The sequence below is a fragment of the Sciurus carolinensis genome, unplaced genomic scaffold, assembly GCF_902686445.1.
Source record: "Sciurus carolinensis unplaced genomic scaffold, mSciCar1.2, whole genome shotgun sequence".
In the NCBI taxonomy this organism is placed as follows: domain Eukaryota; kingdom Metazoa; phylum Chordata; class Mammalia; order Rodentia; family Sciuridae; genus Sciurus; species Sciurus carolinensis.
This window is the reverse complement of record NW_025920298.1, coordinates 26,207-169,217: the sequence shown is the minus strand read 5'-3', so window position 1 is coordinate 169,217 and position 143,011 is coordinate 26,207. Positions and strand designations below refer to the sequence as shown.

The 143,011-nt window shown below is 53.1% G+C and overlaps 1 pseudogene; it reads right to left on the bottom strand.

Annotated features, from left to right (window-relative positions):
- Nucleotides 1–23,107: 23,107 nt before the first annotated feature.
- LOC124975534 (cleavage stimulation factor subunit 2 tau variant-like) lies at nucleotides 23,108–24,185 on the bottom strand (annotated as a pseudogene).
- Nucleotides 24,186–143,011: the final 118,826 nt, after the last annotated feature.

Genomic DNA, 143,011 nt, shown 5'->3' with positions numbered 1-143,011 from the left:
CTTTGGCGTAGGCTTAGCTGAACATAAAAAGTGATATAGTGAGGCTTGGAAGACAATAGGCATCAGGACATTTAAAAATCAAATCCAAATTCTGGAGATAAAAATAAATAATCTGAAATAAACTATGTACTTGATAAGATTAACAGTAATTATTACAGACTGCAGAAGAGAATGTCAGAAAATTACAGGCATCACAATAGAAACCATAACAAAATGAAGCAAAGAGAGGAATAAGATTAGAAATAGATGATTAGAATATCAATTATCTATGGCAAAATAATAACATAAAATATGTGAAATTGAAGTTCAAGGAGATAAAGGGGATATGTAACACATATTTACTAAAATATTAGCCATGATTTTTGAAGTCAATAAAAATGATGATTGTGAGCATTGGTTAGTTTTATGTTACTAAGTTTCAAAGGCTGCAGGGTAATCAGATTCTTCCAGGGTTCCCAGTGTAACTCTATAGACCCTAGTAAATATAAGTCATAAACTTGATTTTGCTTTTTGCTTAGAAAGAATCTAATAAATAAAAAAGAAAAAGTGAATAAAAGAAGAAAATAAAATACAGTAAATTAGCTATGTCTTTTTTAAAAAAAACTTTTAAAAAATTGCTGGGAAGTTGGAATCATACTATATGCTGCTTAAGTACACTCCAAAATGCTGATTTCGCCCACACATTGCTTCTACCATTTAAGAAATGATAGCCATGCAGAATCACAACCATTTCAAATTGCATCTCATCTTAGATGTTAAATCTAGTCTCAGAGGTTGCAAAACTCATGAATTCTTAAATTATAAACAAGAAGTTAAAGAGCTTAATGGATGTGTGAATACCCACAACTAGTCATTCTGCCTAACTGATATCTTCAAGTCCTGAATATATTTCCAATTCATTTGGACCAAGTAAGTTCATTTGTCTTAAGGCAGCTTGTGTTGCAGGATTCAGTCATTCCCCTAATTGTTTCTCCAGTGCATTAAAGTAAGGGCTAGATAAGATCAATTCCCTTCTCTACAGTTCAGAATGCATCTGGTTTGACTACATCATGTTCACACTGCTATTAAACATAAGCTACTGTATAAATTTAAGATGTTAACTGAACACCAGAAATGTTGTTTTAAATACTTTGTGTCATTGTGCCCAACTTTTGTTTTATATTGTTCAATAGATTCTAAAGGAAAATTTATTGTTAAAAAATAAAATAAAGTAAAATAAAAACAAAGTGACTACACACAATAGAAATTGCCTCATTATGCTAACACAAAGTTCAATATGGAAACGTCCCCAACCTTCTGAGTTTTCTTATATCAAACAGCCTGAAAGTCTCTCAGCTTTCTTTTTATCTTTTTGGTAGACCAACTTAACATTTTAGAGACTTTAGAAGAAACAATATAGAGACACCCAACTTTGTCTTTGGAACCCAGGTATAACCTCCAGCATCTGGGAGGACAGGTCACATGCTCTCCATGGATGGGAAACCTTTAGGACTATCACCAATAAATTAGAAAAATGAAACAGGTAGTTTCTTGAAAAGAATTCAGAACTAGGAATTGCATTTTCCCCGAGTATAATAGAATTATTAAGAATCCCCCTGCACTGTCTCCTACAGAGTGGTGATCCTTCGCTGCCACCAACCCTTCTTTTTATCCCCATGTGTCTTCCAGACGGGGAACCAAGACAGCCTGCTTCCCTCAGCATCCCGATAGCCACCTCTCCCCATCCTCTCCCCTTTCCAACTCATCTCCACCTGAGACATGCTGGCTCCTTAAGTCTGTGACTCTATTGTACAGAAAGTTCCTGAAGCCCCTTCCCCTTCCCCAAGTGGCTCCTTCAGCCATCCTACCTTCCTGAATGCCAGAGATCAACTGGGGGCTGCTGTCTCTTTCCCATGCCTTCCTCCCCATCTTGGATTCAGGAGCAGATGCCCTTTCCTGTGGCTCCTGATGAACAAATCCAGCAACGGTGCACCAACTCTCCCTCACTCTTCTCTGGGAGGCCTCTACCACGTGGCAATGTTCCAGCTCTCTTGGACATTGCTGTGGCACCTCCTCAACCCACCATGCTTCTCTACTCAAGGACTCTGCCCTGGGTCAGCAACCACACCTGCACCTCATCCCTCACCAGCACAGAACTGCTGTGATGTGTCCCCATTTTCCCCACTATATTAACATCCCCCAGTCTGGTTGCATCTGAAGACCTCTGTGTACCTGGATGATGACACTACCCAGGAAGGCTCCACCATGACAGGCCCAGGGTGAAGTCCCGGGCTCTGGGGCAGCCTGTTCCCTTGCCCTGGCTCATGCACACACCTCCACTCTCCATGTTCCCCAACCCACTCCTGGCTTTCTGTGGTCACTCATTCTCTGACGCAGCTCTCTCTGCAAACACCTCCCCTCAGCCAAACTTCCAACTGTGTTCTCGTGAAGGTTCTCAACTCTCTTCCCCTTGGAACCCACATTCTGCTCCACATTCACCCCCAAGGCCTGATCAGCCCAGCCCTGTCCCTGGTATGCTGAGTGCAGCACAGAACTCGCTGGATCCCTGCCTCCAAGTGGACACTTCCTAAGTCCTTGGAATGTTAACACCACGTGAAACCATTCACATTTTGTCATAAAGAGACCTAGCACAGCAAAGGGAGGCTGAGAAAACAAGTTGCCAGAAGAAAATATGTCAGGACACACTTCATCCAGCTCACTTCGAAACTGGCAGAGAAATGGAAACTGCTACTGGGAGTCCTCCAAACTTCAATGTTCCATTTCTTGGAGTTTATGCAGAGTGGTTCAGTTACTGCAATGTCCTTCTTTAGCTCAATACAACTTGGGGATTTGTTTTTAATTTTGTACCTCATTATTAGTCAATGGAAAATTATATATACATATACATATATATATAAATATAAACTGCATATTTACATATATGTATATGCATATGTGCATGAGTATATATAATTTCCTAATTGCATCATGACTACATACACATGGCTGTTACTAAGATGAATGGTGCTCCTGGTCCAGACATTTGCTGTGTACATGATGACTCAGCAGCTCACTTAAGAAACAAGTTGTGCTCAAGGAAGAATGAACTGGCGTGCTAGAGAGAGGGTGAGAAGACAACTCAACTCATTAGCCCTTTCTCAACAGGTCTGAGACCAACTCCCTGACACTCCTGGTGACATCCCAGAGTCACTACACAGCTGCCTGGTGACCAAGTTGTCCTGTCCTCCACTCGGGAGATCTAAGGTATGAAAAGCACACAGGACACTTTCCAGAGTGCATCCAGGGAGCCATGAGCAATCTGGCTCTGATAAATGCACTTCTTAAAGTTGAACAAGCAGCAATCAAGCAACTGGCCTTAGCACATCCAGGAGACAGGGGACAATGAGGTTGTGCAAAGAAAAATGCCATGAACTTGTTCTCTGAACAGTAGGATTGAATGAGAAAACCTATATACATAAAAATACAAAAGTCTAATGTAATTTATATTTATAATTAGGACTCTCTTACTTTTGCTCTCAAAAGCATTGCCACATAACATTAGGGTACACTTTTTAAGGATGACTGTGGTATTGTTAGACAGACTCACAGTCAGTCTCCATAAATTTTTTAATTGAATACATTTGTGATATGGAAATTGCTGGATCACCTAGAGCAGCGAGAGGGCACATTTTCCCTTCTGTATAAGAGCAGTTACACCTTGGAAGTGTGTCCATTTCCTCAGACTCAAGTCTTGGACAGGCACAAGCTGCTGAGCTAGAGTTCGCTGATGGATTGCAGAAGCTTGCTGAACATGAGTCTCTGATCTAGTGCATCAGGAAAGATGGCCCGGGTTGCCGTCAGTGTCCTGAACTGGTTTCTGGAAACAATTCCTTTGTCAGGTGTCACTAGGCACCAGTCTGAGACCCAGACCTGGACTGCTCTCAGGGAGAGTTCAAGACCAGCAGTTCATAAGCAGAAAACACAAAGGGGACATGAGGGGGCCTTCCCAGGGGGGAGAATTAGGGAGCAGAGTGTCAGGGACAGGATGGGCAAGAGGAGGGGACTCTGGAAAGACAGAACTTTAAGACGATGGAGATGCTGCACCTTTTCCTCAAGAAACACCTGCAATTATTGAGCACCTGCAGTTTACAAAGAGCTTTATTGGGTTGCTAGCCCAGGTGTTGAAAGGCCCCAGCTCCATGCCTCAAACCCTGAGTCGAGGCTGAGCCCCGCTCCCGTCCTTGGCGGATAAGGTTTCCAGGCTACCGCACATTCCTCAGACAAATATCCCTCTTAAGCACAGGGGCCCAGCAGTCCTGTTTGTCCTTGAGACAGTTAGCAGCACAGTTACATTGATAAGCAGGAACCATGAAGAAAAATAACCTTACCCTTAGATGGCCAATAAGAAACCTGTTACTTACCCCGCGCGAAACCTGCCCCTTTACCCTATAAAAAACCTGTACCCCAAAGCCCGGTGTGCCAGTTCACCGAAGCTCTGGCTGAGGTTTTGCTGAGCACCCGCAGGCGCTTGTATACCTAATTAATAGCCTCTTGCTTTTGCAGCCAGTGTTCGCGTGATTTTCCTTGGACAGGGGGACGGAGGGTCTTTCATTTGGAGGTTCCACCGAGATCTGCTGCCCCGAATCCCTGCCCGAGGAACTTCTGGAAGAACTACTGGGAGGTAAGCTGGCCAGCTCGAGCTCGTTGTCGTGTTGTCATATTTCTTTGCATGTCTGTTTCTACATTTCTTGAGCGCAGCGTTTGTATGATCACGCGTGGTCACTTTGTACTTTGGGCAGCCCGAGAAGGAGTTGACGAACTCAGACTTCTCCCCTGCCACCCTGGGAGACGTCCTAGGGGTCTTGGTGCCCGATTCGTCGGGACTTGTTTGGTGCCCGATTCGTCGGGACTTGTTTGGTGCCCGATTCGTCGGGACTTGCTTGGTGCCCGATTCGTCGGGACTTGTTTTTGGCCGGAGGGGCTTGCACTCTCCGACATTTGATTTCTTCGGTCCGTGCCGAAGACGCGCAGCGTTTGTAATCTGTTGTCTGGTCTGTGTTTTCTTGTGTCCTGTGCCTGTTTCTTAAATTCCTTTTTTTACCAGCAAGACTGACATTGGGCAATCCATGGTAACCCCCCTGAGTCTCACCCTCGACCATTGGCAAGACGTCCGGAACTGTGCCGGCAACTTGTCGGTCGAGATCAAAAAGAAGAAGTGGGTAACCCTCTGCACTCTAAATGGCCAACCTTCAACGTAGGCTGGCACAAAGAAGGGTCTTTGCGACTCTGTCGCATTTGAGTGACTCTCACATCTGAGCAGCTTTTGTGCTGCATTCTGACGACTTGTCGCTTCTGGTTAACTCTTGGCCCCATTTGGGCATTGTGTTGCGCCTGGGCAACTCTTTGATATAATTGGAAATTGTTTGTTTTTATTGACAAAGTACCAGCTAGCCAATTTTTGATTTAGCGCGCTACGTGTCTGTCTGTTTGTGTATTGTACTATATGGTCTTTACTCTTGCCTTCTATTAAATTCTTCATTGTGTTAATCCGATCTTAGGCTTAGGGATACTCATTGCAGGGTACTTTTACAGTCCTTCTCCTTGTTCCTGAGAGATTTGTTTACTCCAATCCCCCTAGGCAGAGAGCTCAGCAGCTCCATTCCTCAAAAGTAGTGAAAAATAATGTTTTGTGATTTTCTGCATTCAAACCTAACCTGATTTCTCAACCAGGAAGAAAAAGGGTTAAAAAGTCCTGGGTAATCACCCCTCCCCTCTGCCTGGCCTTGCCAAAGCCTGCATTGGAATGTAAACTGCAGCAGTCTCAGCGGGAAGGGGGAAGTAACCTGAAGAAAAAAAAAAAAAAAAAGGTGTCCATTTTAAACTTCTACACAGAACTAACTTATTCTCTAGGATTCTTGTTTTGTTTTGTTTTTCTTTAATGCTGTATCTTTGAGCTCATAATTTGATCCTGCATACCTAGGTTAATGATTTTTTTTCTTTTTGATCAGTTCTATTTTTATTCAACTAGAGTTTTTGAACATCTGTTACATTGCAATGGAGATAAAGTTACAAGGCCTTTGATTTTGTGTTATTTGTATGTCGTACTAATGTCATGTTTTGTCTGTATCAAAACAGAGCGCTCCTAAAATTAAAATTTAAAAATGGATCCAAATACTTTTATTCACGTGATTTAAAGGTTCAATTCAAATTGGGTAAACTAATGAAAGTAAAATGTCTTTGAAAATAACTCACAAGTCCCTAGGTGGTCAAGCTAATAAAATATTGATGTTAATAAAATATCTAATATCAATTGTTCCTAGGACTTTTCTTCAACAGTAAAGAGACAGCAAATACTGTTCAGGACACTTGACTGCTTTCTTGGTTTTTACAGAATAAGTAAATTAGAGTTAACATGTATGGGACTACTCAAATGTGTTTGTTGGTGACATCTGATTAATTTGCAAAATTAAAATGCTCATTGTTAAATAACATCAGGTACTCTTAACTCCTCAAATTACATGGGGTAACATACTTAAATATTATTGGTGTTTTCATAAGTTGGTAAATTAAAAAGAGTTTAAAATTGCTTTGTGTCATTACTAAAGACAAGGTTATTAAAAGTTATGTTCTAACAGATAAAACCTCAACTCAGAGGGTGAGTGTTCCATCTGCTCCCTTACCACTTCCCTCTGCTCCCCCTCCAGTTCTGCTAAGCTTCAAGGAGCTCTTAGATTTGGATTTAGAGCTACCATCTCCCCTTTCACTGTGTTTCAACTAGAGTACTAAACTAAAGTATTTATCTTGTTAAATCGGAGTAATTTGGCTATTAAAGGTTTTTCCTAAGGTGAAATACTAATGTGTTGATATAAACCAAAGATTAATCTATATGGTAAAATGACATGGTTAAATGGCAAGGATTTCTTAGAAACACTAATTTACTCTTAACTTTGTGTCTATTAAGTTTTATTCTTTAGAACAATTAGTCTTAAAAATTGGGGTTTATACAATTATGGTTAAACAACTGTTAGAGTATTGTACTATGTTACAGAGTCTAAATTTTTCTTTAAAAACTAAATTTGGTAAAATAAAAGTGTCAAGGTAATTGTGAAGTGGTCACTAGTTATATATTAAATGTGTTCGTATTTTCCAGGTATACAAGATTTTAAAGCAGGAAATTTATCAAGCTGCTATTCTCCAGATTAAACTTGTCTGTAATGGTAATCTTAAACTTATAAAGAGTAAATTTTAATTGGGGATTTATTTCTATCATTTAATGTTCTATTATAGGACCTGCTATCAATAGGGTATATGTAAAATTTGTTACTTTTTACACTAAGATAAAGAATTTCAAATATAAATGTATTTATAAAAGTTAGAGCCTGACTTGTTTAAAGGTTAATTTTGTGAAACATGAAGGTATTTTGCCACTTTATCACACAAAAGGAGAGTTAAAAGCTCTCTCAGCCTTTCTTTGATTCATGTTTTAGATACAATGTTAAATTGTGTTAATTATAAAGTTTATATAGACTCAGGAAACAGTATATGTAAACTACTTAATGATATTTAAGGGAGAAGCAAAGATCAACATCAGAATTAGAACACTTAAGATTTGTAAGGAGCCACGCCTTACCTGAGATAAGGCTCTGCCTCCCACCTTACTGCATGTTAGAGTGACTCCAAAATAAGTCAGACTTCAGCTTATTTAGAGTTATAATCAAAAGATTGGTTTTTGTTGTAAAATTACTATGATCTTAAATAGGGAATATAATGTGGTTCTCAGTCAAAATTCAAGATAGCTATTATACAAGCAGAATATATTTTTACTCTTGCTAATTTCATTTTGTAAAACTGTTACCTGTTAATGTTTTGCAGAAGTAGCTGCTTCAAGCATACGCAACCTAGGTAACTTATGATAATAAGCCATCACCTATAGAACAGATAGTAGTAACTTCCAGTACTAATGCAGACTCCAGTTAGATAAAAGGGTAAATAACTGTAAAGTTATGGACATTAAAGTTAAAGCCCAGTACTCTTACTTTATGACTGGTGAAACTGGCTTGCTGGATGATTAAGATGAAAGTTAGAGATTGGAATTAAATACAGAAGGCAAGATAGACCAGTATTTGGATCTTTTGCCCTCAGTCAGCCTGAACCCAGGGAATAAGAGAACTTCTCTAAGGAGCTTTGCAACTCTGGGTCACACAACCTCCTGATCAAGGAGATTGTTGAGACTAGAGGATGAAAAATCACTCAGTGCATCTCCTGCAGAGGAGGGTCATGGAAAAAGGGAGACATCCCTTAATGCTTCCAAAGGAAGTCACCTCATCAAGGAGACCCTACCTAACCAATGGCACTGGTGGAGCTAAGAAGCTGCTCTTAAGTTCTCTACAAGTGGCCCCTGTGGGAACTCAGCTGACTCCTTAACAAGACAGGAACCAGGTCAACTTGACCAGCTTGATCTTAGACACCCAGCAAAACAGTTAAAACCAAAATACAACCATTCTTGGGCATTTAAGAGAAATAACAGTTAAATGTAACTTAAGATGTACACTTGTGTTAGTTCACTAGAATAAAACTGGAAGCTACAAATGAAAGAAAGATTCTTCAGCAAATGTGCCTGATAACTATCAAGAGAAACTGCCAGAGTCAGAAGTTTTTAGTCAGTTTAAGGCCTGCAGACCTTCCTAAGATATACAGGTAGACTTGATCTATGTTTGCTCATATGATTACCTAGCCCTAAGTAACAGAAGTATAGAGCTCTCTACTAAACACAGGTTATACCAATAAAGGGATATTTTACAAAATCAGATGACTTAAGTAGCTTAACTATATTTTTTGGGATATCTATGACATTAAGAGTTAAATGTTGTGTTTACATTCCTGATAACCTGGACAATGTTAAAGTTCCCAAATAAAGGCCTTGTCCTTTCCAGCCTTTGCTAGGTCTAGTTATGGGAACAATTTCTCAATTCTTCCACCCGCCTGGTGAGAAATTGACTTCTGTCATTTTCATGATACTCAGTGGCATGCTCCAGATGCTGAAACATTTACTTTGTACTAATTGCATTTCAGTACTCATGTCTTTTTGTTCTTCTCTCATAGAAGCCCCCACCCCCAGATGACTTTACAACCTGCTCTTCCCCAACCAGACTTCTACCTTGGACCCCTCGATTGACCCGATTTTTAAAAAAAAAAGGAACTCCAAACTGCTTGCCCCTCACTGCCCCCTTTCAGCTTCGAAGCAGCCAGAACGACTGACGCCCCCTTTTCCTTAAAGCAGTTGGGAGTTCCTATAGCTAAAGGGGGGAATGAAGCCAGAATTAAGGACAGGTAGTTAGTGTAGAAATAGGGAATTGGGTGAATTCGAGGAAATGGAGGCCATAAAGCCATCTGCCTTTGGAAGTTGGAGACTGCCCCTGGAAGAATGGAATGTCAAGCATCTCCGGAGCCCATTGATGACCAAATTTACCTGCCTTTATCAAGGACTGCAAGCAAGGAGATGCTAATTAATGCCCCCTGGGCCCTTACCTGCCTGAATCACCTTGGCCCTCCCCCTGCCCTTGGCTTCTCACTTATGCAAAACCGGGCCTAGTCACGTAGGCAGGAAGGAGAGAGAGGTAAGGGGGGAGAAAACTGAAGAACAAAAGAGACTTTAACCTATAAAAGATGTAGGGTGCGCTCACTTCTTGGGACTTTTAGAACATCAGCATAACCGAGGCAAAATGGACAAATGGATATAAGATTCTATCCATGATAAAGAAAAGGGGGGAATGAAAGGCCCCAGCTCCATGCCTCAAACCCTGAGTCGAGGCTGAGCCCTGCTCCCGTCCTTGGCGGATAAGGTTTCCAGGCTACCGCACATTCCTCAGACAAATATCCCTCTTAAGCACAGGGGCCCAGCAGTCCTGTTTGTCCTTGAGACAGTTAGCAGCACAGTTACATTGATAAGCAGGAACCATGAAGAAAAATAACCTTACCCTTAGATGGCCAATAAGAAACCTGTTACTTACCCCGCGCGAAACCTGCCCCTTTACCCTATAAAAAACCTGTACCCCAAAGCCCGGTGTGCCAGTTCACCGAAGCTCTGGCTGAGGTTTTGCTGAGCACCCGCAGGCGCCTGTATACCTAATAAATAGCCTCTTGCTTTTGCAGCCAGTGTTCGAGTGATTTTCCTTGGACAGGGGGACGGAGGGTCTTTCAGTGTGGTCCACAGACCTGCACATCCGGGGTCAGAAATGCAGGGTCTCCATCACCACCAGTCAAAGACTATCACCCCAGAAGCTGTATTTAGAAAGGTGATTTCTGAACAGGTTGAAGTTCAAGAAGTGCAACTTTGAGGCATGACCATCTTTAGGCCTCACACAGACCAATGGGGAGAGACCAGGAATTGTCAGGAGTGTCAGGCTCAGAGTGGCTCACTTGAGGTCTGGACAGTGTGACCTTGACTGAGCTCTTGCCCAGCAAATGCTCCCTGATCACCACCTGCACCCTGGACCCAGTGCTGGTCCTATCCCAGACCTCAGGCTTGTCACGTCTCCCCCACTTTCTCTGGGTATTTAAGACAACATGGTCACTTCCCCAAGATCTTGGTTGACCTAACTATCAGCCACTGAAAGCACTGTCACCATGACCCTCCTTTTCCTGATCAGGAAGTTGAGGCTCCAAAGGAGAAAGTGATTCTCTACAAGCTCAAGAGGTCATCTGATTCACAAGGAGCTTTTGAGTGCTGGACAAGACTGTGCTGCATTCTCTGGATGTCTCCAATGTGGAAACCTTGGGGAGGCTGCAGGGGGCCTTGCTTGGCATCAGGACCCCAGAGGCTCAGGTCAGCATCCTTGGGGCAGGAGGGCCCGCTGGGTGTGGGTGCTGGGGGGTGAGGCACCGTCCCTCTGTCCAGCTGAGTTAGTCCAGAGACCAGAGAAGCAAGAGTGGCCACCAGAAGGCACCAGGGCCAAGGCTCAAGGTGGCTGTGGGGACACACAGTGTCCAGTGGTGGAACAAGTCATCTGGAGGGTTAGTGAGCTTCTCTCCCTGAGAAGAGTTTGGCAACAACCCTGGCAGGGCTTTTGGGGGTGTCCAAGCTTCAGAGAAAGAGGAAGACTGACAAAGCCTCCGGGCTGCAGGCCACTCCAAACCCAGCCCAGCACTCAGCACCTGGGAGACTCTGGCAGTTCTCCATCCTCCCTGGGCCTCAGTTTTCTCATTGCAAAATGGGAACCATGATAATGACTTCAAAGTGCGTGTTCCCAATGAACCAAATTGGGGCCAGCACTTGACCCAGGGTCCAGGATTGCTCCCAGCTGTCCTTGTCTGTAAGGAGGGCGCCTGTCCCAGCTGCTCAGGAGACAGCATTAACCAGTGCGGAGTTGCAGGGTCAGGAAGTTACTCCCTTCCAGCTCTCCACCACCCTGCCCCATCAAGGAGAAGGGCTCCATCTGCTGCCATCCCAACTTCAACACCCGCCACTTTTCTCTTAAAAAAAAAAAATCAAAGGTGCACCCAATTTAAGCAGATCATGCAAAGCCTCTTACACATCCGCAGGGAGAAGTGGACTGTTCCCAGCCCCTGGCTGCAACTGGCCCTTCCAGCTGGTGCCTTCGCCACCAACCTCACTGCTGGCCCCCAAGAGTAGGTCTGCCTGTTCTTGAATTTCAGTTCAACACTGAAATTACTCATATAGTATTTATTTGTTTTATTGAGATATAATTTGCACCCCACATAATGCATCCATTTAAAGTTCTCTGACTTAATATGTTTACAACGCTGGGGAAATGTCACCACAGTCAATTTTAGAATATTTCATCACCTCCAAAACCAACCTTGAATTCTCCCTATCACCTCCAAAGCTCCCTGCTCCCTCCAGTCCCTGGCATCACAAATCTGCTTTCTATTTTTTTATTATTATTTAAATTTTTTTAAGTTTGTTCTAATTTATTGTACATGAGAGTATAATGCATTTCTACATTTTGATAGATCATACATAAATGGAGTGTAATCTCTCATTTTCTGATTATACATATTGTAGGATCACATCAGTCATGCAGTCATATTTGTATATGAGGTAATAATTTCAAATTTGCATTCTGTCTTTATGGATTTACCTATTCTGAATGCTTCATGTATTTGAAATTATACCATATGTGTTCTTCTGTGTCTGGCTTATTTCACTTAGCATAATATTTTCACACTTCATCCACTGATGGATCTGTAGTCCTTCCTCAGTGGGTGAATACATCACATTTTATTTACCTATTCATCCATGAGTGGACAAATGCACACCTTTTGAGTTTGCTTCTTTTGCTTCCTGTTATGTCAGTGAAGTTCATCTTTGCTGTACTGTGTTCAGAGTTTGTTCTTTTTCATTGCTGTCTAATTTCCCTCAAATAAACATCTCTGTTTACGACCCATCATCCTGGGCCTGGACATTTTGGTGGTTTCCACTTTGGCCTTCAGTACTGTTAGGAATAAAGCTGAACTATCGTTTCATGGGGGTCATTGACAACTTTGTTTCATCTGGGTGCAGCCAGAATGTCCTGCAGGTGTGCATAGATGTTTGTTTGCCTGACTCTTTTTGAACATATAGAGAGCAAATGTCAGGAGGAGGAGCTTCAAGCTCTGGTCAGAATGTAACAATCTCCCATGGCGTTCACTGCATAGAGCTCCTCTCTGGTTTTCTCTTCATGGCAAAGGGACATTGTGTGTGTAGTGCTGGACCCAAGTGTTCTTTTAAAATAATGTGGCTTAAGAAAAAGAGTTTAAAGAAAGTCTTCAGTAAATGACAAACTAGAGTTCCGGTAATGCTGGGGCAGAGCAGAAGTCTAGAAGGTCCCCAATGAATGAAGATTGGCTGCCTTGGTGTGGAGTTTGGAGATAAGCCATGGTGGCTGGGAAGACCTCCTGGCAGAAGAGCAAGAGGACCAGGGGTGCAAGGGCGGAGTGAAGCCGAGGCCCCTGGGTGGGGCGGGGCCCATGGGCAGTCTTAATGTGGGGCAGGGCTGCCGGCATCCAGATGCAGGTCCCTCTCTCAAGTTGGGCCTGACCTTGGGAGCTGCACTGCCTAACCCTCAGTCATCCACCATGAGACACAGGTCTTGGACGGCACAAGAAGCTTAGTAGGGTCCTCTGTGCAGAATCCCACCATCTAGACCTAAGTTTTCATTTGGCAAGTCTTTGAACAAGTTTATCTCACAATTGGGAAGAGGAATTTGCAGTGAGACCTCTTTCGATTGCTGACACCTGTCACCAAACTGGAGTTCCAGCAGCGGTGGGACCAGGCTCCAGGGGTCAATGCTGTGCCAGAGCTGGGTGTCCACGGTTCCCATGCACCCTCCCAAATGCTACAGTCCCCACCACTCCCTATCGCTTCCCCAAAACCGAAGGGCGGTGTCAGTCCCACTTACTACCACTCTCTCACCACTGTTATTGTCACTGTCATTGGGCAAATGAAAGTGACAGGCCTCTGGAGCAGCCGCGTATCTCACAAAAGTGAGACACTCAAGAGAGCTAGTCCCAAGAACGGCCACCTGTCCTTGCTCGCGACATCCGAGGTCCCCTCATCACCTGCCGCTCTTGCAGGCACTGAGACCGAAACTGACCTTAGTGATGTGAAAAGCCCCGCCCAGGAGAAGGTCTGCCAGGGATGATGGGTGGTGCGCGCAGGACCCTCAGGACTGATTCTGATGGCTACCAGGTAGCCATGCACGCCAGAGCTGGAGTGAGAAACTGACCAAGCCAAGCAGTCCACGTTCAGCCTTCCATCACACAAGGCTGCTGCTCTACATCACTCACTGACTGTGATCCTGAGCGAGTCCTCTCTCCACCCTGGGCCTCAGGTGCCCCACGTGGCTCCTCACGGGGACACTTCTAATTCACACAATGCAAATTCCAAATGCCATACACTCAGCTGGACTCCAGGACCAGTCACCGATGACTGCTGTCCTTAGTCCCCACTTGCCATCCCCCACCCCATGGAGTTATACCCAATGGCCACCAGGGTCCCTGACTCCTCCATCTGACAGCAGCTGGAGTTCGTGCCAATAAGTAGTTCCTTAACTAAACAAATGAATGAGGCAGGTCTCTGCCCATGTGAAGCTCTGGGAGAGAACACTTAGACACTCCATATTTGAGCAGGATATTGTTTAAATCACCAGGCTGCCACCTGCCTGTGTCCCCTCAGGACAGTGTTTTCAGAGCTCAGAGTTTAACTGCAGACACCACAGCTTCACCCAGAGCTGGTGGAAATCAGGCTCCTGCCACCTGCTCGCTTGCAGCTCATCACCCCTGACTGACACATGCCAGGGGATGTAGCACTTCAGGGACAGGAGCAGACTCATGGCAGTGGGACAGGGCAGGACCATCAGTCACCTGCCTGCCTCCTTCTCTGTCCTCCACTGGGCCTTTCCCTGCCTCAGCCAGGATGACCCTGAACTACAAATCAGGGGTCTCCTCCAGGCCACCTGTGACTTCCAGATTCCTGCTCATGCAGGTTAAAAGCTAAACTCCTTGCTGAGTCCACAAAGCCCTGGAGAACCTGAACCCACAACTGCTCCATCCTCCTCTCCCATCATTCCCTTCCACCTTGCTGACCATGTCCCAGCCACACCAGCCTCATTGCTGTATCTCCAATGAGTCCCTCCTGCCCCAGGACCTTAGCACATACCGCTGGCTCTTCCTGGCTTGCTCATACCCCAGTCTTCACATGGTGAGTTCCTTTGCCTGCTTCAAGTCTCTGCTTTCAGAGGTCTTATTTAAAATATTTCCCTTGTCTTGCGCTCTCTGCTCTTGCTTTACTTTTCTTCACTAAATTTCTTACTGTGGATAACATTCTTTGCAGCCACTGGCATATGAGTTTCTCTGATACTCCTCCACCCCACGGTGCTAATGTCACTCCAGGAGGGCAAGGGCTTTGGAGGAAAAAAGTGAACTAATCACAGGGTCTTGCCTTGTGCTTCCATTGTAAGCATTCAATGCCTGCATTGTTATTCTTGGGTCCCACTCTTGGGTCCCCTTTCTCATTTAGAACTTCTGTGTTCTGCCTCCTGCTCTGCAGAGGCTATAAGAGGGAGCAGGTAGTTTTGGACCACTTGTCAGAAGAAACTGAGGCTCAGGGATGTGACATGACTTCCTAGATCGCACAGTGCCCCTTAACTCTCTGCCAAAATTGTGCCCTCTGCCCCCCACAACAGGGCTTCTGCCAGGCTGTTCCCCTGCCTGGGACCCCTTTACACCACCCTATGAACTCTTGGCCATAGTCAGATCTTGAATGCTCCCAAGGCCCATGTGTTGAAGGCTTGGTCTCTAGGCTACAAGGAGGTGTGGCCTCATGGAAGGAAGTTAGGTCATTGGGAGTGTGCCCTTGAAGGGGATAGTGGGAGTCTCCCCGAACAACCTCCTGCTTCCTGACTTTGCTCCTGCATTCTTTCCCCACCATGTAGGGCTGCCTCACCACAGGCCCAAAGCAACAGAGTCATGGATGGCAACCTCTGAAACTGTGAGCCAAAATAAACCTTTCCTCTCCTTAAGTGACTTGTCAGGTGTTTTGTCACAGTAATGGAAAGCTGACTACCACACTGGTCTTCTTTCAGACTTCTTTTCAACATCACCTGCCTGCAGGTACCACCTCTCCCGAGTCTAGGGCACATTTGCTTTTTGGAAATTCCCAGCACTCCTGTTCCTCTTGAAACTGTCCATGAGAATTTACAGTGTAAAAATGGGTGGATTAAAGGGCCTCTGTGGGATGCAAATGTAAGCCACCCTAGGAAGGCAGGTGCTCCCCAGGTAAGATGTGGGAAGAAAAGGAAACCAATGCAGGTGCATTGATGAGCAGGGTCTCAGTCCCGCAGGGGTGCTTTGGAGGCTGTGAATGACACTCTGAGGGGCAGGAAGCTGGGACATTCCTCCACGATCTCACAGACCATTGGTTACAAGTTGTTCCAGAGCATGAGCTTCCTGGCACTTCTAGTCTACCTTGTGTGGACATTGGAAAGCCTGCAGCCCAGAGAAGCAGATGTTGGAGGTAGGTTGGCATCAACACATTTGAGAAGTGCCTCTGAATGGTCCAGAGTGGGACAAGAGATGTGTGTGGTGACCAAGCATCTCCTGCAGCTTCTTGCTGTAGCTGCAACTTGTAGCTTTATAAACTGTCAATTCACAACACTCCACTTGGTACCCTGAGCCTCAAATGTCCGAGAAGCCCAAGACCTGTGTTCTGTCCTCTGGATCAGAAACCATAGTTACGGAGTCCAGATTGAAACACCAGGACAGCCCAGTGAGGCAGGCACATTTCACAGATGAAATGTAAAAGCACAGAGAGGTGAAGTGATTTATCTATGGTCACACAGCTAGTAATGTAGTACATGATAGTGCTGAAATTTGAACCCAGGGCCTGCACTCTAAGCTCACTCCTCTGCATACCATAGCTGGTCACATGATAATTACCCTTCCTTCATGTGAGGACAGTCTCTACATCCACCCTGATCATCCCCATTTTATAGGTGAGGAAACTGAGGCCCAGGAGAGATGTAATCAGAGAGCACATAGGAGCCAGATCCTGGGGTGGAGACTCAGGCCATCTGCCTGCCAGGGAGTCAGCCTCAGTCACTGCCCCTCACTAGCCCCCTGGAGGCTGGCAAGCAGAAGCAAGTTTGGGAAATATGGATCACTGCCATTTACCGGGCAATGCTATGGTCATACTGTGTAGCCTCCATGCAGTCTGCCTGTGAGGTCTGACTGCACCCACGTCACAGCAGGGAGCCAGTGTTGCTCCCCCTAGCACGCGGCAGGGCCAGGATTCAAATCCAGGACAGTCGGCCTCCAGGACAGAATCGACCTCTACCCCCAAAGCAGGAATTCCTTTTAGCCTCTGGTTCCTGGGGCTCCCCACCTTGCACACAGGTCAGTCCCCTGTGGGCAGCTCCAGCTGTGTCCTGTCTCTTCCCAGAGGAGCAGCCAGACACCAGACATGGACCCTGCTCTGCTGAGCAGCGTCAGAGCCAGCACCTGGTCCAGCCTTCGTGGTTGGCATGACACCCCCAAAACAGGGAGCAGACATTCTTCCCGGCGTCTTTGAATCTGCAGCAGCAGCAAAAGCAGGCCTGCTTTACGGGCTCCAGCTGGAAACCACCACAAGGCTCATCCCCGACTCTAAAATGCACCCCATCATTTGTGAAGAGTAACTTGGGGGATGTTGTCACTTCTCTGCTGACATGACTCTCAATGTTGACTCTGAATGCTGCTTTCACTCCCTAGAGTGACCCTCCCACTCCCACCTCAGTCCTCCAGCTCCAGGGGTGCAGGTGGGGAAATGGACGCTTGGCCATTGCCCGCCCAGTCCCACCGTGGCTCAGTGGAGGGAGGGACAGCTGACGGGCAGGGAGGGCTGGGCCTGGGTCACCAGGTCTGTGGTACCTGCTCAGGTTTGGTGGAGGCGAGGAGCACAGGCATCTTTCTCTCCACCAGTTTCTTTCTGGGTGAGGAGGTTGCAGGGCCTCCCAGAGCTGCCTCCAGTGGGTCTGAATTGGGGCCTCTGGATCCCTACCTCACATGCAGCATACAAACTCCAAAAGCAGCATTGTCATTGGCAGATTCTCCTCACGTGACAAAATGATTTATTCAGAAGATTCCTCTCCTCCCCCCACTCCTCTTTTGTTCTTCTTTCCTTGACTGAGAACAGATTAACCAGAAATTAAAGCTGAGGGGGGACAGAGGTGAGTGTGATGGGGTCAGTGAGAGGAGGCTGGGGAGGGAGGTGTCCAGGCTGCCAGGGGCCATGGGGACAGGGAAGGGAAGGGGCTGGGGATGGTGGGGAGGATGGAGAGGGAGCCAGAAGGGAGGAGGGGAGCCAGGTGAGAGGCAGGGAGAGATGGAGGACAGAGCAGGGAGGAGCCAAGGAGAGGGAGAGAGGCCAGGAGAGGGAGGAGGAGAGAAGTTGGAAGGAAAAATACCTGAGTTTAAAAGAACAAACCACCAAGGAGGAAGGAGGGCAGACGGAGTAAGAAGAGTGAGCAAGTGTGGGAAAGTCTGCCCTGTGCAGACAGGTACCAGGGATTGGCCACCTGGGTGCTCGCCCCCACCCCAGATCCTGCGTCCTGTGCAGCCAGCCAGCTGGTGGTGCAGAGTGGAGCTGCCACACACCCTGGTCAGGCAGAGGCCAGGGCTGCCCAGCTGGTCCTGCTTGGTGTCTCCCCTTTGTTATTTCATGCATATATATACATTTATATAAACATCTATGAAACATAAAGATTTACGTATAACCCCGTGTCTCTCTTCTCTCCCACCTCTCCCTCTCTCTCCCCCCCCCCCCCCCATCTCTTTTGCAAGTCCACAAGATAACCAGGCCTGGAGCAGAGGCTACAAGGATAAGAAGATTAGAGAGGATCACTTCATCTGTTGTAAGATTTCCAGGAGGGATATTTTATTCTCAGAAGACCAGCCAGAATATTCTAAATAGGCTGTCTGAGCTAACCCAGAGCTGCTCCCCACTGGGACATTAATTGTACAAAGAGTGAAACACAGGCAGGCGAAGATGAGTGTTAATGATTATTTGATTATCTTGAGCTTTAACAAACCCAGCCAGTTCACCTGGATGTGAAAAATTAGCTGTTCTCACAGCAGCAAATTTCACAGTGATTGGCATTATATATCTTTTTCTCCAGGGAGGAAGCAGTCTCTGGGCTAGGGCTCAGGGGTGACAAGGACACCCCAGTTTCTCTTGATATGACCCAGGGGTCAGGTTCTCTGGATGAAGAAAAAAATCTGCCAACAATGCAGGGCCTTTTTAAGGAATGTTCTAGATCAATATCTTAAAGTATAAACATAAATTGGCTACAGGATGAACTCAAGCTCTTGCTTCCTTAAAATAGAGAATTAAAAAAAAATTAAACTACTTGGTTTTTGGCCCAGTTGTGGGGGCCATTTTGGTCTAGAAGTGTGTCACCCGAGGCTGTGGCCATTAGCCACACGTGGCTGTGGGGCTGGAGACATGGCAGGTCTGGACAGAGATGTGCCATACATGCAAAACACCCGCTGGACCTCAACAACTTAGCAGGAAAAATATGAGAGGCAAAGTCAACTAGAGACATTTCTACCTCGATGATGATGGAAATGAAGACGGGGTGGACACGCCAAGTAAACCTTGTTATTAAAATAAATCCCACCTGTTTCTTTTTGCTTTGATGCTGGCATGTTTTAATGATATATGTGACTCCTGCTCTATTTCGGGTAGATTCCTCTGCTTTAGATGCTGGGTCGTGTGCACAGTAGGAGTTTTAGAAAGCCGTGGGGTTTAGTTGTTGGTGGAGAATTCAGCAGGTTAATGGAACTCATTCCAGCTTGTGGGCGCTAACTTGACCCACAGGTTAACAAGAGGCCCTGATTAGGGGACCCTATGGTGGCCCTTCTGCAGCTCAGGCCTCAGAGCACTTGCTGTGGGTCCAACTCTGCTTTGAGCAGGTCACTCAGTTGATCTCGCTCAGCCCCAGGACGCCCCAGGAGGGAGCATCCATTTAGTCCCATTGCAGCAGGGAGAGGATGGCTTGGAGAGAAGCTGTTTATTGAGCACTTCCTGTGCCCTCAAGGGCTTATCCTCTGGCTTTGGGATGGTTGTGTTGGGTTCCCCATCGCTTCCATTCAATCTATGGACTGACTGACTCACTGGCATGCCGTGACTTTCAGCCAGTGACAGCCAGGACACCTCTCTGAGTTTGTCCCTCCCCTTCTCTCCTTGTATCAAATAGCCACTCTCTCACTGGGTCCCACTGCAGCCCCCCTACATATGAAGATGATTCACTTGGAAGCTTTCAGGGTGAAGGGAAGGAACCCAGCAGAAATCTGGAGCAGGGCGCTGGGTCCAGTGCATTCTCCGCTGAGTGGCCTCGGGCAGTCCCTCCAGCTCTCTGAGCCTCAGTCATCCCAGCTGCAGAGCAGAGGCCCACAGACCTCTCTTCCAGGAGAGCACCTGCTGTGTGGGTTACTCTGGGTCAGGGGACATCATAAATGCTCAGGAGAGGCTCATCATGAGGACCGAGGATACAGCTGAGCACGCACCTGAGGTCCTTTCCCTCCCTGCCTTCTTTATCCGAGACCCTGGATTCTACTCTGGGCAGCACTGGGCCCAGTTCCAGGCTCTCCTGAGCCAGGAGCAGTGCAGGGCTGCCTGAAGTCCCTGGTTGGGGGACTTGGGAGATCCCATTCCAGCTGAAAAGAACCCCTGCCCCTCCCCAGCCTCTCACCTTCTCTGAGCCTGGAAGGAGGCTGGAGACTGGAAATAGGGTCTTCTGACAGGGGGGGCCACACGACACAGACCCCCACCCACACTGAGACCCCAGCCAGGGTGGTTGTAAGGGCAGCATGGGGAAGATCATCAGCTCAGCCCAAGCCACTGGGGCACATAGTGCTGGCACCACTGGGAGCTGGCGCAGTGTGGCCATTATTACCATCACCAATCAGGGTTGTGGTCATTGGACAAAGCCTACCCGGGGTCCACTGGGTTGAGCCCGTCCTGCTCCCCAGCATCCCAGCTCCTCCATCTCCCCAGCCCTGCTTCCATTTATGTCCCCTGTCCCTGCTGCCTCCTCTCTGCTTTCTCCTTCCTCTTTATTTTATCTCAATTTTCCACCCATCTGTTCTCCACAAAACAGCTGCCATCTTTGTTCTGGGCCGCTACCCAGAGTAGCCCGAGCAAGGTGGTATGGCCTGAGCAGGGCCACCAGGTAGTCACCAGGCAGAGGAGTGTGTCTAGGCCGATCCATCACTGCTGCCTGACAGCACGCAGACAGCAGCCAGAAAGCCCACTGGGCCACTCTCGGAATCTCCATTGTCCCTTTGTATGCAGTACAAGACAGGCATGGGGAACCCAGGATAGGCCATGGGCTATGGGCCTCGAGGGTCTCCCTGACTTTGTCCTCACTCCAGTTCTATCAGCGAGGGCGGCTTCTTCTATCCTGCTTTTCAGATGTGCAACTGAGGCTCAGAGAGAGGCCCTCACTTGTCCCGGGGCACAAAGCAGAGGGGGGACACAATGGGGACTGGAACCCAGTTTTGTCAATCCCAAGGTCTGTGATCTCTGAAGCACCTGCCATGCTGCTCCTGGAGCCTGCTTTTTCAGGGTAGCCATGTGATTTGCACCTTCAGGACAGGGACAGAGGCCCAATACCTGCAGAATTGTCTTCTAGTGAGCCCCTCTCTCCCTGGAGTGGGTGGGTAAAGTGGGAACAGGAAGGAACAGTCATCATGGTAGACCAGAAAGCACAGTGGATCTGAGCAGGGGCTCCTGGGCCCACTCCAAGCTTCTGCCTCTACCTTTCCTGCTCTGTGAATTTGTTCAAGTGGCTTCACCTCTCTGTGCATCAGGTTCCTCATGGTGGTAAAGGGAGGCCCTCCATTGTGGGGCAGCTAGGAAGATTCAGTGCATAACAGGAGGGCAGATGTTTAGGAAGCAGCATATAAATACTATATATTTTATTCATTCCAGTCCTACTTGGGGCTGGTGTTTTATTTCCCTCCCATCATCTACCCCTCCAAAGAACCCAAGAAAGTTACATACAATTATTACTCCCATTTTATAGGGGCTGAAACTAAAGCTCAGATCCTTGTCTGTGACCATCTAGCTAGAAACACCATGCATTTTTCTTCCTGCATCTTTAGGCATTATTTGAGCACCTACTGTGTGCAAGGCTTTGCCCTGGGTGCTGCTGAAGTTGTAAAAAGATGGCTTCAGAGAAGCACTGGTTTGTTAAGGGCCCTGCTCTTTGCCAGGCTTTAAGATGCCTGAGCTCAGCTGCCCCAAGAGGGAGGCTCTGATATTCTCATATTTTTTTTTGCACATTAAAGTTTTATTGTCTCAATACAAAACATTCCAAAAAGTGAAAATGATCTATAATACCTAAGTTCTCTGTTCAACTACCAGTCAAACAAGGAAAACATTTTATCATTCCGTTTCTTTTACATCCAATATAAAGCAAGATGAATCAAGACCAACTCTTTACCAATGGAGAAACTAAGCCTTCTGGGTCTTTTAAGTTGTTTGTTAAAAAAGTGTCTGATCATTTCAGCATACTCCTTACTTCGAATTTAGTATTCATAGTACAATTAGTCTATTCTACACTATCTCCAAGAAATCTAAATAAAATCTCAAGAGCCAAAAGATCCTCACAGAAGCACCAACTCAAGTAATTTGATTATGGAAAACTTGAGCTAAGACAGCTATTCAAGTGCAACTACTTAATTAATTGGTCAGTATCCTCATGGTCTGTGAGTTAGGAATGTGACCAATGAGGGTTAAATTTTATTTTCCTGAATCACAGATGTTAAACGAGATAGTATTATACCATGCAAAAATTCTCAGAAGTTGAGCTGCTTCCTCTAACTGAACAACTCTGTTTTGAGCACATTAGTATTTAAATTATTGACTCTAGTCTCCAAAGCAATAAACTGGTTTTATCATGATTTGTTTCCAAGATTGGGAGCTGTGGGTAAAGTAAGCTTATAAAATGATACAATAACCAAGTGGCCAATTTGTTTCCAGTTTCAAGTGTGCTTTCCACCATTCTAGCAATGTTTCCAGTTGTTACTTTTATTTTCCCCATGTTACTCCTTGCTTTAGTTTTGATGGTCATTGTGGTCCTGGAGTGCTGATTTATTCACAGTATATAAAGCTGGCAGCAAGAGAAATCAAATGCTAACAGTTGTTGAAGCAGAAGAATGCTGATTGTCGATCAGGAAAACTGAACCTGATAAGTTAATACCAAAATAAGTTTCACTTGCTGAAAATCAAGACACTACTGGAAAAAGAGTTACCAGTTACCACTTAATGCCTATCATGATTCAACTTTTTTTTTCCTTCTTTTCTTTTGCAGTACTGGGGATGAACCCAGGGCATTCAGGCTTGCTAGGCAGGTGCTCTACCACTCAGCTACATCCTCAACCCTTAACTCAACTTTCTGATATCCAGTGATACTTAGTTCTAAATTGCAGAGTTGCTTCCGCTAAACAGAATGAAAGCCAAAGCTATAAACTCTACATAAATAGCCACAAGAACTTTCTGAGTACCTCCTCCACTTGCCAATTTCTTTGTTTCCCTTTCTCCATTTGGTCAATTTTAAGTAACTAGCACTCCCTGGTTAAGAGTGTTAACCAACACTAATGCCTTCCTCAGATCCATAAGAACCCTTGAAGACAAAAACCTATTGCCTGCACCAAACCAATTCTGATGAGCACTGCTTATGCGACTGCTGTGACTGATCGACAATCAGCATTCTTCTGCTTCAACAACTCTTAGCATTTGATTTCTCTTGCTGCCAGCTTTATCTACTGTGAATAAATCAGCACTGCAGGACCACAATGACCATAAGTCCTCAACCATAACTCTCATATGAATCTCTGTAGGAACCTCCACTTGTATGATCTGAATAATCACGATACCGACCTTATCCGTCTCTATCACTATAGCCTCTTGATGAATAGTCATCACGTGAACTGGAATGACCATAATCACGGTAAGTATAATCTCTTGGAGGTGGTGCATAATCTCTTGTGTCATGAGAACTTGGGTAATCTCTGCTTGAATAGCTGTCTTTAGTGGAATACCCATCATCGCTTGGAGATAAATAAACATCTATACAAGAGGGCAGGGGCCCTCCATAACTATCTCTTCCACGTGATACAGGAGCTCTTCCTCCCATCCCGCTGCTGCTGCGAACTGGTCCTGAAGGGGCTGACCTTTTAGGAGGAGGACCCCTACTTCTTGGTGGTGGTCCTCTTTTTACTGGAAGAGGTCCCCTGGAAGAACTCATGTTAAAATGCATGGAATAGCCACCATCATCCATATGCCCTCCATGTGAGGGAGGTCCCCTAGTTCCTCTGCTTCCTCCTCTTCCTCCTTTAAGACCTCTGGGACGGCCTCTGCTTCTTGGAGGTGGAGGTGGGCCACGTCTACCACTTTCAAATGATGGTTTGGTGGCTTGTTCCACCTTGATGGCTTTTCCATCTAAAAACTTTCCATTCATGTCTCTGGCTGCATCCTTAGCATCTGCTGGACTTTCAAAAGTGACAAAAGCAAATCCTCTTGATTTGTTGGTTTCATGATCTTTCATCAAGAGCACTTCCACTATTCATCCATATTTGCCAAATACTGCTTCAAGGGCTTTCTCATTCATGTCCGTGTTAAGCCCACCAATGAAGAGCTTTCCTGGGTGATCTGCTTCAACCATTTTTCCCCCCCGATGAGTCGGAGGGGTGGTGACGGTCTCAAGATCCTACGAGCTCACTGAAAAGGCCTTTCAAGCAGCTCAGCACGAGTGAGAGCTGCTGGATCTGGGAACAGAACAGAGAAGCTGCTAGGACTACTGTGCAACTGATATTCTCATCTTGCAATGAGAACACTAAGGCCCCAAGAGCTAAGCCATGGACAGCAGGTCTCGGCCTCATGAAGAGTTCAGCCATCTGGTACGGGCAGTCTGAGTCCAGAAGTAGCACCATCCACACAGAAAGGCCGCCCAGCAGGCCCTGGCAGATCAGAACTCAAGCCCACACTGGGGAACCCAGGAAGGCTTTCTGGAGGAGGCAGGAGGAGCTGAGTGGGGCACCTGGAGATGAAATCTAAGGCAGGCCGAGGGCCATTGTGCTGGATAGGACTCAGGGGAAGCCAGAATCAAGGCATCTGGCCATGAAACTCTGGGTCCTGCAGGAAGTTGTTCTGAAAGCATGACAGGTACCCAGGGATCAGGGACTCATGCAGGTATTTTTAACCCACTGTGTGCAGGAGCCCTGTCTGTGCTTCCTCATGTTGCTCACTGTCATGCAAGGGGACAGTTTTGACAATGTGTGGCATGAGCTTGATGGGAAAACACAGAATGCAGGGCCCCTGAGATGGACCCCCAGACCCAACTTGCAGCCAGGGCCTGGAGTGAGCTGGAGCAAAGCAGGGATGGAGTGGGGCACTGGCCAAGGATTCAGCATGTGTGATGCTGAGGGTGGGGAGGCTGGAACTGAGAGGCCAGGTGGGGAGGGAGGCAGACAGGCCATGAAAGCAGATGCACAGCAGCTCGTGCCTGGAGAGAGACGTGCCAGTGCTGTGGGAATAGTCAGAAATGCCCAAATGGGGCGTCTAGGGCACGGGCCGCAGGGAGGGCTTCGTCAAGATGGAAGCTAGGCACTCACCGCTCTTGGGGTGCTTGCTGGTGCAGGACTCTGTGCTCCATGCTTGGCACATCCCACCTCTGTCCTCCTCTTTCCTTCAGTTTTATGGGAGACTCCCTGTGTCACCTCCACTTACAGATGAAGAAACCAGGACTCTGAGAGCCAAAGTCACTGTTGCTCTGACTTCAGAGTGAAAATTCTCAGTCACTGCAAAATGCAGAGGCCCTCCCCGCTCTCCAGACTCTCCTTACCTGGTGGGGTGGCGGGAGGCTGAGGCAGATCCTCCCTCCCCAGGTTAGTGGAAGCGCCCACACCCTTCCCATGGCCTCAGCCTGTCCTACTCTCCCAGCCTCACCCATCAGCAACGATCAAGCCCAGCTTTGCCATCCAACTCCTAAGCACCCTGCAGAGCCCTGCTGAGATGGTGCCTCCCTAGGAAGCTTTCCAGGCCAAACTGCACTTCATCCTGGGTCATTTCCTCCTGCATCAGGGTGTCATGCGCTGGGACAATTTTGCCATCTGGCTACATCACCACATGCTGTAAAGGGAACTGTCAAAGGCACAGGTGAGTGAGAGGAAGCAAGAGTGGGGAGGAGCCGGGCCCACTCACATCAACCTGCTCTCCCAGACAGTAATCTGCTACCAAGACCCCAGCCGCAAGTCCAGCAAAGTTCATCATGACCTGATCACCTCCACCCTGTCCCTCCTCACGGACCCCCACCTTTCAGTGCTATGACATTGTGACCAAGCACCTAACCCGCATGTGAGCCCTAGCAGAGATCAGGCCTGCTCCTTTCTTGTCTCAGATGGTTGTGGGGGGCTTCCATCAGCCCCTTCCTCCAGTCCGTCACCCCGCTTCCATAGTTTCACCCTGGAGGGATCATCGGAAGCGTGGAGGCCTTTGTACCTGCTGAGGTTGTGCTGCAGGACTGTTGACCACAGGGAAAGGTGAAGGCCAAGGCTGTGAGGCGCTCCTGGTGAGGCATGATAATCCTGGTGGAGTGCCAGAGGCCCAGGGGGGCTCCACAGACCAGGATGCTGAGGGAGGGGCTTCTGCTGACCTGAAGAAAGGCAGCAAGGATGGGTGGCAGGGGTTCGACCACCAGGTGAGCACGCTGTGCACTCATGGCAGCAGTAGATGTGCAGGAAGGGTGCCCCCGGGGAGGGACGCTGCATTAGCACCTGGAGGAGGAACGCGTCTTCCAGACAGGACAGTGGCCTGGGTGGGGGTGTGCCCCGGGTGCTGTGGTGCAGGTTCAGGACCCAGCGGGACTTGACATCCTCTTCCCCAGCCATGCAGCCCTGGTGTCCACCACCAGCCCCTTCCAGGATCGAGTGGCCTTCATGCATCCAGGGTGGGATACTGTAGTTTCAGAAGTTTTTTGCTGATGGCACCGTTTGGAGTCTCCCTGTTAGCACGTCAGGTCTGCTTTCAGCAGTTCTTTGTCCTGCTCCTAAGACTAACCTCACTGCAGCGTGTTTGGGAAATTGATGGAGGACCACGCACCACCCTGAGCCCCACCCAACAGGCACAGTGCACGTCTTCCCCATCCATTTACCTCCCTTGGGGGCAGGGAATAGTGTCACCATCTCACAGATGGGAGACAGCAAACAGAGAGGAGAGGTGACTCATTAAGGTCTCCCCGCTGTTTAAGTGAGAACCTGGCCAGGTACCAGCCTGTGTTCCACAGCTCAGGAGGCGAAGTCCCCTGTCCGTGGGCTGCAGCTGGCCTCTGGCCCTTCCACCTTGAGTTCAGCTCCTTGGGCTTCTGTGTCCTTTAGGGGACTTCACTGTGGAAAATAGAGGCCTGGTCACTCGGCATGCCTGCTGTCACATGCAAACCAAACAGGCTGAATGCTGACCCAACCCAGAAGTGGAGGCCCAGAGGCCTCTGCAGGGAAAGGAGAGGGAAGAGGCAGGAGCTGTGAAGGTGTGGACCAGGAACCTAAGACAATTGCACTTTGCTGCCTGAAATTGACATAAAGTCCCTGAATGGCTTTTTTCCACCCGAGCCTGAGCCACCACCTTGACTTCTCAATATAACCAAACAACAGCTTCAGTCCAAAGAGTTTATATATCAAAGGATGAAAGCTTCAGTGAATTTGTTTTTTAACGTCCCCTAACGTCTGCATGCTGAGGGTGTTCTCTGCCATTCGCAGAGGACTGAACATTGCTGCCGTCCCTTCCTCTCCAGTCTCCTGTGCCTGCAGCCCAGCCCCCTCCATCTGGGGAACTGTGGAGAAGTGCTGATGCTGGCTCTGGGTTCTCAGTACTTCTTTGTGCCTTTCTGAACAAGTTGTGCTAATGTTGACTTCCCTGTGGGAGAAACAGCCCAAGTTTTTGGAAAACATTTGGCTCAACAAAAACAACCAGCACCAGCAGCTTGCAGTGGTGACGGGAGGGGCAGGCTGGGACAGGGGTGTCCTGGGAAGAAGCCTCCCAAGCGAGTGCACAGCAAATCCCCCTACAGCTGCTTCTTGGGGGAGACACCATCTCAGCTGCCACATCTTGGAGTGGCTGCATTCCCTCAGGGAGGACCTCACACCCCCCCCCAAAGTCCTAGGGCCCCCTTCTAGGGACAAGGCATCTTCCTGGCAGAATTATCTGAGTGTGGCTGGTTGCTTTTTGTGTTTTCAACCAGTGTCCCCATGGTCGCTGCAGCTTCTCTCCAGCATCCCCAGGAGTCCCCACCATGCTCAGATCCAGTGGGCTCTGGAATAGCAGCATGTCCCACTCGTGAGGAGTGACTCATTTGTATCTCATTTTCGAGTTATTATCAAGCTGCCACTTGTGAGAGTGTTTTGACAGCAGCTTTCAGAAAGGTGCAAGCTGCTACCATTGCCTCCGACTGGCTGAAGACCCTTGTGGCAGCCTGTGGAATAACGGCCAGGCCCAGCCCGCCCTGTCCAGGACTGTGCCCTCAGGTGACTGAACACTGCCGCCCTCTCTTCCTCTCCAGCCTCCTGTGCCTGCAGCACAGGGAGGCATGGGGATGCACAGGGTGAGGGGAAGAGAAGAGAGCCCTCCGGATCCCCAATCTCCCAGCCCCAGCATCATTATCAATTTTCTGACTCCTGCTAGAGAAGGCAACTGTAAAAGACCAGGATGGTGTCTTGTGTTTTATTTAATTTACTTTATTTGAGGTTCCGGGTAGCCAGGGAGGTGGGAGGAGAGAGGATCCATCCAAACAACCATTTAGGCTTGTCAGAGTTCATTTACTGAATTAGCAAGGTGAACGCTCACGGCTACTGGTTGTGTGGTTGCAGCCCCCAGGGCAGGAGCAGGGCACCGGAGAAGGAGCTCAAATGCAGGAGCCGGGTGCTCGGAACAGTGGTGCAGGCTGAGGGGCCTGGTGCCCTCATCAGTGGTGCAGGCCCCGGGAGCAGGGTGCCCTCATCAGTGGTGGCCCCTCCCTCTCTCCCTCCTCCCCACTCCTCTCTCTCCCCCTCTACCTAATTGCAGTGCAGCAGGAACCCGTGTTCCCCTCCTTCCTTGAAGATCCATCTCTATTCATAGTATAAGCCGTTACCCATGCGTTTTTCCAGATGTTGTGAATTTGGGCAGGGGCCTGAAGAAGGCTGGGAATCACTGCCTTTCACCTAAGCACTTGAAATTCCTTGTTTGGTTGGTTGGTTTTGCTTTGTTTTGAAGTATGAAAAAACTCAGCAGCACCAGAGGCAGATGTTTGGTGATGGGGAAGCAGGCACATCTGCCTTACATGGAGGGCCCCTGGGTGTGCTCTCAAATGCACAGCGCTGCTGGAGAATGTCATCATCATGTACCACAGGAGAGAGGCCATGTGTTGCTCTTGTTTCCACCCAGAAATTCCCAGAGCAGCTCAGCCTTCCACCATGGGTCTGACTTCCCCTCCTGTGTTGGAGATTGGGCCTGGATCTTCCTTGCCTGTTGATACCAGGGAGCTGAAGAGGGCAGTGATCTCGGGACGCAGAAGTCAACCAGGGACCCTTGTCTTGTCAGGGCACACATGGCAATGGTCTAGAGTCACATAAGGTCAGGATGTGGGGTGCTTCCTGCCTCTAGGGTGAATGTCCCTCAAAGTGCAGGACAGCTGAGGTTGATCCTTGGGTCCGTGAGGAAGAGGCCTAGTCAGTGACAGAGGCAGCAGCGAGCTCAGAGGCTCCAGTGTCCTAAGTGGGGTGTGGATGGTATGGGCAGGAGCCTCAGGGCATCTCACAGGGGAGGCTGCTGCCCAGTAAATCCAGTAGAACTCCCAGTCATTGCGGTCACCAAAAATGGCCCCACAGAGCCCTCAGGCGGTGCCACCAGGAAGACCATCCACTGTTTATTTCTTTTTCCAGCATGACCCTGGGCCAAATGCCTTGCTGAGTTCCCACGAATCCCTTTTGATGTTCAATTGACAGTTCCACCAGGTGGAAGTTTGCCTCCACTTAGAGGCAGGGCAGAGAAGAGGAGCTTTCAGATGTGCTGCTCCTGCAGCTGAAGAAGGGGAAGGTGGAGTCCCTGCTGGTCACGGGTCCTCCGGGACCTCAGTTTCCTTATCTGGTCAATGGGGCATTGATGCCTGTGCGCCCACTCTGTATGCGTCGCTTGAGAACCCTGTGCACATGAGGGACCTTTGCAAAGATGAGGTGTCAGCAGGAGGAAATCATGACAGTATCATACTTGGAAGAACTTAAACCCATGTGCATGCTGAAAAGCTTGGCAGTTACTGGGACAGGACGTGGCAGATAAGGTTTAAAAGCTGGCTGGGTTTGGGCTACAGTCTAGTGATGCACAGCAGAGGCAGATATGCTTGGACTGACACAGTGCTGCTGCTTCAGGATGCTACTTGTCATGTCATTGAGCAGACTGGTTATATAATGCCATTTCAAACAAACTTCTTTAATTGTTAAGGTTTTACAGAAGGCACCCAGCGTAATGGTAAAGGCCCTGACCCCGAATCTCAGTGCAGTAGCCTTCTGTGTGCCCCACCAGCCCCCAGCTTCCCTTGCAGCCTGGCTGCAGATCCAGATGGCCTCAGGGACTTTTAAACTTGGGGTCCAGGTGTCACCCGGATCAGCTAAATTAGAGCCCCTGTAGTTGGCGTCCTTAAGCACTCTGCACACAGCTGACCATGTGTTCGCTTTTGCAGCTGAGGATGAGGTGCCACTCCCTGTAGGACAGGTGTGAGGAACCCACTTTGTAGGTGGAATGGTCTGTCTGTCCTGCTGAGCAGAACTGGAGACAGAGGTGAACAAGTGGCCTGGGCTATTCCAGTCAGTCTTTATTTTCAGGATGTAATGGAATGTTCTGTCATTTTCTGTGTCATGAAATGTTATTCTTAGGATTCTCCCCAGCCATTTAAAACCATAAAGCCATTGTCACTGCTGGCCATACCTAAGCAGAGTGGCCCAGCGCCATTCGTGGTTGGGTCTGGGTGAACACTCCCTTCTTTTTGAGTGCAGAGTCAGAATTCTCTGAGAAAACAGGCTTTCTTCCCAAAACCCTACATGTTCCCATGCCAGTCACCTTTGTCCTTAGGGCTTTGTGTCCCTGTATGACACTCGTTCCTCTTCACTCTGATCATTAAGGACACCCAAGCCACCTGGCCTCCTGGCCACCAGTGCCCCTGAGTCACCTCCTCCCTGTGCCTGGAACCATCTTTTCCTGATACAGATACCCTCCTGTACCCTCCTTCCCAGGCTTCATGGTCTCTTCCCATGTCCCCTCCACAGTGAGACCACCACATGAGATAGCACCGTCAGCCTCCCACTGCGGGAAACTGCACACTGCACTGACCTCCCGCTGACCCTGAAGAAGAGTCTGAGGACCCGGCTCCTCCCCTGTGAGCCTCCCTGCAGAAGAGACTCCGCTTCCCATTTCTGTTCCCTACACCCCTAGACCAGAGCTTGGCACATAGTAGGCACACATGGTAGGCACCCAGGAAGCATTTGCTGAGTGGATGAGCAGACACATCGACAAAGAAGCAGAGGAGCACAACAGAGTCCCTCACCTCAGGAACCGGGGTCAAAGCCACCCCATGGGACCTCTCAGATGGCCCTGGGTCTCCATCAGAGGAGCGTGGAGGTTGTGCCTGGCCTGAGACAAGGACAGATCTTTGACAAAACAAGCAAATGTGCCGACGCTTGGGGAACTGCCCGTGGAGGCCCTGGTGTTCTGCTCTGAGCCATAGGTGTTGGGGTCAGTGAGGTGTTGGGGACAGCGAGGCCTCAGTGCAGCTCTTTATGAGATGCTTTTTATTTTTTTTAAAACCCCTGAAGGACTCTGTGCCAACCTGAATGTGCCAAGGTCTGTCCCAAATAGCAGAGCTGGGGGTGGGTGACAGAACATTTGGTGGTAAATATTTTTTAAAACCTCCCAAAAGAGAAAAGTTGCAAAGAAAACTAAGAAGTCATATCTGGCCCTGAATGTGCCTGTCTTCCTGTTCTGGGTTTTTGCACACACATGCTGGGTTCTTCTGAACCATGGAGCCAAGACCTGCTATGTGGGGGTAAAGTTGGAGCTTCTTCACCCCTAACTATTGAAGAATTAAAAAAAAAAAAAAGACTTTTTTCAACCCACAGCTCCATCATGAGAACCCAGCAATTTCAATCCAGTATTACCATCTCACCTGCAGACCTTCCTCAGAATTTTGCCCATTATCCAGAAAATGTCTTCTTTAGAAAACAAGAGGCGAATTCTACAAGGCATCTCCTCCTGTCTGTGCAGTGCCCTTGCATTCTGGAAACCTCAGCTGGTATTTCTGTGTGCATGGTGACCCTGATGCTCTCGAGAAGTACTGGCCGCTGTCTCATCCACAGTCTGGTCTGGTCTCGGCGGGTGGTGACTCTTGGGCCACACGCTGGCTTGCCAGCTGCTGATGGTGTCGACTTCCATCTTCCCGTGAGCCATGCAAGGTAGGTTTCTCCACTAAGTTGCTGTCCCTCATTTTGCCATTAGAGACCCTCTCAGAGGGCACTTTGAGACTCTGGAGACCTCCCTGCCTACCTGGGCTACTTCCTCAGTGTGAGCATCTGCTGGTGGTTCTTGCACAAATCCCACATCACCAGGCTGGCTGCTGTGGGCAATGGTTGTTCCATGGTCCCCCTCACTGCTGAGCCACTGCTCTGCTCCTGGGAGGGGCCGTTCCCATGCCACACACCTGTGGCCTGGGCACACATATACGCACATGTGCACAGCATTTGTTTTCTTATTTCTCAGTGTGGATTCAGGATATTTTATTCAGTAGGTTATGAATCCTCATAGTGCACATGTGTCGTGACTGCAGTCCTCCCGTCTGGCCTGTGGGGCCTTCAAGGTCGAGCATGTCTCCGGTTATGCACCGTTACTGTCCTTTTTAAAGCACTTCCTTGAGTTCATTCTTCCAGTCGGAAGAGACCTGCTGCCGGGGTGCTGGGTGATGAGGTCTCGGTGCCCACGTGGGCCCAGTGGAACCTGGTTGCAGAACTGTTCTTCATGTGGTAGAATATGGTGCGATAGCCCTGGCCTCTGTTCCCCAAATGTCACTAGCACCTCTTACCAAGTCCTGACAACCAAAAACATGCCAGGTGTTCTGGGGGCTGGAGAGGGGACAGGGTCAGAATCACACTTATTGAGAACTGGACCCTCTTTGCAGACAACCCCAGGAGAGACAAATCCCTGTGTGCACACGTGTGTAGCATGTGCATGTCTGTGGACAAACACAGGCAAACACACAGTGCCTATGAAACCGTGAGCTGTCGATGCAAAACACCAGGTCGCAGGTTCCACTGAGAGCGGTGACCTCTCTGTCCTCTTCACCACCACAACCCAGAACCGTGCCAGCACCTAATAGGTGTGCAATAAAAATGAGTGCTATGGCTCGGATCTGATGTGTCCCCAAAAGTCCCTGTGTTAAGACCTGGTCCCCAGGCCATGGCGTGGCGAGGTGACGGGAACTCTAAGAGGCAGACCCTTGTGGGAGGTCTTAGGCTGTGGGGGTTGTGCCCTCCAAGGGGACCGTGGGACCCTGGTCTCTCTGGTCTGCCCCCCTGTGGGATGACTGGCTCTGTCCACCTCGCATGTCTCGCAAAAGCAATGGGTCCACCCAGCCGCAGACCAGAGCCTCCACAACCTCACATGGAGTCAGCCTCCCTGCTGTGCGATGGTTTCCAGTGTCCATCATGGCAGCGGCCCCAGGCCTGCCCATCCACCTGGCTGTGCTCCATAGTTGCTCTGTGTTCTCTCCAAACTCACGTGGTGTCCGAGAGCTCATACCCACCTGGAGAACCTTCACGGGGCTTGCTCCAGTCCCATGTCTTACTCCACCTCGTGTGGACTCGGGTTCTCCCCATGCAAGGGAGAGGAGGGAGAGCTCTGGAATAGCTGCTTTTGTAAGCACTGGCCAGGTGTGCTCAGGACCCAGCTGGAACAGAGCCACCCACAGTGGGTGAAACACGGCTTCCCACATCTGACCTGTAGACAGCAGGATGATGCCCTGGGAAGGGCAAAGAGACAGACCAGACAGCTCAGCCCTGTCAGGCATGGCCCTGTGTCTTGTCAACCTGGATGTACTTTATCTCCTCAGGGGTGAAGTGGGAGCGCTGATGCCTGCCAGCCCCACTCAGCACCATCTTTGTGGTCAAGGACTTGAGGTTGGGATCAGGCAATCTATTTAGAGGGTGGCTCTGCCACACTCCCAATCTTGAACTTGGGCCAACTTGTGCCTGCCTTGTGTATCTGTTGGGAGAGCCAAGAGGTGTGGCTTTGCCCAGGTGAGCCCTGGACAGTAAGGTGGTGGCGTGGACCCCACAGACACGGGGACCAGGTTCTGAGGGAGCCTTCTGCTCCCTCTCCTGTGGCAGCTCAGCTGGTTAGGCCTGGCCTGTTCCCCACCCTGTGTGGCCCACTCTCCTGGGGGCACTGCCTGAGCTGGACAGCCACCCTGTCCTGCTTCCCACCAGGGCTGGCCACCCATTCTAGTCTCGCTCAGTCCAGAACACCAGGGTCATTTGGTCACATCCTGCCACCGTGGGTCGCTTCAGCAGCCTTGGTGCCTCCTCGAGGTCTCTGGGTTTCTGGGCAGCATCTTCTTTAGTGAGGATGCCTCGCCTTTGGCATTTCTGACCCACGAAGTTCTTGCTCACACTTCTTCCCCCTCCCTCCCCCCCATTTTCTTTTTCCTTTTCCAAAAAAAATGTTTAGGCTTAATGTTTTTCAAGGACTTCATGTTCCACCTGACTCCCTGCCCAGTGACGAAGGGTGCTGCTTTTGTATGGTGTGTGGGCCCCCAGGGGTCTCAGGCAAGAGTGCGGTGGGTCTTGGACCCCCATGTTGGGACCCTTAGTGTGGTCCCAAGGTGTCTCTGGGGAGGTGGGAGTGTCTGAGGTTCCTCTGGGAGCTGCATTGACAGGAGGCACGTGCTTCTCCTGAGATGTCAGAGGTTTGGGGGCCTGGCCAGAGTCCTGGGGGGCCCAGGTACCCCGACATGCTCCTGGAGCCCACCCAGCATCAGACCTCCCCTCCCTGCTTCCTCTGTGGTTCCCAGTCCAGTTCCTTCTCATCCCTGGGGTGCTGATCAGCCACTGCAGACCTTTGTCCTGAGACTCCTTCTAGATGCACCTGGAGCTCCTTTAGAAGGTGCCAATTCTTTACCTCTGAGGAGGAAGAGTGTTGCCAGAACAGAGTTAGCAGGAATTGGGGTGTTCTGCTGTCTGCTCATCCTGCACTGCCGTGGAGTGGCCAGGCCCTTCGGGGTCAGCGACCTGCTCCATATCAGGGCCCCAGGGTCAGGTTTCAGATGGAAGCTCTGAACATCAGGTGAGTGTGGATAGCCGGGCACGTCCTGGGGGCTCCTGGAGGAGGCTCGCGCTGGCTGCTCCTGCCACCTGCCAGCTCTGTTCCCTGAGATGGGAGAGCGGGTTCCCCAGTGGATTTGAGATGTGGCTCCCAGAGGACAGAGGCCACCAGGAGTCTGTGCCAGGCCATTCAGGACCTGGAGGGTTCTGAGGTGGATGCTCAGGTGGGAGGGCCCAGCTGCTTGGAGTGACACAGGACATGCCAGCCACAAGCCTCCCAGCAGGTAGCGTGGCCACACGTGGTACCGCACAGGACAGTGGGCCTTCCAAGGAGCCTGTCTATCTCCAGATGCCCCTGGGAGCTGGCAGGGTGGGGCTGCAGTGCCCGGTGAGGGACACAGGTTCTCCCCAGCCTGGAGAAGCTGCCGCCTCTCACCCAGGGCTCCGGGTTCATGGCCAGAGTTCCCTTCCCTGCCCACACCACCCTGAACCATTTGAGTGGTGGGCACAACATTTTCCCTCCCATCCATCTTCCTCCACGCAGGGCTGGGGTGGAGGGCGCCAGTCACAGGCCCTCACAGGCTGTCACTTCAAGGAAAGGACTTGGTGGCCAGAGGAAGGCTGGGTTCCCAGTGGATGTCCCTGCAGCTTCTCTGATCCACCTGTTTCCCTCCCACAGAGTCGGTGAGATAGGCTTTCCCACCTGGGGCTCGTTCGTCCCCGTCCCTTACTGGGGCCTTCTCTGGCCACAAAAGCATAATCATTTTTTTCTGGAGGTGGGGACATCAGGCCACATGAGGCTCTTCCTCCCTTCACATGACAGAGCGTTCAGTTATTCCAAGGCAGCAGAGCTCTGGGACTGAAGCACCAAGATGGTCATATCATGGCAACTGTCCCTGCCTGGACTTCAGTCACTCTCCCTGCCACTGTGGCCCTGGGGGACCTTGCTTGAGAGAAGTCACAATTGGGGCCAGGGATCTGGACAGGCACCCTCAGGAGCTCCTCCACCACCACAGGCCCATTACGGCCCCTGGGCACCAGCCTTCGGTGACGAGGCAGATCAGGGCCAGGCAGTGGGCATATGATGGGGGTGCGCATGTGGAAAGGCCCACAGCCCACTGGCACACACTGACCCAGTGACACTTGAGGAGGGCAGAGGCTTTGGGAAGGGGTGAGGCAGAGAGGGCCATCTTTCTGCACTCCTGCATTTCACCCTCTTTCATTTGTTTCTTGGACTCCTGAGCCCATGGCAGGGCCTTGGGGAATGTGTTGGTAGCCCTCCTGTCACAGAGTTGGCATACAAGTGAGGACAGGAATATAGTCACAGGGCGCAGGCTCATCGCGGGGTCGCTGGGTCATGGCAGGTGGGGTGGGTGGCCCAGGACGTGCCTTTGACCTGACACCTGCAGAGGCCAGGTGGGGGACCATGCTGGTGACCATTCCTGGGTGAGCGTGGCTGCAGCCGCTGTGCCCTCCTGCTCCCCTGGACAAGGGAACTTGTGAGGATGGCCTCAGGTGGCAGGGTGCTCCCAGAGAGGACACAGAGGAACTTTCCGCTTGTCAGGCCTCTGCTGGGGTGCCAGACACTCCGGTGGGTGGAATCCATATGGGCATGGGTAGGGAAAGCCTCAGAGATGCACCCGGGCATCCAGAGGCCAGCAGCCACAGGGACCCATACAGCATCGGCCTTCCCTGTGGGACTCTTGTCCTCCATCAGATGGCCATTCTTAGTTGGACCTCTTGTACTTTATCTGGTAGTCTTTGTCACTACCCTTGGTACCTGAGGGAGGGGCTGAGGGCAGTGGGGTGGGTGTCAGAGCTGCCGTCATCACAGAGGTGCTGTTGGGAACCCCAGAGCAGGAGGTCACTGTGAGGAAGTACCCAGCCTCTCCGCTCAGCCTCTAGCCTTCCCTGTGGGTGTCACCATGTCACCCTGCCCAGGGAGCAGGGTGCCCGGCAAATGCTGTTGTGGGTGGTGGTGAAGGCTCAGGATCCACGCCAGAAAACTTAGGCCAGACAGGGCTCCTGGCTGCCATGCTGGGTGTGGCCTGGGCCCCCTGGCATCCTAAGGAAGAAGGGCAGGCAGTTGTTCTGGGGCCTGTGGTTCTTGGATCAGGCAGGACCCTGACCTCTCGCGGTGCTCCTGTAGAAGGAAAAAACAAACTAGCCCTCCCACCCTGGTGGAAGGGGCAGTGTTTGGGGCTTCTGTGGACCATTTCCTCTTTAAAAACACCGTAAGATAGGTGGGTTTTCTCAGAAGTGGTGACCTAGTGCCAAAGCAGCTGGGGCGTGGAGCAAGTGCTGAGTGCTCCCTGACCTGGTTCTCCAGGACAAGAGCCTGAGGGGACACTTGGGCACAGGTTGCTTCCTGGCAGATGGCCCCAGGGTGCATGGAGATCAGGGCAGGGTGAGGTCCCACACAGTGTGGCCACCACTGTGGGTGACGTCTGAGGAATGCCCGGATGCTGCCTAGAAGGTCCCCAGCCTGTGCCCTGGTGCTCAGCCCAGGAGTTCCCCGAGGCCTGCTGCGTTCTGCCCTTTTCTTGCCTGAGCGAACTCCGGCAGGAGGGCAGAGCACTGGTAGGACGGTAGGTGACCTCTCACAACACTGTGCCCAGGCCAGGGCCCAAGGTGGCCAGAGGGTGGCGTGTGGTCCTGGCCCTCAGTGCTGCACACAGGCATGAGCGCATCCTCACACAGTGAGCCAGCACCTCCTGAGTCGTCCCTGCCCCCACTCACCCCTTGGTGACTTTCTGGCACCTGGCTTTTGTTTTTTCTTCACTTGGCCACAGGTTGCATCAGTCTCTCTGGAGAGCAATTTCCTGGAGGGCCTCCCCGCAGGGTGTATGTGTGTGAGAGCGTGGCCACTCACAGGGCAAGGCCAGGGCAGTGTCCCTCTCCCCTTCACTGTGGAGAAAAGCCCCTGGGGAGTGCTGTGGGCAGTGTCAGGCTCAGCCCCAGCCACATGCTCATTAAGACCCTCAGGTAAATGGCACCCTGGGAGGGCAAGGCCGAGAGGCCTGAGGAGGCTCGCCACGGGCTTCCCTAAGCGCTGCCTTTCCTCTGCACCTCATGAGCTCCTGATGAAGGAGAGTACATCACCAGGGGTGAGGAGGAAGAGACACCGGTTTACAGGGATGCAGGTCAGGACCAGTGTGTAGGCAGGCAGGGTGGGTGCCAGGTGTGGGCAGGATGGAGGTGAGGTAGAGCCATGGGACAGTTCCCGCAGGAGCCCAGAGTGAGCGCTGGGCTTGGTGGCCAGAAGCTCTGCCACCACAGCTCAAAGCAGCCACAGACAGATAAGGCTCTGCTAAAGTTCATGTACCCAGAGTGTTCAGTGAGTCAGACGTGGCCATGGTTTGCTGGCTCTGGTCTGAAAGAATCGGCTCTTCCTTCTCTCTCCTCGTGTGGAATGGGAGTCGCCAGCCAGCACTGATGGGCATGGACAGCACATGGTCAGCACTCAGTGACCCACAGAGCCACCGCCATTTCCTCCCCCACAGCTCTGCAAGTGGTACCCTAGAACTGGCTGGCCCAGGGACAGTGGTGGTTCCACCCTGGCTGTCCTGCTGCCACTTTCAACCCCTGCTGCTGCCCCGAGCTCCCAGGTCCACTTCCCAGCCCCATGACACAGATGGCCACATGTCTGGGCAGAGGAGCCCAGCTCTCAGCTGCCAAGACCATCCTGGCTGGGCCCCTCTTCCCCTGGCGCAGTTGAATCGAGTCCCTTATCGGTTGGTCTGGCCCCCAACAAATGGCCCATCCTCCAAATCCATCTCAGCCTTTCCTGAAGCCTTGAAATGCACCAGCCATCCTGAGCTCTGGTTTTGTATTATTGTTTTCTTTCCCAAACTTTCAAAAAAAAAAAACACTGGTCCCTGTTCGGGTGGGCTGCCTGCGCACACTGCTGTTGGCAGGCTCAGCGGCATGAATCACCGCTGCCTGCTGGCTGCCTCCCAAGCTCCTGGTTGGGCCTCCGGGCCTTCCCTCCAGTGGCCCTTGATTGCTGGGTCAACAGTAGGCCAGTGCTCTCTGGAAGCTCAGGGGTCGAGGCCTCCCAGTTATGGAGCTGCACCCCAGGTGGCACCCCATGGGACCGGAAAAGTGACCACCTCCAAGCTGCCACCTCAGTCCTGGCTCTTGCCACTAAGATGCAGAGGCTGTGAGACTTTCCCAGCCACGGGTAGAGCCAGGTGGCTGTTTGGAGCTTGCGTGATGGGGTGGGGGAGTCAAAGTGGGTCTGGAGTGCTCCTCCTAATGGCAGCGGTTGGAAGAAGCCTCGAGAAGTCTGAGCCCTTCAGAAACTGCCTCCACATCTGTCTTCGTCTCCACTGCCCCTGACGCTCCCCTGGCAGCTTCCCAGTGACTGGCAGCTCTGGCTCCACTGAGGAGTGAGTTCAAGGGCACGACACAGTTACTCACTCAGAGAGGCACAAAGTGGGAAGCCAGGGAACTTCACCAGCTGACAGACCGGACACAGCCTGACCTTGGAGGAGACCTCCCTTGATGTACCCTTAGGGTGACTCTGGGCCTCAAGGAGCCAGGCAGTGTACCCAGTGTCCCATGCAGGTCACAGGCACTTGGCAGGTGCCCCTGCAATGTCCCACGCCTGTGTCTGGTATTGAGGGCCTGGGCCTGAGAGGGCCAGGAACAGAAGCCAGGCGAACGACCATTGGAAACTCCATTGGTTCCTGCTGACAGATGTTCATCACTGTGTACCTGCCGCATTCCAGGCGCCATTGGCTTTGTTTGGGGCACTGGCCATTTGGTAGTCCAGAGGAGACAGACTGTAATTATGCAGGTCAGAACCCAGGGTAGAAGTGAGTTGGGCAGCGCTGGGGAGGAGCCCGAAGCAGGTGGCATAGGTGCGCATACCCTGCGTGGGCTCTAGGAGGTGCCCTCCCTGTTGCCCGGCTCCCCTCACGCTGACAGCCGTACATGGCCTCCATTGGCAGGCATCCTGGGCAGGCCTCCTGGCCAGGGGCAAGGTGTGTGGCCCTGGCCCTGGGTGCACACAACCCTGTGGTCACACTCTGTCTCGTCTCCCGCCACTGAAGGACAGGTTGTCCCATGAGTGACTTTGCCACCTTCCGAACATTAGGCCTCCGTCCCTGCCCAAAACAGCGACCTTTCAGTGGGGATGCCCCTGAAGCGCACAGTGCCCATCCTGCTACCGAGGGACACAGTGCCCAGGCTGCAGCACAGGTGTGTGGGTGGGCATGTTGAGGTCTGTCCCTTTACAGTGTCCCTGGGGCTGTGGGCTTCCTGGTTACCTCGATACCGGGTGTCTGGTTTAGTGGTCAGCAGTCTAAGGCTCATGGCCGACCACTTGTTTCTACAAATCGAGTTTTCCTGGCACGGGGCCATGGCCGTTCATCACCCTGGTGCTGGCCACTGTCCTGCCATGTGGCAGAGCTGAGCAGTTGCAAATCCAGCACTGGTGGCAGCCTCACCCTTGTGGAGGAGCGTGTGCCCTGGTCTCAGGGCAGCACCAGTCACCACATCTTGGCGCTTTCCACTGCTTGTCACCATCGACCCCTCTACCTGCTCTGCTGCTCCAGGAGCAGGAGCAGGTGCCCAGGCTTGTGAAGTACGAGTGGGCAGGCCTTGGCCTGGGCGGGCAGCTCCGGGCTTCCCTGCAGGCCCGTGTGGGTGCCCTTCCCTGTCGGGGTTTCCAGGACCCCCAGCCTTGGGCATGGTCAAGATGGCGCCTGACGCTGAGCCAAAAGCGGCCAACTATACAGTAAACAACCAGCGAATTCCAATGATTGGCTAGTTAACGATGTGACTAGAGCATGCCCCCCTCGTGTATCTATCCTATGCTTGCAGCTGTCCGCGTTTACCTCGTGTACTCTCCCCTGATTGGTTGAAGTGTATATAAGCCTGGTGGGTGGGAGAGTAGGGAGGCAGAAGCGGAAGAAGCGGCGGAGGCGGAGGCTGAAGCTGAGCTGGAAGCTGAGAGTGCGCGGAAGCTGGGAGAAGCTGAGAGAAGAGAAGCTGGGAGTGCGCGGAAGCTAGGAGTAAGGGAAGTGTAGGAGAGGGACTGTACATAATAAACTTCCAAAGCTTCAGGCGTTTGTCGTGTCTCTCTCTGCGGGCAGAGGGAGCGCGATACTTCCCTTCCTTACAGGCTCCTCTGGCACAGTGGAGGTGGTGACCACACCTGTGCTGACTGGAGCGCAGGAGGTGGCAGTGCAACAGGCCTTGTCCCACGCCTGCTCTCCAGGTTTCTGTTCCAGCCCCCACTGTGGTACTGGCTCAAGTTCTACTGGGTTCCTGAACCCACTAGTGCCTCCCAGAGCCACACGGCAGTCCCTGGAGGGTTCCCGTCCTGGGTGTCCTCAAGACGCCTGCAGACTCATCTAGGTGCTGGGGTGCATCACTTGGTGCTGCTGCAGAGAGGGCCATGCCTCAGCAGGCACCCACTCCTGTCGGGGCTCCCCAGGCTCCCCAGGGTGCCTTCCTCCTGATCAGGAAGTGAACGTGGTGTCGGTGAAAGGACTGCTGCTTGGTGATCCCATGAGAAATTTTCTGCTCTCCAGTTTCCAGGACTCTGCCTGCCCACATGTGTCCCTCAAGGTCTCTGCAATGCACACCTGTGACCCCAGTGACTCAAGAGGCTGAGGCAGGAGGATTGCAAGTTCAAAACCAGCCTCAGCAATTTAGCAAGATCCTAAGCAACTGAGTGAGACCCTGTCTCTAGATAAAATTCAAAAGGGCTGGGGGTGCAGATCAGTGGGGGAACCCCCCTGAGTTCAACCCCAGTGCCAGGAAAAGAAAACCTGCAACACCCCATGTTCTCCCCGAGTACTCTCGGCTTTTGAGATGGCACCTCTCTCCCTTCCCCTGTCCATCCTCTGGACTCCTCCACCTGCCATCAGGAAGATGGAGGTCTTTGGAAGATTCACGCCCTTAGTTGGCGTTAGGACGGCCACACCTCATTCAAGAGAACAGTGCAAGGCGACATGGAGTGGCTGGGCATCCACAGTGAGGTGAGGTCCTCGTTCAGGTTCTGAGCATTGCAATGGGTCCCAAAGATGTGAGATGGATGGAGCCCTTCCTGTGTGCATATTGTGCGGGGCGGGAATGGGAACCCAGCAGAGCTCACCAGCCCCTCAAGATGGAGCGGCCCTCCTGAGCCAGGCTCCTTAGCCAACCTCCTGAGCCAGGCCTGAGGTGGTAGGGCGTCCTCCTGCCGGGGCCAACTAGAGACTGGGTGCAGCCACCTGCTGTTGTGGGGAAGCTCACCCCATTTCCTCTGTCACCCCACACATGGCTCTATGTTCCTGGGACCCCGGCTACATAGTGGCAACCCAGGCGTAGTCTAATTGGCATCAGAGGTTTCTGGATATGGGGTGATGTGCAACAGTCCTGGGGGCCAGAGGCTCAGCCTCCGTGGTCCTTCTAGGAACAGCAGAGACAGGAGATGGGCAGAGCAAGGCGGGGTAAGGGAGAGCCAGTCATCTCCATGGCTGTGACCTCAGGACGTTCGTGGTTCCGGGAATTGTCCTGGCGAGGCCAGGCACAGTGGAGAGGAGAGCAAATGGCCAGGTGTGCTGCAGATGAATTCCTGAGCTGGTTTTTTCTCCACCTTTCTTTTGATTTTTGCTCCCCAACCTCCCAAACATTGGCAGCACCCTGAAGGGTGCTGAGTCGGGTCTCAGTGTCCACCTCTGCCTGGCCATGCTCTCGTGATGATTTCATCAGCCTGAATTATCCACTTTATTTTCTTGTAATGGGATCAGCCCTATGTGCAGCAGCGGGCAGGGCATCTCTGTGGGTCTCATCAACTCACTCGGTGGAGGCAGGACTCACTGGCATGTGCACCCCTGACCAGAGGGGGTCTCCATCTGCCTCATGGAAAGGAAGGGAGTGGGAGCTGTTCCCAGGCCTGGCTCAGCCCCGGGTCAGGCCAGGGCGTGCCTTCTGGGGACAGTTTCTTCTCATTGTCTCGCAAACTAGTCAGACAAGCATGTGAGACGGAGAACTATTCCTCTGCCACAGCCTGGAAATTGCCTCATCAGGCTGGTCCCTTGAGCCTGGGTCCCCTGTCTATCTCGCTCCTTGCTGGGGACCCCAGGACACACCAGGAGGCGTCTCCTGTCCCCAGGCTGCTCCTTCTCAGCTCTCACCAGAAGGACCTGGGAGTTGTCACTTGCTGAACACCAGGGCATCTTCCTGGGGACAAGGGCATTCATAACAAGTGCCCACTAACGCGGCTCCTGACAGGTGCCAGGGACCAGAGGCCATTCGCAGTGAGGTGACGATTCCCACTTCACAGGTGATTGAAAATAGGCCTCAGGAAGATGGCAGCAAGTACAGCCACCTGCAGACTCTGGGGCTTCGGGGCTTCAGCAACTAGCCTCCCTGTCAGAGCCAGGCTCCCTGCAAAAGCTGCCCAGTGTGAGGCGCCTGGCAGGTTAGAGACAGGCCTGTCACCTCCACGTGCCCTGCCTGCCTGCCACAGTGGCCACCTTACTTCCTCCTCCCTCCCCTGTCTCCCCAGCAGTGCCCTGAGAGGTGCTGATGGGTTTTCTTTTTTGGGTGGAGGGGCTGCGGTCAGAGGAGTTTGAGGAACACTGTGTCTGCTTGATCCCAGGTGAACCTCCACGCTGCTCACGGCCAAGGCCTTGACGGGTCTGCAGCAGGGATGCATGCCAAGTGGACAGCACCCAGGCCACTGGGTCCCTGGGTAGTCCGTTGTCCCGTGTGCCTCTGATGTGCCAGAGGTTGGTGGTGGTGGCCTATTTGAAGGGCTTTTAATGCCAAGAGGTGTGGTCATTTTCTCTCACCTCTAGAGGGAACAGAGGAAGCCGGCAGCTGACCCTGACACAGCCACCCCCTTCCTGCTCTGCGTCCCTGGTGGCAGCAGACTTCCTCAGCAGGGCCATGAGTGCAGGTGGGGAGGAGGCACAGAGACCCTCCCCAGGGGCTTCATCACTCAGCTGGCCTCTGGTTCTCCCAGCAGATCCAGAGAGAGATCAGGACTCCTGTCCTGGGAGCAGGGGGCCCAGCCTGGTGCTTGCCTGGCACCTGCCCACTGAGCCTTAGAACCACCGGGAGCAGCAGGAAGACAGCTCATCATCTCTGCAGAGCTCTCTCCCTCCTCTGCTTCCTTCCCCAGCCCACCTCTGCCCCCAGGAGGGAGAGACACAGGGTGATTCGGGCCTTTTCAGTGGTGCCCAGGGCCAAGGCTGCAGGGTGGACAGGGGCACAGCTTGTGGAGGGAGTCGGCCGGGCGCCTGGTGCAACCTGGCTTCGTGAACCAGACTTGAAATGGCCCGGCCTCTCCCTCTCCACAAGAAATTAGAAACGTGACAACAAACTCCAGCTGTCACAAACCCATGAACCAACACCAATCATGTGACCCCTATCACGTGCCCTGTCTGTGGAAGGGGTGGGGTAGGGTAATTGGTGCATCCGGGTGAGTGGTGAAATTGGAAGAGCAAGGTGTGAGCACGGGTTGAGGAGGCCTGTTCAAGGGCCTGGTGGCCTCCTCATTCACAGCTTTGGATATTTGCTATTTTGTGGTTTCCATTATCCACACAGTGTGGAGCAGCTGGGGAGGAGGTACCTGTCCTACCAGGCCCTGCCCCCGGATCACCTGCCCAGCTTGTCCCTGGTCTTCACCCTGGGAGGTGGGTTCCTGCAGAACTTCCCTGGGAGGGTTTCTGACCTGGCATTGGAGCGACCTCTCAATGGTCTGGCTGTGTTTTGATCTCGCTTATCTCCCGGAGCTCATGGAGCTTTGTTGGTTTCTCCCCCAGCCTTTCATTCCCTCCTCTTAATTCTCTCTCCATATCTCTCTGCCATCATAAGCATTGGCCTGACATGATCCCACATGCTCTCACCAGTGTTCAGGGTCACCCAGGACAGGACAGGAGCTCTCCTGGCCTCGGGTCCCAGGGCTGTGGATGTGGCCATCAGTCATCTGTCAGGCCCTTGGTTTTCTCAACTGTAAGCCAAGAGCTGGTGTTGCTCTCATGCCCAGTTGCTGTCACCCTGAAGGTGGTGTGTCAAAGAGACCCAGCCCTGGCAGGCCCTCCTTGGTGGCAGCAGTGATGGCGTGCTGAAGCCTCAGGACACTGGGTGCTGAAGCCAGGTGCTTCTGAAACTGTCTGCAGATGCCAGAAAGTTCCTTCTGGATCCAGCCCCATCCCCCTGCTCCACCGTACCCCATTCCCCAGATCCGCTCCCCTGCAGCTGCCAGGGCCTCCAGACACAGCTTTTCACTGGCTCTGCCCTCCCTGAGACCCCCGCTCCCCATCCCTGCTGAGTTCTCTGGTGGACCCAAGAGCCCCTGCTGAGCTCTGCAGCATCCCCTCCACTGCCAGCTCTGCCAGCCCCTCCTCCCAGCTCCTCCCCACCTCTTCATTATCTCCTCGCCTTTCTCCAGACCCTGGGCTGCTTACCATGCAGGAAGCATCCAGCTCCATGGTGCTGCAGAGGAGGAAGTGACCTCAACAGGGCCCTCTCTCCCCCTCTCCCCTCCCCTCTCCTCCCCTTCCCACCCTCCCTCTCTAGCTCGGACACACACAGGCTGGCTCATCAGAAATCAAGGCTAGGAAACCAGGAAGAAATCAAGGCCACACAGGGCCAAGGTTGTGGGCCCTGCAGTCACTGTCAGATTTCCACAGGACTGGACAGAAGGCTCAGGCATCTCCCTCCTGCCCTGTGGTCCCTGGAACTGTGGGGCTATTTCTCTGCCTTCCCAAGGGCTGAAGTCAGCTCTGCATCCATGGGGGCCGCACGAGGCTTTCCTGACCCCGCTTACAGGGCCTCCTGCCTCATGTCAACCTGGCCAAGTCTCCAATAAAAAGAGACTGTGCTCCTGTAAGTGGTTGTGCTGAAGGGCAGGCAGAGTGTCCAGGCTGGGTCTTCACTCGCTCCAGTTCTGCTGCCCTGAGCTGGTCCCCATCTGTACCCTGGGGAAGGGCTGTTGACAGACATGTCTGCGTGGACCCAGCATCCCCTGCCTGGGAAGGCAGGCTAAGTCCCCAGTGGCAGTGTCCACTGGGGCTACAATCACTTGTTTGTTGTGCTCTCCAGGTGTCCACACAGAGCTGGGGCACCATGCTCCTTGCTGCAGATGCAGGGTGACAAGATCGCTGTAGTTTCCATGATGCAGAGCTGACTTCATCCCTGTGGAGAACAGGGAAATGGATGTCCATCCACCCCACAGTGTCCATGGCCACAGCCAGCCAAGCCTTGGGGAGGTCAGGAAAGGCTGTTCTGGGCTAGTGGAGACCAGGGTTGTCGGGGGAGCAGGGCCCTCTCTCCCCACCAGCAGACACTGGGCCTTATAGCCACCACACACATCACCCCTGGGGCCCCAGCCCCTCTCTGAAGAAGTTGCAGCCACAGAATCATATCTCCGAATGTGCCTACCAGGGAACTTGTCCACTAAGCCCCCAGCAGAGGCACAGGGACTTGAAGAAGTGGTGAGGGGTGGCATGTCTGTCATGGGATGTGCTGGCCTTTAGGTGGCAGAATAAAGCAGGTTTTGTGGGCTGGTCTCCTCCACTCTCCAACCTCACCTCCTTGTCCCATCTGCCTGGCCTCTGTCCCCAACACTAGCCCCCCTCTAGATGGACCAGGAGACTCCTCACAGGGGGAAGACTGACGGGCTATCTCTGACTCCTCCCATCCCAGGAGGCTGGCCCAGCCGCCAGTGCCATTCCTAGTCATCTGCACAGAGGAGGTGCCAGGAGGGGTGGCAGAGCAGTCCAGAGCTCCGGGGAGATGTGTGGATTCATTTTGAGGATTCATGATGCTGCGTTTGCACACTGTCCTGCCTCCAGAAACTGGACTGGCAGGTTCCTGGTCATGCTGGTAGGGCTGTGGGTTAATGCCTCGGATTTAGCTTATGTCGTTTCTCGAGAGCTTACGGCCTTCGCCGTGTTTTTTCCCAGTCGGTCTTTGGCCCTGAAACATCCAAGACCATCAGGGGAAGGTGGGCACCTGGCAGGCTGTGCGTGTGTGGAGATTTTCAAATCAAGTAACACCTCTCTTCAGATGCCAAGCACATTAAATGTTTATTGGCAGCAATTTGTGCTTATTTATTTAATAAATGAACCTTAGGAAGGGGCTGGGGTGGGCAGCAAGATGACAAGGCCAGGGAGGCCCAAGGAAGCTGGGTCCTTTTGGCCTGGTTGCTCTCGGAGCTTCGGTTCATGGGGGAGTCGGTGACGGTGTCCAGCAATGTTTGCCTGTGTGATCCCTGTGGAGAAGCATGGTGTCCTCCAGAGCTCTGCTGGCTTTGGCTCAGACAGCAGAGGAAGGCTCGGGGAGGGACACGGGGTACAGGGGACGGAGCTTGTGTCAATCTAGTCCGAGCCCCGTGGGCACCTCCCAGGTCCTGTCTGCTCAGGATGGGGTTCCCAGCTGGACATGGAGGCAGACTGGACCTCAGGCCCAAAACCTGGGGCCTCCCTGGCCTGGCCACACATTCACGAGTCTGGGATCCCCTAGCAAATGTTTTCCCTGTTGGAAAGGGGAGGACAGGTGCACCAGAGTCTGCAGCATCTTGGAGTGGAACCGAAAATCCCCATCAGCATCTCCCTGACTGTTCCCTGCCTGGTCCACTTGCTGCCCAGGGTCAGGGAGAAGAGGGCGCAACCCCAGAGCATGCTGCCTGTGGGCCTGACCCACTGTGTCACGCGTGCCTGGAGCACCTGTCTCCAAACCTGGAGGCTCTGGCGGAGGACCTCCTGCCACCCCTGCCTCCTCTGAGGGCATCGGTGCTCAGACCCCCGTTTGCCTTTTGTTTCCAGCACCTTCGGGGAACTGACGATGGTGCGCTTGCCAAAGAAGATGGCCAGGATGGGCACACACAGGGGCTTTGGCTTCATGGACTTCCTCATGAAGCAGAATGCCAAGGTAAGATGTGACCCCTCCCTGCCCAGCCTCTCCTTCCAGACTCTGCAGGAGAGGCTCGCTGCCTCCTCAATGCAGCATGGCGCCACCCCTGGCACTTTCCTCCTCTTCCCTGACCTGCTAATTCGTACAGCAGCCTTGGAGGAACGCCTCTGGGTGTTGTGCCTGCAGGACAGGATGGTGCCAGGTTTCCCAGGCCTCTGCACACCAGAGAGAGAACTCTGCGGTCCAGGTGGACCTGGGCAGGCAGCGTGGGAAATGCTGTGCAGTAAAGCTCTCAGAGAGGAGAGGGAAGGTCTGGGAGCAGCCCGTGGGGACAGGGCTTCCCCGTCGCCTTTGTGCCCTGGTGGGTCTGGCTTGTGCTGGTCATGCGTGTGAGGCAGCCCAGGTAGCCCTCCATGCATGCGTGTGTGCCACCCTTCCACTGGGCTCCTCCAGCTGGAACATGCTTGCTGGGTTGCTTGGATTTTGAGGTGCTGGGGATGGAGCCCAGGGCCTCGCACCACTGAGCCAAATCCAGCCCTGAAGCCTCTGCTTGGAGCTGGGGCACAGCAAGTTGGCTTTGCTGTGGGTACGGGGTCCTCGCTTGCCACCAGCAGGTGTCCCGCTGTGTCCTTTGTCACTGCTCTCTCAGGCCCAAGCTCCAGCAGGCAGGGGACTGCCTGGCTTCCCTGAGGGCTTCCCCCCCCCCCCCCCCCCCCCCCGGGAGCTCTGACTGCAAGTGGCATTTCCCCTTCCTGGCAGCAGGTGGCCCCACCCTGCACCAGCAAGGAGTTCTTCTGAGGGCAGGTGCTTCTTGAAACTGCCCCTGGCATCCCAAGGGATCCAGTGAGGGTCAGCTGCTTGGAGCCCAGGGTACAGCCCGGGGTCACAACACAACCCCCACAACCCCTGGGACACCCCTGAGGGCCTGCCTGCCCTTGCGCCAGGTGCCTATGCCATGGATGCGTGGCCATGTTTGGACATCTGCTCCTCTCTCCTGGGTTGGCAGCCTTTCTGTGCCTCCCATCAGGGCCTGAGGGACAGCCCCCTGTGGGCAGCAGGCCCGTGGCAGCAAGGGAGGCAGCAGAGGTGGGCTCCCATGTGGCAGGACCCACCCTGCCTGGGCACAGTAGGTGGCATGCTGGCGTGCCCCAGGAAGTGGTGATCGCTGCAGGTGACTAGACCGTGCCCTGCTCTGTGCCACAGAGCCCAGTCCCCAGGCCGCCGTCCTTGGTCCACAGGTGTGCACACCTCCAGGGTTCTGGGCAGAGAAGGCCGAGGGGTTGGTCCCCTTCCCCAGTTCCCAGGTGCTGGACAGGGAGGGGCGGCACCCTACGGTGGCACTGTGGGCAGCGCAGGCCCCTGTCCTGGGAAGCACCTCTCATGAAGGCCACGGCCAGCACTAGCTGTTAGCACACAGACCACAAAACCAGCCTGCGGGAGGTGGCATCCCCGTGCTGCGTCCCCTGCCGTGGGAGCTCAGGTCCCCTGTGGATGGTGGTCAGTTTCCTGGTAGGGTCTCCTGAGGCCGGGGTGCAGTGGTGTTCCAGGAACGGCTGGTCCTCAGCGGCCTCCTGTTGGCCATGAGGGGGACATGGTGGGGAAGGGGCCAGCAGCAAGGTGCCCTCCTGTCACCCCAGAGTGGGGCCATACTGGGACACAGAACTTGGGTCTGGAGGGTCAGACCAGGTTTGTGTGTCCAGCCTGGACACTGCAAGCCCCATGCCAAGTCGTGGTGAGAACAGCCAGGGTCATCAGAAGAGAGACCCATGTGCAGGGAGGGCATACCCCACCCAGGGGTCACACTGGGCTCCCAGGACAGGCCCCAGTGTCCCCAGTCCCATGCAGCCCTCACAGCCCCGTGTGGAGGGGCAGCTCCTCCCAGCCGTCCCTTCCCTGCCTTGATTCCTGGCTCTCAGGAGAGCTGAGGACAGGAGGGCTCAGCCCAGCCTCAGGAGTGGCGCACCCACCCTCCTCAGCCAGGCAGCTGACTCTGGCCTCGCAGGCCTGTGGCGGCTCCTCCCCCAGCACCAGGGCTCAGGCCCTTCGCAGTCCTCACAGCCAGCAAGCGGGGCTTCCAGAAAGTCCCAGCCACAGCTCTTCAGAGCCTGCTCCATCTGCCTTGCTAGCTCCTCGGGACAGTCTCACTGTCTGTGCCCAGGCTCATGTTCTACCCTGACCCAGGGGTCCACGCTCAGAAGTCTGCTTGTCACGCATCACTCGGACACTCTGGATTTCAGGCAGCTTGAGGGTCTGGGCCTGAACAGGAGCCTCCTGGCCCCTGCCTGGCTGCCCCGTGGAAGTTCTGGGGTGTGAGTTCAGCTTTAGTAACCCCACAGGCCTGGTGGACCCTGACCCAGGACCCTCCCGGGTCTTGCAAGGCCTTGGTGCCCTCTGCTTAGCGCCACCATGAGGAGCAGCACCTGCCACTTGCTGTGCCAAGAGGCCTGTTCCAAGCGATCCTCAGGCAGGAGGAGGGGACCAAGAGCAGGGAATGGGGTGGGCTGGCAGGAGACGCAGCCATTGTGCACTCCGGCTGGCTGGGCACTGGTGGTCAGTGCTCCCCAAGCAGCTGCCCCAGGTGAAGCTGGGTGAGGTGTCCTCACCACACCAGTCACCAAGGTGGCCCCGAGCATGTGCTGCCTCCATTGCCCCTGAACAAGGGACCCTGAGTCCTCTGTCCTCTCTCTAGAGATGTAGGTCTCACCTAGCATCTTGGGGCCCTGCAGAGGCGGCAGGGGCTGAGCTCAGAGTAACCAGGCAGCTGAGGACAGCAGAGGCACCATGAGTGCCACCTCAACACAGGACAGAGTCCCCAAATGAACACATCATCCCCTCCGGCCTGCTGCGCCTGGGACCCCTGGTGCTCCCTCTCCCCGATTCCTGCCCCAACTCAGCCGGCCGTGGTGGAGCCTGTGAGCCCACGGGCAGCACAGCCCAGCCTGCCGCTGAGATGCCCTGGGCACTGAGAGCGGGTCCAGCCGTTGGCCCTCGTCACAGGTGTGGTGACCAGAGCCCTGCTCACAGGAAGCTGGGCAGACAAGTTGGTGTCTTCTCCCAACCCAGGATGTTTTATGAGCTCCTGATATCCCCACAAGTAAACGTCAGACCCACTGACAGCACTAGGGTTACCTAGCCCTCCAGGTGTGATGAGCAGTGTTTTCAAAGAACCTTCCCCATATCCTGCAGGGAAGCAGGAGACTGAGCCTGAGGATCAAAGGGGACGGAGACTGGGGAGTGAAGGGGATGGAGGCTGAAAGAGAAGGAGACAGGCTGAGGAGTGAAGAGGACAGAGGTTGGGGAGTGAAGAGGATGGAAGCTGAGGAGCAAAGAGGACAGAGGCTGAGGAGAAAAGAGGATGGAGCCTGAGGATCAAAGGAGACAGAGGCTGAGGAGCAAAGGGGACAGGGCATCAAGCGCCAAGGACCCACAGAGAGCTGAATGCAGGGCCTCCCCAGGATCCTGGGCCTGTGCTGGGCACTTCTGTGCACAGCCGTCTGTCAGCCACTAACGCCCCCTGTGTTCTCTTGAGAACAGTACCTCTGATTGGTGGACCTTTCAGACTTCCAGAATCCCGCTTGGCAGGACAGCCCCATGCACAGGTGTCACGCTCTGACCCTGGCAGGACTCTGGGGCAGCAGGTAGGTGGCCCTTGACAGCTGGAAGAAGGAGGCCTGGAGGCCTCATCCTGGTCAGTGTTGCACAGCCAGTGCTCCTCAGTTGGGGTCAGCCTGGTCCCTCCACCCCATTGGCTGGGTCCCCTAACCCAGTGCCCTCTCTTGCTGCTCCTCCTCCCTGCACACCCTTGACTCCCACCTGGCCCTGATGACTCAGGGGTTTCTGGGAGGAAGGCTGAGGCTGTCCCTTGGAGAGTCTCTGGGCACAGCCTCCCCAGCCCCAGAGGAGCAGTGGCCTTCCTCCTCATGCAGAGGCACGGCCTCCCCGCCTCCCCTTGCCAAGCCTGAGGCCGGCCCAGGAGCCCAGTCAGGTGTGCCTACCCCACTGGCTGAGTGGCCACCCCTGGGAAGCTGCCCCTCCCCCTCTTGCCCAGACCTGGCGAGTTGTGGAGGAGGAAAGGAGGGTGAGGGGAGGGCAGGGCCACGAGGAACAGGTGTGGACTGTGCCCAGGAACCAGAATATGGGTTTTTCTCACGCAAGGCACCTTTAATTCTCCCTCCCTGGCTGCGCCTTTGTACTTCTGGGGTCCACTCTGCCACAGCGTGTGAGGCACTCACGTGCACTCGGGCCTTCTGCTTCCACATGTGTGTTTACCAAGCATCCATCAGCACAGCCAGAGGAAAAAGAAGATGCGTCTGGACCCTAAGCTGATTCTCTGAGGCAGGGACTCAGGCTTAGCCAACACGTGTGGACCAAGAGCCTAGAACCAGGACAAGCCACCCTCAGACATGTGCACCCCCAGCCCTTGGGGGCAGTGTCCTCCCTCCAGATGCACCAGGCCATCAGTGAGAGTTGCTGAGGGAAGGGACAGATCCCAGCTGAGCTGAAGAGCCTGCTGTGCTCACGGCCTCTGGGGACTCACTTCCAGGAAGCCACAGATTCCCGGAGCCTGGCCTCGCCACGCGCTGAACCTGGGCCTGGAGAAGCAGCCCTTGTCTTACGTGGTCTTATGGTGTCCTTCGAGGCCAGGGTGTCCCCATTTTGCAGTTGAGGAAGTAAAGACAGAAGTTCCCTGTCAGGTCAGGGAGCCAGAGAGGAGCAGAGCCAGCTCCTGTGCCCACTGTCACCCAGAGTGCCACTGGCCCCTGGCTCCGGCCCCGCCTCTGGCCTCAGCTGCAGGACTGTTGTGCACTGGCGGGAGGGAGAAGTGTCAGTCTAGGTGCTCCAGACGCCACAGGCTGGGAGCGGCCGCGGGTACTTGTCTTGGAAGTGCACTCTGCCACTTGGGGCCCTTTCTCAGAAGGGCCCAGAGTCGCCCTCTGTCATGCACAGACCCCACTGTGCCAGCACAGTGCAGGCCAGAAGCTATGGACAGGGCTGCTGAGAGAAGGCTCATGGGACTCGGAGTGGGGGACAATCATGCCCACTTCAGAGGTGATGTCACTGGCCTCTGCGTGCCCCAGCAGACCTGCTGGCCTGGTTCCCCCATTTGCTGTGCTCAGTGCCCTGTCTCCAGGCCTGTTGGTCATCCTTAGCCAGCTCAGTGGCAGCTCACTCCAGGCATGGAGGCACAGCTGGTCAGGGCAGGACAGCGTGGCCAGTGTTCTGTGGGAGATGCAGCCCTCTGTCTGCCAGGACGGTTCCCCAGGGAGTAGGATGAACAGGAGGTCACCCTGGGCAGCAGTAGACAGGAGACTGTCCTGGCTCTGCCCAGGAGTCAGGCATTCCTTTGCAGCCCTGTGGGACACGAGTCCTGTCAAGGCCGTGCAATGAGCTTTTGTTCCTGGGAGAAGGAGGTTTGTCTCCAGGGAGGCTGTGGCAAGGGCAGGCCCAGTGCAGTGCTGGCTGCCTTCCAGGGCCTTCCATTCTTCAAGATGACTGCTAGGCCTGACCAGTCTACCTGCACCATAATCCCCACACCACCTGAGCAGAGCTCCCAGGAATTTGGACAAGGTGGCAGGGAGACCCTGGCTCCCCAGACCTGTGGTCCATGGCTACATCAGAGGAGAGCAAAAGCCAGGATTCCTGGGCAGCTGCCAGAAATCTGGGTAGTGGGGAGGCCCTGGGGCCAGGTGGGAGCTGCTCAGTGCCCCAGGGGCCGCACGGCTTCTGAGCAGAGCTCAGACTTGAGGTGCACTGCCCTAAAGGAGCTCAGGTGCAGTGGAGTCTGGGTATCAGGGTCAAGGTCAGAACACACCTGCACTTCAGAGACATGTGCAGGGCTAAGCAGGGCTGAGGGACTCACCAGGGACTAGTGACAGTGGGGACCTGTCACCTCACTTAGGCTAAAGGGACACTTGGAGGAAAAGGCAAGGGCCAGAGCTCTTGTCGTACAGGCAGAGCAGGGAAGAAGTGGCCACCTCCCCCACTGAGCCTCCCATTCACTTGGTCTCTGTGGAAACCAGCGTGCAAGGGAGCCCTGGGCACAGGCCCAGGAGTTGCCTCCTATATGGGGCTGACCAGGAATGACCAGCGTCAGCCATCAGAAAACAGCAGAAAATGGCTCCCAAGGGCAGGATGGCTCCTCTGTGGCCTCTTCTTTGCCTATAACTGAAGCCTCAGCATTGCACTCTGGACCTTAGTCTTCCCCAGCAAGTCAGCTGGGGGTGTGACCTCTGGGTTCTGGCAGCATGGGTCACTGTCCCCACCCTGTGAAGTCCCAGAGTTCTGCACATTGGGCACAGTGCCAGACCAAGACTTCATGTGTCCAGTCGGGATCCATGGGCTTCGTTCTCCATGCCTGTCCTTGCTGTCTCCATGTTCTCAAGGGCAGGGCTGGAAGGGAACCCTCAGGACACTCAGCCTGGTCACCCTCTCCAGCCAGGGCCACAGTCACCACCCACCCAGGCTGGAGACGCTCAGTGAAGGAGACGCCATGGTCTGCTGTGGGTGTGGACTGAGCACAGTGCCTTCCCTGCAGGGATCAAGGTCAGGTCAGGGAGACTGGCAGGTGCTGTGGGGCAGGGACAGCTGCAGGGAGGGAGGCGAGGTGTGCTGGGTGATGGGAGAGAAACTGGCCACAGCCTGTGTGAGAAGGGCAGGCTTCCTGGCCACCAGCAATTGTGTGCACAAGGCTGGCATCCAGGGCCCTTGCCAGGGAGGCAGCATGGAGCCTCCGAAAAGGAAAGGAGTGGGAAGCTGGCCCGCTGCAGGCCTCGCCCATTTGGCTTCCCTTCGTAGCTAGGGAGAAGGCAGTTTCTCCTCTGAGTGGGTTCAGGTCCCTGCAGTCCCTGGCTGCCAGGAGATCCGGGGTCCTCAACATGAAGGGCTCCCGCCCAGGGAGGGGAGGCAGCAGAAGCAGTGTTTGGAGAGGCCCATGGTTCAGGGACACAGCTCTCCAGAGATGCCTGAGGCTGTTGGGCAGAGGCACCTCCACCCTCAAGCTGGCACCAGGAAAGTGGGGAGGTGGCGGTGATCTCAGTGGGGTCAGCATGGGAGGAAGCAGCTGGCAGACCTCAGCCCAGGGCAGCAGAGAACCTGCACTCCCTTGTTGGCCTGGAACCTTCTGTACCTCAGGGTGTCCCTGGAGGCCCAGGTCTTCTTACTCCTCCTCCTCCTCCTCCTCCTCCTCCTCCTCCTTGTCCCCACCTCACCCCCGATGCTGCGACTCTACCCAGCTCTCCTTACACTTTTATTTTTTATTTTTTTTGCGGTACTGGGGATTGAACCCAGGGCCAGGTGCTTGCCAGTCAAGCACTCTACCAACTGAGCTATCTCCCCAGTCCAGTCTCTCCTTACACTGTTTTAATGAAGCCCAATCATGCTGGATTATCCAAGGCCAAGTTTAGCCTGGAACTGGGGTCTTTATGCTGCCTGCGACAATTTAAGGCCACCAGGTTCCGGCCACCAAGGTAGTGGGCACTCGGGAATGCAGCCTGATTTCCATCAGCCAGTGGGACTGGAAGGAGAAGGGTAACTGCTATTTCTGGAGAACCGCATACTGTCGTAGATGCTCCTGCAAAGAGCTGCTGTGTGGATGTGCCATTGTTCCTGCTCCCTGTCGTGGGAATAATGAAGTCGGGGTGCACAATGACAACACAGCTTCCAGCAGAACCACGCAGGAGCCTCCCATTCTCTGCTGCTGCCTTTCCTTTCCACATGTTGAAACTGAGGCTCAGAGATGTTAAGCAGCTTGCTGAAGATCACACAGTGAAGGGGGATTTGAACTGAGGTGCCCAGTCAGAGAGTCCATTGTCAGCTGACCCGCCACCTCACCTGAGAGGAGAAAGCCCTTCCAAAGCAAGGCCAGTTAAGTGTGGGAGGAATGCAGAGAGGAGAGAGACCCAGGAGGGCCCCTGAGGGGCCAGGAAAGGGAATTTTTAGAGACTCCCACAACAGGCCTCTCTAGACATGTGAGCAGTAGAGGAGTGGGAACTGGCTTCCCAGGGTAGAAGCACAGTGTGACCACAGAGGCAGAGAGGCTGGGCCTCCCAGGGCCTTGTCTCCTTCCAAGTTGAGGCTGAGAATCCAGCAGTTGCTACTCTAGGCCGTCCCCACCCACACCTACCTGGGGCGCAGCACCTCAGGGACCCTGGGACCAGGAGGGAACATCCACCACGCCAGACTCCCCACCAGCTTTTCTCACTTCCCAAAGCCCCTGCTCCCCGATCAGGTCGTCTCTCTGTCACCAGCTGAGCACACATGTGTTTTAGAGTTCTGTCTGAATGGGCCATTTCAGCTCAGAGTCCAGATGCATTTTGATGTCCGCCTGGAAAAGATGGCAGAGGCTCTGATAGCAGCCAGAAAAGTTTTTTAAAATTAAAGTTAAAAAGGGAAAGAGAAAGCTTCCCGCACCTGGCCCTCCTCGGAGCAGCACAGAGAGCCGCGTTTTGTTGGTCACTTGTCATCATTAATGCTGCGGTTCCCATGCCTGCCATCTTTCCAGGTCCCACATCTCTTGAGTGGGCCCCGGGTGCCCTCCTGTGCCTGTTGTGCTGAGATGCCCCCGCAGCCCCTTCACAGAGGTGGCTCCCCAGGCAACGTCTCCATTCCCCAGGCGGACACCAGTGTATTGTCCGGCAGTCCCAAGTGGAGCATCTCATGGTGGGTTCCTTTGAGGGCCTCTGTGGAGGTTGGCATGCTGATGGCCTTGGCCTGTGGTCTCATCACCAGGCCTCCAGCAACACCATGTTCAGCCTGTCTCCATGAAGCCCCCAACAGCAGGTCCTGGTGGCCCCGGATCCTCCTACTCCAGTGTCCCTTACCTAGGCTGATTTCTCTGCAGCTGCCTCTAACTAGATAGTCCCCTGAGCACTGTGGTGGCCCTGGAGTTTCTCCTGCGGGAGACACGGGTAAGCCATGTGGACCTGTTATAGGTGCAAGCTGCAGAGCCAGGGAGGGACATGGCAGTGGAAGGGAGGGGACCCACAGGAGTCAGAAGAAACTGAAGGGGACAGATTCAAGACCAGTGTGAGGGACTGAGCCAGCAGGGCCAGCGAAGGAGACTGGCACCAAGGGACATGGGCTGCACAGTTGTTGCACGGTGACCAGATGGAGCTGGGCTTCCTCAGGAGCTGCTGATGCTGACAGGCGGGGGTGAGGAGCCTTCTAATGGGGTTGCCCTGCGTAGAGAGGATGGAATGTGGGAAAGGAGCCCCGGCCAGGCACTAGGCGTGGCCCAGGCAGTAGCCATGTTGACTGCAGGGCATGCGCAGCCTCTGTGGAAATGGAACCACTCATAGCAGGCGGCCTGCAGCCCTGGCCCTGCTGGAGCCCGGCACTGGGTGCCGCAGGCAGAGAGGACAGTAAGTGCCAGGGTGCCTTCAGCCCATGCACGGCTCTGTCTCTCATCCCACAGTACAGCTGAAGGATGCTCCTAGAGTGGGTGGACTCCGAGGTGACCCTGAAGGCCTTGCATTGGAAGATGACTGAGCACTTCTATGGTAGAGCTGGGCCTCTGTGGTCCAGGGCTTCTCAGGAAGCATGAGGGGCTGGGTCCCCAGGAGCACTGGCCCAAGCTGGGCAGCCACCCTCCTGTCCCTGTGCTGGGACGCTGGTCACCTGTGGGCCTCCCTACCATCACAGGTGCCTGTGCTCCTGGGCCAGGTGACAAAAGGAAGGTGCCAGCCTCCTTCCCACTCTCTCCGCTTGCTTAGTGATGGGTAATCTGGCCTGGGTACACATCCCCTCCCGCCTGCCTGGGAAAGCAGGCTCCAGCGCAGGGCCAGGACAGTCCCTCCTGTGGTTGACTATGATGCCAAGGTCTCTGCATAGTCCTCCGGCCTTGTCCTGGGGCCCAAGGCTCTCAGCCCTCCTGTGTGAACTCCAGGTGCCATTGCCCCATCGTCCAGGCCCCTCCTGGGGGGCAGCCAAGGGCCCCGGGTCTCCCAGGGGTGTTTGCTGCAAGGCCCTCCCTGTTCCTCTGCAGAAAGAACCTGGAGCTGGGCGGGTTTCCTCACCTGGACGGGGAAGCCAGGCCTCCAGCCAGGCAGCAGCCTAGGACCTCCTGAGGGTGTGGCTTCCAGGTGAGGTATGCCTGGGGCCTGAGAAGCAGGGCCTCCAAGCAGCAGTGGAGCAACTGCGCCCGAGTGTCCTCAGAACCCAGGCCCCCAGGCATGGCCACCCGCCAGGCCTGCAGGACTCAGACCCATGCTGCCCCACTGGCTGCCCCACTGTCTCCATTTTGCTTCCCCGACTCCAGGCGGGGCCCTGCAGCTTGGCCCACTCTGTTCCCTCTGATGCAGTGCCTCACCCCTTCCTCCTGGATGCCGCCTCCAGGAAGCCCGCCGCCCCTTTGTCTGTGATCTTCCTCACCTGTCACTTTCTTGGTTCATCATCCTCGTGGCACCCACACTCTCGCAGGGTTGTGCTCTTCTTTGTCAGCATTGGGTTCATCTCTGGGTCCCTGGCACCTGCCAGGCTGTCACCTTAGGGTGGAATATCTGAGCCAGGGCGAATGTGAAGCCAGAGAAGCAGAGGTTACAGCCAGTCTCAAGCTCACAGCTCAATAAGTCCCCAAATCATGATGTGCAGCATGTGCACGCACCTGTCGACAGGCATTGACAGGCCCAAAAGCACTTTCAGCCCTTTGCACAGGAACCCCCGCGTGGAGCCGGGTGCCCACTCCCCTGCACCCACTCAGCTGAGGAGGCCGAGGCGGGCATCTCAGCACTTCCGCCTGTGGTTGCAGAGAAGCCCTTTCAATGTGCTGAGCTGCACAGGCTGCACCCCTTCCCCCAGAAGCACTCTTGTGGGATGAGCCCTCCTGGCCACACAGCTGCAGCGGGCAGGTGGGCACTGCCTCGTGATCACCCCATGCTTGCACGCTCTCCATGTCCCTCCAGGAACCTATGAGGTGGGCATGACCAGCCCATTCTGCAGATGAGAGAACTGAGGACCTGGGCATTGAGGTGACGGTCAAGAGGCAGGATATGTGCCTGGTTCCCTCCCTGACGCTGACCTCAGCCCTGGGATCCCAGTGCAGGCCACCAGGCAGGGCTGCCAGCCTGGAGACCACCCTGCCCTGGGAACTCCCTCCCGCCCGACTCTCCTTCTCCCAGAGGGCCCATGGCAGCGGCAGGACCTATCAGGTCAGGCTGTGGGCCTCTGCCCTCCCGGCAGGTCTCCTTCCCTCTGTGCCCTTCCCTGTGGTGAGAAGTACCCAACTCCTTTGTGTTGAGGTCTCATTGTCCAGCGCTCCTAGGAGCTGGCAGGCCTGAGGGCACTGGGATCCATGCCCAATTCCCTCCCTGGCCCCGGCCTCGGCCCTGAACTCTGCCAGAAAGGTACTTGGATCTCAGGTGGAGGCCCCAGCTCTGCCCTGCCATGTCCCTGCATGGGACATTGATGCACCTGCAAAATGGAACCACCAGGGCAGGTCTCAGAAGGCATTTTGAAGGTTTCCCTGCTTTGGTCAAGACCTTGATGGGACAGAGGAGCTGAGGGAAGGGACAGCAAGGCAGACGTCCCCCATAAACCTCCTCCCTTCCTGGTCTCTCATCAGGTTCGTCATCTGCAGCACCAGCGCCGCTGGATCAAGTGCTGTTCTCGGGCCTGGCGTGTGGGAGTGTGAGCAGAGCGGAGGAAGAAAGGTAAGTCCCCACTGGCTGTGTCCTTTTCTTCCCAAGCATGTCACAAGGCAGTGGGTCACAGCATTGAGAGGCTTTCAGGGCCTCGGGGTGCGGTACTTGCCAGGGACACAATGGTGGGGAAGAAATCCACCCTCTGCGCCACGTCCACAGCCAGCCAGGAGGCAGAGGGGCTGTGTTTGGCTGGAGCAAGGTTCTGCTTCCTGTGTTGCTGTATTCCAGCTGGGGATGGGTGAGCTGTGATTAGCCTCTGTACTGGAGCCTGGGCTCAGACAGGACCCTCATGGCAAGTGTCTGGCAGCATCTCCCCCCCTGTGCAGGCTGGACCAGCCAGGCCACGAAACCAGAGCTTCTCTGCACACAGGGCCACATCCTCTCTGGTCACCAGCCTCTAGCATGGAGCCTAGGCAGGGCCAGCCTGGCTGCTGGAACCCTGTGCATCACCCACACCACTTGGTTGCAGGTCTGCTCAGAGATGGAACCTCCAACGCCCCCTTCTCTTGATTCTTTCATCACATCCATGCCTCCTCTCCCTCGAATGTTCCAGTCTGCCCTCCGGGGACAAGGCCCTAGCTCTGCCCTGTGGGCCCTGCGTGTGGCACAGCTCCTGTGCTCCAGGTTTTCTTGTGTGGAGGGACAGGCAAGCACCGAGCCAGCATGGGACCACTGAGACCAAGTGTGTTGGCACCACTGGTGATGCCCCCCATGTGCCAGGGGCACCCAGCCTGGGCCCCCTTAGCTGCTCAGTTGGCACTGAAGCCATTTGGTCTGAAGCCAGAAGTTCCCTCCTTGTGCCTTGAAGCACCACTGATCTGAAAAAAGATGGTCATGTGACTATTTGCTTGTTTGTTTTTGTACTGGGGATTGGACCCAGGGGTGCTCCATCCACCCCTCAGTTGCATCCCCAGTCCCTTTATCTTGAGATGGGGTCTCACTAGTTGCCCAGGCTGGCCTTGAACTTGCAGCCCTGACTCGGCCTCTCAAGGCACTGGTGTCACAAGCATGTGCGCATGTGACTTAGTGAAGACCCAACCAGGAAAACAGTAAGGAAACGAGGAGAGCCTGTGTCGGGGACTTCCCACATGCAGAGGGACACACAGCAGTCCTACCTTCTCCTTCTCAAGTGTAGACATTCAATTTCAATTTAGCCCCCAACTCCCTAGAGAGGTGCTATTCCCATTTTCCAGAGGTTCAAACTGAGGCCCAGAAAGTTCTCCTGACTTGCTGAGGGCACACAGCTCTGGACCCAATGGAACAGATGACCCTGTTTCCTCATACCCTAAATCCCAAATGGCTTGCTCTGTCAAATCTGGGCTCCCAGGGCAGCAGGGAAGCCACTGCAGAGCATGGCCCCCAGTCTGGTGTTCTAAATAAAGTTTTATTGAAATGAAGCCCTACCCATGGGTCTGCATCTCACGCTTCAGGGACAGCGGAGCAGTTGTTGCAGAGCCCCTGTGGACCACGAAGCCTGAAGTCCTCACTGCCTAGCCCTCACTGGAAGTTGGCAGCCCCTCGGCCTTGTGGGCTGACTAGGCTTGTGTTCCCAAAAGCCCCAGATGGCTGATTCCCCCCAGATGACCAGCCTCCTCCACCTATAATTTTGGCCTCCCAACTGCAGCTCCTCTCCCCTACTCAGCTCGGGACTCGGCTTCAGTGTGCCCTGGAGAGGGGCCGTTGCTTTGCTTCTGACTCACACACTCAGCAGCACTTGACTGATCACTTGATGGTTCAGACACTTTTGGCTCTGGGCTGAAGAGAAGGCCCATCCCACGCAGCTGACACTGGAGCAGGAAAGACAGATGATTAGCAGATTGACAAAGTCCTGTGCAGGAAATGAGAAAAAATGACATCCTTCCCTCTTTTTTCCCATGGTGCTTATGGAAGCTTCCCAGGGAGTCACCATTTCTCTGATTTGAAGGGACCAAGCAGCCAGAGGTAGGCATTCCAAGCAGGAGGAAGCTCAGGTGCAAAGGCCCTGAGACAGCCACATTCAGAGCAGGCCATGGGTGCTAGGGAGCAGGTCTAGGGTAGGAAGTAGCTGGAACAAACTGGAGGGACCAGCAGGGGTCCACGATAGCTGTAGGCTCATCTGGCCTGGCAGGGAGCCTGGCTTTTATTCAAGATGCAGTGGGAAGTCCCCGGAAGATTTAAGAAGGGGTGTGAGTCCCAGGACCAGATTTCCTCTTTCAGACCTTATCCTCGCTCTCTCTCAGGGTGGCAGCATAGAGGAGCAGGAATGGGACAGGCGGTCCATGTCTTTCTCTGCTAAGCAAGGACAGTAACCAGAGAAGAGGTCAGGCTTGAGAGAAGAGGTAGACTGCACATTTTTGGAATAGGTAGTGTCACTAGACTGGCTTCTGGAGGGCAAGAGACAAAGCAAGCCTGGTGCCCAGGTCTTTGCTCTGAGTCACCCAGCATGGTGGGGTCATGTGATGAGCCATCCAGGAGGCTGGGAAGAAAGGTGTGTGGGTGGGTTTCTGGGTCACCTGGGTTCCAGACACCTATCTGGATACCCGTGGTCTCAAGCAGATGGCTGAGTTAGGAGCTCACAGGCAAAGTTGGGGCTGAGGGGTGCACAGCTCGCAGACCCTCTTCCAGAACTCTGTCCTCCCGGGACAGCACTTTCCAAAAGACCAGGGACCAAGAGCCTTCATCCTGGTGTCCACCAGCCTTGCAGACAGGCCTGCTTGATCTGGAACACGGAAACATGGCCATCAGGCTTTAAGACTCAGGAAACTTCCAGCAAGTTCATGAAGTCAGAATTCACTTCAGAGCCTCCCTCTCGCAGTTCCTCTGCCACCTGGAGCTCCACACTTTCAGGCCTAGACTTGGTGCTGTGGCCCTTCCGAAGGCCCCTGCAGGAGGAGGGCAAAGGGAACTGTCCTAGGCCACCATGCAGGGTCCTGACAGGAAGGCATGGCCAAGGGCCTGCCCTGCTGGAAATGGGTCCCATCGCCATGCCTGGGACAGCTGCAGCTGCTGGAGGCAGGATCACTAAGGTCACAAGGGGAACTGTGTGGGCCGAGGCAGGGGTAGGTGGCTGGCTGTGGGGACAGGAGGGGTCTTGGGGACTTGGGGGCCCAGAGGCCAGCTGGAGCAGGTGTCGCACAACCTCCGCCCCTGTACCCAGAGCCTCACTAGGGATGTTTTGGAAATATTTCCGGGTGCTTCTGCAGTATCTGTGCAGGCGCCCCATCCCCCGGGAGTGGCTGTCCGTGCAGCAAGATGCTTGTTCCCAGTCCAGCTAAATTGTTATTGACTCGTGTTCTCTGCCTTCTGCAAACACTTCACTCAGCTGTCCCCAGTGAGGCCAGGGATCCCTTCTAGGGCTAATGGGGAAGCCAGCTGCACGGGCATCTCTCCTGCTCTTTCTCATCAATCACAGAATTAAACTGACAGGAGGGTTGCGGGGCCACGCGGGAGGGGCAGGGTCCCGGCAGCAGTGGACGAGGGTTTGGGAACCTGGGGACGGGAGTGCTGGAAACCAGTGGAAGGAGGTTTGGCTGCTGGAGGGCAGTGGGGCAGTTGTGCCTCTGAACCTGGCTGGCCAGGCCAGGAGGCACAAAGCCACAGAACAGAGGTTCTAGGACTGGGATGACCTCAGGAAGCTAGCTGGACTTTGTAGAGAAGAGGAGAGAGGACAGGTCAGAGGCCACCAGCTAGTCCTTGCTGAGGGCACACACAGATCTGTCTTGCCCACTAAATAGAAAAAGCAAAATGACTTTGAATAAATGACCAGTATTTTGTTGTTGGAAGATTTGGCCTGAAAATCAAGATTCTGACCTCTTGGGATAGCGCGTCTGGCCGCCCTGGTTCCGATTTCCCACGGGGCACTTGGCCTGGGGAGGGGCTACCCATTTATAGAAAGTGTGAGCCTCCTGTTTGCCACAGTCCTCAGTCCTCCCTATAGCCGCCCTTGGACTGTCTGACTCCATTGCCTCCCTACCTGGTCCCAGAGGAGATAGTACCATCTCTTTCCCCTCAGCCTCTGCCTCCACCCAGGGCCCATGTCCAAAGGAAAAAGGCAACTGACACTGACCCATGCTGGCCAAGCTCCTGAGACCTGAAAGATCCTGAGGCCCAAGCAGAGTGGCAGGTGCTGCCCTGGCTCTCCTGGTCACCGCCTTTCCCCCCCGCAGAGTCCCCACCCTGGGAAGCTCCCCACCCTGGGAAGCTCCTCACCTCTCCAGCTGGTTCAGATGCACATGAGACCAAGCCCGAAGCCCCCAGGCTTAGCCTGTGCCTGCAGCCTAGGCTCAGGATGCACTCTGGGTAATCCAGGCTGCATAACCTGCACCTACCCTTGAGCATGGTCTCCCAGTGGTCAGATCAGTGTCCTAGACCCCATGCTTCCTAGATGTCCAGAGCGAGGTCAACAGGCCAGGTTGAATTCGGGGAACCAGAGCCCCTCACTCTTGGGTCAGTCACAGCAGTGCCCATGGTGACCCCCATTGCCCACCCTTGGGAGCAGATGTGGACAGCAATGGTGTCTGGCTCTGTCTAGCCGGTGCAGGGTACAGCCTGGAGACCTGGCCTGCACCTTTGCTGTGGAGTCCCTGCTTCCTGAGGGAGCCAGGTGGTGTCCTCCACCACAGCACAGGTGGCTGAGCACAGGCCTTGGCTTGGTGGACTTGGAGAATGCCTCCCGTGGAGCGCCTGCAGTCATGTGATGTACCCACAGCCTAGGTCACTGCCTCCTTATCTGAAAAGTGGAACGCTGGTGTCACCAACTCAGGGATCTCTTCAATAAAGTCCACAGCCTGCCACCCCAGAACCTGGAGGTGCCTGGGTCCTAGACCTGTTCTGCCCCCTTGGCCTTAATTGGGGCAACTGGGTCCTTTGCTGCACACTGAGTAGCTCCTGGGTGTCCTCAAAGGTCACCTTGGTCCTGCTTGGTTACATTTAGCATTTGCTCAGTCCCTCCTGGAGCTGCGCTGGCCTTGGGGCCTTCCATCAGTGTCCTGGAGTCCTCTGTGGGGAGCACTGCTGCTGATCCTGTCCACGTAGGAGCTGTCCAGGTAGGGCAGAGAAGATGGGACCCTGGGGACGCAGAGCCCAGCTGCCCCTCAGCCTGGCTCCCAGGCCCCAGGCAGTGCTTCAGCTCCCAGCCCTGGCCCCAGCATAAGCCTGGGACTTGGTGAGTGCTCAGTACTAAATACCTGCTGGGACCATCCAGAGCCCCACGAGGCCAGCAGAGCAGGCGCTGTCCCCTTGAACAGATGAGCACACGGTCCTGCCACAAGCAGCCCAGGGGAAGACGCAGGGAGGCACCTGGGCTCCTGCCTGGGGACAGCAGGGTGGAACCAGGGAGGAACCAGGCCGAGCATCACTATTGCAGGGGTCAGGCCAGTGCCCGTGCCTGTGCCCATTTCCCCAGGGGTGGCCCCCAAGGGCCAGGATGGCAGGCCACTGAGTCCTAGCCTGGAGCCTGGCCTTCTTCACCCTGCCACCCTCCCTACCTCACCTCTGCCCACTCTGCCCCATCCCCCTGGACTGCTGGAGCAGAGCTGGCTCTAGGCCTGCAGCAGCGGAGCCTGCCCGGGGACCACAGCTCACAGCTGGCTGAGATGTGCCCACCCTTCCCAGGGTCTCCTGTCCCCATTGCCCGGCCAGCGCTTGGTGTGGAGGGGCAGAGGCACAGTCGTGTGTGGCAGCGCCCCTCTGGACCCCCAGTTACTCATGTGGGTGCCCCTCCAGGGCCCACCTGAGGCCAGCTTGTCTGTTTGGCCATGTCTTGATGCTGATGATAACCAGAGAGGTGATACCAGGAAAGTGGGAGAATGCGGGGCTGGGGCCAGCGTCGCAGCTCCCCATCTGCCCACTTTGCTGGTGGGGCTCTTTTGGGGCTCCCTCCCCACCCTCAAGGTGGCCTCAACCGTGGCCTCTGCATCCTTCTTGGGCCCCGAGGGGAAGAAGTGGCCTCCCCTGGAACTCCAGGAATGGCGGAGTGAGTGGTGCCATCTGAGTACCCACTGTGGGCTGGGCACCTCCCTCACATACAGCCACTCTGGCCTTTGAGTTGGTCTTGCCATCCTCCTGCCTCAGCCTCCCAAGCAGCCGGGCCTCTGGTGACAGCGCTGCACTGGCTCACGTTCTCCAGCACCCCAGGTGGAAGAGTGGGCACTGTACATTTCATTGTCCTTGATAACTGTAGAAACTGAGCCCAGAGAGGTGAAGTAACTCGCCTAAGGCCACCCAGCCAGGCTCAGCAAGGCTGGATCCCAGGTTAGACTGGACCCCGAGCCCTGAGCCCCAGTCTCTCTCCTCCACTCAGGGCCCAGCTAGCCTCCCCTCCCCTGGCTGCTCAGCCACCTCTCCTCAGGGTTCCCTGCCAGCCACCTCTCTCCCCAGCTTGCCTTTCCTTAATGTTCTGCTTCTGGAACAAAACCCATGAAGTGCCCTCCTGTCCCCCTACAGGCCTGGCCCCCACCCACGCCTTGCCAGCCGGGGAAGAGAGACTTGGGCTGGTGCTCTGTCAGGGAATTAATTGAAAACTGAAACCATTAGGGGCCTCCAGACATGCAGACTGGTGGCTGGAGGTTGGGTGGGCAGGACGGCTGGGGAGGCTGCACCTCTGCCAGGCTCCCTCCCAGGGCCAGTGTCCGGATGTCCTCTCCCCCTTTACCTGACACCTTCCTGGCTCTGCAGTGTCTGATGTCAGAAGTGGGGCTCGCAGCTGCCCCTGGAAGCAGGGCTGGTGGGGTGCTGGGTGTCCTTGGGGCCCTTGGCCTGGCTCAAGTCCTGTGGGAGGACCTGGCTGAGACCTTGAGCTCAGGCCTGGTGTGGGGGGCGTGATGGTGACTCACCCAGGGCCACCCCCTAGGTCATGGAGCTGGCAGTCACCATGTGCCCTCTTGTCCCAACAGCGACAGCAGGTGGCCCTGTGTGGCATGGCAGGTCCTGCCTGTTGGCACTGGCTGCCTCCTGGAGGAGAGGACCTGGGCCCCGTGGCCTGGCCCAATGGTGGGGTGGCATGTGGCCCAGCCACCGACAGCCCTCTTCTGCACCAGCTCTGTCTGCACTCCCTTGAGCCTCGCCACTCCACCAGGGGGGCACAGAGAGGCGGAGGCTGTTCCATGAGGCCACACAGCTGGTCCATGTAGAACTTGGTGTGGGGGTGTGTGAAGGGTCTTGCAGGAAGGACACCCCTCAGCTGCTCACCCTAGACTGGCCCTAGACTGGTGGCACTGTGTCTCCTCTACCGTGGGCCTCCCTCTGACTCGACAACCACACCCTCCATGCCACTGCCCAGGGTCGGGAGCAGAGCAGGGGACTGAACGGGCAGGCGAGGTGGATGGATGACGAAGTCCAAGAGTGGAACAGGCCAGCTGAGCGCTGTTGGGGAAGGACAGGAAGAGACCAGAAGTGGGGGACATGGGGAGAAGTGGACTTTGAGTAGGGAGGTCAGGGGAGCCTCACCACCGTGGCACCTGGGTGGCTCCCCAGATGGAGGGAACAGCTAGGCAGGGCCTGAGTGGAGTGGCAGGTGGCCCAGGAGCTGAGGCAGTGTTGACAGGGTGACAGGCCTGCTCCAGGCCCTGGTGTCCAACCAGCAGATTTGACTTCCCAGGGGAGGTGGCACCCACAGAGGTTTGGAGAAGGGAGTGGAGGCCAGAGTCCATGGTGTCTGTACCAGGCCTCCAGGGAAAGGGAGCAGTGCTCAGGTCCGACCTGTTGGGAAGCTCCGGCCAGCGTCCCAAAGGGAGGATGATCCCCTGCCAGGCTCAGGCTGAGAGAGAATAAAAAGTCCTGTGGAGCTAAATGCAGTGATTGTGGCTGACCCTGGGACCCCAGGCCAGCGTGGCCCAGGAGGACAGGCCCCAGGGGACCCTCCACCCCTGTGGCCGCAGGTGTGGGCAGCAGGCCCACAGCCCGGTGTCTGGCCTTCTGTTTACTGGTGCCTATTACCTGCCCACGAATTCAATTTCCAGAGGCCATTGTGCACCTTGAGAGCTGGCCATCACGAGGGACCCTGGCCTTGAGTGGCACGGGTTGGGGGAAGCCTCAAGCCCCACAACCCAGCCCTATGCTCCTGCCCTGTGGGCAGCTCAGCAGCACCCTCAGACCAGGGGCCCACCTGCTCATCCCCCAGGGGTCTCAGGAGCCCCACTGCATGCCAGGCTGTGTGCTGAGGCTGGGGTCTCAGAGCTGCAGGGGACAAAGGCTGTCACATGGTACTGGGTGGTGGTGCTGGGCCATGAGCCAGTGGGGGGTGCAGTGGGCAGGAGCTGGGCCAGACCTCCAGGTGCCCCCCTCCACAGCCTGGACCACCTCAGGCAGTGCCCAGGGGATGTGGGGTCTCTTCCTATGGGACTGGAGCCTGGGGTACATGTGCAGGGGGCTCCCAGGATGGTGGGGGTCCCAGAGAGTAGGTGATGGAGCTCCATCAGACCAGGGCCGCTTCCATCAGTTGGGGGAAGTAAGCGGAGAGGCAGCTCAGGCAGGTCCCCCGGACCAAGTGCTGAGCTGCCACCCTGGGGACCTCAGCACCTGGAAGGCTGGAGAGGAGGAGCGGGAACCGCGTGAGTCTCTTGAGACCTGCTCTGTGCAAACGAAGTCTTTGATTGAGTGGACTGTCCACCAATGAGCGGTTGGCCCAGCAGGACTGACAAAGAGGCAGCCCAGTGCTCAGCCTCGCTGCCCTGTCTCCTGAACCCCTGCTCCCGCCACTGCAGGCAATAACGTGGGCTTCAGCGTGGCCTGAGGTCAAATCCACACTGCTCCCTTCTGGCCGACCTCAGACCCTGCCGCCTGACCCACCCTCAACTGCACAGGCAGTGAAAGATGCTGTGGGTGGAGAGGAGTCAGGCCGTGGGGCCAGGAGGGACGCGTGGGGGCCCAGGCCGCCTGCCTCCATCCCTCCTTCCCTCTTCCCTCTCTCCTCACAGAGAACTCTTCTGCACTCCTCAGAGCCCACCCCAGATGTCCCCTCCCACCAGCCACTCCCCATCGCCCCTCCACGCCTCCCTGGGGCCCTTTAGTGAGCTGTGACTGGGTGCCCACTGCTCACTGCACCATGGGAGTCTGTGGCCTCCAGCCCCAGGAATGGGTCCTGCTTGTCCCCTCGGCCCTGGCTGGCCCTTGACCTGCAGGGAGGAGGAGGAGGCTCACGAAGGGCCTCTTGTGAGGACGATGGGGAGGAGACGTGGAGGCAGGAGGGGCTCCTGGCTGTTCCCTGCCCTCACACTACCCTCTCTGCCCTGCTCTCCTTCTCTCTCCTCTCCCCTGACGTCCTCCGTCCTCCCATCCTGCCTCCCAGTCCTCTTCTCCTCCCGTGCCCTCCCCTTATCCTCTCCCCTCTTCTCACCCTCGTCATCCTACTCTCACCATCTGGGCTCCAGAGCCCCCGAAGAAGTGGTTTGTGGTGTTGAATGGGATCCTGGAGCAGCTGCAGGATAGTGACCCTGACAAAGAGGAGCAGACCCTTTAGCTGTGAGCTGGCACCAGAGGCACGTGGCTGGGGCCCTGACTGGGGTGGGGCCACCACAGGTCCAGGGTGGAGGGGAAAGAGCCCTCTGGTCATCTGTCCCCAGAAGGCCCCACTGGCTGCTGTACCCTGCCAGCCTGAGGCCACCCAGGGGCCCATCTGCTGAGAGGGGCATCAGGGTTTCAGGGTGCAGAGGTTCAGGGACTTGCCCCAGGGGCACAGTCGTCTGAAGCCAGGACCCTGCCCCTGCCCAGAGCAGGAAGTGCTGGGTGAGGCCCGTGCTCAGGATCCAGGCTGTCCAGGCAGGACCCTGCCCACCAGCTCAGGCTGGGAGGTCCTGGCCCAGGTCCCTGGCCTCCCTGAGGCTCTACCACCTCACTGCCTGGCACCTGCAGCAGCCCATGAAAGGGACAGCCACGTGCCAAGCAGGTAGGAGCCTCTGCCCTTGCCTCCCCCAGGGCTGCTGTGCGAGGATCCCACCTGCATCTGTCCAGGGGACTCTGCACCTGTCTTCGTCACATGGACCAGGAACCTGGGTCTCCTCCAGGGACACCTCAGACCAATTACTGAAGCATCAGGCCCCAAGCCCAGCTGTCACCAGTGCCAGCCATGCTCCACTTTCAAGGTGGGGACCTCTGGAAATGCCACGGACCTCACCTGAGCGCATCTCCGCAGGCAGGGTTGGGCCAGCACCAGCAGCAGGCGAGATGCCGCAGAGCTGAGAAGCCAGGCCTCGGCCTCATCTGAGCCCCAAAAGCTGTCCCGGCCCCTTGACTGCAGACCTGGGTGCTCCAAGCCACGGTTGTCCTTCCATCAGTGGGTGCTGACCTTGCTGGTTTGGTCAGTGGGCTGGGGAATAAACCTCAGGACACTTGTGTGCTGTCTGCTTCCTAACTGGGACTGTCGGGGGAGCCTGGTGGGAGCCCAGGGACCTTTGGCATTCTGTGTCAGCCCCATCATACATTTTTGTGGGGACGAGGTTCCAGTCTTTGTCCAGTGTCCGGGGGCCTTGGGTCCTGAGCAGGGCTCTCCAGTGTCCAACACTCAGCTTGCTTCCTCTGAGTCAGGCTCTGCTCACTGCCAGCTCATCCCTGGGCACAGTGGAGACAGACCCAGGAGGCTTGCTGCCCAGCACTGTTGCCCCTCACTGTGGAAGTGGGTGGGGTGGACAGCAAAACCGTTGTGGAGGGTGAGACCAGACAACTCCAGGCCCCTGTCCTGGGTCACAGCCTGAGGGCCACGAAGGACACAGGCCAGGCTTGTCTGACCGGAGACCAGGAGCAGCAGAAAGGAGGTCCTGCTCCAAAACTGCCCAGGGTGTCCCTTCCTCGACCTGAACCGGCCCTGCTGTGGGGCATGCTGCAAGCAGGGGCAGACTCATGAACAAACAGGAGTTCACTTCTCCACAGAGGCCTTGGGTGCCCGGCACCCAGCCATCAAGCCACCCCCAGGTAGACCCCGTTTCCTGCAGGCAGCCCTGTGACCTGGCTGGATCAGTGAACTGGATCCGGCTGGTCCAGCTTAGACCCTTTCGGGGCCTCCCCTGTGCACTTAAAGTCAGGTCCCCTCCCCAGCACAAGGCCTGCCCCAGTTGGCCTCAGCCCCACCGTCCCTTCCCAGGGCCTGTGCACGGTGCCCGTCCCCGTCTTTCCTGTTTCCCCCGAGACTTGGCCTGAATGGAACTCCACTGATGAGCACCTCTCCCGGCCTCAGCACCTGTCCCCTCTCTCTGTGCTCGGTTCCAAGAGTCACAGCACTTAGTGCAGGGGACAGCTGGAGTTGGAACAAGGGTCTCCATGACCCTGGGGTCTTGGCTTTGGAAACCAGTCTTTAAGAAGTTAGGGGCCACGAGGACCGTTGTGATTCTTATGATCATGCTGTGGTCATCCTGGAATGAAGTCACGTGGAGCTAGGTGACGAGGGAAGCCAGGCTGGGTGTCCACCTGCCCAGAGGAGGGGCTTCGTCATTCCTCCTGTGGGGCTGCGGCTGGAGCCCTGCTCTGTCCAGCAGGTGCTGTGAGTGGGGAGACTCGGCCACCTGGCAGGAGGTAGGCAGGCCTGGAGCACGGCCTGGGGGCCTTTGGGAGGGGCTCTGGTCCAGTTTGAGTGACAGTGGTAGCTGAGCAAGGCTGGGGCTGGACCTGCTTTGGGGCCTGCACATTCTGACCCCATAGTGCCTCCTGCAGGGCATTTATAGTCGGGAGCCTGTGGCCTCCAGAGTGTCAGGAGGGAGCCAGGAAGAGAACTTGACCAGCTGGACCAGAGAGTGTGCCTGGGAGACAGAGGCAGCACCCAGGACAGAGGGAGGTAGAACTTGGGGGCCCGGGACCTGGAGAGCTGGAACGGCACTTGAGGGACAGGACAGACTGTGTCCAGAGGCAGGGACCCCACCTGCTGACCCTCACACACACCCCCACGTGGACCTCAGGCCTGTCAGTTGACTGCATATCCCAGGTCCAGTGTAGCCAGTGGCGGGCACCAGCAGGCGTGGGGGACCAGAAGAGGAGCAAAGCCACCCTGTCCTGCGTAGCATCTTGCTGAGGTACAGTTCTGCCTCTGGTGCCACCACCCTGCCCAACTCCCTCCTGTTGTCCCCCAGGGCCTCTCACTCTCAGTCTCCTTTGTTGCAGTTCCCCTGCTGTGACAGGGCCAGCCTGCTGGGGAGGCACAGAGGGAGGAGCCTGGCAAGACCTCAGGGGACAGGAGTGCAGCTGTGAAAGACAGCCACACGGGAGGCCTGGGGAAGCTACTGGGCCTGGCAGGGAGGGGCCACGCAGTGGACAGGGTCCTGGCTTCTCCACACAGGGCCTGCAGCTGCCTGCAGGAGGGAGACAGTTGGACAGGGCCTGAGGGAAGGGAGGGTTGAGGCGGTGGCAGCCCTGCTTCAGAAGACCCCCGTCCCAGTGTCCAGGTTGCTGCCTCTGCGCCGCCAGTTCTCCGTGTTTTCAGAGAGGCATAAGAATCCCAGGCTGGCCACGTCTGTTACAGAACACACAGGTCATGGGTGGACAGCAGGGTCTCATGCCTCCTGAATGCGAAGTGGGGATCATTATTATGATTATTATTAAATTATCATTCAATGAGGAGCAGATGCCCAGGATGTCAGATCTGAGCTGAGCCAGGCTGCACCCGTGTGCAGAGCACAGGGCAGGGCCAAGAGGCCCCAGGCAGAGCCTGCGTCTGCAGGAAGGGCAGGCAGGCCAGGCTCTCCTTACCCACATGCCCAGCCCCAGGTGGGCCCACCCACATTTGGTGGGAAGCAGGTGAGTCTGCCCCCAGGAGCAGGTGCCCTCCTGTTGCTACACATCCCAGCACTTAGGACTGAGTGTCACCGTGTGGCAGGGGACTGGGAGAATCATCTTTTCTGCCTAACTCAGGGACACTGAGTCGGCACTGGCGCCAATCTGCAGATGCACGTGTGGAGGAGGGGCAGGCAGGAGGTGGAGTTCCAGCAGCCTGGAGTCTTCTGCCTTCTTCCCTGGGACACAGGGACACGCAGGCTGGCTGGCACCTCAAGCAGAAGCCGGAGAGTCCTTGGCCAGCATCTCGTCAATTCTCAGGAATGGGGCAGGTGGAGAGAAGTCCGCCACCCTGCAGGTGGGAGACAGGGACTGTTGCACTGACCCTCCTCATCCTGCTCATCTTGCTCTCCATCACGGCTCTGGGCCAGGGGATCTCTGTGCTGCGCGGGGACCTGAGGTTGCCCCACCTGCTTCACGTAGCTTCCCTTGCTGGGTGGACACGGCTACCTCCTGGCCCTGGGCCCCCCATGGGTTGGGCAGGAGTGACTCTCACTCCATGTGGCTCCACAGGCAGCGGACCACTACTGGGCTCCAAGGTGACAAGAACAGGAGGGATTCCCCGGGCCCAGCCTGCAGGCTTTGGCGAACAGCACTGAGCTCAGTCTCCACAACTGATTTGATTTGTTCTGAAATAGGAAATGATTGCCAGCCAGATGGTCAAAGGAGAGGAGAGAGGGAGGGGCGCCCACTGGAATTTAAATTTAATGGAAATGTTTTAACCCTTTGGTGCACCTTGCAGGAAAGGAGCGCATCCCCTCCCGTGGGGGCGGCTTTCCATCCCCCTTGCTGGGCTCTGCCAAGAGCCTGTCCTTGTTCCCAGCAGCATTCAGGATGAAAACCTAGGGCAGCCCTTGCTTCCCAGGACAGGGTACTGGTCCCCATGCTGCCTCCCCGTGCCCGGGTGCCTCACGGCCGGCGATTCTCCCAAGCTCCGTACCGGGCAGGCCTAGCCCATAGATGCTCTGCTGACACCCAGGACCCTTGCTGCCTCCCAGTTCTGTGATGTCACCCGTCCTGTCCTCTGATTACAGGGCAGTGCCCCGTCCATGCAGGTCATGTCTTGCTTCCTGGTGGGCGCTTAGCCAGCATTTGCTGAAGAACAAGGGCCACTTCCTCCTCCCAGCAGCCATGAAGGGCAAGGCCAGGCAGTGGGATATGTGGACACGGGTAGGTGACCTGCCCACCAGAACACTGCACAGAGGGAAGGGACTGGGACCAGGGCCCGTGGGGGAGCAGGCAGGCTCCACCTGCAGGATCCCAAGAGACACAGTGCCTGCCAAGTAGGTGGCAGTGGGCAAGGACCACTGGACAGAAGTCCAGACCTGGACAGAGGAAGAGGAGCAAAGGCGCCAGCTGAAAGGTCCGCTGGGAAAGTGGAGCCGCAGCCATGCCCCAGTGCCCTGATCCAGAGATGCACTGGAGGAAGCAGGGGGCAGCACCTGAGGCCGGCTCATGGGAACCAGGGGTCAGGTTTTAAATCCTTTGGGCTGGAGGTGACCAGGGTCTATCAGATGGAGAGCCCTGGGCAGGGGCAAGTCCCCGTGCAGGAGCGTGGACCGAGGGCATGATGGGAGCTATCCCTTTGCTTTAATAACTAAGAGGCAGAGGGTTGTCTTGCCCACGAAGGCAGAGCCAGTGCACAGCTCAGGAGTTTCTGGGTCGTAATTTGGTTGTGTTTGGGCTTGGCCTTGGTTTGGTCTTGTCTTGTAGTTTTTGCAGAGCTGGGGGTGGAGCCGGGGCCTTGTGCATGCCAGCAAAGCAGTCTGCCTCTGAGCTGTGCCCCAGGCCTGCCAGCCCTCGAAGTGACCATAAATCCTTTCAAAACAAAAATAATTTAGCTCATTTTCACATTTCCCACAAGTGCAGATCCATAACTAGCTCACCCAGTTTGTGGTTCTCCCAAACTCCAAGGAATGCCCGTGAATCAATATGAGAAAAATATTAAGAGTATAAATATAATGAAGCACAAGGAACAAAGGAACATGACTGAAATCACAGGGCAGCAGACCATGGGTAAGACAAGCTGCTGTTTTTATAAATAAAGTTTATTGGCACACAACCATGTCCATTGGTTACTCATTGTCTGAGGGAGGTTGCCGCATGTGGTAGAATTGAGGGGTCCATCAGACCCACCTGTCCCTTTGCATCCAGCGATGACCCTGGTCCAAACCAAGGCTCACCTGTCTTACAGATTGGAAAGCCAGTCCCAGCGAGGTCAAGTGGCTTCCCTGAGGTCACCGTGGCAGAACTCCCCTGCCCACCCTTGTGCCTCCTTGCTGCCTGGCTTGTCCTGGGACCTTTATCCTACTCACCCACACCAGCTGGGTCACATCCCACTTTCCACAGCACGAACTTGACCTGCTTCACGACCTCTCTGTGCCTCAGTGTCCTCCCTCTGATGCACAGGGGAAGTGCCTGCCATGTGTGAGCTCTACACAGCCTTGTTCCCGGCACCAAGGTTGTGCTCCATGGCCTGGCAGGCCCTTCTCATCCTTGACCCCTCAGAGGCTGGAGCAGTCCAGCATGAGTGCCAGGCCAAGGTCTTCTAGATCCGCCACAGGACAGAAGAGATGCAGCCTTGTTACACCATCGCCAGAAGCCAGGCCTCATTCCTCCCATCCCTTAATGAGACCCACTTCCCCTAATTACAGCTCTCATGAAAATGACCCACTGGGGCCACAGTGTCCTGTCCCTGGGCACAAGCCAACAGCAGATATCTTCTTGCACAGATTTCCGGATGGCAGCTGCTCCTGCCTTCCCTGGGGACTGTCAGAAACCCTCCCTTCTCCTGGCCTTAGGATTCCAGGTGATGCTGGCATGGGCACACAAAGCCCCCTTGGGCTCAGTCCCTCAGCTAAGTCTTGGCAGGGTCACAGGGTGGGGCAGACACTCCCCTACAGGTAAGGAAACAGGCTCCAGGAAATGAGTCGGCCACCGTGGCCATTGTCCCAGGAAAGTGCAGGCAGGAAGTGGATCTCCAAAGAACAGCAACTTGCTCTAAGCTGGGGTGATGGCTGAGTGGTGGCCTTCAGGGAGACAGCAGTAGGTTAGGGTGCGTTTGGCTGTGGTGCCAGACACAAACATCAGCAGGTGCATGTAAGGCAGGGGGGGTCTCCCCCAAGGGACTGGCAGGTGGTGAGTGTCCCAGTCTGACAGGGACTGTCATGGGACACCAAAGTTAATCCCTTTACACAACCCAGAGGACTGCCCAGGGCTGCCTCCCAGCCAGCGTGAGGGGAAGGGATATGAACTCATGCCCTTCAGGGACACAGCATGGACTTCCTCCCATGGCTCCACCCACAGCCCTTTGGCCAGGACATGGACACATGGCTGAGCCTAGCTGCAAGGGATGCTGGGAAATGGAGTAATCACCCTGGAGGCGGTAGGTCCTGTGAGGTTCGGGACAGCTCTGACTGCTGCCTGGGGCATTTTCAAGGTGAACCTGACCTCGAAGCCCACCTCGTGAGCTGGCTTTAGAATTCAGCCACGTAAACATGTTGGGTCCAAAAGTCGAATGCAGTCAACCATTCTTAACCCTCTGAGCCCCTGAGCAGGAGTGTCCAGGAGAAAACCCAAGGAGTGCGTGGAGCAAACAACAGAAGTGCTTCTCTCACAGTTGAGAGGCCAGAAGTCTGAATTCAGAGTGTCAGCAGGCCAAGGGACCCTCCCTGGCTCTTCAGCTCATGGTGGCTTCAGATGTCCCCTTGCACCAGAAGCACAGGCCGGAAATCCCTCCTCCCTGGATTCTGCTCTCTGGGTTCCCGTGAATCTGCACCTGCCTCCTCACGGGGATGAGACCGAACCTCCCAGGGTCACTACCAGACCCCGGGGATGTGTTCTGAGGTCCAGGGGAGGCAACTGAACCCCTCGTCCCTCAGACTTGCTGATCACTGTCCAACACCAGGCTGGTGAGGCTTGGCTAAAGGTCCAGCCCCACGGACTTCTCCCCAGAGCAGCCGTGACACTGTGGTCCAGGCAGGGACAGGACTGTGCACCAGGAAGGAGGGGCAAGGAAACTGAAGGAGAATGTTCTGGCTGAAGGGGAGACGCAGTCCCTGCAGTGGGCACAGCCAAGAGCCAGTGGGAGCCTGTGCCAGCCGGTAGCTGTGGCCACCGCAGCCCCTTTTCTGTCACCTACCCCTACTGGGCCTTCGGGGGAGGAGAGTGGCCAGGCAGGGGCCACACCCAGGGCACTGTGAGGTCCCCCTCTGAGGACCCATGCCATGGGCCAGGCCACACAGTCCCAGTGTCCTCACCCTCCCCAGGTGGGGACATGGGCATGCGGCTGCCTGGGGTTTCAGATGAATCCACTCCTGCATGTCAATCAGCGAGGGAACCCAGGTTGACTAATAAGCAAAGTTTTCACCCCAAACTGGGTCTGGGAAAGGAGAGTGGCAAGGGCAGACAGTGGCCAGGTGTGGGCATGACGTGACCAGAAGAGGAAGACCTGAGAGCTGGAGGCCCCAGGGGACCCATGCACACCAGCCTTGGGATCAGGGTCCCCACAGGCAGCAGGCTGGAGCCCTGACCACAGCAACACAGCCAAAGGGAAAAGTTCAAATTTCGTTTCTGCCTCTGAGTGGGACAGAGGGCACGGGGCTTCCTGGGGGTGGAAAGAAGCAGTTGCTGTCTGGCCAGAGGCGGAGGGTGTGACCTTTTGGGACGCTTGGTGTCCAGCTGGTATGGACCATGGGGGAGCCCTGCAGGTCCTCCCATTCCAGCTGAGAATGGGGTTCTCCTGTCTCCAATCTCCTCCTGACCACAGCTGTGCAGCCCAGGACAGGTGGGCTGCTGCCCCAGGAGGGCCAGGACCCTGGGCACCCTTGTCTTCCTGACACCAGGATACTGGAGGCCTGAGCGCTGCTGTCCGACAGCCTGACCCCGGTGCTACTGCTGACCAGCCCTGTGACTCGGGAGAGTCTGGCTGTCCCCTGCCTCAGTTTCCTCTTACCTAAAATGGGGAGGATGACACAGCCATCTTGTGGGACTCAGTGGGGGGCTGTGTGGCCCAGGCCAGATGCTGTGTCTCTCTGAACTGGGTTCCCATGGGCAGGGTGGACTCAGCAGGCCAGAATGAGGTGTATGAAGCCCCCAACATGCTGGGCCCTGGGCGAGCTCACTGCCCTCACCTCCCCCAACCCAATCTCACCTGCCCTTCTCTGCTGAGCAGGTGACAACATTGCCCACCAGGGGTTAACCACAGTCACGCTCCACACCCTTCCAGTCGGACTCCTCTGTTCCCATACTCACTTCCAATGAGGCAGCAGAAACCCAGAGCAGTTAGGATACTTGTCCAGGGCCACACTGCTTGTCCAGATAAGGACGGAGCCAGGCTGGGGGAAGCACTGTCCACCCTCACTCTGTAGCCCTCTGCCAGCAGTATCAGCCTCTGCCTCCTTGCAAAAGCACCAGGGAGGCTCTGCAGCCCTCAGTCACTTCAGTATGTTTTGGTGCTGGGATTGAACCCAGGGCCTTGCTCATGCCCTACCATTGAGCCGCACCCCCACCTGATTCTCAGGGCAATCCTGCTGTCCACTCTGCTCCAGCTACTGGGGCCACCTGGCTGTCCCTCCCACACTGAGTTGGTAGTAGCCTCAGGAGTGACCTTGTTGGCCCCTCTGCTGAGGATCTCTGTCCCTTGGCTTCTCCCATCCTCACCGGAGGCAGGGTCAGCAGGTGCCACCCTTGTAGCATGGGCACAGCTATGTCCCCGCTGTCCTGGCTCCCCGGCCCCCATCTTCCTAGCATGCACCGGAGACCTCCAACGTGCTTTGTGCTTCTTTGTTTATTGTCCATTCCTCCCTCCCCAGCTGGAATGCTCCATGGGGGTCGGTATGCTGGCCAAGGTGCAGACTCAGAGTGGACAGAGCCCGCGCTCCTGCCCTGGGCTCCCGGAGCCACTTGAGAGGAACCTTCTCACCCCACTTCACAGAGGAGAAAGGAAGCCCTTGGGCCCCATGCCCCAAGTGTCCGTGACAGTGGCCCCCAGGGTTGCCAGCATGACAGGACCATCCTCCAGGAAGGAGGGATGGCTGGAGCTTGGCAGGATGAGAGGGTAAAAGTCCAGGCAGAAGCCGGGCACTTGGCTGGGTCACTGGGCGAGCTTTGTTAGAATGCGTCCGAGAGCGCCTGCCTTCTCTCTGATGGCTGAGTGATTGACACTCACAAATTACCCAGCCAAAAGTGTCGAGAAGTCTTTGACCCCTGAGTAACATTGTAGGCAAGCCTGAGATTTGCCAGAATTTTGTCATCTAATTACTACAAATCCCCCGAAAATCCACTGGCTGGTGAATTCTTAATGCAGGGCAATTTCAGTGTGATACATGGCCCAAGTGGTTCCTGTGTTCCTCACCTCTCTCCCTCTCTCCCTCTCTCTCTCCCTCTCTCCCTCTCTCCCTCTCTCCATCCCTTTGCACTTTTCTCTCTTTCTCTCTTTTGTAATCTCACAAACTTTGGATTGAACCGGAACAGAGCCAGGCAGAGTCGTGGCCAAGTCACTGCCATCTGTCTGACTCTTGCTGGTTTGTGTTCTTCATGTCCCTACCCCAACCTGCACAATGTCCCCAACCAGCATCACAAGCAAGGCAGCCACCTCCTGCAGGACCCACCTGGTGGGGGGAATCCCTGTCACTGGGCAGGTGGGCTGGTGACTATCTGCAAGGCCAGAGACACCACCAGTCTCTTGGGAGCAGCGAATGCCTGAGTCCTTGGCACCCCAGGCCCTCGGAGGAGGGTGCCCCAGCCTCTGGTGCCCAGAGCTAAGATGACCCCGTGACCTGCCCCCTCTGACCCCAAGGAGGATGCTGGGTTTCCCCAGCCACATGCCATGTGGACCTGGCAGCAGAATCACCTTGACCTTCAACCCAAAGCAAGGCAGACGTCACAGGGTCTGCAATTCCCTATAGGCACAGAATGATCTCCAAGCCCCAAGTGGGAAGGGACCCAGGAAACGGAAACGTGGGTCCCCCTCTCCTCACAGTCACCCAGGTTGCATGGGGTGAGACATTTCCCAGTCTTCATTTTTCACCTATTGTGTGTAACTGAATTCTTATTTCTAAATACAAAATATATAAATATATACAGACATACGACCTTTTAAACTGTGTGCCTGGAACCACTCTCCAGAGGGCCTTTCCTCCTGGACTGGAGGGACCACCGTGTTCCCACCGATGACCTGGGAGAGGGAAGGCCCTGCCGCCCCCCCTGCCCTCCATGCAGGGAACGGGGTCAGCCTTTCAGCCCATCTCGGCTTACATGTGTCTTGGCTGATGAAATATTCTGCTCGGCCCTTCTCCCCCTGGGACCCGCCATCTTTTGGGAAATGAGTTTGTATGACAGTGATCGCCACGGAGTGCAGGCGGTGGCTGTGCTGTTTCCTTGCTCCCTTTATTCCCATTCCCTCTTTGGTTTTGATTCCAGCATGGCTCCAGAGCAAGGGTTCAGGCTTCCCTGGGATCTGGCCAAGGCCTGGTGGTCCCCAGAGGCCTTTGAGAGGGAGGATCCTACCCGGGTCCTGGCCCATGTTCCCTGACAACACCCCTGGGGCCACCAGACCTGCACAGAGGCCTGTTCTGCCCTTCTGCAGAAAAGGCCATGTCTGCACCCAGAGACCCCCCAGGGTTGGGGGTATGTGCATCCTCTGTCCTGGATGCTCAGAGGTGAGGCTGGACAGAACCTGGAGGAGGGCCGGCTTCCAAGGAGCAAGCCTGAGACCAGTGCAGTGGCCAGTGTGTGTGATCCCAGTGGCTGGCTCAGGAGGTTGACACAGGAGGATTGAAAGTTTAAAACCAGGCTCAACCATTCAGTGAGGCCCTGTGCAACTCAGCGAGTCCCTGTCTCTAAATAAAATATAAAGCGGACTGGGGGTGTGGCTCCAGGGTTAAGCACCCTGGGTCAATCCTGGTACCCAAAACAAGGAGCGAGCCTGGCTTCTGGGCTCTTGCAGCAGCAGAAAGAGAAGGTTGGGCCTTGTGCATGGAGAGGAGACTGGCTCTGCTATGTGGAGTGGACGGAAGTGTGGGGACTCTGTCCGGAGGAACTGGGGGATCACACACAGCTCCCTGCTTCCTCCCCTCCACTCCTGCTTCCTGTGTCACTGAAATGCTCCGAGTCCAGAATACAGTAGAGGCAAAAATGGAGCAGAGGCAGGTGGGCAGGGGCCGGGCAAAGGGTGGTCCTCCAGCCCCTCTGTCACCCCCTCCCAGAGCAGCAGTCCCTCCACTGGGCCCCCAGCAGGCAGCAGCCACGCGTCCACCCCACGTCCCTGGGACTGGGCACAGGAGGTCCAGAGTCACACTTGGAAGAACTTCACATAGGGTGCAGGGTGGTAAGACCACAGCCCAACCAGGGAACTCCTCGTGAGAGGCACAGAAGTTTCCGGAAGAGCAGAGGAGGCGAGGTCCAGACAAGAACATAGCAGTGTTTGGCAAGCTCCGTGGTGAGCTGTGTGCGGGCTGCAAGCATGGAAGGCTTCAGGGAAACAACCCAGGTGAGGGGCCACCCTCTGCCCAGGCCCAGCCTGCACGGCCGGGTCCCTCTGTGCAGGCCCGAGTCCACACAATCTTGCAGCAGCACCGCACCATGGGACAGCATCTGCCAGCGCCCTGGGGCCAGGGCACACCCTTCCTCACTCGAGGTCACTCATTCCGATGTGGATGGAGAGTCTGGCACCCATGACCAGGACATGCTGCCCTGACCCCATGGGGTCTCATGGGGAATGGACTCCATACAGCAGGCAGGGAACAGGGCCAGCGGGAGGGCCGAGCCTGAGCAGGTGGTCCCCCCCAGGGGTGTGATAGGAGGCCAAGACTTGAGGACTAGGAAGGTCCCACCCACAGCTGTGGTGGACGGAGTGGGGACAAAGCATTCCAAGGTTCAGAGCAGGTTCTGTGGCCCTCGAGTTGGCCGGGGTTCTCAGAACTCCCAGCTCGCTGTCATGAGAGGTCTGCAGAGGCATTAGCTGCACAGAGGCAACGAGGAAGGGCTCGCTGTCCCTCCAAACAGGAAATGAAACCAGGCCACAGCATCATGTGGGTGCGGTGGACAGGGTGAGATAGCTGGTTGCTTCCATTACCCCAGCTGGGTTACCTTCCATTTGCTTTCCCAGCCCCCTGCACCTGCCCCCAGCCTAAGCAGAAATCTGCGAGGAGTCTTCCAGGAAAGTGTTTGTTCTTTTAATCAAAAAAGAGAAGGAAGCTGCAGGCCTTCTCCACTTCCCCTTTCTTTTGCCATTAGCTTGGATGTGATGTCAGGAGCTTCAGTAGCCATTTTTCTACCTTGAAGGAAAGTGCAAGAGAATCATAAAGACATAGGAGTTGCTGAATCCACAGCAGCCACCTCCCTCCAGATTCTTCATTATATAAGAACCATGATCCCATTTGTTTAAGACATGTCAGCTTTTCTGTTACTTGCTCTCAAAAGCATTTCTTGAACTGCTACATGGAATAAGGTTTGGGGGCTGAGAACAACTGAATATCAATATGGGTGACTCTGAATTCAAAACAGAAGCCTTAAGATTCCAAGATGAAAGTGGTCCTTTGATGGTCAATTGAACCTACATGGACATATAAGCCATGAATGGCCTGAGATCCCATCTGTCCTAGAATTAAGGCCTGAAATGCATGCTGGGCAAAGCATTCCAGGGCCATGACTTGGGACTCTGGCTCCAAGAGTCCGGTGTCCAGGCAGCCCCCATCCTGCCTGTTGATCTAATGCCACTGGGCTCGTGGGAAGCCTGATGCCCACGCAGGGGCCACCCCAAACCCATCCACCACTGTGGCAATGTCAAGGCTGAACCCAGCTCTCTGCCTGCACCCGAGCCAGGAGGACCTGCCATCAGTGAACATTTGCTGGGTGGACAGTGGTGTGCAATCCCGCTGCTGATGGATGGCAAGGCAGCGGTCTCAGGAAGCAGCTAGAACCTCCTGGCTGCCGACTCCTCTGCTGCTGCTGAGCCAGGTCATTCTGCCCCTGGAAGATTCCAGATGTGGTGTGAGTGCTCAAGATCAAACCTGAGTCAGCAATAGAAGCTGTGAGAGGCATGGAGACCCCAGGTGTGGACTCAGCTGGCTTCCTGGCCTGGCCTGGAGCAGCCTGAGCCCCAGCCCTGAGGGATCCACCTCCCCTCCTAAGGCAAAGGGAGAGCTGGCGTCCACATGTTCACCCCTGAAAACTGGATTCAGGGTGTAAGGGAAAGAGAGAAGCAAGGGAAGTATCTCTTGAGTAGGAACTCGGGCACGAAGAATACCCAGCAGGATGTTCCCCGCATCACTGCCAGAAGCTTCAAGGCTGGGAACAACCCCACCATCCACGAAGACTGGAGAAACAGATGTAGCATTTGCCAGACTCCTGACACTGCTCGGCCATGGAGGGAAGCCCCTGCCAACCACAAGGCAGGGACAGACACGCCGTGGGCACCCACAGAGATAAAGAGCCAGGACTAAAATCACTGAGTGTCCCTCCCAGGGGAGTCTGAGGGGAGAGGTGGTCAGCTGGGGGTGGAGCGCTCCCTGGTGGTGAGTGACTGGCTCTAAGGTGCTCCTGGGTAGGAATTCATCCCAATGTGCACCTTAGCCAAGTGCTACCTCCGCCTAAAACCGGAAGGACATGACGCATGCTTGGGGGTGAATCCACTTTTTGAAACCTATCATCATTCCTCCTGAGCCTGGCTGCTCCTGAGGTCCCCTGGGAAGTGCTTAAAACAGCCCTGGCTGGACCCCACCCCCAAGAGGCTCTGGAAGCCCCACCTGGGACGTGGACCTCCTGAGGACCACCAGGGCTGGGGCTGCTGTTCCAGTGAGCAAGCCACGGCTCTCTGTGGGCCACAGCCGAGGCCTGGCCTCGACCTCCCCCAACACCAGGCCTTCACTCTTTGTTCAGGGAGACAAGACTCCAGAATTGGTTCAGTGTTGGAATCGTTTCTAGCTCTAAGAAATGTCAATAAAAAAGTTGGCGTAGACCTCGTTCAGGGAAGAAAAGACTTTCTGGAGAAGCTGGACCTCGAGCTTAAGACAGTGGAGAGGGGAAGGATAAGCAATCTGGCAAGGAAGGGCATGAACGGATGCCATCAGATGCAATCAGCTCAGGGGTGCAAAGGGTGCTAGCAATCTCTCAGGGCCTAGCCCGGTTCAGCCAGGACCCCCTCCTGGACTGTCCACTGCCTCCTCCCCACCTCACACAACCTCTTTATGTCACTCAGCTGACCAGTTGCCCCTCTGCATGTCTGCCTCTCTTTTGGTCTTACTGGCTTCTCCATTTTTTCTCTGTAATCAGCCCCACTAACGGGCACCCCTGAAGCCAAAGGTCCACCCACTCACAGGATTTTTTTTTTTTTTCCACTCACAGGATTTGCTGGGGCCTGCGAGTGGCTGGGAGCTTCCTGGGGGGATGGCGGGAGAGGGTGCCCCCTGGCGGCCACACTCAGCCTCGCCCCTGGGACGCAGCAATTCGCTGACCCAGCCTTGCACACCCTCCTCAGCCATGGCTGGCCTTGCAGGCAGTTACAGGTGCACAGCTTTAGCAGGCAGTTCCCCGGGTTCCCTGCATCTTGATTACTTTAGAGAACCCTTGGCCAGCCCGTCCCTGTCCTAGTGACCAGTCCCACGCAAGACTCCCTGAGAGGAGTTCCACAAAGCAACTTTTTTTCATATTTTTCCATGTCCCCTGCTAATCTTATGACCCTGAGGGGTGGACATGCCTCAGCTACTGCCGAGCAGCTGACCCATCCCTTTTCCCTGCCCAGTGGCCGTGCTGACCTCGTCCCACAAGCAAACCTGCCACGCTCTGGGTGGAGCTGGATACTCCCAGCCCCCACAATCCCACCAAGGAGTCACAGCCCAGCCAGTCACTGACTCTCAGGACCCTTGAGGGTCTTAAAATACTGAGGGCCTCACAGGATTTTCACCTATGTGGGTCATACCTGCCAGTACGTGCTGTTTTAGAAATTAAAACAGACATTGGAGAATATTACATTTATCTTAAAGCAACAATTAAAAACTCATAACATAGTTACATGTTTTATGTAAACTAATAACATTTTTCCTAAAATAAAAAAATCAAAATCCAATGAGAAGGATGGTGTTACTTAACATTTCTGCTGCGTCACCATAATATCTGGCTTAGTAGAAAACACCCGGTTCTCAGATGCACTTCCGCACGCCGTTGGATGCAGTCTGTTGCTCTGGTTGAGGGAAATCTGGAAATGCAATAATCATAGGACGGGGCAGGGGAGGACCCTGCAGATTCCCAAAATGGTCTGAGGACCCCTGGGGTCTGGGGTTCTGGGTCTCTGAGAGAAGCAGAGAACAGGGGCCTCACCTGTCCTGGATAACGACTGCTCTGGTTGGCAGGAAAGCCAGCGTCCACCTGGGAAGAGAGCCATCCTCAGACACAGGGGTGTGCATGGACGTCACCCCTGGGCTCACCAACCCTGCAAAGCTCGCCTGTCCCAGACATCCAGGACTGCATCCAGCAAGAGCTGATCCCATGGATGCAAAGTCACACCAGAGCTAATTAATAAGGAGAGCAGCAGCCATGATTTGGGGGCAGACTTGGGGGAGGCTTTATGCTGAGGGAGACTCTGCAGTCTGCTTCATGCCCGTTATCTAGGACCCTCCTCAAGGAGTCCACCACACTGTCATCATCTCCATTTTAGATACAGAGAAACTGGGACCCAGAGAGGCAGAGTCACTGTTTACTAATTCATACAATTTTCCCTACAACCTGTTATACATTGACTGTGGTGCATTTTACAGAAGAGAAAATCCCAGTGACTCCGGAGGCTGAGGCAGGAGGATCTGGAGTTCAAGGCCAGCCTCAGCCACTTAGCGAGGCCCTAAGCAACTTAGCAAGACCCTGTCTCAAAATTTAGGGAGAGAGAGGTTAACGAACATGCCTAAGGCCACACCATACATGCAGTACTGGGTGAGGATCAAAAAGCTGTCTGTGCACACTTTTTAAATCATGGTATCTGCATGGAAAAGTCTGGAAAAATGGATACCAAACCCCATTAGCAGTGGTTACTTGCCAAGTTGAGAACATAACTGGATCTGGCCTTGGTGACCCATTTCTTGTAAGGTTTGAAATTTTAAATCAGAAAAGAAAAGAGATTAAAAAAAAAAAAAATCTTTGCTTGCCAACCTGTGGAACAGGTCCTTGGCATGTATGTGTGAAGCGGGAGGGGAAAGAAACTTCCAGAAAGCCAGAGGCAGGGTCGGGGGGCAAGCGCTCCCTGGGCACAGCAGGCTGGAGAGCCAGGTGGTGCTGGGGTGGCAGGTAACTGCCTCTGTCCTGGGATCCTCCAGGTGAGCACTGACAGGTGGGGGCCTTTGGGGCACCCCCCAAAATGCCCTGCAGGTGCCTCCAGCCCTGGAGCCGCTGGGGTCCCAGCTCAGCCCTCCTGGCACTACCCAGCGAGTGTGAACACCCTGCCCTGGCCCCCTGAGTTCACAGGACGGGAGTCTCATTTTCACCCAGAAACAGCCTGTCTATCAGTGGCTGGGTGTCTCCTTCTATTTTTTTTCCTGAATGATAATTCTCCCCCAACTTTTTTTTTTGGTAGCTAAAAATCACCCAGGCTTGTCCGAATGAGAAGGCAGAAAATTATGCGGTGAAAGGGAAGGGAAGACAATTTCCCCGAATTGCGACATTCTCACTTCTCATCCATCAGCAGGAAAAGTTGAGAGGCGACGTGAGGTGGGGGTTGGGGGAGAGCGGGCCCAGATCCATCACTGTCCCCTGCCTCCCTGGGGGGCTGAGGGGGCAGAGGAGGCCTGGGCCTTGCGGCAGGGGACTCGTCCACTCCCCACTCAGGGGTCTCAGATTCCCCACCCAGAGTTCCTTCCTCCTGGGCTGCCTACACCCCCCAACACCCTGGCCCAGGAAAGAACAGACGGGAACAGGCTGCAGAGTTGGGCCAGGGCAGTGGGAGCAGGAGCAGCCTTGGCAGTTGCCAAGGCAGAAGAGGCCTATGGACCAGAGACCAGAGCAAGCCTGGGTCCAGACCCCTGTGCCATGCCCAGTGGGGCAGGGGCAGCTCACAGCCCCATCCAGGGCTCTTCCCCATCTGCACAAAGCAGGTGCTGTCACCTCATTAGGCTGCTGTGAAGATTAGAGGTTCCTCGGGTGACCTGCCCAGGAGGGGACCCCAGGTGCTCCATGCTTTTTCCACTCAGGGCTCCATGTCAACACTTTGGGTTTTGCAGCCAGGTGGTCTTCGAGGCAGCCCCCCATTGCGGCAGAGTTGAGTAAACCAATGGTGTTGCCTGTGCCCACAACACTGATATACAAAGATGAGCGGTGGGTGGGATTTAGCCACAGTGTGTGGACCCCTGGTCTAACAGAGCCACAGCATGAGCAAGTTACCCAGATCCACACTCCGGGAGGCCAGCCTCACCCCTCTGGGTGCTTCAGCATTGGACCTGGGGACAGGGAAGTTCTAGAAGCTGACCAGGTTCCCACTGGAACTGGTTCTTCATGACCCGTCCTTTCAAGCACACATCTGCAGGACCCACCTCCTGGCTGGGCTCTATGAACTCCCCAGAACTCTGTTCCTTGATGTTATTCCTAGCAGGGCTGCTTTTAGTGTTGTCCCAGCTAGCCAGTTTGGAGTTGACCTTCAAGAGTTGGCTCAAACACTGAGTTGAGATTTTCAAAGAACTACCCAAGAACTACCTAAAGCAAAATGGCAAATATATATAGCACACGTTCCATGAGTCCCATTCCAGTACTGAGGCAGACATTACTAATCAATCAAGACAATCTTCCCTGTTCAAGGCAGCCATTAAATCAAACTGAGTTGCTTTGGGGATAAAAGCTAATTGCCATTCAGGCTGAATAAGAAGAGGGAGAATTGCCACTTCAATGCTAGTTTCATTCTGGACCTCATAAGTCCTGAGGTCTGAGATAAAAGTGTTTGTAAAATCCTGTCGCAGTGCCAGGAATTTGCTAAGAGCTCCATACATGGGTGCTCTTGTGGTTACTGGCTCCAACTTGGGCTTTTAATGGCCTCTTTTGGAAGATTTGAGCTCAGACATAACAGGTTGGGTCTTGAAAATCCAGAGAGCAGCTTTGGAGGTAGAGGTGGTTACTAGGATCTTCAAAATTCAGTTCCCCTATTTGTCCAAGGAAGAGCGGGAAGTACAGTGGGCATCTTCTCAGGGCGGGATGTGAAATGCAGTCTTCTCAAGTTGTGTGTGTTCATTCGCCCATTGATTCATGCATTCAGCAAGTGTTTAGTGAGCACCTACCACGTGCCCAGTCAGAGGGCTGGGAAGACCCAGAGCAGGTGACTGTTGAGGTCTTCTAAGGGAATAAAGGCAGGGGGAAAAATGTGCCTAAGCAGGGAGGGGGCGAGTGGGAAGAGAGAGCCAGGGGCAGGTGGATTTCACAGGCAGGCCAGGGAAGCTGTATCAGTCAGCGATGCTCTCCTGGTGCCCACAGGGGCTGGCTAAGAAGCTTCAGGCTCAGGTGGACTTTGACTGCTGCCCTTCCGGGCACCACAATCCAGAGCCAAAGCCTCCAGGTACCCCATTCCCTTCTCCCACCCTCACTGCAGGCCAAGGGCAGAGATTCCGGACCAGTTCCGCTGGAGTCAGATTCTGTATCAGCCATGGGCTGTGTGACTTCAGGCTTGTGACTTAACCCCACTGAGCCTCCATTTCTATGGTTATTCATACACCCACCACAGGGATAACTGCCTGTCCCCATCCCCATCCCTGAAGGCCTTGGAAACAAGGCTGGGTCTTAGACATGGACCACGCTGGGGACCCCAGGTGGCTTCTGAGGACTCTCACACCACAACATTGGCCCAGATCTCAGCTGCTCCCAGGGGTCTTCCTTCCTCATGGACAGGTGTGTGTTCTGCTTCCTGAGCTATACTATGAGTGAGGGACACTGGGGCAGGGTGGTTCCTCCTGGCTCCAAAGTGAGGGTTTGGGGGGGACCGAGAAGCCCCTTTTCCCTGGAAGACTTTCCTTTACCAGTGCCCGCCTGATGTCTCCCCGGAAGGGAGAGGTCTTGGTGGTCCCCAGCCCTGAAGGAGGTGGAACAGCTTCTGAGGAGCAGGGACTGCTGGGGAGGTGTGTAACCTAGGGTCCTGGTCTTCCCCAGCAGGTACCAGCACTTCCTGTTCACCCATGCTGACCTCAGCTCCTGACGTCCCCCCAAAAGGTGAGGAAATGGAGACACAGAGGTGCCCAGAGGTTGGCAGACCATGTGCTGGGAGCTGGCCACAAACCCGAGTCCAGCGTCGCAATGTCCCCTTCTCTGGCTTCCGTCCTCCTGGCCAGGGAGCCTCTTGGAACCTTGGTGTTCTCATCTGCCAGATGGGAAGGACCTGTTGTGGCTGTCTGTGTGGGAACGGGAGGAGGGCGAAGCTGTGTGTGACGGCAGGGAACGGGGCATGGCAGAGCAGCCACCGCAGTCTCAGGAGGTCACCCAGAAATGGCAGCCCCAGAGCACTCCACAAAATCCAAGTGGTAGTGAAGTCAGACCTCTGAGCGAGCAGGAGTAATTAGCGCCCTCCCCACAGAGTGCAAAACCCACATGTCAGGCAAGGCTGGGTCATCAATGCCCTCCTCCACTGGCCGGTGGTCCCCACCTCGCTGCTGACCTTCTCCAGGATGGTGAAGTTGGAGGAGCCCCCTGGGCTTGGGGACTGGACTTGGGGATAGGAGAAGGGTTGAGCTCCGCACAGCTGGGGGACCAGCCTCCCCTGAGCCTCCTCCTCCTCTTTTCAGTGGGTTGAGTTGGCCCTGCCAGGAGGGTCAGCAGCAGCCTGTCTCTAGAATGTCAGGCTCATGGGCAAGTTATGACCTATGGGAAGTAGGCGTGTGGGGCTGCTGGTGCCCACCCAGCTCCTGTACCCCTGTGCCACCCCAGAGTGTGCCGTGCTGAGACTCTGGTTTCCCACTGTCTCCAGAGGGCACAGTTGTGCTAATGGGCACTGCCGAGGGCAGGTCTGCAGCCTCCCAGCGCCTGGTAGATCCAGGGCTCCAAAAGGCCGACCCTTCCCCTGCCTGTCCATCCTGCCTCCTCCCAGCTCATGGTCCCTCCTGCACACAGGGTCGCTGTTAATGACATGGGGCGATCTCTGTTTTCGGGCTCTGCTGGCAAGGTGGAGATGGCAGGTGCTCAGTCAAGGCTGTTGGACCCGCACTCTGTGAGGCCAAGAGGCAGGGCCATGGGCAGGTGAGTTCGCGTCGCTTACTGCAGAGGACTGGCCCTGCCCCAAATGGGGAGCCCTCTAGGAATCAGCGGAGAACCCGCTCTGTGAATGAGGTGCACCCTGATAGCCAGAGGGAGGCCGTGGTTATGGACTGAATCGAGTCAGGTGGACACGGACCTGAGTCCAGATGCTGGCTCTGCCACCTACCTGTGGCACTGAGTGTGGCCCCTCTCCTCAGACCTCCCCCTCGATTCCAACACCCTGCGGGTCACTGGAAGGCTTGAGGTGATGTTCATGGACTTGGCCCCAAGGAGGCGCCTATGATGGTTCCTGTATGATTTTTCCCTTCCTTGGTCCCCAGGGTGGCAGCGTTGGGAAGTGAGACATTAAGAGGTGGGGCCTGGCAGGTGGAAGTGAGTCCCACTTGGGACTGCACTGTTTGCCACAGTCCTCTCTTGCACATGTGCCCACCCTGTGATGGTAACCACCAAGAAGGCCTCACCAGATGCCCAGCGGATGCCTGGACCTTATCCTGGAAACTTGATAAACATTTTCTTTTTATGAAGTACCCAGCCTCAGGTGTTCTGTTATAGCCACACAGAACATATACCTATTGGGCCTGATGATTTTGATTCTCACATCGGATGAATACATTTCCTCTGCCTGCAAAGAGGGGGACAGAGCTGTGTGTGAGGGATCCTTTTATCTGTACTTTAGATTAAGATGTGTAAAGTTTATCCAAGTCTATGAATGGGGCCAAGCAGCTGAAAGGAAAATCACAAGTAACAGGTATTAAGACCTCCCTCTGGCCACATCTGCCTCCATCGACAACTGTGAGCCTAAAGGAAATCTGTGCTTTCAGTCTCTGCTTCAAGTTCTGTGTCTGCAAAATGGGTGTGAAGAGGCATTAAACTCACATGGCGCCAATTATGCACCTGTGCACGGGGCCTTGGCCACTGATTCCCATGGCCCTTGAGCTATAAGGTCGGTGTTAGAAGGATTTCTAGTCCAGGTGAGGCAGGGGCAGAAGCCATGGAGGAGGAGGATTGGCAACTTTCTGGAGTGGGACTGTCTTGAAACCCAGCTTACCCCAGGGTGCAGGAAAGACACAGGTTTGGACCAGGAAAGCCAGGGAGATTCAAGGATGCTCTGCAGGTCTGTGACACTGGCCTGTGTGACACAAAATCTAGCTGTGAGGAACTGAGAAAGGTTGTTTCCTTTTGGGGTTCCCGTGGAGACCTTGTGCCTTTGGGGCCTTCTGCTTCTGTAAGTCCATCACCATGTTCTAGCAAAGGGTCCCGTCCACTGGCATGACTGATTGGTTCCAGAACATTGCAGAACATTCTGGAAAATTTCCATGCTGTGGTCCAGGCACAGTCACTGAAGCTCAACCAGGAACAGTAGTTGAGGGTTCAATATGGGGATGAGAGTGCCGGTCAGGAGACTCTGGGGAGCAGAGTCAAGTGCTGACCCTCCCTCTGCCTCCACCTGCAGCCACATGTCCTGAGTGAATGCAGAGCCCAAGCCTGGACAGCCTAACTCAGTGGGCTGTCTGGGGCCCTGACTCAAGTCAGACCCATGAGTGACCCTCAGGGCTCTGCCTGAGGCGATTCTGGAAGAGGCGCCTTCTTTCTGCTGGCTAACTTAGCTGATAATAGGTAGCCATCTGTGCACCTGTGGCAGCAGATCCTGCCTGAGTGTGAAGTCAATCCGAGGAGAGCAGAGCTGAGAGATGGTGAGAGAACAGATGTCTGAAAAGATCATTTGAGCCCCTGGATCCAGCTGTACCTGAAGGCCATAATTGAAGCCAGTACCATGCTCTGGACTTTGACTTTCTTGAGCCTATAAATACCCTTTCAACATGAGATGGATTGAATCTTAAGGAACACAGAAATGAAGAGAAAGAAAGAAAGCAGGAAATAAGAAAAGATTGGGAAGAGCAGAGAATAGATTTTCCCTCAGAACCTCCAGAAGGGGCGAGTATACTGACACATTGACTTTGGACTTGTGCCCCCCACAACTGTGAGAGCATACATTTCCATTACTTTAGGCTGCCCAGTTTGTGGTATTTTGTTATGGAAGCCCTAGGAAATGGACATAAGGGAAGAGGCTGGCCAGTGGCAGAAGCCCCCTCCACCCCAAGAGGAAAGATGGAGCGGCTAGATGGGCGAACACGCTTCTTTTTACATATGGTGACACACATTGGTTTCCCTGATGTGTGTTCTGATGAACCTCTTCTGGAGGTCAGGAAAGCTGCCACCTTGATTACTCCAATGCTGGTTTTGGGTTACAGAAATGAGTGACACCTGCACTGGTCACCACGGGGACACTGAGAGCCTGCTAAGCACCACACCCAGCCTGGCGCTTGGAGCACATCTCTTTCACTCCTCTCCAGGAGGGGGACGCTGTTATGCCACTTCCCGGGCAGAAAGCTCAAGCTCCGAAAGAACTGCCACCCTGGGGAGACTCGGGGGGGGGGGAGTGCCATGACCCCGGGAAAGAGCTTGCACTTCGCAGCGACAGGCTGTGTGGGACACAGGTGCAGTGGCTTTGCATGCTAGCCAGTTAGCTTTCTCCACCTGGGAACCCAGTGGGGGCTTCCTGGCTTCCGCCCATTCTGCAGGTGAGGAAATGGAAGCAAATGGCAGGAAGCAAGTACCCAGGGTGGGGCAGAGACATGCAGGTGATCTCCTGTCTCCAGCTGGCGGTTCTCACTGCTGGAGGCCTGCCAAGCGCCAGGCTCCGCGCCAGCAGCTGCGACCAGTCCATCCTCCGCAGCACTACATGGGTAAGTCCAGAAGTCACCGTGGCCATTTCTACTATGTATGTGAAGCACGTGCAAACAGTGATGGCGACGAGGAGACCCTCACCTGGCTCTGCCGTTGTCCTTACTGGCTTTGGAACACACCCTGTCTTCCTCTCCAAACTGCTGCATCCATCTCCCATTGATCCCTGGATCCCACATACAGCGTGCCCGGCAGACGTAGGTGCACCTGTCCCTGATCTGACCTGCACACCCTCCTGCATGTGGCATGGCCCAGTGACCAGGGGAGGACCTGGAACCTCCCACAACTGCTGCAGCTGACCTGAGGTCTCGGGCCCTGGGCACTGCAGGGCAGAGCCTAGGAACACTGTTTGGCTGGAATGACACACTCCCTCCTGCCAGAGGGGCCAGGGTGGTGAGGAGGAGGTGGCCCAGGATCCACTCCAGTGGCACCTTGATGGACCTATACGTCACCCGGCATGGACGGATCCACTCCAAGGAGTATCGAGCCGGGGTGCAGGCACATGGCGCGGTGCTGATGGCCTACTCGTGCGTCCCCCTCCACCATGGCCCGGAACTGCGCTCTGGGTTCACTGCGGCAGTTTCCAACCCGGCTCTTCCCTGGCAGGGACTGGCTCCTGCTTAGGGATCAGGTCTTACTGTGAGTCTCTTTTTGCCGTCCCTGCTGCTGTGGACCCAGGCAGGAGGGGGGGTGGACAGATAGCAGGTGACAGCAGGACATTTATCATTCCGATGAGCCGATAGGGGACCCAGTGGATGCTGGCAGGGCCAGCAGATGGTTCGGCATGGTTGACGGTACTTGGGGATGATAGGATCTAGATGGCTCAGAGACAGATGGATGTAGAGGCAGTGACCACTCCATGGAGGGACCAGGAGGCAGGTAGGGGACATGCTGGGCAGCACAGGCACCTGGCGTGGTGGTGGAGGGCAGGGCTTTAGGGTGGGGGTGCATTAAAGGTGCAGTGGGAACAGAGGGGTCAGAGGTGACAGGGGAGGAGGGAGAGTCTGCGACGGCTTGCACCCTCTGTCCTGGCCTCTATTTCCGCCTCCCTGGCAACCTGCACCCTCTTCTTGCTCCTGTTCTTCCTCTGCGAGACTCTCTAGCCCCTGCCCTTCCTTCTTCCTTCCTCTCTCTCCTTCCCATCCCTCCCTCCTGCTGTTGCTCAGGAGGGTCTTTCTGTCCTGTTTCTCCTCCCCCGCCCCTCCCCCTTCTCTGTGACATACAGGACAGCTGTCAGGACACGTCCTAGGAGCTTTACCTCTGTCTTCATCCATTCAGTCCTCACATGTCCCTGGGGGGCAGCCATCACCTCCAAATCCCGGTCACTCTCCAGGGGCCTTATTTGCACTGAGGCCCCAGATGCCAACTCTCTGTTTTCCAGACTTGGAGTATGTCATGGTTGTTAATGGCAACAGTGACCTGTGGCGTATTTCCTTTCCTAAATGCTTTATGTCATAGCCAGAGTCCTCCAAGGACCCCCTGGGAAGCAAGCACTGTTGCCCCCACTTTGAAGCTGAGACCCAGGGGCTAAATGACTTGGTCCAGGTCACCCACTGGTAAGAGAGCAGGGCTGGACACTGTCCCTCTGAGCCTCTGCAGGAGGGAGGCTGGTTCCCAGTGAGGGCCAGGACGAGGTTCCTGGAAGCATTTCTCTGGGGACTTGCTCAGGGCTCGGCCTGGACAGCCCTCCCCTTCTCTCTGGCTCTAACCTCGGCTTCCCTCTTCCCTCTCAACAGCTCCCATCTTTCTTCTCTCCCTTCTTGTCTCCCGTTTCCCACCCCTTCCCCTCCTCTGGCTCAGCTGCACCCCTCATGGGCACCATCTTGGCCATCTCAGTGGCCCTCAAAGACCAAGGCCTCAGTCATGGGAACGTCAGTCATGCTGTGATCATCGCCCACACACAGGTCTTCTCTAACGCAACCCCCAATTCTGAGTAGCTGATATTCCCCCTCTGGGAACTTCCCATTCTCTCATCCTCTGATGTGGAAGGTGCCTGGTGGCCATGTTGGGGCCAGGGGACTCTGCCTCCCAGGCTGCTTGGATCAGGTTAATCACTGACCCGAGGCGGGCCAATCAGACCCTCTCTTGCACAGGTTTGGGATGGAGAATCTAAACTTCTTTCATTAAAACAATTTTTAAAAATATTATTTGTCACCTAAAATACTTGTATTATTTTTAAATTATGTAAATAATTACATGCTGATTGTAATAAAAAGGAAATCAAGGCAATACAAAAAAAATAGGACTGGACCCCACATCCCAGTGTCAGCCACATGCAGGGAACCGTTCATTTACGTTTCTCTCTGTAAACTCACTCGCGCCTGCGAACACACGTCATTGTACATAGATCTCATTTGAAGTGACTGGGTGCATCACGCACGAGCTGTTTCTAACATGATCAGCATTTTCCTTGCCATGGAGAACAGGGTTTCCTTCTTTCCTCCAGCTGCCCTCCCTGGCCTTTGTCCCTCTTCTGTCCCTCACCATCACCCACCCCCTACCTAGCCCTGGTAACCAGCTCGTAATCTGGTGCATTTCCTCCTGTGATGAGCTGAATCGTGGTTCCTAAAAGAGGTCCATGTGGGACCTTGAATGTGACTTCAGTGGAGCGGGATCCTGGAATGCCAGGAGGGCCTGACACGGGGAGGTCATCTGGAGCATCTCACTGTCCCCAATTTTAATTTTTTTCTAAGTTGCTTAGACTGGCCTCAAACTTGAGATCCTCCTTCCTCGGCCTCCTGAGTAGCTGGGATTACAGGTGTGTCCCCACCATGCCCAGCAGTGATGCCAATTTCACCAGGAGGCTCCTTATGAAAGGAAAGCAGGAGCCCAAGTTAGGGGTGGAGGTCAGGCGATCATGGAGGAGACTGGAGGCTGCATCTCGAGCCTTTGGAGTCTGAGGCTGCCTCCAGCGGCTAGAGGGGCAGGACATGGACTTTCTCTGGGAGCCCCTAGGTGCAGCCAGGCGCCCTGTGTGAGCATCCTGATTCAACCCTGTGATACTCTGTAGGTTTCTCACCTCCAGGGTCATCAGAGAATGATGTATAGTTTTCCCCACCATGTGAAAATTTTTCACAGTGACAGGGAAAACATACCAATTTGGGACCAGAAGTGGGATGCCACTGTAGCAAAGAGCTCAAAACATGGAAGACCTGTGGAGTCGGGGGTGGGCAGGATTTGGAAGAATTCTGGGGCACATGGTTGTCTGGAACTGACCATTGGCAGGAAGGGGTGTGAAAGGTCCTGCCCATGATGGTTCCCAAGTTAACTGGAGGCACACCCGAGGAAGTGAAGGTCACCTCAGAGACGCCTAAGCCAACACACACAGGCCACAGTAGCTATGGGAACGCTAGAGTTGTGGCCAAAGAGGCCCAGGAGAAATGGGGAACATGGGTTTGGAAAGTTGGGAAAGGGGATTCTTGTCCCCCAGTGGCCAAAGCCCAGGGGAATTGCATTCTGCAGTCATGCAGCAGAAACTTACCAGCGATGCACTCTCCTACTTCAGCTAGTGTCCGAGCTGTGACCTGGGTGGGTGGTGCTTCCTGCTGCTTACAGTAAAAAGTGAGAGGAAATAGAGATTGATCAATCGGTTGATTGATTGATTGATTGATTCAGAGAACTGTTCAGCAAAAAGGTACCAAGACTTGAAGGCTTGGGGAAGTCTCAGTCTGTCCAGATTGCAGAAGGTGCTGGGGCTGTGGTCAGTTCACTGGGAAGACCTGTGTTCTGGAGAGAAGGCCAGGGGTATGGCTGGAAAGTAGTTTCCAAGTGCCCAAGAAGGGCCCAGAAGTCACAGTGCCAGTCACACAGAGGGTTGTTTGAAGGAATGAGGGTCGGACATGCTGACCCCTTTGCCCATCTCAGCGGGAACGAGGACCAGCCCCTATGGAGGAGCCTCATGTCCGATGGAGTGGGGTCCCATGATATACATAGGAAACCCACACGGTTTTTGAGATCATGAGATTGGCAGAAACAAACTAACATGGCCACTGTGAACCAAAAAGGAAGAGAGAGGATGAAAAGGAAAGAAGCCATTCTGAGTCTCAGACTTCTAGAGGCAGGAGATAGAACTATAAAACCACTCAGGTCAAACCATGTGCTGTCCTTCTTCATAAAGGAAGGAGATCAGAAGGATGGACAGAGGGCTCAGATGGTGGCAGCAGTAGACAACTAATACAGCTGCTAGGCCCTTGTCCTTATTCTATCACTGCATTAAATTCTTCATTGCTGATGATGTAAATGTTGTACAGGTAAACTTGGCAGCTGTGGTGTGGCCATATCAAGGAAGGTAACTGGCAGGGAGGAGCCAAGGGTAAAAGAGAGACAGAAGTGAGAGGGCAGGAAGGCCCAGGAGACAGGAAAGGTGACTCAGGCCATGGGGTCCTGACACAAGCTCCTTCCCTCCAACAGGGACCAAAAGCCCCTGCTCCTGTCCGTGGGATTGCTGTGCATGCCTCACTGTTCCGCTGCAAGAATTCTGCCTCTTCCCTTTGAAGAGTTCTCTTCAAGAATTTCTGGGCAAAGGTTCTGGCAGCAGGTCTCCTGATCTGCAAAGCTGGAGCCGTGTGAGCAGGTGGCATGTGCTTCTGTCTGTCCCGCCCAGGACAGCCTAGAGCTCTGCAGAGTTGACCAGGGGAGGCTGACAGAGGACAGGAAGTTTCCCCCACCAGCCTCCCTACCCTAAGGCTTCCACAGCGCCCCCAGCCTTGTACGGCTGTCCCACGGAGGAGGGTTGATCAGACCTGTGTGACCTTGGGTAAGATACTTTCTTCACTTATGAAAAGGGAATTATGATTGTGTCTACCTTACAACATTGCTATGGGGTTGATTCACAAAGTAGCAATATGTTTTATAAGTGCTTAACGTAGTACCTGGCGCAGAGGAAGGGCTCAATAAATGTTAGCAGTAATAATGACACCGATATTGGACCTGGGCGTTGGTGGCGTTTCCATGCAGCTGGCACCCAGCAGAAGTTCTTATCTACCAACAACAAAGGACTAGTGAACATTCAGCATAGTTTTAACCCCAAACCCTCTTAAGAAGGGAACACAGGAGACGCCTGGCCCTTCCAGAGCCACACAAGTTGGCAAGTGACAATTGTAAGACGGAATTAGCTCTTTCCACCAACCTCACATCTTCCGTTCCTTCAAATCAGGGGACTTCCACTCCTGGCTGCCTACTGAGACCCCCTGGGACTTTGGAAAGAGGGCCAGGGTCAACGGAAGCTGACTCTCCCTGGTGGGCTTGGCCATGGTTATGTTCTAAAGCTGCCCAGCTTGGGTTGCCAGGTGACCAACAGAGCTAAGTTCATGTTTTAGACAAATGAATGCATTTTTTAAATTACAGGTATAGCTCAAAGTTTTGCATAGATTTACTTACACCAGAAATATATGTTCATTATCTATATTGTGGTTGGGGTTGATTTTCTCCCCTTTTATTGAGGGGGTACTCTACCACTGAATTATACCCCAGTCCCTTATGTTTTAATTTTGAGACAGGTATCACTAATTAAAATTGCTGAGGCTGGCCTCCAACTTACCATCCTCCAGTCTGAGCCTCCCAAGGAGCTGGTATTACCAGTGTGGATTACCATGTCCAGCTTTCTCACCACTTTTATAGGCATGTCAGGGCACAATGTTCTCAGATCCACCAGAACCCCCCAGGAAGAATGGGGCTGTGATTCCAAGCCTGGCCTTGAACATCCTGCCTCTGCCACACCCATGATGGCCTCTTGGTCGTGGACAGTTACCTTCTTCCCCTAAATGGAAGGTACTTTCTGTGCAGTGAACCTGACCCCTTTTGCTACAATTTGCAAGAGTTTGATTTATTTGCTTGTGGGCTAAACTTCACCAGGCCAGGGAGCAGCTAGGCTGTCTTGTCAAGTTGATGGAATCTCAATACAATGCCTGGGTCTCAAGAAACACCCGATATGTTGGCAGAATAAATAAATGACACATTCCTGGGTGGCAGCCCATCAATTCCCTGGTTTGCATTTCTTCGATGCTGGCATCAATACAGGTTCATGCTCCCTCTGTGATTCACAGTCCCATCAGTGTCCCCTGGGAGCCTCGGGCTTCCACCCTGACCCCTGCCTCTACCAAACCCAGTTCCCCACCTGCCTGTGGGTAGTGCCCCACGTGCCACCAAGTCCCAGTGGCCTCCACTGAAAAATAAAAAGAAAAGAGTCCTTAATGGCCTCTTGCTGGCATGGCTGCCCAGGTCAGGCAGAGGAAGAATTGTTAGATGTGGACCACAGTGTGCTGTTTACAAGATGACATGGGTCTTGTTCACGACATGGGTGTTTGAAGGGTGATAAAACTGTACTGCCTCCTCCCTCTCTGCTTCTCTGTCCAAGTTCCAGGTCCCTCCATAACACCTGGCCTCCCCTCCTCCTGCCCACTGCACCTCTCTGCTCCTAAGAGAAGTCAGGACTGTCAGGTGCTGTCCCTTTTGGTGGCTCGAAACCAGCACTTCTGTCTATCAGAAGGGGGTGGGGCCGGGGCACCTGGGACAGATTCAAACAGGCTCCTGTCCCCTGCACTGGCTTTTGTCTTGTGCAAGTGTGTTCTCTGATGCAGGCCTGATCAAACACAATCCAGGCTGGGGGACATGGGTGGGAGAGAGGAATTAGCATCCCTCCCTGGCTGGGCCTCGAGCCTCCCTCCCCTCTGCATGTGGCCTCACGGGGATCCCGTTCAATGACAGTTGGACCTCAATGTCCAGTGTCCGCCTTCACATCCTGCATCAGCTATGGAGGTTTCCAAAGGAGTCAGCCAACATCTATTAATGTTTTCCATGGGCCGGCCCATGTGTGGGTGCTTTACAAACATTTTTATGGGGTGACCGGGTGGTATAAAATGAAACGCAGGGTTAATGCACTTCCTGAAATTGAAAATTCCATCCACAGGGGCTTTTTCCCCTCAATTTGATAACAGTCACATGAAATGTGTTAAGTTGGCTTCTTCCTGGCTACTCCAAGGGTGGTCCTCAGACTAGAGCAGGCACATGGTCACCTGAGAACCTGGTGGAAGTACAGACATGCCAAACGGGGATCCACATTTTAACAGGACTCCCCGTGGGGACTGTTGTGCACACTGAAGTGTGAGAAGCACTGATTATAAAACCTATGTCTGAATCATTAAAACACACAGGGACTGGGCGGGGGGTGGGGGTCGAGGTATTTTAGAATGAAGGACACAGGGACGTTTCCATTTCAAATGAGGACACTGGGGCTCAGAGAGGCAACGTTACTTGCCCAAGGCCACACAGCTTATAGATGATGGAACCAGAACTGTTGCAAAGAAATCCAACTGCCATGTGGCTGGATGCTTGGAAGAAAGGACTAGAAGTGAGAGCAGCAGAGGAAGAACTGAGAGTGGTGGTCCCCTCGACCCTCCTGTGGCATCTCACTCCACCCTTCAACTAGAGGTTGTTGTGGTCATCAAGAAGATGGACACATGGCTTCTGATGTCAACTCAAGATAGTTACCAAAGGCCAGGTGCCTCCCGCCACCTTGAAAGACTGATCTCACCAATCGATGACAGCCTGGCTGTGACTATCTCCAGGTTTAAAAAAAAAAAAAAAAAGCGACCGCAGGGCTTTAACACTGACAATGCTGATGCAGCACACTGTCATTACCAAGTGCGGCTGATTGTCTGCATGGAAGAGCGTCCCACTTGTCATGCGGGTCGCAAGTCTGAGTCCTCCCTGGGAGAGGCCTCCCTGGCCCTGTGGATGCCGTGAGTCAGGTGTCCCTCCCATCCCTGCACAGCACTGCACTCTCAGCCTGCTCTGGTTCGCTGGTGTGGATGATGTTGGCCTGTCAGTGGTCTATCTGCCCACACTGGAATGCCAGCCCCTTAGGAGCAGGGATCCTATCTGCATAGTGTAGACTGGATCCCCAGTGCCAAGAGGGGGCCTGGCACACAGTGGGGTGCTCAGTGGGTGTTTGTTAAGTCAATGAATGAATGACTGCCTTTGTCGGATGGGTGGGTGGATGGATAGATGGATGGACAGATGGGTGGATGGATGGATGATGGATGGATGGATGGACAGATCGGTGGATGGATGGGTGGTGGATGGACGGATAAACAGATGGATGAATGGTTGGATGGATGGATGGATGGATGGGTGGTGGATGGATGGATGGACAGATGGATGAATGGATGGATGAATGGATGGGCGGTGGATGGATGGATGGACAGATGGGTGGATGGATGGATGGGTGGGTGGTGGTTGGATGGATGGACAGATAGGTGGATGGATGGATGGATGGGTGGTGGTTGGATGGATGGACAGATGGGTGGATGGATGGACGGATGGGTGGATGGATGGACAGATTGGTGGATGGATGGATGGATGGGTGGATGGATGGGTGGTGGATGGATGGATGGATGGATGGACAGATGGATGGATGGATGGATGGATGGTGGATGGATGGATGGATGGATGGACAGATGGATGAATGGATGAATAAATGGATGGATGGATGAATAGATGGACAGATGAATGGATGGATAGACAGATGGGTGGATGATGGATGGATGATGAATGGATGGATGGCAGATGGATAATGGCTAGATGGATAAAGGGATGGATGGATGGATAATGGATTTAGGGATACATGGATGAATACATGGATAGATGAGGATAGACAGAAGGATGGATGGATGGATGGATTAATGGAGGATTTTAAGCAGCCAGAGAGGTGGGGAAGGGCTCACTTTACTATACTTTGAACCTCCAAAAGAAAGTCTCCAATGTAAATAAAACCAGTTTAAAACATCATCCCCAACACAACAGAAACAAAGCAAGTTTTGTTATGAAAGAAGAAAATCTAACCAACAAACAAAACCAGCACACACCTGGCAACAGTGGCTTGTCTTGATAGAAAACATGGCAGCCAGCCCCTCCTCTCATGGTCTGCATTCCTCCCCTGGGGTGAGGTCAGGCTCCCCTGTGGTTCAGAAGGCTGACCCTGAGCCTCTCTTTGCGGACTCCACTGGCTCCAGGGGAAGCCCTACCCAATGCTGGTCACCTGGCTCTCCTGGCCTTGAGCTGGGACCATCATCAGTCCACAGAATATCCTTGTGTGAATTACAAAGAAGCATCCTACTGCCCAGATGTATAACCTCCCAGCAGGCCCCTCCCTCCCTGCGTCTCCTTCAGCTGGCACTTCTGCGCAGGTCCCAAGGCCCATCTGTACATGGCAGTCTTGTCTGCCCCTCAGGACTGGCTTGCTGGAATCACACAGGGCATCAGAGCCACAGGTGGCCTTGCTGCACTTGGGTCCCACCCAATCTCTAGGACTGTCCAGTCATCTCTTAAGCATAGCCCAGCAGGTTGGAGGAAGGCTGTTCTCATCTCCCACACTGCCAATGCAGGAGCCTTGCAAAGGGCTATTGGGCCAGCCCCTTATCCCTCAGTCCTGTCTCTGGGTCTCCCTCCATCTCTTTCCACCTCCTCCATTCCCTCTCCCACTTTTCTTGTGCAGGTACTTGCCAGAACCTTCATCAATGACAGGTCCCCAAACACCAGCAGGTGGGCTCTACCAGGTGGCAGTCTGAATAGTGAGATGCAGCACTTTCCTTCTGCTCTGGGGACAGGTCTGCTCCATATCTCTGCTCACCTGAGGACTGTGGGCAGGCTCCAGGCTTCAAGGACAGTGCAGAGACCACAGCCCAGCCATGCAGAGCACGGGCGTAGGACTTAGGAAGATCTGGACCCAGGTCTGTCACATTGGCTTAGCAGATCTGAGCTCAGGCAGGTGACTTGACCTCAGGGACCCTCTGACTCTGTTTCTGTGACTCAGGAAAGATGCTCAGGCTACAGGTTGTCTGGGGGAGGTCAGGGCTGACTGGAGTCGCTCTTTGAAAAGTGGATGGGGGTTGGGGGGTGGATGTGCAGGCAGCTGGCCTCATCTAGTGACAAAGATAATGTTGCTTCGAGAGCCAGGAGGCAGGGGGCCTGGGTGAGGGGAAGTCCTGTGGGATGGGCACTGAGGCCCTGGGACTGGGACAGTCCCACGTGGGTGGCAGGGTTTGTCCTCTGGGATTAGATGCACCGCTGGGCTAAGTCTTGTCCTCTGTGGTCTCCTGACGAGAAGACCTTGGGGTTCGGATGTGGGAGACATGGGCACTGGTCTCAGCTCATGGGGGGACCTTGGGCTGGGTGCCTGAGACTCAGCCCTCACTGGAGAAGGGCGAGAAGCCCCCTGTGAGGAGTGGCTGTGGGGCGAGGAGCTCCAGAGAGTCCTTCACGTGCCACTTCAAACCGTGGCAAGCACTATGTAAACCGTAGAGTGCTGTCCATGGGAGAGGAAGCTAGAGCGTCAACTCTGGCTGGCCCTTCCCTGCCTGGCTCAGCTCCTGGGGGAAGGTGGCTGCTGGGCAGGCTCTGGCCAGAAGCTGGGATGCCAGAGGGTTGCACCTTGTAGAGGGCGGCCAGGAGCCCTGGAGGGCAAGGCACCAGTGCCCAGAAAAAGCCGGTCCTGCACGTCCTCTGCCAAGCCCAAACCCAGTCTTCTGAGCTGGTGCTTCTCCAGGTGTTTCCAGGGAGCACCCATTGACCCAGAACCACCTGCGGTTCTTTGGGGATTGTTTTTGATATGCAGGCTTCTTGCCTTCTGAACCACACCTGCTGAATCCCCCTCTCTAGGGGAGAAAGCTCCCAGAGGGGTCCCGACACCCAGTGAGGTCCACCAAATGCTGGGGGACCCATGGAGATCCATCCATGGCACTGCCCAATGTGGTGCCTGGCCTGAGACCCCAACGTATGCTGGTTGAATGAACCCCTAAAGGAGCCGATCTGTTCCAGGCCTCAGTCTGTGCCTCTGTGGAATGGGAGGCAGATGCGGGCCCTTCTGAGCATGAAGGTAGGCAGCATGGGAACATTCCATGCAAAACAGCATTAGAAACAAGAGGTGCAGAGTGCTGTGGAGGAGAGGGAAGGAGGAGAGGGAGGGAGAGACAGAGAGAGAAAATGAGAGAAAAGGAGAGAGAGGAAGAGAGGGAAAGGGAGAGGGAGAGGGAGGGAGGGAGAGAGGCATGCCGCATTAATCAGCACCAAGGACAGCAAACCCTGGCCAGATTAGCTGATCAGGTGCCCCCAGAGCAGATCTGATGCAGGGTGCTGGATACAGGTGGATTCCTCAGGAGGAAGGGGAAGGAGGAAAGGTGTTAAAGAGCAGTTACTGGCCTGGGAAGCCGGGGCTCCATCCCAGGGGAACCTGAGGACCCTCAGAGGACCTGCCTCAGAGTTCCCCTCTGTGGGTTGCTGCAGTTGGGAAATCCCTCTCCACCTCCCGTCCTCTGGTGGCCACCAGGGGCCCCTAGAGGTAGCCCACTGGTGGCATCCCTTGGAGAATGTCCCCCAGGAGTAAAGCAGGGTGTCAGGTATGCTGGACGGGGTGACAACTGACAGCTTAGAGTCGTCCAGGTCCGTGCCTGCTGCAGGTGAGTTCTGAGCTTGATGGGGTGCAGCCTCCTCAGCCTCTGCCCTGTCTCCAGTGATACCACCCTGAGCAGACCTGCCTTTCAGAAGCACCCCAACTCTCCTCCAGCCAACCCACCATCATGGTCCCCTTAAAAAGTGACCAGATTTGAACCATTGTAATGGTTTTAAGTGACATGTGCTGAACAAAACTGTAGGAAGGGACAGATAGAAGCAAGAGAGGAGGGAAAGAAGAAGAGAAGGAGGGAGGGAGGGAGGGAAGGTGGGAAGGAAGGAAGGAGAGAGTTGGAAGTACCTCCATTTGTGCAGGAAGCTTTCACATCCATTATCTCATTAAAACCACCCCAAGGAATCCTTGCAATAGGTAACATTATCCACATTTTCCAAAGACAGGGAAACTGGGAAACTGAGGCTCAGAGACATGACACCACTTGCCTAAAGTCACACAGCAAAATATTGGGCCAAACCCCTGAATTCCAAAATCTGTGCTGTTTCCCACCTCTCTCCTGCTGCCCCTCGTGACCCTTATGTTGCAGGTGAATGTTGTTCTCAACGAGATCCCACCACTCAGGGCATCGCTGCAGACCCTCAGCCTCAGCACCTGCCAGAACTCGTCCAAAATGCGGCCTGCTGGGCGTGGTGGTGCATGCCTGTCATCCAAGCTACTTGGGAGGCTGAGGCAGGAGGATGGCAAGTTCAAGACCAACCTTAGCTGTTTAGTGAGATGCTGTCTCAAAATAAAAATAAAGGGGCCGGGCATATAGCTCCATGGTAGGGAACCCCTGGGCACAATCCCAGGACCAAGACAAAAATAGAAGTTAAAACAGTGCAGAGGCTGGGCCCCAGGCCTACTTAACTGGAATCCACATTTTAGCAAGATGCCAGGACTTGCGTGCTCAGGGTTGAGAAGCACTGTCCCCAGTGACCCTGGGGCACAGAGACGACTCTTCCTTTGATCTCGCTTACATTCCACAATAGCGCTTTCTTGATCCGGGGCAAATGCTGAAAAAATGAAGCAAGTGATAAGTTCCTCTGGGTCACACAGGGATGCTGTGTGGCTGACTGGCTGACCATGTGTCAGGCACCGGCTGGACCAGTGTGTGCGTCTGGATGTGGCCGCTGGGGCTGAGCCTGTGCACTTGGTCATGTGACTGGGTCTCTGTTGGGCACCAGCTGTGTGCAGTGCATTGCTGGGGACAGATTTGTGAATTTGCTGGTCAGTGACCCAAATTCAGGGCTGGGTGGAGAGCTGGGAGGACCCGGAGAGATCGATAAGCAATTACAATTGTTATCATTAATAATACATGTTACTGGATGAAGCAGAGACAAGGAAGCTGGGCCTGCTGAGGGGCCCAGGCAGTGGCCAGCTGGCCCACATTGCCCACAGGTCCAGCCCTGTGCATTATGGGTCACCTCTCTGCCTCTGGTGCCTGTTGTTTAGCATGTGTGCTCAATCACCCACTATGAGCTGTGTGACCTCAGACAAGTCACTTGACCTCTCTGGGTCTCAATTTGCTCATCTGCAAAATGATAAAAGTAGTGTTCATCTCATGGGGATTTAGAGAGGAATGAATTTTGACCTTGCACATAGTGACATTCCTATGTCCACTGTCATTATTTACCTTCCCCTGTTTTTCCCATCTCTGAAACCTGGAGGGTGGCCCACCAGAAGCTCGAGACCTGAAGGTTAAGCCCCTGACCCTCTGAATCACCATGGGGGCATTGCTGACGGCTCACTCCGTACCACACACAACTGGAAGCATCTCTGCCTCTCTGCACCAATCCTCAGCGGGCAGAACTCTGTGATTCCCATTTTACAGCCGCAGAAACCAGAGCAGAAGCATTGACGAACCTGTCCAGGGTCACACGCCGGTTAGTAGAGGATGAGGCTGGGATTTGATGCCGACAGTCCCTGTCCTGAGCACCTGTCCCCGACCACCCTGGGGACTGTGAATCAATGAATGACAGGGAGGAAGGGACGGGAGGGGGAGGATGGTGGAGAAACCTGGGAGGAAGAAGGGGTGCAGCTGACCTTGGCTTGTCAGGGGTGGAGGCAGGGAAGGCGCCCGACCTGGTGCCCAGCAAGAACTTGGCACAAATTTGCAGGCACAATGACGACCACACAGGGACCCAGCCCAGCCAAGTAGGGAAACACAGGAGTGGAGGTGGTCAGGGGGCAAAAACAGTCAAAGACAGGGCCTGCAAACTGAAGGGAAACAACATTGTAAAGGTGTCTTTTGTGAGAACTCCCAACCTCCTTCTAAGCAACTAGAGCTGGGACCCAGTACATTGAAAACCAAACAAAACACACTATCTGATTCCCCTCACTAGTTGTAGGCAGAATCCTGACCTTCATCCTTTGCTGACGCACTCTCCTAGAACAATAATCTCCAATCTCTACCAAGAACCCATGCTGCCCTGTGATGCTCCCAAACATAGTCTTGGAAGTATTTCTAAGTTTCACTTACAGGTAAGGGAACGGGGATTCAGAGAAGTGAATCCATCTGCTGGGATCACACAGCACCCAGTTTAGTAGGAATTAGAAGCCAGAGGCAGCTGATCACCAGTGGTTCTTGGCTCATGACTCCTGAAGAGTCTTTTACCTTTGGCAACCTGAGGTATGGACAGGAGGTGTTTAAACATATCTAATTGGTTTTGCAGATGTAATGCAAACAAAAATTCCTTCCTGCCCAAGGAGGAAGAACTCCAGCTCCCTATGGACCATGTTCATGTCTACGAGATGCTATCTTATTTGCCAGCAAAAAGGAGATGACTCTGAGCTGTAGGGATACCTGGGTTCCAGGTGGCATTATGCCTGGGTAATGGAAAACACAAAAGAATCCCTACACACATGTACACATTTTCACCTAATCAGGTGCAGCCCACTGTAGGTCTACAAGACAACCACATTCACATGGGTTCCTACAAGTGGATCACCAACCATGCCCCTGTTTCACAGGAGAGGAAATTGAGAATCAGCAAGTCAAGGATTCAAGTGGTGAAATGATCAACACAGTTGATACAGCATCAGGGTTTCCTGCAATGGCCCATCACATCAGACTTAGAGCAAGTAGGGCTATTGTCCTCACCATGGGAGACCTGTGGCCAGCTCCTCACCAGAATCCCTGAAGTTATCTGGGTGGCCTGCATGGGAATAGGGACCAGGTTCATATTCTTCACCTACTCATCCCAGAGTCTGGCACAGCATCTGGGCAGAATAAAAATTACTTGTAAATACTGGGGGGCTTAAATTGTATTGAAGTTTGAGTGAATCAATTTCTGAATTAATAGAGGGAAATAGATAAGATTGAGAAAGTAGATGGGTTAATTAACAAAAGGACACTTGGATGTTTGGGTGAAAGAAAAAATATGTAGATGGGCAATGGCAGAATGCAGATTGTTAACTGAATGGAAGGATGATCAGATGTTGGGTATATAGTAGGATGTGTGGGTTACGAATGGACAGATTGACAGACAAGTGGATTGAAAGAAGAGTTGATGGGTAACAGGATGAAAATATTGATAGATGGGAGGGTGGAAGTAGGGAGGAAGAATCAATGTAAAGAAGAAATAGAAAATGAGGGAAAGAATGAAAATGGATGGATGAATGGATGGGTGGGTGGGTGGATGAGTGCATTAAATAATAATTATAAAGTTATCAGATAATCTGTTGAAGTAGATAGTAATAGATTAGTGAATAACAAATAAAGAATTAATAAACAGATAGCTGGGTGAATGGTGGAGAAATGAATAAGTGGGCAAGTAGGGGTTCACCAGAGGTGACTGAGCACATGGGACACCTAGTCTAAAGAAGCGGAGCTTCCTCAGCTGCAGCCACAGAGCACTCACCTCCCACCTCTGGCAGGGCCCTACTGTCAGGCTATTTTTGTTCCTTCTGCAGAGGGAGGCTATTTTTTGGACAGTGCTTGTTAGAGAAGAAAACACAAAGCATTCTTCCTCCCCCAGGTGCTTCTTAACTGCACAAATACATGCATTGTCAGGCCTCTGGGAATAAAACCAAGCAGAAATATAGGAACTGCAAGAAATGAAATACAGAAAGACAGAAAAGGAGTGGGGCAAGCCTACCTGCTTTCTCCAGGGAGATGGGATCTTCAGGCGGAGGTTTCCTAGGCTGAGCCTGGAGCTGCTGACCTCCATGCATTCCTGCCAGAGCAAACTCATGTTTTAGGCCCTGGGGACACAGGCACCACCACTGCTGGAGTGGAACTTTAAACCTAGTGGGAGAGAAACACACAAATCAGTAAGCAAAAACATAACACGTCATCAGAGCAAAAGGATAGAGGGCCTTGTTTATCTACTTCAGCATAGAACATTCCAGGCTCATCTTGGATTTCCTTTTTCTAACCCTGGAACCAGCCATTTATCTAAGACATCCTAATGGCTCTCAGTGGAGCATTCGAAACATGGTAGCACCATTCATGGGGGCTGAGAATCCAACAATGTTGCTCTGGCTGAGGATCTCCTGTGAGGTGGCAGTCACAATGGCAACCAATGTTGTGGGACTAATGGGTCTGCCTCCTAGGGGGCTCACAAACACACCTGCTGGGGAGTTCATGCTGGCTGTTGGCAGGAGACCTTGGTTCGACCTCGGGAAGGCTGCTTGGGCATCCTTAAGGCATGGTAGCCTGCTTCCTCTCAGAGGTAACATATGGCCCTTTTCTGCTACATTTTGTCCTTCAAGAGCAAGTCACAAAATGAAGCCCACACCTTAGGGAAAGATAGACAAGGACAAAGTCCTGGAGTTGGGGGCATTTCTTGTGCTGAGGATACACAGCAGTCAGAAGCCCATGTAAAAACAGGGTCAAAGGAGGTGAGACTGGAGAAAGACAGGGGTGGGGTTTGTAGACACAAGTGTAGACACCAGAGATTTTATGGAGAGCTGGACTATGCCTGTGTCTATTCCGATAAACTCCCATGGTCCTAGTGATAATCCTATTGTGGAGAGGAGGACACTGATGTCCGGAGAACTTAAGGAAGAGCACACACTTTCCCATGTATCTCAACTTCATATCTGCACCCTGGTGAGTCAGCCCCAAATTCTGATATGCTATGGAGGGAAAGCTGTCTTGAACAAATGGAGAAATTGGGGAAAAACTGCCTCTAAAGAGATAAAGGCAGAAAAAGGGGACCAACAGATGGACAGAGACATAAAGTGTAAAAGAACAAGAGAGGAAGAGGGTCAGAGGCATCCAGAGGCACAATGACAGAGAAAGATGACCAAGCAGAGAGGAGAGGATTAAGGAGACAAGGGGGAGATGGGGTAGGGTGTAAGTGGTGTGTGGGTGGGTGTGAGTGCCGAGCACATATGCTTGGTGGTGTTGGGGCCACAGTCACTGAGACCATCCATTTTTCCCTTCCTGTCTTCCATCAGCAGGAAGGACAGGGATGGAGGAAACCTGACAAGAGACAGTGGGATTCCAGTAATTAAAGATTCCAGATGTAATCACAGACATCAGCCAGAAAGTCCAGGTAGGGTGGCTAGGGAGAGAGGGAAAGTCTAGAGAAAGTTTAGCAAATCACTTAATAGTGCCCACCCAGCCCTTCACACCGCCTTGGCTATGGGGGTGGGGATCAGGACATCAGAAGGACGACTGGTGCCCATGGACAAGGATACCTGCCTTGGTCAGCTCATGCAGCAGGTCAGGCATCTCCCAGGAGTAAGGTTCTTGCTGGGGACCCCAGAGTGACAGAAAGTGACTTCATACATGGTAATCTCTCTTGTACCCAGGACTTCTGGATGTTCAGGGACCTTCTCAGTCATCTGCTTGCATAACACATCTATCATCTCTTGGTTCAAAGAGTGCCTGCCCCAGGCTAAGCTGCCATGGGCGTCTTATCCCATCTTCACCCCTTGACCCTCAGCCCCCACCATACCAGGCAGTCAGTGCTGTCTAAAATTGCAGATGAAGAAAGTAGGGATGAGGGAGGGTGAGTAACCTGCCCGTGGGTCACCCAACTGGACAGTGGCAGCGAGTCTTCAGTCATCCTTGAACCACCTAGAAAACTACTCCAAGTGTCCTAACTGAGCTCTTTCAAATCCCATGATGGAGACATCAATACCATTCCCAAATATTAGAGTACAAGGAGCAAATTTACAGAAAAAAGTGTAAGAATGTGTTTATCTTCTACTAAGACTCATCAATTTTTCTCATTTTTACCACATTTTCTTTAAGTTTCTTAGATATGACATTTAAAATACAAGTAACAAAAAGAAAGAAACCTGGACTTCATCAAAAGTGAACCATTATTTTGGGGGGTGGACACCAAAGAACTCTATTCAGATAGTGAAAAGACAACAAAAAGAAAGAGAGAAAAAAGTGCTAATCTTATATCTGGTAAGTGTTCATTATCCAGAATATATAAAGTACCCTTTCGATTTAAACTACTGAAACGTGGGCAAAGAATTTTAAGAGACATTTCTCCAAAGGATAGATACAAATAATCAATAAGCACATGAAAAGATGATCACTAGTCATTAGGGAAATGTAAATTAAAACTACAGAAAGATACCACATCACTAGATGACACACCTTCCTTTAGAATTGCTATACTAAAAAATGAAAAATAACAATTATTGCCAAAAATTGTGGAGAAATTAGAACACTCACACTTTGCTGTTAGGAATGTAAAATGGTGTAGTTACTGACCCAGCACTTATGACCCAGCAATCCCACATTTGCATACATGTCAAAAAGAAGTGATAAAGATGTGTCCATGCAACGAGGCTGGAATGGCTGGGACATGGTTAGCACACCCCCTTCCTTGCTCCTGCCTCTCCCAGAAGCAACCCAGCAGTAGTGTCCTGGTGGACCAGGTGGAGTCAGTGTGGCCTTTCGTCCTTGGAAGGCCAAACCTCACCATGCTGCCTAGATATGTCACTCCCCTGATGAGATGCCATGTGCTGTCCTCCAGCCACCCTGCAATGCCAGACCCGGGCTCAGCCTGGGCCACCCTGGCAGCCAAGCCTTGCTCACACTGTCCCAGGGCCTCTGAGCAGTGATGACTCCAGAATAAAGGAGAAGAGAGGCTTGCCTCGAGTAGAGGCTGGGAGGGCTGGTGGCTGACCAGGAGCAGCAGCAGGGCCAGCGGGCTGGAGGCAGCAGCCCCTGGCATCCATCCCTTCCTGTCCATGTGGTGGTTCCACTCTCCCTGTCCTTCTGGGCATGAGTGGATAATGATAGGAATGCCAGGCTCAAATGTGTGGTCAGCATGGTGAGTGGCATTGGAGATATCTGCTCGACAGAGGAGGCGATGGAGGCACCTCAGCTCCCCATGGGGCACAGGCTCTGCCAAGTCCTTTGGCCAAGAAAGAACCCAATATCCTGGTGGGAAAAATCACACAGCTGAACAAATGCCAAGCCAATCAGAGCCTTCCAGAGCCTGAGATAGCTGTGCTCTCTATCCAGCAGGCCAGAGGTACCCAGGCCCTCCTAGGATGCCCCTCCTCCACCAGGATCAGGAGCGGGGGCAGAGGCCTAGGGCTGAGGACAAAAGCCTGACCCAGCTCTCTTCCTTACCCTTGGAAGGAGCAGCCAAATCAGCTCCTAGGGAGCCCAGGAGAGCCTGAGAGAAGCACAGAAAAGGCCATCAGGGGCTGGGCACTCTTGAATCCCCAGACTCCAGCTCTACCCCGTGAAGAGGCAGCCCTCACAGCAAGGCAGGCACATGGCCAGCCCCCTGCTCCCAGGAGCTATGGGGAGGAGGATGGCCCAGTGGGCCAGTTCTTCTTCCTCTCCAGAGTTTCCCAAGGCTCTGACCCAGCACCGATTCCAGTTCTCCCCAGTCCTGCTGTTGCAGCTGGGGCCCTCACTGGCTCGTGGTGTGGGAAAATGAAGGAGTAAGGAGTTAGTAATTCATGAGGAAAGTGGGCCCGTGCATCAGGCAGGGCTCTACAAAAACTGGAACCCATAGGACATGTGTGAAAAAAAAGAAAGAAAGACGGAGCTCTATTTTCTACAGATTAGGCCTCTCTCTATTTATCTACCTGTGTAACCATACAGAGGTCTGTATCCATTGTCTACCTACCTACCTACCTGCTTATCCACACACACAGACCTATGCCCATTATCTACAGAGATCCAGCATCCATTCGTCCATAGAGAGGTCTACACCTGCTCTCAGTCTACATCAACATTTGTCTATGTGTCTATCTGCCAGATAAGGGAGAGATGGAGATGTATTTTGAGGCTTCAGCTCCTGTGCTGGTGGGGGTCAGCAGGTCTGAGCTCTGAGTGACCCCCACATGGAGGCAGGAAACAGTTCTTGCTACGGCTCAAGTCCAAAGGCCACTGAGGCAGAGGCCCTCCCTCCCAGGTATGGCCAGTGTGTTCCTCTTCTGGCCTTGAACAAGGCAGCTGCTTTATTCTTTCTGCTGGATTCAGTGGTAATCTCTGAAATCATGCCTTCCAGCAACATCTGGAGCTGGCTGTACTTCTGGGGACTGTGCCTGGCCAAGAGGGCTCATACCCCAAGCACCCCCACCATGGCAAGCACCTCCTCCTGCCTCCCCCAGCCTCTCCTACATCTGGACATCTCAGGACCCCAGGTGTGCAGGCAGAGGGACCCAGAGAGTGCCTCCAGTGCATCTCCTCTGCATCTATTCCAGAGAGAGCTTGGACTGCTCAGGGGCACTCCAAACCCTGGGGGCAGCAAGGCAGGGAGAATCCGCTTGCAGAACCTGATTGAAGTTTGGACTTTCCCCAGGTTTTTGCATGCACAGATTGCATGAGATTTCAGGTTCCTCTGCCCTGACATCCCAGTGTGCTGGACATTGACCCAAGATGCCACCACCTAAAAGTCCTGGGCTGCCCCAGCTTCAGGGTAACTGCTGAAAGGGTGAACTTGGCAAGGGTCTGGAGGTGTATCCACCCCTGGAACTGATGAGGAAGAATGAACGGATGCCACCCACAGGGGCAGGAGGGCAAGGATGCCAGGTCCAAGTCCTGCTGTGTGCCTCTCACCTGGTCCTGCCAGGTGTGTCTCCAAGGAGATACAGGTCACGATAGCCCTGTGCCGTGGCCGTGACCACCACATATGTCCCATGGAGCCTGTGTGCCTTCCACCTCTCTGCCTCCCATTCCAGGCAGAGCTAGAGGCTGTTCCCAGGCCAGCATGGCCCCACCCCTGGTCCACAGCACACAGCATGCTTTCCTGCCTGTGTCCATGCAAAGGTAGTCATCCCACAACACTAGCAGGAGACTACACAGACTGGCTGTCTCCCCTGGTAACCAAAGTGGCTGGCTGTGTCCATCTCTGAGGCCTGTCTGCAGCACCCCCCTGCCCACTGCACCACACATGCTGCCTCCACAGCATGGGCTCGAGCTCTTCACCCAACCCTCACCCACCCAAGCCCGACTTCAGCCAGGCCTCTGCTCTCTGGAGTCACATGTCACAACTGCCCTGGAAAACTCCTGTGTCCAGGGCATCTTCCTGATGAACTCGTGTGTTCTGTATGACCCAAGGGGCCCCATGGCAGACATGGCTGAAAATCAAGACACCCTGAAGTTGCCCAAACATAAAGGGAGCCAGGGAGGAATGAGCAGAGGTGCCCTGGGGGAGAGTGGAGGATCAGAGCTGTCTGAACAGGGCAGCTGTGGCCTGCTGGACAGACCCAGCAGGACTCTCAGCAGAACAGTCTGCCTCTGCTCTAGTACTGCAGCCCCAGGTAGGGTCCAGAGCTGGTGGGAGCCTTTGCTGAAATACCCCATCCATGGGAACTGCTGTAGGGAGGAACAGGTATGTGGAGAAGCAGGAGCGAGGCCCTCGAGGGGTGGACATGTGACTAAGAAAAGGGTGGACAGATGCGGCAGGTAAATCCAAGGGGGCCCACAAAGCCCATCTGACTACACAACACAGTCACTTAAGCCATCCTGTTCCCTTCTCTCTGAGTCCTTAGGACAATCCCTGAAGGACGTGGGACATGCTGTCACCCTGTGCTAGAAACAAGGGGGCTGGGAAGAAAAGACAACTGGACCCAGAGGTCACAGACCTCAGTGACCTCAGTGGCAGAGCCAACCTCAGCTCTGCTGCTCAGAGGAACACGTCTGGAGACCTGCTGCTGACCTGGGCTCTAGCAGTTGGTCACCAGCAGCGTCAGGACAGGGTCCTGCCAGCGAGTATCCACGGCCTTTGTGGCCATGACACATTCTCCAACAAACAGAACACCAAGAGTCCCTTCAAAGCCCCAGAGGCTGCTTCTCGCAGCACCTTTGGTGGTCCTGCAGAGCCAGAGCTGCCCAGAGCCGTGGAGTGACATGGCTCCATGACTGTTGGAGTGTCTGGAGACCCTGGGGTGGGGACGGCACCGTGGGGGCGTCTCGGCTCCGAGGGTGAAAACGAGTGCTCTGTAACTCAGGGAATGCATCATCTTTGGAACTGTTTTCTGAGCATTTTTAAAAATTCAATGGTTTAATTAGACCCAAGTGACACTTTCATCTCCATGAAGTGAGATGGCCTTGGAGCTAATGTTCGTGGAGATGCTATCCCGATTATGCTGAGAGTCAAACAGCCCAAATGTTTCCCAGAACCAAAGGAACTGTGTGCAGCTCCCGAGGCCCCAGAGCACACAGCAGTGGGCCACGGGCCCATGTCCCTGGTTTTGCCAGAACCTGGTTTCTGCTGTGGCACATTGCATAATGTGTCACCATGAGGGGGTGAGGGCCAAGCACTTTAAAAGTCACACTCAGGTGGAAACCAAGCATGCCAGGAAGTCAACCATCAGTGGGGGTGAAGACTCAGACATGTGGGCAACCAGGAGGACTGGGGAGTGACCTCCAGCTGTCACTCATGGCCCAGACAAGACAGGCCTGCCCGTGTGGCTGGAGAGTACCAACTTCTTGCCTATGAAGCCTGGGGAAGAGTCTGGAGGCTGGGTCTTGATGTCCCCTCTCTGACTTCAGTCCATTTTCTGAATATGCTGGGTGGAATAATCATAGAAGGAATTCCTGGGGTACTGTGAGCAGGTGACAGGGACAGCCTCAGCCAGAACACAGGGCCCAGTCAGTGTCAGAGCACCCAAATCAGCAGGAGTCCATAGGAGCCAGCTCGGGGCTCTCTCAAGTGTCATCTGGACAATGGGGACGGGGGTCTGTGTGCATCAGGGTCCTCAGCTTCTGAGCCAGGGGATTCCTTACCTCAGAGAAAGCAGGGGAGTCAGGACATGGGGCATGGAGGGCATGGGGACAGGGAGATGGAGAGACAGCCAGAACTGCAGGCCCCACACATACCCCAGGCCACGCGCTCATGCACACGCTCAAGGCACACATGTGTGTGACGCCTATCCACATGAGACATGTTACCCACCCCCACCAGCTCTGCCACATCTATGCCCTGCCTTCCTGGGATGCCTGTTATTCCCTGTGCAACCCGCTTCGCAGTCGGGGTCGCATGCCCACATCCTTCCACTCACCGACACCTGCCCCCAATGGAGAACCACCACCTTCCCTTGAGTTCTGCACTGATCTTCTCTTGGTGAGAACTGTTTCCCAGGATGGTGTCTACAAAGCTGCTATGGTCATCTCCCTGCAGAACAGTTCAGCAGGTACCACCTGCACCTAAGCACCAGAGCACAGGTGTTCTCAGGGCAGCCCTGAAGGTACATGGGCACACAGGAGAGAGGGAGCAACCTGAGGGCCAGCACAGCCACCCCACTGGACACCACCAGACACCACCAAGGGAGAGGGGCAATGCTTGCCCCACATGTCTCATGGAAGAGGAACAGACAATGGGCCAAGAGCAGAGGCAAAACTTGCAGCAAAGGCAGCACAAAGCAGAATGGACAGTGCAGAAAAGGAGTCCATCATACTGAGAAAAATGGAGGACGCTGTCAGGAAGCCCAGGAAGACAAAGGTTTCGGACAGAAGCAGACCAAGCCTGTAACACTGCCACCAAGATGTCGGTCCCCCAGATTGATGATCCAATACAAGCCACGTCAAGACCCCAAGGAGATTTTAAGGAGTCTGACAAGGTGATTTCAAGGTTCATCTAGTTGAGATGTATAGGAGAAAACATTTAAAAAGTGAATTAGCCTGAAGATATCAAAGAACTCCTGATAAGCAGCAGTGACCAGAGCATTGCAGAGCAGAGAAGTGGAACCTGGGTAGGAGTCCAGAAATGGAAAAGTGGGACGTAGAACCAAGCATGGGAGCCAGGTGTGTGAACTGGAGATGGGGTGTCTAAGTGGAGGAAACGTGGCCTTTCAAAGTGGAATGAAGTGCTTGTTTAAAAAACACCCAACACTGCACAAGAGCAATCGCCAGACATGACAATCCCAAAACCATGGTAAAATTACTAAGAGCTATCACAGAAAATTTTAAAATAATCCTGGGAGGGGGATGAAAAGAAGTGAAGGGTAACCACCATGTTCCATCACGTGGCCCTGAACATGGCCTGTGGCCTTTGAGAAAGCAGAGGAAGACCGCATTAAGACCCCCTTCAGAGGCACACACCCAGTGCAGGGGACAGGGGCCATTCAGCTCAGGGGACACAGGCCTGCCAGGCCCTGACTTACTGCCATTGGTCACACTCTGTGGCCTACTCAGGTTCAGCCACTCCTGTGCCATCCTCAATCCCAGCACAAGGGACTGTTTCCCTGTTCCTTAGTTCTTCATTTCTGAGGTTCCAGTGACATGTGAAACTCATGTTAATAAATGTGCATGCCTTTCTCTGTGAATCTGTCTTTTGTCCTAGGTGCTTCAGCCGTGAACCTGGTGATGCATGAGGAAAATGAAATCCCCTACTGCACTACTGTCATTTCTAAGCAAAGATGTCACAAAGTTAGAAGACAAATGGAAGAGTAGGAAAAACAAGCCCCACCATACAGTAGAGGCCGGTTGGTCACCCACAGATGCAAGGCCATAGGATCGCACCTATTCTACAATCCAGCAGAAAGATGATCGCAACTCACAGCAGGGAACTAGGAGGGGAAATAAGATGCATGGATGCAAACAGTGTCCACTTCACAGATGATCCAGGGAATGCTTAGAATTCCCTTTGAGAAAGGGAATTCTAAGTGGCAACACTTGGCATGGCTGTGCTTTGGTACAAGATTCTGCAGAATGTGGTCTGGGCAGCACAGACAGCCCCGACACCGGGTACACCCTCTTGCTGGTGCATGTCCCCAGACTGGTGTGACATGTCAGCTCGTTCCAGTCACACCCACTCTCAGAAACTCCCAGCCAGCCGTGATTACCCCTCAGGTCAGAGGGTGTTGCTGGAGGAGGCCTCCCAATTTCATACAGTTTATTTTCTAAAGGCCATGCATTCATGAAGCATCAGAGGAAAAACAAAATCAAATGCCAAATCAAAATGACCCCTTCCAGGAAGACTTCCGCTCCCTCTATTTCCCTCCCAAGCTCCGCCCCTGCAGGACGGCCCCTTCCTGAGGCATGGAAAGATACCTGGGTTTCCCTCCGATCTGGGTAGGAGTTCTTAGCCCTTGGGCTGTCTGCAACACGATCTTCCAGTTCTCTGAGGCCAGGGCTGGTGTGCTGCTGAGCCCAGTGCAGCTCAGGTAGGAGTCCAGAAATGGAAAAGTGGGACGTAGCTCCTGGCAGCCTCAGAGGCAGCAGTGAGAGAGCCACAGGGCCCCGGGCCTCACCACCTGGACGGAAAGCATCACCTGGGGAGCAGCACCAGACACCATCAGAAGAACCCTGGAACTGGAAAGAGCACGCCTCCGAGCAGGGCGCCAGCCCTCCACTTAGCTGCTGGGGCCCTGCCAACAAAGCTCTCCTGAGTCCTCACCAGGAGGCTGGCCTGGCCCTGGACCTGGTGCCTCCAGGCCACCTGCCCCTTGCTCCAGGGCTCTGCAGGAATTCCTGGAAGCAGGAGCCTCACTCCAGTCTTCTTGGCCTTCCCTGAGCAGGTACTGGATTGACTTTAACCTTTGTGTGAGTTTGGATGCTGTTCCTGCTGCCTGGAATACTGGTTCCCAAACCCTCCAAACTGAATAATTCTGCATACTTCAACAGCCTGCTCAAACTTCCCTCCTATGAAGACTTCTGTGGCCAAAGCAAGTTCAAATCACTTTCAGTCATCAGCCATCGAGGTGCTGAGGCCTGATCCTTTTCCAACTGAAGCTGTGGGGTGGCAGACTGTGCCACTTTGGCAAGGTAGGGAGAGGGGAGGACGTGATGTACACCCTTACACCATGCTCCTTGCTTCCCCAAGAGTGCCTAGTGGGAAGACGCCTGAGCTGCCATCCTGGCTGTAATTGTGTGCCCAAGAGACCATCATTCAGATTTTAATTTGATGTAGACAGATAGATATTTAAATATAGGTGATACTCACTGGGTCAGCCAACAAAATAAATATGATGCATCACATTTTGGGATTCTGTTCGATGCATCTGATTGACAGGAACCCAGTTCTGTTAGAAACACACCATGGTTGTGCCTGCCTAGGCCCCAAACCCATTTCTATGCACTCCATTTAGCTGCAAAAGTGTCAGCAAGAAACTATGACCACAGATGACAAGCAGCCGTAATGCTGTGCACAAATAACATCGATGCTGCATTACTGTTATCCTCCAGGAAATGGTATGTGGCTCTATTCAAAGGGAAAAAATGCATGAGAAGTATGAAAGTGGTATTAAGCAGATGTTAGACTGCAGTTGTCAATCTTGTCTAAGCAGGTGCTAATGTGTTATAATTATTCTTCTGGCAGTTGATGTTTAGGATTTCATTTCCCACCTAGTCAATCATGACTGTAATTGTTAAGCTACTTTCATGGCTCATATGTTGGATAATAACCAGATGGGACTTAATATTTGACATTTACTGTCAATTACCTTCTTTCTGACATGCATCTCCCTACACCAACATCTGTAGATTGGGCTACCTTGCGACTCCTGCACGAAGTAGATACTTCTGCACAGTAAGGAAGTGAAGGGAAGAACAGCTTTGGGAGTCCTGTTCTTCTCAACAGAGCTACGTTGCTTTCTAGCAAGAAACAGCACTCTTGTAGCTCTTTATTTGGATGCTGATTTTGCACAAACTAGAGAAATCACCTCCTGAGATTTTGCTCTGACTTGCCTTCACTGCCAGGAGGGATGCTCTCTGTTGTACCTGGCAGATGGACAGGAGGGTGCAGAAGGTGTAAATGCACCTTCAAGATGAAGACAGTCACATGCACACCTGAAAGCATCAACTCAGCTCCCTCTGGATCGGTGATCAGATTCCTCCCAAGGACCTTCCTTTGCCATTTGAACCTCGAGGTAAAATGAAAGGGAGGTGGTCATGAGAAAGATGTGGTCCCAAGGTCATGGGCAACCATGATCCATGCCCTGCCACCTCCTGGAAACTAGGGATATAAACTACCTGGGCCTCAGTTTCTTGTTTGTGAAGTTGGAGTACTGGGGGTGAAGTGGGGTGGCTCACGGTCAGCCTTAGATGGTGCCACCACTGAGGAAGGGCACAATGAGCGTCAGTTGACCCTGGGTGTACTGACCAGCTTGGTGACTCAAGCTGGTGTGCCTGCCTGCTGCACATTTGCTGGGCTGGTCTCCAGGGCTCTGGGACATCTGAGTCACAAGCTCCACACTGGCCACTTGGGGCAGGAACCCCTGGAGTAGAATCCCTCTTGTCAGCCTCATGGGGACAGGCAGCACATGTTGGATGAGTGAGCCCCAGAGGGCGGGCACCACCTGCAGCAGGGCCTAGGGACTGAGGACCTCCAGCCTCCACCCTGTGCTGGCCCCAGAGCCTCAGCTCAGCTCTGAATGCCGCAGCTCCACACAGGGCTGGACTGTGCTGATGGTCACCACTGAGACAGTCAAGGTCCCTCAGTAGTGAGACTGGTGCTCACCATCAGTGCCATTAAGGCACACCAAACAGGGCCACAGAGCTAGGCAGCTTCAAGCGGGAAGTCATGCTGGATGGTCCCAGCCATATGCTGTAGGAGTTTCCTGGGAAAGTGGCCTTAGCAGGGTACCAGCTGAGGACTCCAGGGAGTTTCTCCAGAAACTGTCACCCAGGAAAATGTACATGCATTCACCCTGAAGATACCTGTATACACACTCATCACACACACACACACACACACACACACACACACACATGCATGCACATGCACACACCCTACACACCTAGGCACATACACATATACAAACATGCACAAACACGTGCATATACATTACATGCACACAAGCACACACACATGCCATATACCTACACACACACATACCACACACATGCACATAGGCATACACAAATACACATACACATACACACAAATACACACATCTCCACACCTGCAGAAATACACCATCATAGACACACATAGATGTATGTGTGTGCTCTTGCTTTCTCTCTCTCCTTGGCCTCCTAAGATTCAGGCAGTCAACGTGAGGTAACTTCCATAACCAACCTGAGGTAGCTTCCTCTAAGCTTCCCTGCCTGTGGCTTGTGGCATGGAGGGTTCAATCTTTAACCTCCTGGACAGCTGAGCAACTTAGAAGATGGTGAGGCCCACTCCCTGCCTGTGGACAGCTTCCTCGATGGTTGACCTGGGATTGCACTGGGGTCAGTGGTTTCCACAGTGAAGGCACAGCGCTCTCTGCCCCTGCTGACCTCTCAGGACCACATTTGCTCTGGAACGTCCCACGAATGCCCCTGTGCTGAAGCTTTGCTGGGGCAGCGTCCACACCTGGGTACGTTTCCTCTTCTGAGAATGAATGTATCGATTTCAGCTCAGTGAATGCCTCCATGATGGCATGGGGTTACATAATGGAATGCTTTTCCTTTTAAATAATCTGACAGAAAATATGTATCCCTATATACTGTCAGGTACTCTTCCTTTATTAGAAAAGTCTACATTAACTTCCTGCATTCCCACACCTGTTGGCAGTAAAGCAACTGTGAGGTCAGTGGCCCCCATGTGTCCTGCTCTCATTCCCTGCAGAAGAGCCTCATTTCACGGGGATCCTGCCCAAAGCATGAATCAGAAGAGACATAGCTGTTGACCAAGTGGCATGAAGGTTTCAGAGCAAAGAAGAGGAAGGGGGGGCCCATCACTTTACGATGAAATGTGAAACCACATGAGAGTGCCCCTTTAAGCCACTTGGGACCTGAAGACCGAAAATAAAATGCTCTCAGTCAGATAAACAGTCTGAGCCTCTACGGATCTGGGGTGACACTCATGTGATTCACATGGGTGAAGAAGGTAGAGCAGCCTGGGTGTGAATACCAGCTGTTTCATGGTGCCCACCAGGTGGCCAGGACCATGCAGCCCTGGACAGCCCTGCAGATGTCAGCCCTGTGAAGATGATGGCAGTTACTTCATGGCCAGCCCAGGTCCAACTCAGCAGCATGAGGGGGTTTGAGGAGACACTGAAGGTGAGCTGTGGCATGTGTAGTCGAGTGAGGAGAAGGTGCCCTGTTGTTGTGGTAAGTCTCACCTACAGCAGCGAAGCTAGCTTGCAGTCACAAAGTGCCAACCTTTCAGTCCACAGCCTGATGGGCTGGCAGTAGTGGAGATGCCACCCTGGGGATTGCCTCTCAGCCCGAGGGGTGCTCTCTGCCCTGCTACACCACTGATCACAGTGTCAAAGACGTGTTGAGTTCAGAAAGTGGGTGCTGGCCTCTGAGGGGTGCACCTGAGCTGGGCACCCAGTCCAACCTCCCCAGAGCCCTTCTCTGGGAATCTGAGGGCCACAGGGTTCCTTCAGCCTCCAAAGGCTGGTATTTTGCTGCCGCCTCTCCCGCGCCTCCCCCAGACCCAGGACCAGTGACCCGCAGAGGCAATGCCAACCGTAATTCACCTCTGGGGCCAGGACAGGTCAGGGCTGAAGCCTAAGCACTCGCTGGCCAGCAGCGCTGGCCCAGCTCAGCCAAGGATATGGTGTAACTGATGCGCACTGCTGGATTCCAGCTGGCATGGCTCCACAGCGCACACCAGCGCATTTTCTAAGTACATTGCTCATCTGTCTCCTGTTTCTGCCTCAGTCCCCATTGTGCTGCAGGCAGCCAGAATAAAATATGCCAATGCTCCTGGCAGAGTTGCCAATGGCTGATGAATGCGACTCTGCTGCACATGAAGTGCGGGCCGAGCGGCGAGGGCTGGTTAGAGCATCACTGCTCCAGCCGGAGATGCTCCCTTGCCTCAGCCCGAGAGAGAACAGGGTGGCTCATGCAAACCAAGTCACAGACTTCTATTTCTAAATCTACTGACACGTTCCTCAAGCATGAGAGTGGAATTCGGGTTCAACTGATACCATCCAAATGATCAACAGTCAAGTCAAAGAAAACACAACAGCAGCAACCATTGCTACTGTCCCTTTAAACTAGAAAAAAAGGAGGAAAATATTCTGCAAGTTCTACAAGAAGAAAATGTCACATTTGTATAGACCCCAAATCCCTCTGTTTAAACAGGGTGATTAATATCAGTTCCTGTAGGAAATTAAATTCAGGGAAGAACAGAAATATGCAGATATGCAGATTTCTGGGCAGCATGGCCATCTCTGGGTAAGGAGTTGCTGAATAATCTTCATCCTCAGAATACAAAATGAAACACTGGGCTTTCCTGGGCAAGCATGGAGATGACTGATCCCTCCTGCAGAGGGAGGAGGAAAGGCCAAACACAGGAGGGATCTTGGAGCCACCACGGCAACCTGTGAGTGCCGAGGCTCTGTACTCCAAGCACCATGACATATTTGCAATGCACAGCGGCTTCATTCCAGGCCTCGCTGAGCTTGTCTTAGAGTTCTCCCTCCTCCTTTCTGATGTCCTGGGACAGTGGCCAGTCGCCCCTGGGGTTAATAGCTAACCTCCTCATCTTTAGCCCCTGGGACACTCAGAAGCACTGTTCCTCCCTGTCATCTGGGCATGAGCTCCTGGGCACAGGGAACAGCCACCACGCACCAGTGCTCCTCGGAGCACAAATCTCCAAACATACACCTGGTTTTCTTTTGGCAGGGGATTCTGAAAGGCTAAATGAAATAGATAATTTATTAACCTATGATGCCAGGAACTTAATTTGCAAATAGAGACTATTCTTCTTGGAACCAACCCTCTCATCACCCCAAAATGTCAATGTGGTCATACCATCAGGTCTGAAATGGGTACAAGATGTTTAATCATTGAATAATAATGTTATTTATTTATTTTTTAAAATATTTACAGCAATATTGGAAACATCATTTTCAGTGAAATTTTTTGTAGTTACTGGAAACCTAAGCCTGTTACAGTGAACCATTCAAGGTCTCTCCAATAATTGTATAGTAGTAGGCATTATGCTGTATTACTAAGGCTGTAATTTCCTGCTGAATCTGTCTGGATGTTTCTTTTTATCACTTGACAATTTCTATCTAGTTATAGCATAATTAAGTTTCCTGACTCTTGCTCACTCTTTTAACAGGATGCTTAGAAATATACTAGAATTGCAGATCTTCAGGCTGATGTCCTTTCTCCCACACAGTAATGGAATAAAATTATTAATCCAGTAATTGTACAGCACATATTACTTTGCATTGAATGTCCCTCATCCTCATTTTCTGTTAGTGACAATCAGCCTGAGGTACAAATCATTTCTGCAGGGATCAGGGCCTGTGGAAAAGCCTCTCCTTCACCCTTGGGATCCACCTGCGCAGTTGTGATTATTCAAAGGCGATGTGGATCTGGGCTCCAACGAACAAAACAAAGTTGATAAAATGGGCTAAGGAGCAGGATGTTTTCCTGCTGCAGCTCACGTGCTGAAATCAGAACCAACCTCCAAATGATGAAGTATACAAAGGCCTGTGGAGCTAATGTCAGATCAGGGCTCCCTGAGCCTTGGATAGCTGGGTGGCAGATCAGAGCTCATGCTCACCAGCTCTGTGGAGGTACTGGGAGCTCCTGGTCTACAGCTTCTCTTGCAGGGAGTAAGGGGGTGGCAATGGTTCTCATGGTGTGCATCCCTGCACCTATTGGCTCTGTAAATCTCACTCCACCACTGGTGTGCCTGCAGACCAGAAGTAGTGACCAGGAAATAGAAATTACCAGGGGGCAGCTCCCACCCTTGGGCAGAGCACCAAGCTTCAACATCCACCAAAACACCCCAGAGATGGGCAGCGCACACTCCAGGTCTCTTGCCCCTGGCCCCCTAGGCACATCCAGGTCTTGGAAGAGGGGGGCCATCTCAAAACTGCTCAGAGCCAGATGGCCATCCCACTGTTCCATTAGAGGCCTAGGTGCTGTGACCAGCCAGGGAAGTCACTGGAGCAAGAAGTCCAGCTCTGCTTGTTCAAGAAGCCCACACAAGCTGGACGACCTGGAGGATTAATGGGTGAACAGTCCCATCCCATCTTTGCCAGGATAGCAGTACATGATTCCAAAGCAATAACATGTCACCAAGCAATGCAGCAAGATGGTCTCAGACCATGATGGCTTATTTTGCATAAAACGTGTAACCATATGATGAAAACATGACAGATGCTGTGGGAGTAGATGGGTCGCATGTCATTTAATGCATGCACAAAAAGTGCCTTCTGTCTAGTGCTGGGACATGGCCTCAGTCCCTCCTCGAATCCCACAGCTACTCTTGGTCCTCTCCCTGCTGCACTTCAGTCACCTAAGGACCACTCACAGTCCAGTGGGCTCACTGACGAGCCCCAGGATCTCATCCATGTCTACATTAGCAGACATGCACACCACCATCATCCTGCTGCCCAGGGATGGCTGTGCAGTCTACAGTGTGCTGGCTGCAGGTGACTTACACCCTGTACTGACATGACTGCTCCCACATGTTCTGTGCTGCAGACACCTGATTCATTTCCACAGAGCCAGCACCATGGAAAAGTAGCTGCTGACATTCCGGGAAGAGCAGCAGAGAATAATGTATTCCCAGAGCAGTAGGCAGTAACGTCGGTTTAGCCTATTCTGATCACATCTGGTTAAACTGCTAGTTCCCAACTAGGGATGATTTTTCCCACAGGGGATATTTGACAGTGACCTTTGGGTTGTCACCATGGGTATGTGTGGCAGTGTTATTGGCATCTGGTACATAGAGCCCAGGGATGCTGCCAAACATCCAGCAATATCCAGGGCAGCTCCCTGCCTCCTACTAAGAACTATTCGTCAATAGTTCAGAGGCTGAGAAACCCTGGAGTACATGGACAAAACTGAGTTGCAAAGTAAAAGTTCCAACCTGAGAGTCTGTGAGCCATTAATGTCAGAGTAGCACACAACAGTATGAACGCTTTCTTCTCCCAACCTCCCACCTCTAAACTTCAACACAGGAATTATTTTAAACTATAGCAATTTTTCTTTCCAAGCTAAAGGATAAACTACAAAGGAGGCAAATGAGAACTAAGGAGTTTCTTTTTCCATTAATCCTGATTATTAGAAAATTGAAAATGAAATTAAAATTAAAAAACAAACAAGTTGTCCTTCTGGGGATACCAATTTAGCTGTGGAATTATGACCTATCTTGTCTGCCGACCTGCCCATACTCTGAGATCTGTGACCCACAGCTATTACTTGAGTCTCATGAAGTCCACATACTGAGTAACAGTGGTAGTCGTTCATATATTTAGGAAGCTGAAAGGTTGGAAACCATGAGGTTCAACACCAGCGCATGCAGAGGGACCCACTCCACCTTCTGTCATGAGGCGTTGGAGTCTCCTCAAGGTTTCAGTGGCTGCAGCCTCTGGACCTAAAGATGTACATTTGTAAAGGTAGTTTGATGCCCTGTCCAACTGACCAAGATTTCACGTAATTTTTGAAACCCACTGTGACTTGCTTGTGTTTTTATTATGAGCCTATAATACATCCCTTGAAGTCATGCAGGGGAGTTTGGCGCATCCCTCTACTTCTCCTTTCCAAACTCAGCAGGGCAGGGGACATCATGGAGAGGCCCTTCTGCAGTCTTGAATGGGTTCTAATAAACATGCATCTGTGGCAGAGCCATGATGGGAGGGATGATCACTTAACTTCATATTGTTTCATTGATAAAATGATCTCAGAAGCAGAAGAATATATTAACTGTTCCTTTGGTTTTCCCATCTAGAAGGCTGAAGACATTTCTAAAATAGATCTATTTTCTTTTCATTCTAGAATGAATGCATGAATGATTAAAACATATGCTATATCTCCCGTTTTTTCTCCACCAGTGGAAAAGTGCCTGACATTGTAATCACAACTTGTTGGGTTCTCAATCTGATGCTGTTCATTTTATCATGGTCATTAAACATCCATTCTTGTTCCTGTGATAAAATGTTATGGCTCATTTCACAGTAACGAAAAAGAGACATGTAAACCAAATATTGCTTCAGATTGTGTTCTTTATCTCCTTTTTCACCATATCTTAATTTATAGTATAATCCATCATCATGCTGTCAGCTTAATTAACCTTTGCTGGTCTCCATGATTCTCTGTCTGCCGCAGGTCTGACTGCCTCCCTTCTACTGACTGGTTGATAATGGCTGACTGATTAGTCCTCCCCACAAGGAAGACCCAATGACTATATAGGACAGTGAAGCTTGCTCTATTATTAATTTAGGAGCTGGCAAAGCTTTAATAAAGTTGTGTAATAATCCATCAGCATGAGCAGGAGCTTATAAAATCCAGGGAACATTTCATGGGAAAACACCTGGAAAGGGGTAAATGACCTGGCAGCTAAATACTGTCAGCTTTCTTCCCTCCATTGTAATTAACATCAGATAGTGGTGTATGGATGACCTAAGAAGTTTATCATCCCCCAGATCCAGTCCCATTCTCTCCATGTTGTGCCCACCACTCACTGTCTTTTACAACATATTTAGCAAGCTGGCAATTAATCGCTCATTTTCTTTGGCATCAGGAGCTGTTTATCTTTGGCACTCGCTCTCATTCAAGGCTGTTACCTGTGAAAAGGAGAGCTGTAGCTTTGTGTTTCAGTCACCACGCTTACTCAGCAGAGGCCACTCCCCATTAGATACAATGCTTCAGATGGCTACTTGAGTTTGAATGTGCCATTATTACAGGTATTATATGAAATTGCTTGTGTTATGTGAAGGGGAATACAGAGGTTCTGGATCAATAACTTCAGGGGATGTTGGGAGTGATTACAGTGCTCTGTCAATTCCCCCACTTGGCTGTCAGGGCTGATTTACAACACACCACCTCTTTAATTCACATCAAATACTCATTTCAGAGGTTAATACCATATACTCAATTTACATAAGTAGCTGATTTGTGTAAAATAAAATGACTTCCCCTTCTGTGTGTGCAACAGACCTGATCCTATAGAGTAATAAAAAGTGTAAACATGAAGGAAAGTCTGTCCTTTTCAAAGCCTTGCATGAGTGCCCCGGCTGCCAGCTAAATAAAATAGCTATAATTGAAGTGTCTCCATCACCGAGGCTTTGTTTAGAACACGCCTTGTCTCTGCTTCTGGCCTTATTTTTTAATTGTGGGAAGGACCACAGACCCATCCAACCATTCACCATAAAAGTTTCTGTGGACAGGGGGAATGGGACGTGTCCCCACCATGGTCCTGCCTGCATCCTCAGTTGGTGGGGGGCTGAGACAGACCCATCCTGCCTCTAAACTCTGGGACCAGAGATGCCCTGTGAATGTTCACTGCAGCCAATTGGTCGGCTCCCACCAGGGCAGTTTGCCTGAGCATCCCTTTTCTTCTTTCCCGTGCATGTGATCCCAGAACTCGGGAAAGGAGTCCAAAGCAGTGTGAAGTGCAAAGTCAGAGAGACACAGGATACATTTAGAGCCCCAAATTCCAGATTTTCTGTGCCAACAGCCATTCTCTGGGAAGTCCTTGGAAGGTCAGACACTGGGCAAACTCATGAGACGCCCTCACATGCCGAGCATGTCCTGGTGACATTTCCTTTGGAAAGTGACTTTGAACCTTAACTTGACACTCCTTTTCTAGTGATTCTGACCTAAAAGAGGCTTTTAGAAATCTGTGTACTTTTCCATGAATAAATACAACTTCCATAAACAAAGTATTTCTGGAGCCAGCAAGACCCCCTGGAAAGCCTCCCTAACAATTGTCTGTGGCTCAACAGTCAAATGAGTGACCACTAAACCCACACCCTATCAATGCACACAATTTCTGGGTACTGAAGCTATTCCAATAATAGACTAGAGAGGAGGGAAAAGATGCATTTATTGTCTGTCCTGGCATAAAATGTCCTTTGCATAAAAATATACAGCTCAATCCTGCACATCTGTGGCTTTCACAGTTGCTCATTGCTGCTGTGTATTTTTGAAATACTTTCCTCAAGTTATAAAGCCAGGAGAAAACACAGGATTCTATTTAAAATGTAATGAAAAAATCTCCATAAACTATGTCTATATTTTCTGAAAAGCCCTATTGTCCCAGAGAGCATAATATCACTTACTATGCAACTGAAATCAACAATCTTCACAATCTGCCATCTTTCCACCCATTACACCTTCAATGCAAGGTGCTGGTTTCTGAGAATCTGGGGGCTTCACATTGAAGACACAGGTCAACAGCATAGAGAATGCTGCTCAACCTGGCAGCACAGTAGGAATGTGGGAGTAGGGACAGGAAGAGGAGCAGGCCACACTCCTCAGAGGACTTCTCATCCTGGGTTCCCACAATGCAGGGCAGGCATGGGTCAGGCCTCGCTCCCTGCACCCCAAGGCCATGGTGGCCACATCTCCAGGGCTCTCCCTAGTCATGTTCCACTATACGTCTGCCTGATTAGCCACCTACAGCACCTGATGTGCTGGCCAAGAAGTTTCACCTCAATGTCATGAATAACAAAATCCAAGCCTGTGTGATTTGTGTCAATATGTCTAAGGGGAAATGTTGGGCTAGAATTCCAGCCTGTTGTCCTCTGAAATAGGAAACGGCTTCAACTTGGGATGCTCAACAGCTACCCTGATGCTCAAGCCACTCTGAAGAACATATTCCCACGTGCCAGGGACAGAGGACAGTGGCAGGAGCAGAGGAGCCACAGGAACATCCCAAACACAGTCCTGGCTCTCAGGGAGTTTGTGGTCCAGTGGGGAGATGACCCATAAACCAAGGTGGAGTGAAATTGCATTGACGTGTGAAGACTCTCCTCGCATGTTACAGTGAAGATGCCAACCACACTCCCAACTGTCAAATTAGACAGACAATAACTGCTATGAACTAGTATGAAACACTCGCTGGAGCTGGGGTCACCGAGAAAAGCATCACAGAGAGGGTGGGATCTTAGAACCTGGCATACAGATGGCTGCACAGGCAGAGCATTCCTGAGCACCTGTGAGTCCAGCATTCTCTCCTAGAGGAAGGTTGGGTTAATGGGAAACTAAGAGTGTGACTCTGGCATGGCATATGAAAAGCTGCTGACAGAAATCTCGGTTTCAAAGGAGCAAAAACTCACTTCTGAATAGCAATTTATAAAGATGGCAGTGTGTTAATATACAAACCCCTGGAGTTAGGTCTGATTGTACACAAAGGACATTCATAGTGAAGAACCATTTTCAAACAATAACAGAAAGTTCAAATGAGAATTCATATGCATCTCTGAAGCAGCTGTGACATTTACTTAAGAAAACAATGCACTTTGACAAAGTTACAGAAACTACTAATTACTCACAGTCAGTCCATACTTAACTACAATTTTAATAACAAGGCCAAAACAAACAGGGTGTCCGGAAGGCTGGTGTCTGGTAAAATATCAAGGTGAGGCTGTGTAGGATGAGTCATGGGCTTAAAGTCTCGTTTCACCAAATGATCTGTGCTGAACACAACATAGATACCATGAAAAATCCCAAACAGAACTGAACAGAGCCCCTCAAGGAAGCAGCTCGATGAGGGACTGAGAAAGAGGAGACTTTGCATGATGGATCAGGGACAGCGGGCAGGGAGAGGGACTACATAATAGGCACAGCCTACCCAGGTCCATCTCAGTGGGTATTCAGCAACGAAATGCCCTCCGTCCTCCAAGACGCTCAGAAGGTGCTCAGTCGCTGGTTGACATTCCAAAAGGCAATTCCAGGAGTTCACAAGTGTGCACATTAATTACTTCTGAGCCAGAGGGAAGACCTGGCATGCAGTAGGCATAAATAGGTGTTTATTTTAGAGTTGAATACAGTATACAGAAGGCGACGACCACAGAAGATGGGAGGCAGTGTGGGCATTCTTAATCTCCCCTCTCCCCACGCAGGTGCTTTCCTATGCCCAAAGCTAAAGTTAATTTCATGATTGCTAGAAAATTAGTCCTGACATTTTTTTTTTTCAGATGGGGTCTTACTGAATTGTCCAGGGTGATCTCCAACACTGTCCTCCTGCCTCAGCCTCCTGGGTAGCAGGAGTCCCAGGTGCACCACTGAGTTCAGCTAGGCATAACTTTGCAGTTGGAATTCCCTGTAAACATGAGTCCAATGTGATCAGTGCCACACAGGTGGCTTCTACCCATGGGTATTATTTTGCTCAGAGGAAAAGAAATGAGTGATTTACACTGAAAGTGTCTCAGGACCATGAGTGGGCCCCTGGTTTCCTGCACAGGGATGGTTCCCTTGTGAGGTGTCTTTCTCAAGGTCTTAGGGTCAGAGTCACCCAGGCCACGTGAGAACTACTACTGACAGGCAGGCAGCAGCCGCAGCCACTGGCCATGTGAATCCTAAACTATCATGAGCTCTCTCCATGTGGCCACTGTTCTAGTTGGCCTGAGGGGAGCATGGAAGGCTCCTGGGTATTCTGGAGTCCTGTACAGAAACACTCCAAATGGCACTGCAATGGAGACTTCCTCATGCCAGAGCAGATGGATGAGGATCGCTGGCCGGATTCACTTAGAGTGACCGGACCCCTGAGCAGCGGTGCACAGATCAAAAGAAAGCATCTCCTTGTCCCTGGTCTCCATGCTGCTTCTGGCTTACAAACACCAATGCTATCAATTGGCTGCTACTTTGAGGATCAGTGTCTGGGTCCTAACTCCACTCCCAGGACAAATCCATAGTGTTAGCAACAGAGGGCACATGGCCATGCGGGACTCAGGGTGACACCTTTAATCTTCACATGAAAATGGGGACTGTGGACAGGCAGGGGCCCACTGCCTGGGGCCTGTGAACAGGGGCACTTAGTGTGACCTCAGTAACCACAGCAGACCCTCCCTTATGAAACTGGCCGTTCCTGCTGGAGACAGAATTCCTTTTCCCTGGGAGGGGACACACCACCAAGTGAGGTGAAGGCGCATGCTGGGACAGGCTCTCCATGCCTCTGTGCCAAACAGTCTCCCCCTGGCTCTGTAAAATATTTGGCCACGTTAAGATCTTCATCTTTTTAGGTTATTGTTCTATTTCTGTGAGAAAGAGGAAATTAATGATTTTGGCTCCAATTTCTTAAAAAAAATAAAATGCATGCAGCCTTTCCAATGGTGAATTTGCATCATAAAATAACCAGTGTTTCTGGGGATCCTGCACTGCTGTGTTCTCAAGCTGCTAAACCCAAGTTCATGGTAAACAGGGCACTGTGGTCTCTGTGCAGGCAGGAAGAACTTGGAACCCAGCTGCAGGGGCAGTCCTTCTATGCCCGGATTGGGGAGTGTAGGTGCTGCTGCCCAGTCTGATTAGGAGCCTCAAGTGCAGGGGCCTCCCCAGAGCAGGCGCCTCCCTGGCAGGCACGCAGCAGCCTGGCAGCATGGCTTTCATTTCTTCCATCCTGAGTTCTGCTCCTCTAGGCTGGGGGTTTCTCCCCGTTGAAGTGTTTGCATTCCTCCTTCCTTTGTCTCAACCAGAGGGTTTTAATAGCCTAAAGTAACTGAAAAGGGACCTACAACAGAAAGGCTCTGGTCTCCAGAGCAACTGTAAACGCAGGCCCAATCGCCATGGCAAAGGGAGAAGCTATTTGCTGCCGCCTTTTCAGAGCGTGAGCAAGGCCGACAGCTTTCCTATAATCACCTGATTATTTGGAGGACTAACTATATTATAATGTTAACTATAGGAGGTCTTTGAAAATACGTGGGCAAAGAAAGAGGAATAAGGACATGCACCTGGTTTTCCTGCTTCACTATGAATTACATTATCAATTTAAGATTTCTAAAACTGTCTCTTCTACTAATTCAACCAGAGAGGAAGGTGTGTCCATCCTCCAGGTCTCTGTCTTTCATTCTGCATTCTGTGCAGAAGCCTGTCTCTAGCCCGAGCCTGTGGACGCAGGCACCACCAGGAAGCACATGGCTGGATACACCCAACTCCATCAACTTGCCCCAAGTGGACTCCATCAGGGCCCAGGAACTGCTGCTTCCCATCATGTGCAAGTTATGCCACATCACGCACCTGTATGCGCTTGTACGAGTGGGCCCTTCATTCAGGAGGTTGCATGGCCAGGGTATACTGTGCCTCAGTGTGGGCCCAGTGGCCTGTGGGAGAGAGCTGGGCTTGCTTCTCGACACTGAGAAGTGCCCCCAACTCTGCTGCCCATGCTGCCTGTCTTCCCTGTCCTTCACTTAAACATGGCAATGAGTTTAAATTTCAGTCACCATCTCTGATTTAAAGTCCGAAATCTCTCTCTTGGGGAAAGTTGACCATGTGGCCTGCTGGATTCAACATAAGTCTTCTGCTGGTAAGTTCCAGTGTCAGGCACCTTCGAGGCAACGTCCAGAGGGAAACCATGACCTCACTGCTCTTTTCTGGAGCTTCCTCTGTGGGCCCTGTCTGCCTGTCCCTCCTTCTCTGTGTTCTGCCTGCCTCTCTCACAACCTATACACAAACATGCAGTTATGGATTTGTGTATTACATGGCATATTTAATTTCCTATGTATGTCTAAAAATATTACTATCAAAATGTGAAGGGACAATACATTACTAGAGAAATGACAACTACTTTGTTTCTGATTTCTGGGAGAATGTAAATATCCTCTCTACAAAATATAAAGTACAAATAAAATAATTTTTACTCCATATGTCAGTTCTTCAAGAGAATAGAAAGTTTTTGACTTGCCTTTATCAGTTATAATTTGGAGAATAAAATTTGGGAAAGAAATACCATGTCATGTCACTTAGAAATTACATTTTAAAATGCAATAAAATAGAAAGAAGAAAATAAATCTGCCTCAATGATTTAAATGTATTTATATAATTAGACATTATTCAAGACCTGAATTTAATTTTCCTAATCATTTGTTGAAAACAATACCCCTCCTACACCTGCACTTAAATTCAGGTTGTATCTATGCAAAGTCTCTTTAAGTTGCTGTTTTTCCTCTGTAAAGTGACCCAAATGACCAAAGCAGAAATGTACTTCCCAAAATACCAAGCCCTAACTAGAGTACTTATCTCGTGAAGATCCTAACAGCTCAATGCAGGAAAGAAATCAGTTTTATATGTAAAAATGCTTCCTTTTATCCCTGATTTTTTTTAATTCTCAAATCTACTTGAAAAAAAAATGTGACGTTCTTTAAGTGAGGACTTTTGGCAGCAAGTGGGTCCAGTGGAGTCCAGGTGAGAGTCCTGTGTCCCATGGGAGCCACATCGGACCCCACTCACCTGCTGGGCTGGTCATGGCCCCAGCCTCTCTGGGAAAGGGAAAACCAAGTTCCATGCTGGAAACTGCAGAACCAGGAAATATCCCGTGGCCTCCGTTAGGGTCTTGAGGAAAATCCCCCCAAGAAAAAGCTATTACCTTAAGCCCCACAGACGTCACGGCTCCCTCTGTCTCCAAAGCATCAATTTGTCTATCAGCCTGATCTGCCACTGCCTGCCGCAGTCCTGTTCCATGCTGGGTTTATAAATTGTGTAAAGATAAAAGGCTTACCCTACTGTAAAAAGAAGTAAGATATAATATTGAATTTGCACTAAAATGAAAATTTTCCTGGTGCCCCTAGGTATTTAAAATGACTGTTTTCCTTGCAATGAATATAATTCACTCTGCCTTTTCTGAAGTATAATCCCACAAGGTTTGATCAAACAAAAATGCTCTAATGATTGCAAATGTCTCAAATATTCTGACCAGTGAGTTAAGTGAGAAAAGTTTCTATGTTAAAAGAAATAATAAGTGGAATATCACACATATATAGTAATTGTGAAGCATCAAATTTACATAGAAATCGTGGGAAAGGATCCTGGCACCATGTTTAACTGAACAATTACATGCATGGGGGATTGCTAAGAAGCTGCTGCAGGCCCAGTGTGTTTTCTTTAGCATGGTAAGTCCTGTAATGGAGTCTTTAAAAGCTTCAAATGTATAGTTAGATTAACCTTTCTGTTTTAGTGTTCCCCCCACCTCAGGGGAAAAAAAAAGAAAATAAAGAAAAACAGGACAGAGGAGAGAGCTGGGGAGTGATTCAAAAGCCGATGAAAGGCTGCCCCGCCCCTCTTGCCCACCCATCTCCTCAAGTCTCTCCCTCCAGCACACATCCATTCATTGCGCACTTCACGTTTTGGGTAAAAACAGATCCTTCTCTTTCCTTCCAGTTTAAGGTCCAAGGATCTCACTGAAGCTCCTGGACAGGGAACTAGTTAGTGCAGAGCTGATCCTGGGGGAAGGCTGTTTGTCTCCCAGCAGTTCAGGCAGCTCTTCTGATCAGGAAGTCTGTAGCAGACAATGCTGGACCTCAGAAGCCTGTGATGGCAGAAGACTGATGCCCAGCCTCCCCTCTTAAGGGACATGAGCAAGATCGCTCCTGCTGCCTTCTCTCCTGGCAGCCTCTGCGAGCTCTGAGTCTTACCACAGCACAAGGGCACTTCTATGGGCATGGCCGGGTGCACCCTTGGGAGGGATGGTTCTCCCTCAGCACCCAGGAGCACTGCGCACCATTGAGCAGCTCTGAGAACAGCAGGCCACAGCTCAGGCCTTGGCAGCAGGCTGCACAGAGCAGCTTCCTCACCAGGCCCGCCCCCAGCTCAGATCCAGGACACTGCAGGCCCTGCCATTCCTGCTGCACCTACACCAGGTCCCTCATTCTCATCCTCTTGGACAGTGAGACCAGACACATCTCTGTGGCGTGTGTGTGGGGGGGATCCTGTGCACTGTCATGTGCTTTGCTGGCCCCACTCTGTGGGGTGCATATCAGAAGTGCCTCACCCAGCAGAAACACTCAAACACTTCTCCAAGTATTGCCACATACCCCTGGGGTGAAACCACCCTGCTGAGAACCACTATTCTACATGCTAAGGGATGTAGAACACAAGCCTTTCATCCACCTCCCTTTCCCAGGAGCCAGTGTGGCTCTCTCAAGTCCACGACTGAGACATCAAAACTGCCTAGGGTGTCTCAAGACTTCCTTGTTTCTTTTTTTTTTCCCAAAAAAGATCAATTTTGTAGCTAAACTAAACTGAATGAATCAAAACCTATGCATACAATAGAAATAGTCAATAAGCACATTCCTGACTTTTCTAACGTCATCTCTTCCTGATAAAACTCTGAACTTTCTGGTGAAGAGAGAAGGTGGTGTGTCAGCCATTTTCCCACGTCATGTGCCCACAGTCTAGAGTAGGAAAGACGGGTGGTGCACACCCATCACTAGGGCTCCTCTGTTCCACGTGGTCATGCCAAGAACCAATATCTGTGGTGCAAAGATTCTGAAGACACTTCACAATGTTTCCAAGAAGCATAGCATGAAGACTATAAACCCAACACCTGGCACAGGGGCTCATGTCTGTAACCCCAGCAGTTCAGGAGGCTGATGCAGGAGGATCACAAGTTCAAACCAGCCTCAGCAACTTAGCAAGGCCCTAATCAATGTAGCAAGACCCTGTCTCAAAATAAAAAGTAAAAAGGGCTGGGGATGTATGTGTGTATGTATATATACACATAGACAACAAGAATGCTTTAATTTATGCATATAACTTTAGGGCTTGCCAAGGGTTTCCCAGCAAATCATGTCATTGCTTTTCCACACAGCTTCTATCCATCCATCCACTCCTCCACCATCACCCATCCTTCCACCACCCATCTGTTGGCACATTTATTCACATATCCATTCATCTGTTTGGATCTTCATTCAGTCCTTAGTGTGTGTGGAGCACTGCAGGGAAACTCTGTGCTGGGCACTCTGGGGACAAGGGTAAGCCCAGTAGGATTCCTGCATGCAGCACACAATCTAATCAAGACAGAATTAGCACAGAAGACTCACTGCACCTTGCTCTGTCTGCCTGCAAGTGAGAGCAAGTGGGTTGGTGAGCAAACCCAAAGCATTTCCTACATTACCCTTCAGAGACTCAGAAAGACCCTCATAGGCAGCAGGATGGCAAATGGGACAATCAAGCAAAGGTCACACATTAGCTTCTGGGCTCTTGGATCGGGATCAGTATTCTGAAAGAATGAATCATTTATTATACAGATTTTATTGAGTTCTATGTATTTCAATACATGTGTGCAATAACACACACACACACACATTCATGTGCACATGTGTTTCCATCTGCAGGACCAAGGCGGTTGGGCAGAGGAGGGCCAGGTTGTGCTTTGAACCTGGAAGTTGGCAGATAGATCCTGCTCTGAGCCCCACACAGACAGCACAGGGCTTCTTTGATAGGCCCATACCCATTGGGGTGAAGAAGAGGGCAGAGGACAGAGCTTGGAATCTGGAAAGGAGCTGGAGGGGTTTGATACATATGGAAGGGCTGGGGTGGCAGAGCTCTTCCAGGTGGGAAGCCCAGGAGAGCCTTCTGTGGCCAGGCAGAACGGCTCAGTGGTGGCCAGCACCACGGCTGTGGAAGCTGGGAACAGGTGGGAATAAAAGAGGCAGCTGTGCAAGAGTCTCTCCTCAGTGTGGCCAGATGTCTGGAGGCCCTACATAGTCAGACCAGCAGATGCCCTTCCCTGCCCAGCAGAAGGCCAGGGCGTGGCCCACGAGAGAGTGAAGCAGGAGGCTGCATCACCACACTGACCACAGGGAACAGAGGCACACACTTGTTCAGCTCCTTGCTTGCTTGGCCTTCGGGACAGGTGCTGTCAGGCCTTATGAGTCCAGCCAAGAAGAGGAACAATCCAAATGGACAAATACACAGGCCTAAAGATACCGATATGAAATCCCCAACGTGCAAAAACAGCAAGACTCCTCACAGAAAGCCCCACAAGCATGGAATCCCCCTACATGCCTGGAGTTTCCACTGGCCTTGCAATGCTTCCTGCTCACTCATGAGCTAAAGTCAAGTGTCATCAGACACATGAGCACAGGCTGCAGCATGACATGAAGAGAGGGTAACAAACACAGCAAAACATGTATCCAGATAAATCAGGAGATCACACAAGAACAAACTCTATGGAAGCCATCACTAATGTCTTTAAAGAAATAAGAGATGATGTTATATCCAAGGAATAAGAATAGAAGGCCACAAAAAGAAATCACTCAGAGAACAAAACAAATTTAGTATATGATGGCAGAAATGAGAAGTTCAGAGCATTGGACAACGAAGTAGAGTAAACCTCTTAGAAGGCAGAGCAAAACCTCAAAGAAATAGATTTATTTTTCTATATAAAATAATAGAAAGAGACAAGAATTTAGAAATATAAAAAGAAGGTTAAGATAATATTACAGTATTAGTTGAGCAGGTTCAATATCCTAATAATACCAATTCTAGAAGGAGGTGAGAGGAGACATAGGAGAAGAAATAATCATTAATTTCAGAAAATTTCTAGGACATGAGTTTTCAGATTGAAGAAGTCATGTGCCCAGGAAAGGGATGATTGTAGATCCACATCAGTACACTGCACTGTGGAGTCCAGAACATGATAGAAAAGAACCAAAGTCACATACAGAGAACCAGAGGACCAGAGCTTTCTCCACAGCAACCCAGGAAACTGGAGGACTTCACATCCTGGATGCAAGTGTTTCCTGTTGGACTTCTGTATCTATCTGAAATAGCAAAAAAAAAAAAAAAAAAAAAAAATGAGGCAAAATCAGGATTATTTTCAGACATACCAGATTCTTCAAAAATTTACCTCAAATGTATACCTTATCAGAGAACTACTGCAGGGAGCCCTCCAACAAAGGAAGGGGTGAGTCAGGAAAGAGGGAAAATGTGGACCAGGAAATTAGAGAGGCACAAAGAAATCCTCAGACCACGATGATTGGTGAGGCCGGGAGGTTCTCCAACCCCAAAAGGTTCTGGAGAGATGCCAGGAGTTGACCTGCAATTCGGAGCATTAGAAAAGTAGAGAAGTGTCAGGCTGTAATTAGTTGAAAGTACATAGAAAATGAGGGTATACGAGGACAGCTGTGAACTCCAGGAGCCCTGGGCAGCCAGCAAGGGAAAGCAGTCATGCACAGTGCACAGTGCCCATGCTCAACACCCACTAGGTCCAGTTGGTAGAAGGAGCTTCAGAGAGTCAGCACCACCACGTCAGGAGGACATGCATACCAAGAGCAAGCTGGTTCATGTCTTCATGAAGGCGTTCAGCAAGTCAGGGCTAAGGTAAGCCTCCAAGAAGGAGCAATCTAGACACTTTTATTTAGACACATGGAGATATATAACTAAAGAATAGGAAGTTGAAATTTATCGTGTCTGAGGAGGGTAAATGGGAGCAAGGGAGGCAGGGAGTCTTGTGCTTGGCACAAATGCTGCAGGAGAGTGAATTCACACTTGAACTATATGTACACTAAATATTTTATAAGAATTGGAAGTATAGAATTAATTGGAGTTTACCAAGAAAGTGAGAGGGATGCCACTCAAGACAGCAAGAAGGAGCAATTTGGTGTGGACAGGGGTTTTTATGGGAATGTGAGTGTATGTGTGTGGAGGTGAGAAGAGGCAATGAGGGATGGGACTGTGGGGCTAGACAGAGGCCCTCCAGAGGATCTTGGATTCTATTCTCAGGAATCTGGACCCCATCCACTAAGACTGGGAAAGTGATTGCACATGGAACCACAGTGCCATATTAGTTACCAGGGCCCTCCAGCTGGTAGTATGGTGCAGGCAAGGTAGGTGGGAAGCTGAGGGGTTTAGTTCTGGGCAGAGAAGACAGTTGGAATAGATATTGGAGGAGTATATACTGAACTTGATGCCCATCTTGACTGAGAGTTTGGCTGGGTATGAAAATCACAACTGGAAATTGGGTAGAGAAAAAGCAAGAGAAAAGTGGGCCTAACCCAGCCAGATGATCAGCTGTACGAGGGCAGGGCTGCACCCCTCCTGTTCCTACTGTGTCTCCTGCACCAGGGCCTTGCACAGAGAAGGAGCCAGGGAATGGAGAAGGGCTTCACCTCCTCCTTGTTCTCCACTCTCCAGATGCCAGAAGGGAGACATCCTGGTGCCCTTGGGAGCGAGCTCATGAGGACGGCAGAGCACGAGATGGAAAGGACTTGGGTGTTGCCCATCAGGAATGCCACAGTGCACCAGCTGCCCCTGGAAGAGCTCAACCCAAGGAGGCTTCCCAGGAGAAACCATCCTTCCAATCAGAGCACTTTGTTCATGGGGCTTATGGACAAGGCCAGAACCTCAGCCCCTTTCCTTCTCTGTCCACATGCCCCCAGAGGCGGCCAGCATGGTGGATCACTCATAGCACATCAGCTCTCACCCAGCTCCAAGCACCTGAGTCCCTCTTCTTCAAGCAGGACATTCCTGTGCTGCTGAGACAGCCCACACATCTGTCTCTGGCCATACCCACCTCCCACACATTCACAAGGCAGTGCCAGGTCCTGACCTCCTCTGCCCTTGAGGCCCGGGCTCACTCAGGGCCTGTCTGTCCTCAGCTCACCCACTGGGCTCCTCTCAATCTTTAGGGTGCAGTCAGGCACAGCCTTGGCTCAAAATGCAAATACACTTCTGGAAAAGGCCAACCTAAGAGAGGCCTTTCTATGCCAATGAGTGTGTTTAGATGTGTCTTCAAACACACACAGACTTATTTACATTTTAATATCACGGAGCTGACTGAGCAGAACAAATCAACTGCTCTGTTAGGGCCTGAACTCCCGAGGCCTCCTCTCCCTTGGCCTCCCAGGCCTGGTATGGGAAGGCTTTCCCAGCTTCTGCTGAACACCACTGAGTCGGTGCCCTTCGCCAGCTGATAGTCTAACCAAAGATTCATGGGCTTGAGAGGCCTGAGTGCAGAGGCAATTCCAAGGGTGCCTGTGTTGGACACTCTCCACACCAGCAGGCAGTGCATCCCTTGCCCTCAGCTCTGCATGGTTAAGGCAGCCTGTTGTGCTGTTTGCCCTGAGCTCTGCAGTCTCTGTCTTCTGCAAGAGGACTCTAGGCTGGGACATTGGTGGCCCCTCCTCAGTCACCTGGTGCCTGACACATGTGCTGCCAAGTGCCACGTGTTGTCACAGGACTGTGGAGAAGCTGGTGGGAGAGAAACCATGGGAAGGTCCAGACATCACTGCACCATGGAGCGCCAGTAGCTCAGGCCTCCATGGCATTGCCCCCACTCAGAGTCTCCACCTCTGCCAGTCAGGTGTCACTACACAACAACCCACCCACAAACAAGCCACTTAAGGATGTAATATTTCACCAGGCTGGCTGGCAGGCCCCTGCTGCCCTGCCTGGGTCCCCGTGCAGCCCCTCTTCCTGGGTCTAGAGGCCACTGCCTGGTGCTGGCTGTCAGCTGAGCTGCTTTGTCATTCTCCACATGGGGCTCAGCCCTCAGCAGCCAGTCCAGCTTTGGAGTAGTGCCCTAGGGCCACACACCCAGGGCACAGAGGCAGTGATGTGGAGCCACTCAGGGCACAGCCAGGAGCTGAAATGTCACTGCCTGAGATTCAATTGGTCAAAGAAGGCCAAGGCCTGTCCTCTGGTTGCTCCGTCAGACACCACCAGAATGGGCACCTGAGCCCAGGTTTGCCTCTGGATCCCTCTAGCAATGCAAGGTGGATCCCCAGAGGGCATTGCAGCATGGCAAGTCAGGAAGGTCAGGCTCCGCCTGAGGGCCAGGTCCAGGGCTCAGGAGAGAGCGACTTCCTGCTGAGAAGGGCCCTGCCAAGCCCCGTCCAGGACAGTTCACACCTTCACGCTCCCACTTCCACTGGGCCGGCCTCAAGCTGCCATCTTTCATTCTCCCCAGGAAGTTGCCTCTTGTCTCTTCTCTCGGGCTGCAGCCTCCTCGTGTCCCCTCATCTGCTGCACAGCAGCCCCAGCTGCCTCCTCCAAGAGGAGGACCTGATCATGGCCACTTGTCCTACAGCTGTAATGGTTTCCCCCTCAAAAGACATGCAGCATACACGCAACAGTGGACCCCAGGAAGGGACTACCGTGTGGCTTTGGGAGGTGAGAGTGATGCCATGCCTGTGATGATGGGGGCCATCCAGGTGTGGAGATGCCCCAGCACGCCCTGTCACAGTGACCACCATGTCCTTTGCTTTTCCCTCCTCTGCTGGCCTCTGCAACAGGGAGGTCATCTCGGCTCCTTGCAGCCTGAGGCAAAGCTCGAGTGCTCAGGCTGAGTCATGAGAAGCTGGGAGCAAGGGTCAGGGGAGAGGCGGGCTGAGTGGAGGCTGTAGGGCCTGGCAGGGGAGGGCAGGAGGTGGCTGTGCAGGTGCAACCAGAGGTTGAACCACGCCCTGGGGCCAGGACAGAGCTGTGGACCACAGCTGCCCATGGCCAGGAGGTAGCTGGCCTGGGGCAGGCGGGCCATTACAGCACAGGAGCTCATAATGGGCCGGGAACAAACTCCCTTTGAAAAACAGGCTACTTCTGAGGGTCCAGATGAACAGGCCCAGGACAGGACCATGGACAGACAAGAAGACTGCAAGAAACAGCTACATAGCCATAAGAGACACTGAGGAGACCCGACTTGGGGTCAGAGCTGCCCCTCCGCCCTGAGTTAGCAAGGCCACGATCGCTGTTGCTGTTTCCTCTGCTAAAATCAAGGAGCATTCCGGAGGCACAAGGTCACCTTATTTCACAGAGTTTATTATCTTGTACCAACTGAAAACTTCTGTCTGTAGAATAATTAGTAAAGGAGTAAAAAACAGAAAAGCGATTAGGCAGTAGCCCACAGGAGACACCCCATCCGTGGGCAATGGGATTGCTGTGAGGGCTGAGGAGTTAACGGGGGCTGGGAAGCACCTGGCTCCTCCTGTCCTTGGGGTCACTGCTGACCAAGCCGAGGAGGAAGCACTCAGGATGGACTGGCCCAGTGTGAATAAAGATGGGGGCTGGCAGGCAGCAGAACACTGAAGTCCGGAAGGCCAGCAGTGCCCTGGGACAAGAGTCCTCCCCTGCCACCTGCTGCCCTGGGACCCTCTCAGAAGCAGGTTCTCCTGGTCTCTTTCTGCACCCCTCCTGGGTTCCCTGATCCAATGGTGGACTGGCCAGCAGAAAGTGGTGGGCAGAGCCCAGGCTCCAGTGGCTGAGTGGTTCCCGCAATGTTATAGGAAAGGGAAGAGGGACAGATGGCTTTCCAATGTATCTAGGACTGTACTTAGAGAGCAGCAGGCCAGCCTCACACCTGCCACAGATTCAGCCAGCTGGACACCTGCCAGGGACAGTGTGCAACACCTGGCCACAGACCCCACAGCAGGTGACAAGGGCACTGCTGGCTACCCTTCCTGACAAGGATCTGCAGTGAAAGGAGAACCCAGCAGAGGTGGCGGAGCTACACAGCCACACAGAAAAGGGCCAGGTCTCATCAGGTGTGAAGAACAGGGTTCAGAGGAACAGCACCCTCTGTGGAAGGCTGAAGAAAACTGAAAGCATTTCATTCACGTTTTCAGTGAGAATGCTCAGAACACAGGCTGCAGGGAACCAAGAGAGGGGATGGGGTAAAGAGAAAGACCAGAAGAATGTCGAGGAGTACTAGTGAGCCATGGCTGGAAAGTCCAGTGGAGATGGACAGAAACCAAACTTTACCAGGGCTGGGTGTGGTGGCACATGCCTGCAATCCCAGCAAATTGGGAGACTAAGGCAAGAGGATTGCAAGTTCAGGGAGACCCTGCCTCAAAATCAAAGGGCTGGGGATGTGGCTCAGTGGTAGAGTACCCCGGGTTCAATTCTCATACCCCAAACCACCAAACTTCACAAGGGACCTGTGTTCCAGATGAAGAATTAGTGGCCAGTGCTTCCCTAGCTTTGTGGGCACCTTGCAAAGAGCAATCCTGTCACCCATCCTTATCTGGAACCCGAGGAGCTGAAAAGAAGAGCCACAACTGTTATTTTCAACAGGAAGATTTTCTCCTCTGCCCCTCTCTCAAACAGCAAATCACAAAGAGCCAAGAAATGTGAACTGTGGTGACAAGGCAGACGTTCAGCAGCAAAATAATAGTATTATGAATATAATAAATTTCTATACATCAGCAATAATTAAAAAGCTATTCAGAATAACCACATGACATAAAAATAAAAGTCAATAAACATGATGAAAAATACCCTTTAGTCAGCAATATGTTTACTGAGGAAACAAATGAAATAAAAAGCACATTCTATTCCTAGATCAACAATCTGACATATACTGTAAGGATATCAGTTCACCCCAAAATTGACTAGCAAACCAAATGAAATTCATACACACACACAAAAAAATCTTCCTGCATAGTTTTGTGAACTTCACGAATGTATATGAAGCGGGATGTGGAAGTTCACACAAGTAAGGAAACAGGAAGGCTGATTCAGTGCCAGAGACAAGGCAGAGTTCAACAAAGCAGGCAAAGATAGAACCAAACTGTGCTGCCCTTTAGTGTAAGGCCACAAGCACCT